This window comes from Daktulosphaira vitifoliae, unplaced genomic scaffold (genome assembly GCF_025091365.1).
Source record: "Daktulosphaira vitifoliae isolate Bord-2020 unplaced genomic scaffold, ASM2509136v1 Scaffold_5, whole genome shotgun sequence".
NCBI lineage: Eukaryota > Metazoa > Arthropoda > Insecta > Hemiptera > Phylloxeridae > Daktulosphaira > Daktulosphaira vitifoliae.
The window spans coordinates 12,150,763-12,289,028 of NW_026099576.1; the positions used below are offsets into that span (position 1 = coordinate 12,150,763).

Genomic DNA, 138,266 nt, shown 5'->3' on the forward strand with positions numbered 1-138,266 from the left:
AAAAAAATTGGGATGGATGTAGTAATATTCCATTACCATATTACACTGTATTCCTATAAATTACCATATAAATTATTTCAATGACTGTTTGAAACCATATTTATGTACAAGCTCATTATTATAACCTGTAATACCATGTCAAACCAATAATATTGATGAATAAATGAACAAAAGCAGCGTTGACGATGTATTAGGTAAGAAACGAAAATAGTAAAAGCATGTTTAGTAAAAAGATGTCATTTTTCATCGTTTTGTTAAATAAGACGTCAATAGTAGACTCAGTCCCTGGTGAGCATTGGTCCACGATTTAGTAGTCAATAGACATCCTGCCCACAATACACTTGTTTCAATGAATTATTAAGATTTAATTGTCGCCAACGCTTGCTTTCAGTTTTATCAAGTACATATATTTCGTGTTAACATTTATTTCATTTTCCTAAGTATACTTAAATTACGTTAAAAAAAATAATAATTTAACTAGTAGACTAAATTTGATGAAAACGTATTCAGCTAAATTAATTGCATTATCACTCAAGAAGTAAAAACGGTAAGTGAAATATTAATATTAACTATTATATTAATAGGTTTATTTATATCTAAAGAAGTACAAGTATCTACCTTATTTTACCTATATTTCTCTAACCCTCTACACATACATCCTATAGAGGGGGTAGTATATTATTTATCTTATTTTTCTATTGTAGTAAATCAAATCCTCTATTCGTGTTCATATTCTATTCATGTTTGATATACTACATAAATTAAAGATTTTTAAGATTACGTTGAAAAAAATACGTCCCCACGTTATTTTTTCTGCGAGCTATTTAACTATAAAGTCAAAAATCACAACATTTCTGTAAAAGTTCACCATTCTTTTTTCATTTTGCTATAACTTTTTCGATAAAACATTAATTTTAGTAAAAAATTCGCCATAAAATATAAAATAATTTAACACGATTTTAATATTTAAGTTTATATTTAATAAATTTTACATTTTTTTATTTCCCGAACTTAACATGCTACAGAGGGTAGTGTATATCTTTTACATACTATTTAATTTTGTAAAAAAAAAATTATTTAAGTTAAAATTTATAAAACTTATTATATATAGGTTTTTTACTGTCAATTACTCATGTTTCGTATTGCTCGTTGCATTTAAAAATTATTTTGATATCTCACAACATATAAAACAAAACTTGAGAAAATATTTTGTAAAGATTACATGGACTATAATATAATAAAACCCTAATACTATAATAGACTAATGTGCACCTGCTAACCTTTAAGTCTTCAGGGAACAATAATAATGATAAAGTAACAAAATTCGACATAAATAACTTGCTATATAAATGGTTTATATATATATATATATTATAAAAAATCTATCATTACGATTTAAATCACGATTTATTGATAATGAAATTTCATTGTCAATAAATAACACATGTTTCTTTAAAAATTTGGATGGGTATATATTTTTAACTCAACTGAGATATAATAAAAATTGATAACTTGTGGTTAATATTATTATAATTGTTTAACTTAGAAAGCTACAAAAAATGACTAAAATATCGCGAAACGTATTTTGGGAACAATATTACTATTATCACTAAGTAATATCACACTTTGCCATTTTACACAAATTTAATATCAAATTTCAGTGAGCCAAGATCCCAATTAATTAAATCCTTTTTTTTCTCAAAAATTTATATTACCTCCTTATATTAAATTCTTTGTAATTATGTACGTGTTTAATTAGTTTTATGGTTTTAATGGAGTGATTATATGTCAAATGAAATGTTCAGCCACAGAAACATTAAAAATAAAAAAATTGATAAATATCCTGTGGCTGAACATTTATTGACACATAATCACTCCATTAAAACCATAAAACTAATTAAAAACGTAAATAATTACAAAGATCTTAATATAAGGGATCCAATAGAAATGTTTAAAAATAAGAATAATTTAATTAATTGGGATCTTTGACTCACTGTAAAATTCATTATTAATATATTATTTTAAGGACATTTATAATACATGATCCTATGAACGCAAAGGAGCTTACAAAATAGCTAATATTATGTTATTTGATATAGTTTTAAAGAATAGTATTAATTAAAAAAAAAAAAATTATAAATAAAATAGAAGAATTGGATAAACAAGAAATGATAACAAAAATTAAAATAAAACTAAATTTACTTANATTTTTTTTTTACATTTTATTTAAAATTTAAAAATAATTAATATTTTTAATAAAATGTAAAAAAATTAATTATTGAGATATAGCTATACACCTAACGTCTAACTATTATTTAAAAAAAAAATCAACTAAAAATATTAACTGGATCAAAAGTTATTTAAGTTGTCAGTGAGTGGTGGGCCACCCTGTATAGCCATAATAATATACTATTATCAGTAACAATTAGCTTACTATTCGGTTTTTTACAAGCATGTTATTTTATTTATTAACTTTTATTGATGATTATATCTATATTTTATACATGTACTGTTTAGTGCTACATTTTAAAATACATAAATCTATTATTGAGAATTTTTCTTGATGAATTTATATTATATTATATGAATATATTTTGAAACATTATTATGTTACATTAAATGTACATATAAACATCTTAATAGAGCATCTAATATTTTTACAAACCATTTAATCAACTTAATTTTTGAACAACGACATTTCATATAAAGCTATTATTTGTAAATATTATATTATAAAAATAAAGTATGGAAACTTATCCCTATTCATTTATATTTATAGTTAATATTTAATTCAGAATTAAGAGTTAATCTTTTAATTATTTTTTAGTTTACACATCCAACCCCCCCGTTAAGATATCCTGCTTGCGAATAAAAAATTCGTCACACGTATTTTATTTGCTACAAATTTTTCTTTAATAAACAATTATAGGTATGCGAATAAAAATATAAAATACTAGCTTTATAGGCAAATAAAAGGTTTTGTTCTATTTTTGCATTAGTCATGTGTAATATTCTTTGTTTAACGTAATTTTGTGAACAATAAATGATAAAATAAAGTTTTAATTTTCTGATTTTACGTGGTTTTTAAACATCTAGAATCTAAAAAAAAATCCGAGCACCTTTCAATTCTTTTAACTATAATTTTTAATTGAAAACAGCTAAACAATTAATTCTTTTAAATATTAAAAAATATCAGTCGATGTTAAAAACATCGATGACTTCTCTATCGTCTTTAGTGTACAAACATTTTATGGTTATTTGCAAGCAGAAAAAAAATACTAGTATTTTAATCTTAATAATGCCTCTGACACACATTACAATTAAAAATCGATTACTCTTTATAACATAAATATGTAAAATTTTCTAAGTATAACTGATTTCAACAATGAAAACCACTTCTCTAAAAATATTATTTATCTTGGTTTGCAGTTGTCTGACCGATTGATCGTCTACATGAAAATAACAAAACTAATTATCGAACCTTTTAAGAATAAATTGATGGATTTCACCTAAATTCTTGCATGAAACCTCTTGATCTAATTCCAGACATATCGTTGAAGTTTGGTATAACTGGATATGCCATTTCATTACGGTTTATAACCATGTGTTTAGTGTTCATTGTATTAGAAACCTTAGGATTATTTTTGTACTTATACCACCAGTATTCAAAAGCTAACATGAGACAAGCTAATCCAATTCCAACAAATATAACAATGAACACTCCACCTAAAATTAAAAAAGAAAAACTTAAGTAGATTTAGCTAATATGTGGTTAATAAGTAATGAGAATCGTTTCCATAATTAAGTTTGGTACTTTTCTTTTAACTCGTATAAAGAAAAAACTATTTAACTAACTTCTCCGGTTATATAGAGTAAACTAAATCTAACAAATAACTCTGATAACTTTAAATCCAATAATCGTATAAGAATGCGAAAATTATTTTTAAAAAATTAATGAAATTATTATTGGATCAAAAATTATTAGAATTGTTTGTTTTTTTCTGCATAATCGAATTTATTTTAAATTATAAACAATACTACTCCAAGTTTATCATTTAAATTGAAAATGAGCCAATAGTATTATAAACTATTTTAACGTCCACGAGTCAAATTGATGAAAAAATTATCCTTAAGTTGAATTATATTTTTATCATTAAAATCAATTTTATTTAATTAAAAAGTTAAAATTAAAGAAAACCTGATCATGTATGTTATTTAAAACTAGATCGACAATAGTAAATATTATCGTAAAATAGATTATTTATATGAAAATAATACGCTCTCATAGTTGTATTGATAAGAAAATATAATTTCTAATTTTATTATAGCCAAAAAAGTATGGTAATAATTTTTTGAAAAATTTTAATATTATAATTGAATTTTATACACTATTTATAATTAAATTACATATAAGATATTCAATAAAAAAACTTAATTAAAATAATGAATGACCTATATTATGAATACTAATTCCGTCTGATTGATTATCTTGTTTTTCACATTGTTTTTTCTCCGGATTCATATTCCACCATGTTTCTTTTAATTTTTCCAATTTTCTTTTATTTAAAAGTAATAAAATTGCGTTATTAAACTGATCTTTTAATGGCGATCCCTGTTGTACAGCGATTGCATATGGTTTTCTTGAGAATTCGTCTCCCACCATTTGTAAATCACAGTTAATCATTACTTGGTACCTTATGTCGGTAGCATCGCCTAATAAAATTATGCATTTTACATTTGAACACTAAAATTTGTATATCAAAAAAATTTAGTACCGAGATAAGCAAAACCTTCACTAGAGGATTTTGAACTTCTAACTCTTTCAATAGCTTCTTCCAAAGTATTGGGTAGTTTCGCTTCTTTTATAGCTTGCCACATTTTTGTATATTTATCACTCACTGGATAATCCCATACTGCTAATTTAGCTCTTTCTACTTCACTTAAACTATCATTTAAACTCATGTCCTTCCATATTCTGAAAAAATAATTCTAAATCATTATTTATCATACAGAGTAATAACTATTTTAATATTTAAGGTACTAATGGTATTTTATACAATAAAATCTTTATGAATAATTTGTTAACTATAATTAACAATTTATTTTCATAATCAATTATTGCTTCTCCAATAAAAACAAATTGTTTTTACAGATTTCTTGTTTTTTGGTTTTACTGACAAGTTGATATTATATACAAATACATTTTTTTGTATACGATACATAACTCATAAAATCGTGTTTCGATATCAGCCATTCTTTGAAAATAAGTCATAGCAGAAGAACCATTTAAAGGAGCATATTGAATTTTGTACTGTTTTGATAGATCATCCAACGATTCAACAGGAGTATCCAATCTTGAAACTGTCAAAAAAGCTGCAAGATTAGCAGTGTAAGATGCAATAATAATGAAGCCAAATAGCCACCATGTGGCTGCGACTAATCGGCCAGATAAATTTTTAGGTGCTTCCCCACCACCCTAAGAAATAATAAATATTAGTGAAAAATTGAATAAAAATGTATTTATTTTTTTTTTGAATTTAGGATAGTTAAACAATAGCAAATTATTTGATTGGATAGTTCAAAAATTACCTGTGGAGTAAGAGATGTCATACAAAACCATAAACATTCTTTTAAGTTGAACTCACGCTTTTCTTCGTCATCTTTGTATTTTTCTCTATTATTTTGATAACTGTATGGACTCCAACGATCAAAAATCCACATTAGTATGCTGCAAAGCATATATTTTTCATACAAATGCATGTCGTTATGCAAATTTGAGTTAAAAATGATAAATAAAAAAATCAATTTTAACAATAAATGTTATAATTTGTTATTTTAATTTAATTATTACCTAGTGAAAAAGTAAGCCCCTAGAATACATATCCATACGTCGTTTTCTAGTACTGTAAGAAACTTAAATAGTGATGTCGGTGTTTTAGGTTTTTTCATCAATATGGTTATTCCAACTAAATCATAATAGGGTACTGTAAAATCGACAACATTTTCTCTCTCTGCCATTACTGACATTGACCCTAAAGCTATATCAGCTCTCTAAAAGCAATACAATTGGTATATCTTTTACGATTTTAATATTCATACTTTTAGAATATGATTTTGAAAATCAACAATAGTATATATAATATTTGCAATTGCATGTTATTTAGTATAAGTTTTTGGCTGTAGCTCGTTTAACATTGATAGAATATTTGATTTAGTATATTAATCATATTTGATGAATAATTTACATACTTTTTCAATTAGTTCTTTAATCATTCCATTCCACTGTCCATTGTCATCCATATGTCCTAAATATGATAAATATAATAAGTGGCGTATTCAGGGAAGAATAAAAGGGCTAAGCCTCTCTATTGGCTGTGTTTAACCATCATTTCACGTAAAAAGTCATTTATAAAAAAGGTCATTAAAATATTTTTATGGTATTAGCCCCTATTGAAATATTCTGAGTACGCCACTTAATGGAATGTTAACTAATTTTAATAATTAGCTTATTATTTTATTTTAATATTTTAAACATAATATATTTAGCTACAATAATAGCTAGCTAATTATTATAATAATTATTGCAAAGAAATACCAAAACTGTTATCTGGTGCAATATAAATCTCGTACTCAAAACCGATTTGTTTTTTAATTTCTTCAATTAAATCAATGCAATAGCCTTTAAATTTATGTCCTGGGCCATCTTCATCATCAACTTGCATCATAAATGGATTTTGCTAAATTAAAAAAATGAAGTTGTTTTTATGAGAATTTATTCAAAATACTAATTTTATTTTACCAAAACTGTGACTATTCTATAAACAGTTACAGCTGAAAATTGAGACATATTTGCGGCATCTTTAACAAGGATTGGCGAATTTAAACTAGCTTTCCATGATCCTACATTTTCTGCGCTAACTGATTGACTGTTAAGTACAGTTACTTTTTCAAGACGCATAGTGAACTCTTCATAGCTATGCCCATTGGAATCGATAATAAACGGGGCATAGAATGTAGGTTCTGAAAGCTTGTAAAATAATCGTTAACTGTTTCTTAATATTTAAAACTACGCTAAAAATTACTTCTTTGAGATATTTTCTTAAATCTATGTTACGTTTCGGAAGTGGATTTTCCTCATTGTACTCATCACAAGTAATATAAGATATATTTGATGGCCATTCTCCACTGTTCATCAACGACCTACGTATCATTTAATATTTATGATATTAAAGTACGACCATTAAAATTAAATAATATATATGTATTTAAATATTGAGCAAAATAATCCATTTATTGCAAAAATGTTATTTTAGATAATCATAATTTAGTTAACGAAAAAGTGGAAACAATTTTCATTATTAAAAAAAATGAAATATTTACAACAAAATTATAAATTAATCATAGCAAATATACTATTCTAACAATTGGTTGAGTAAAATATTGCGCAATTATTTCACTAGATAGCGTTGTATGCCACAAATTACATACAAACATTTGATTTTATCACGAAATATAATTTTATTTATAGAGTACCTATTTGTTAATTATTTTGATATCAACTAACATAGAATACGATGATGAACTTCTTGTAAAAGTTAAAAAAATCAGAAAAGATTTAAATTATATGTATTACAAAACAGTACATTCCAAATTGGGACACGTTAAAAATAATGGCAGAGTTTTTAATATATTGACAGACATTTTTAGTTTTTACAATATTCATTAAAAAAGTGAAAACAATGCTTATTTGTAAATACATAAAATTTTTCAAATGCTTTAAATGATAATATTTTTATTTAATAATATTTAGTGAAATGTTTTCTACCTTATTGATAAGAGTGATCGATAATAAAAATCAAAATAAAAAGCTGCTGCTAGTTCCGGGTTTGCTGTTAAACCGTATGTCGTTCTTAAATTGGACAGTCTTTCACGACTTCCGACATCCGGCTCTGGTTTTACATACAAAATAGTAGCATTCGAACAACCACACTTGAGAGAACCTTTATCCTATAAAATGAATCATGAATTTTCTTAAAATAATGATATTGGAATTTGTTTAACCAAAACAGAATTTATTTCAATTTTAATCAAGGAATATTTAATATCAATCTAAAGTAAATAATGCAATATAAAAAATGAATAATTATTAAAGTTTTTATTATAACACTAATAAATTATTTTAATTTAACAATTGACTATAGTAATAGTTCTAATTATTTTATATTTATATATTATTATATTTTAACTTAAATTGAAATGAACAATATTAAAATTTTTCTCCAAGATGATTATATAATTTATATTTATACTTGGAATAATGAACATGTTTATAATTTATGAGTATAAATCAAATTAATATTGTTAACCTGAATATCATCATGGTTATGAAATTCTTTAGTGTTTTTTTTTATAATTAATTTAAAAAATTATCTATGAAATCATATTATTACTGTTATTATTATAACAAATTGTTTTGTTGTTATTCTTTCTATAAGAAATGATTAAAATATGCTTTAAAATTAAAAATCTTATATTTTTAAGTGTATGACTTCCCTTGAATCATTTAAATATAAATACCATAGCTAACTGTATTAATTGTAACACACCTATTATTGTCAGTATTAACTAATGAAGAAAATTTTCTTGTCATTCTTTTTACCTGTGTAATAACATGCCAAGCATATTTTCGTCCGAATAATTTGTTTGAATTAGCATGATCTAACACAGTTTTGATAGTAGATAATTTTCCTAATACGAAAAAATTCACTATGTCTACATCTCGGAATCTAGTCAAGTGAAGTTTGATACTAGCAATATCATCAATAGCTGCAATTATATGCCTAGTTGGAATATTTTGTAAAAGTGACTTATACTTATGATCCATTACTAAAAACAATATTTTAACTATTAATTGTACTGTTTTGTGAATGGTAATTATTTTTAATAATTACATTTAATATTTAAAGTTAAGATTTATTAATTTTCAACCGTTTATAAAGATTAGGAATCCAAATAAAAAAATAGAAAATAGCTAAATAATGATAAAAATTTAATGAAATCATTTTAATGTGATTAATAAAGTACTGAATCGTTCCTAATTGAAAATGTTTCTGAATTTAGTAAAATTCAAAAATTTGTTAATTATAATCTGTGATACAATTATTGTTGTTCACAGTATATATTCATTAATACAGTTATAACTTTTTTTTCCGTTTAAGCTTCAAAACCCGTAGAACCCGTATTTCATCTAAAATCATTTAATAGTTAGATTTTCAAATATAACAGTTTACTAAAATAAAAGGCATTTCATTATTCAATTTATCCAGCAATGTATCGCTGGGTAAAATTAGTTTGGATGTGACGATGGTATGTATAAAATAAAAACATTTCGAAACCAATATATTTCTAAGCTTAAGTAAATAAATTCAAACAAGTCGAAACTTTTTATTCTCTTGACTTAAAAATGAAATAAGTATGGTAATTTCAATGAAAAAAGTCAATTTTCTGTCAGCTTCACATGCTTCTAGTATATATAGAACTCATGTTGAATTTTCCTTTATTATTAATTTATATTGTTAAACTGCAAATCTTAATTTTTAACTGTGATCAAAAAATTTAATAATTTTGTTGTATTTACCGAATGTATCATCAAACATAATTCCAGCATTTGTTATATTTTGTGATACTATTATACTTCTTATTATTTCAGGTATGATATCAGACGGCGGGTTTATTTGAATTAAATACTTCTGTTGTTCACCATCTAAATTACGCCACTGTCTTCAAATTATACGATATAAATTCAATATTAACAATTGATATTTTACTCTGATATTACAATTACAAACCTAATATCTCCATCTTGTCCATACGATGCACTAACAGTAGGTAGTGCTAGCGCAGCTGTAAATGACTTGACAGCTTCTGAAGCTACACCATTAATTGTTGTGTCAATTACCAAATGCGGAGGCTTATTATTTCGAATGGATGCATTATAATTCACACAAACTATACATTTAACAAAAGATTATTCTATCAATTATTTTTAAAGAAATTTGATTAAAAAATTTGTCAAATTAATTAGTTGCATGGGCTTTTCAATTATTATTCGTACATTATTTTTATAATTAAAATATGGTGGTAAAACAGTAACAAGACTTTTGGACATTTTCAATTAGATTTAAATTAAAAAAATTAAATTCTAAATCTCGAATTAAGTCAATTCTTTAAGAATATTAAAAAACTTAAAAATTATTTGACGTAAAATAATCTTTTGCTTGGTTGACATTCGCATAATAACAAAAATTTCAAAAGTTCTCCTAAAACACATTTTTGTTGTTCAATATAATTACCGTAAAATGGACTCAATTTGGCTGTTAAGCATAAATTTGGTTAGTTCTATATACAATTTTGAACTGTTTGTAAACTCAAAAGCATAAAATTGAATAATTAGTTAATTTTTCATTCGAAGTATACTATATCTCCAACCATGTTTGGTGGAATTAACTGAAGCTAAATAGATAAATTTGGAAGTGTCCAATTTCATAGGTGTATTTACAATATTTTACAATAATGTAAAATAGAATAAAAAGAGTTAAGGCGAATAATGTCGAAAAATATTATTACTATAGTTTGCATCACTAGTTACATACGTGCTTCCAATATAGCCGAAGCGTCGTCACCTCCAATTTTTACCGAATACAAGCCATCTATCATCAAACCTACTCTTGGATTTCTTCTGATATAATTTAAAGCTACTCCTAATGTATCTTCAGCAACTAAGTTATTGCGGTCATTGATAAAAACTAAAATAGTAATTAAATATACATAATTTGATTGATTTTTTATTTTATTTATTTGATAAATTGATTAGGAAGCTATAAGAATGGCTGATACCATAGCCTTGTTTAATACTGATAATATTGAAAATTTAATGGTTATATTTAATTAACTTCAATGAGTTTTTTACTTACGTATATTTATAGTTTGCAAATTTTGTGGTATGCAGTTATTTATTATCGTTGAAAAGAGAATGCTTAGAATTATCGACTTCATAGTGTTTTTAGCTTTGTACATACCGTATTTTGTAGTACATTACTTTCGCTAAAAAGGTGTTCTTCTTAGGATCTATTGTTATGAGTCGCCTAGGGAGACGTTGGTCAAAACACTATTAAACTTGAATGGATGTTCAATTTGTTAAAATAATTGACATTGTCAGTCATTTTAAAATCATTGTTCAAATATATGTAATTGAATTACAAGTTATATATGCATTATTTTGTAAAAATGAGATTATTTCATAACAAAAATTTCAAAGTCTTAATACGTGACTTCTACTATTGAACAATGAAAAAATATATATTTATTGTTATAAATTTTAGTAGTGTAACGAACACTAGCTTTTGAGACCGTTCGGTCCGATTTAAATGCTTTAATGAATATGCTTCAAACATAATCCTGATTCTTTTTAGGCATAACATTTTTGCAATCATCTTGATATTCGGCGTACCATTTAAAAACAAAAAAAATATTCGCAATTAAAAAATATATTTAAAATATTAATTTTAAATTAAAAATATAAAAAATATTTAACTCAAATAGCCGCAAAATTATTATAAAATCATGAAAACGTATTTTGGGAATAATGTTACCACCATCACCGCTAAACGAATTCATATTTTATGAGTTTTTATTTTTTAACTGATTTACAATATAAAAATTAATATACAATATATAAATTTTGTAAATTAAAAAATAAAAAGTAAAGTTTAGTAAAGACCAAGCAAAGTGGAGTTTTAACTATTTTTAGATTAGTATTGATTGATATCTGATAAAAATTACCGTAGTAAAACTCTTTGATACGTATTTGAAAAAATTAATACATCCATAAAATTGAAGATTAGTCGTAGGAACGTCTTTTTTTTTTTAATCATATAATATATAAAAAAAACCTTAAATTTTATTTAGCTTTGAATGATTTATATGTTCCTTTGTTTTATAAAAAACAACAAAATGTGTTAATTTTTTTATTATTCTTTAAAATAAAAATAATATTGTTTCTATTAGATATACCAATTTGAGTTGACTTTATTTCATATAGAAAATCTCAGAAATTTATAAAAAAAAAATTAAACAAACAAAAAGTTATTAGAATAAATTATCTATTATTTTTATTTAAATATTAATAAACATATATTTAGTTGGGATGGATCCTAAAATTCTTATGAATAATCGGCAGCCACGAGAGTCTAACAAGTAACCTCAACTTGAAAATTTTAAATTATACATACGTGTATATAAATGTAAGATACAATTAATATTCTAGATAAAATTATAAAAAAAAAAACATAATAAACATTTATGTTCTTGTTTTAAATATATATTAATGAATAAATTTACCTAGTTTAATCATATATTTATATCTAGATGATAAAAACGAATGTATGTCAGTATTTTGTTCTTTATGCATTCATCCGATAGCCATTAAACTTTAAAAAGTTGTTGAGTGGACTCCCTTGAAGGTTTCTATCAAGTACATCTATCCTACGCTAGATAGAATAGTTGACTCGAATAAATAAATTGAATTAAAATGACATGTCGCGACACTTTGAAGTGTTTTCCCGATGAAAATGAATAAGTTTCAATAAGAAAAAACACAGCACAGTGGAGATGTGGCAGTTGGGTCCAGTATAGGTGATATCTGACAGTGATTAAAATCACTATCATAAAAAACAATAGTGTTTAATTTAAAAAAATTGAAAGATTATTCCAAAAGCTACATGATCTCCTATTTCCTTATTTATATTCTGATTATAAGTTTTATGATTGATAAGTGTAATATTTGAATGTATATATATATAAAGGGAATAGGTCCGATTAAAAAAAAAAATTCTTCTTCTTCTTCCTTGCCTTAATCCCAACTACTTGGAGTCGACCACCCTTATCCTAAACTTCTACTTGACACGATCTCCCACATCATCTACGCTCACAACAGCTGTCCTCATATCGCAATCAATAGCATCCTTCCATCTTTTTCTATTAAGTCTATTTTCTCTCATCTTATCCACGATTGACGCTATACTTATACTTCCTCTTATATGCTCGTTCCTTATCCTATCTTCTCTAGCCACTCCACTCATCCATCTAAGCATTCTCATCTCTGATACACTTATTCTCTGCTCTACTTTCTTATCAACCGCCCAACACTCTGAACCATACATCATAGCTGGCCTCACTACAGTATTGTAGAATTTACCTTTCAGCCTCATTGGAATTCATTTATCGCATATGATTCCAGACCCTTATCTCCACTACAACCACCGCACTTAATTCTGGTTTTTAGATACCGATGTCTCATTTCTTATTCTCTTATCTTTTACCTTTTTCCAAATTTTCATACTATGACTCATAAGCTTTATGTCTCTATAATTTCCACACTCCTGTATGTCACCATTACCTTTAAATATCGGCACCACAATACTAATCCTTCATTAATCTGGAATTTTCCCTTCTAATAAGATTTTATTTAAATGTTCCTTCAACCACCTTATGCCAATACCGTCTTATATTTTCTATATTTCTATTGTCACTTTATCTGCTTTATTCTTTTTCATTGATGCCACAGTCTCCCATACCTTTTTCTCACTAATTAAATATACCAGTCTCTCATTCCACGAGATATCCTCTAATACCTCTTAAACTGTGCTTTACTTACTGCACACTTGGCTTCTTTGCACATGCATTTATACTCTATCCAATCTTCTCTCCTTTTGCTCGTCTGCCATACTTTGAATTGCTTTTTTTACTTTCTATGATTTTTTGAACATCCTCATCTCACCACCAGGTTTCCTTGTTTCCTGGCATTCTACTCCTACTTTAACCAACAATCTCCTTTGCAGTATACTTAACACAACTAGCAAATCTATTCCGCACATCATTTATGTCTCCCTCGACATTCTTTTACAGTCTTTACAAACTCTTTTTCATTTTCCCCTTTCAATTTCCACGACCGGATCTTCAAATATTTCCCCCGTTTTCCTTCTATTTTTGTATATTTTCTTTCCCGTACACCACACATACATTACTATCAGTCTATGTTGTGTAGTTACACTCTCGCCTGGTATAACTTTACAATATTTTACTCGCTCTCTCCCTTTCACATAAAATAATCAATCTGTGATCTTACATAAACAAAACATATGAAGTTACAATAAAGAAATACAATCATGAAATTTGAAACTTGTTATTTTTGAATAATATTTCACCCAATTTAATTAATATATAATTTAGTCAATCAAAAATTTACATAAAAAGAAAATACATCATGATTAATAAACTGAGAAAATTGAAAATTTTCAAAAATTAGCGATTTTTATATTTCTAATTTTTTTGAAGATATCCCCCATTACGAGAAATGAGAGAATTTTTTTCAATTTTTGAGGCTAATGTCTTTGACTAGATACAATATGCGATTTTTTGACGTATCGTTGAAAGAAATCTGTTCGGTGAGAGCTGAAAAAAGTAGTAACAGACACAGAAAAACAAAATAAAAAACATATCATAGTAAAATTAATACCTTCTCAGCTTTACATCGAAGCAAATAAATTGTATTATAACAAATATAAAGAGTAGAATATATATTTATATAAACATAGATACATTTTTATTATATATTATTTATATTCATTGATTTTATTTATTTATTTTACGCTTTTAATTTTTTTAGAAGTTTAAAAATAGGTAAATCTAATTATAATAATTGGTTTTAATAATATTATTTTGCGAACTGAAAATGTTTATCTTAATAAACCTTTCTTTTTTAATTAAAAAAAAAGTATACAGAAAAAATAATTGATCACTGACAACTTTTAAGACCACATTTAAAAAGTTATAGCATTATTACTTAATGGTAGGAAAAGAGTTCTGGGTTGAAAAAAATACTGTAAAATGAAACATTTTAAAAGTTAATTAATATAAGTTCTACAAAATACATTATGTAATTATAATTTCAGTTGAATTTTCGTTCAAGTCATTTTGATTACAATTGATTTTTCTTTTTAGATCCATTAAAAAAAATCCATTATTAAAAATAGCTTAGAAAGTTAAATTAATAATACAAAAGCTTTATTTTTTTCAATATTTCAAAGTAATGGGTATTTTCATGTATTACATTATAAACATAACATTAAAAATATGTTAAGATGTAAAAAATCATCGATGTTACACATATATTATAAGATTAAAATGATTTCAAATAACAAAAAGTGTACTAATATTGTACGTCAAGGACTTTGAAAAAATTACAAAACCTGTATAATAAGAAACGCATATTACATTTTAAAATATCATATCTATTTTATAAATGTAATCACATTATAGAATCTATATAATTTATAAAAAAGTTAAGCGTTCATTTTTGACGAATTCATAAAGTAAAATTGCATATACAAATAATTAATTGATCTACATGTATATATGATACATAAAGTACACTACATGATTTGGTTTACATGTACGCCCTTAGTTATACGTTTGGACAATTTTAACTTGAGTATGGTTGACTATTCTGAAGCTTTATTGATATTATATGCATTGTCTCACGTTAAGAAATAATGGGTTTTGCTTCGAATATTATTGTGAAAAACTATCGCGCGCTTAAATGTTTTTGAAACAATATCATGCGATATAACAAAGAGAAAAAAGTTTTTATTTTCGTGATATTGTTAAACGAATTAATTAATTTACTATCTCTCGAAAGGGTAGTAATTTTTAATAAAATTCTGTTAGTTTGATAAAATTTATCGCATTTATTATTATTATAATATCTTACTGTGCATATTACTCATGATATGCTAAATAATTAGTTCGCTAGCTTACTTTTTATAAATTGTTTTTAAAGTTTAAGTACTGTAACATATTTAGTACTTAAATATTGTATAAGCAATATTATACTTATTCAAAGTTCTTCGAAAAATAATATTTTTTCAATTAATTTATTGAAATAAATATTTTTTATATTTTTAAATACCATTGATTAATTAAAATAATATTACTTTGGTAACAGCCATCTTTAATTTGAATTTAAAAAATTATATATAGATTCTATGTATTATTTATACAGATTTTACCAAAATTATAACTTCACATTTTTTATACTATTAAATATAAGTACCTGACTTGGAACTATAAAGCAACTAATTTTATGTATGTTATTATGTAAGTATTTTATAGGATACAATGAAAATACAATTAGCACTCTCAAAAATTTTATTCTAGTTGTGCCTATGGTAAATATTTACTTTTTATTTTAAGCTTATATGTATTTTAAATAAACAAGATAACACTTTCAGGCTAACTCAAATAATATATTATAGTATTTGATTTGGTATGAAAATTTTCATTTATTTATATCAAAATCAATTATCAATGGATAGAATTGCGAATTTTTTAAAAAGTTTCGGGTCTTAAGAAATTATTAGTAGTAGATTATTTCGTTTTTTGACGTATAGAAATTTGATTGGAAAATATTGTTATCCTGATTATATTTTAATGGTTGATAATTTTCTAAATTATGTTACAAAAAGCTGTAGATGTTTTAAACAATTTAAATATAATGATAATAATAAATTAATATGAAAAATTATGAGAAAGGCTGGAGAATTTGGCGCAAAACCGTTAAAGAGTAAGCCACTGTGGTGGCGCGTCGGACGACGCCATAGCAACTGAATTCAGTTTTGTGTAGTATCCGATCGTCATGCTCAGGGGGTCCTTGTCAGCTTCACCTGTCAGTTCCTCCGGAGTGTTTTGGCTAAAATGACCTAAAAGCTCAAAGTACCGTGACTAATAGGTAAAAATCATCTATAATTTTCGAAAAGTAAGTATATGGGATTTCTATTTTTAAAAATAAAAAAAAAAATTATCGTAAAAATAAACATGATATATTTATTTTAATTAAAGTTTTTTTAAGATATATGCTCAAATTAAAGAACTAATTTTATCAATTACAAAAAAAAAAAATGTGAATTTGGATGATTTGTTTTGGAGAAATATCTGTAATTTTGTCGAAATAAAATTTTAAAAGAGTAATGTTAATTAAATAGCTAACTATACTTTTATTTGTAGTTTACTGTAAAATTTGATGTACAACTTTTTTTTTTAAATGAATCATCTTGTCTCAACTTTTATTTAAAAAAAAATCATTAGCAGCATAATATAAAAATTACGTTTCTCTTTTATTAAGTTTGCCATGTGATTAACACTTTTATTAAATATATATTGAATAAAACTGTTTAGATTTGTCCAACAAAAAGAAATGTATAGAATATATGTGTGTGTGTCTTTGTACTTTCAGGATATTAGTCTCAGATCTAAGTATTTATATTCAATTATTATTTCGCTGTATTTTTTTTTAACAAAATTTTTTATTTTAAAATACGTTATGTAAAATCATTCGTTATAATGTTCTTACTACTTATATTATATTGTTTGTGATTTCATTTACTCAATTCGTTAAACATAGAGAGAGATGCCGAGTGCCAATTCTACTCGTTTATAACCCGGAGCTATTGATTCAAACTAACAACAAGAAGTTGTGTTTGAGTGGCCGTTTTAGAATTCGATATCATTTAATTACTTTGTCAAAAACTCAAGTTAATCTTAATAACAATTTGCANTACTCGTTTATAACCCGGAGCTATTGATTCAAACTAACAACAAGAAGTTGTGTTTGAGTGGCCGTTTTAGAATTCGATATCATCACTTCTGTCATGTTCATTTAATTACTTTGTCAAAAACTCAAGTTAATCTTAATAACAATTTGCCTATCTCTAATCAACTATGCCTTACTTGGACATGCCTACTAACTATCTATGCTAGGATTCTAGGTATTACACATTTACACATGCTTAGAAATGTAATCAGAAAAAAATTGTTTTCTTAGTTAGATTTTTATATTACATAAGGTGTTCAGTAAGTAAGAAAACGGGTTTTTTATTGTTCTCATTGTTTATAACAATTGACATGTTTCCTTACTTACTGAACACTCTGTATATAATTTAGTTAATTAATGACTTGAAATAAATCATTTCAAATAAAGTGTTAAATAAATAAACACATCATGGTTAAATTAATACCTTCTCAGATTCGCCTCGAAACTATAATTTGTTAAGACAGCAAATTATATAATTTCCTAAGTCTCGCTTTTTGTTAGTAGATACTTAATCGCAACTCAAAGCTACTTATAATAAGAACTGAGTTCAGATGCTCTAATTACTATTTTATTATACATTTTGTTTGGTTTATAATTTATACACTAAATATCATAAAATATTTAAAATTATCACACGTAAACTAGTTTCCTAAAAATTACAAATATAAAATCAACAAATTATATATTAACTACTGTATAAATAATGTATTTTAATTGTTTCAAAGTATTTAAAACATTTTTTTATATTCTCGTTCAATCTTATGCCATTTTTAAATAGTTGTAAGCATAGTGGAAGGATTGTAATTTTGTTGAGGGGCGGGGGGAGAGAGCTCAATTAATTTTCCCTCATTAAAAAATAATATCTACTTAACAATCAATTCATTTTGATAATTATCTGGGGGGGGCTTAATAGAAACTAGGGGAGCTTGCACTAGCTTCGTTAAACATTTGTAGTTCGACCAAGTTCCCTTAATAAATCGTATCCTTATATTTAAAAACTTATTTGGTATAATTTATCTATAATAATAAGAAAAAATTGTATTTTTCAAAATTCCTGCGGTAAAGTATACCATTTATTATAAAAATATTAACACCAGTACGGGTTGTATCTGCCTACTCTATGTATTAATATTCCAATAGCTCATTAAGTACTTTTCCTCAAATTGTGATAGATCCGACAAATTTTTTTCGAGAAAAAATTATTTTGATAGTATAGTTTTAAGTTAAAGTTTTTTTTATTAGAGTTAAATAGTAAAACATATGTTTTTAACGCAGCCTACAAAAAAATAAAAAAAAAATTACGAAAAGATCAATAGTTATAATAGATGATACTCTGACAATGCGAGGAATAAGTTTTATTTTTTAATATTGAAAAAATCGAGTTTAAGTATATATATATATATAACAAATATACGTTTTTCTTTAACTTGTATAACAAAATGTTATAACAATAAATATTAAATTTATTTTTTGTTTTAACTTGTTGTTAAATACTGTAAAATAGTAATACAGAGACATTCATTGTGCATTTTATTAATCTCATTCCCACTTCAAAACTTCGCTTGAAGTTTACAAAAACTTTTGTCATTAATTGTTTTGTTCTTTGGTTCGATTACGTCATCAGTTTTCTGCGTTGTTTCAATAAGTACTAGCGATAATCAATTAAAATGACTTAAATACTAACATCGATCATAATTAAAACTAATTGGTTTTTAGTAATTTCCATTGAATAAAATATAAAAAAATGTTATTAATGAAGTTAAAAATAGGTATCAATAATACAGAAAAACATTTTTGATACTTAATTTAAAATTAAAAGATTTATGATAAAACTATTAAGATTAAATACGGATTTTTTGTTTATTGTAAAATAATAAATATAAGAACTATTAAATGTTGAAACAGCAGAAAGTTATGTAAAAAATTCACTTCACATAACTAGTTAATATGATTTGTTAAGATTAAAAATAATTTGACTAACATTACCTATTCGATGTGGAAGTAATAGATATAATAAAAACTTTAGTCATTCTACTACACTAAAATAAAAATAAATAAAATAACGGCGAATGTGCCTTTTTTAGTGTGTGTGCTCTATTGTGTAATTTCATCTTTCGTATCATTTTTTTAAATAATTGCTTATTATACGGGTTTGGTTACTTACGATACAGCCACAGGTGCACTTAGTAAAACTGGAGTTCAGCATTTTACTTTTATGTTAAAAGTATGAGTGATTTGATTAAACTTTTTAAAGTAAAATGTCTTATTTTGTTATTATATGTATCCTCTTGTTTGTACAGTCACAGTTATATTAAAAATTGACAACTATTACAATGCGTACATTTATAAGAAATATCGAATGTAATATTTTATGTCATAAATATTTCTTTGTATATCATGTCAACAAATAAGTCAACGAATATTTATACCTAATATAATATTTTTTGTATACTACTCAGAAATTTTATGCTTACAATAATAGAGTTGTAGATTTTTTTTGATCAAAGGACTTTAAAAGCTGTCAGTATGTTTTGCCTAGTATAGAATGAACTTATTTTTAAAATTTAGTGGAAATTCACAATTATATATCAGAGTTCAAAATTAATTATTTATAATTTAAAATAAAATGTCAAGCAAGATACTGAAGAAAATATATAAATATATAACAAAGTGATACTTTTATTAACAGTTAATTAACATGAAAAATTAAAATAATATTGATAATTTTTTGTTTTAGTTTCTTTTAGGTACATGTTTATCTTAATTTATTAATCATTGAGTAATTTTAATGTTCTTTCCTTAATTTTTACAAGGATGTTAACTTTATTTTTCAGGAAGACGACGTACATGATTAATTAACATATTTTTTTTAAATTACCTAATTGAGAAAATGAATGGTCAATAACAATTTTTGGATCAGTATTTCAGAAGTTATTAACAATTCTAAGTAAATACTAAAGATGAGGCGCGGGTGCTGTCATTTTTATCACTAAAATATTAATATCTCCCAAAATATAGACGTAAATATAATTTAATGTCAATAATATTTTTCTTATTTTGATCATTATCTAATAAATAAGCTTTTTAAAATAAAGTTAACACCTTTATAAGATATAAGGGATAAAAATAATATATACATCTTCATTGATAAATTAAGAAGATCATGATTCTAAAAAAAAAGAAATTAAAAATATTATTATGTTTAATTAAGTTGTTTGTGATAATAAAATCACCCTGTATATACATAATAAAAATGAATGAATACTTAAATGTGTATAAGTTGACTCATTAAGGCTAATACATACACTCTCGGAATCTATTGAAAAATCTAATTATCATAAAGAGATCAATTTTTTAGTTTAATAAATTCAATAATGTACGTATTTAAATAATATTTTACATCCGTTTCAGGATAAAATTTTTTAACTTTATGAGATTTTATGCTTTAATATTAATATTATGTTACAAAAAAAAATTATAAATAATTTTATTCTAATAATTTTGTTATCCGATATACCGTTTATATGTAACAGAATGTTAAGGTTAACTGATTTAAGACTAATAACTTATTGTTTATCCACTAATTATTCATCTTACAAAAATCTTATCTTAAATATTTCGATTGAAGTCGCGAATTTTATTAGAAAAGTATACATGTAAGCTATTCTAATCAATGCAAGTTTAATATCGTAAATCTTCGAGGTACCTATTAATTGCGAAGTGTTGAATTTTTATTGGTAACTACCAAATCATGTATCAAACACAAATACTTTTTTTCGATAGCCTATTCATGTTTTATTATTATGAATAATAATAATAATAAAATAATTTTACATTTATAATACTTTATCTATTTCTAAATGTTTCATATTATGTTCAAAGACTAAAATTAATAACCTACGCCACTAGAAGTATATTGAGGGTTTTTTTTCAGTTAAGGTTTTTAGTATGTATTTATTGTTGATAATGGAAACATTGTTATCGAAATACGTAACCGCGAATTTTTTAGTATTTTTTCTTTTTTTTATGAGTTAAATATTTTTAATGCTTTTCAGTTATAAATTAATAGTTTTAATTTAAAATAATATTAGCCACAAGTAATACATTTTTAATGTATAATTATTTAAAAAATTAAAAAGCTATTTTATTATTATATATTACATTTCTATAATATATTTTAAGTAATAAAAATAGTTTTAAAATAATTTTAATAGAATATTTTTCAATGATAACCACTCAGATAACTTTTTAGTTATTTATAATATACATAAATACTCAAACTAGCTATATAAAATTGTAATTAATTTAGTTTTAAATTAATATTTTTTATAAATTTTTAATTTTAAAATTATTTTTTTGATAAGAAAATAATTCAGTGTGTTTAAAATAATAACATAAAAAGTAATATACAGGGTGTTCAGTAAGTCAGGAAACGGGTATCTATTGTTCTCATTGTTTGTAACAATGAGAACAATAGATACCCGTTTCCTGACTTACTGAACACCCTGTATAAATTGATATCTGTTATGTGTACCTTAAAAAAAAAAATAATAATAATAATTGATGTTTTTTTTTAATTAACTAGAACCCTTTTAGAACAGAAATCATTATCAAAAGAGTTAAAAGAAACCCTAATGGAACTTGAAATCTTAATTTCTTTTGTTGGGAGCCACTTCAAAATCGTTTATAAAAATCTCAATAGTTTCAACTCCTGAATCTATGAACAATTATTTAGTAATTAATAAACCCAATTAATTATAGGTTACTAAAAGTAAAAAAAATAATTCATTTTTTTTAAATGTTTCATTAAATATTTCTTTCATTGTGTAAATTTTAAATGCATACAGAGTGATTGATTTATAGTTAACTAAGGATTTTTTTTAGTTATATAAAATTGTTAATAACTTTTGATCCTTTATTTTCTTTATTAGATAATTTTCTATTTTATAAGCTAGTCAAATATGTATGTTGTTATACATATGTTGTGTACGATGAAAGATCGTGATCCTTTATTATATAATATACAGATGCATTCTGTATATTTTTATTTTAAAAATTAATTATTCGGTATAAAAAATAGTTAACCATATATAAATTATATGTCTATATAAATAATAATCATTGTACTGTTTAAATGATATAAAACAAAACAGGAGAATGCTTTTTTTACGAAAAACACTTTGTTGTTAACTTGTGTATAGTTTGATATAGTTTCCTAAATGTGTCAAAATCAGCTATTTTGATTAAAAAAATAAACTTGTTTAACATACGTCTTGTAAAATTTCAAAAGCAATAGCCTTTGAATTAAAATTATAATATTAATATTCATATTAAGATAATTTTTAAAAACACTAAGCATTTTCAGAATTTTAACGAAGTTATTATTTTTTAAATTGAATTTAAGAAATATTAATTACTATATTTTACAACACCGTATTTGTTCTCTATATTGGGCTTCCATAAAACATAACTATAATAAAAGCATGCATCGCAAATTTTCTATTTTCAGTGAAAAAAAACTAGTATACCATTTTTTTCTAGTTATCAATGAAATGAGTTTTTGAAATATTCCGTTATTAAAAAAATTATAACAATAGGGGTAGAGTGCTTTAGCCATTTTAAAAATTTTATTTTCATACCATTTAATTTTAGAGATACTTAAACTAAAGTTTAAATGTTTAATTCTAAGAGTTATATCGTTATAACAATCAATTCTACAAAAACTAAATAATTTAGTTTAAACAAATTTAAAAATTGTTTGATTAATAGGTTCCTTCCTTGATCTTACGATGACGTTTTGTACTTGATAATATTTGAAAAATCTTTAAATTTTATAACCTAAATATTTTAGATTTTAACAAATACCTAATTTTATCATAATAAATGTTATGTAATCTTTACTTTACGGATTTCCTATAATCTCTTTAGGAGATTAGTGGTCTATAAAGGGTCTTCGCCACCTCCTTTTAAGAAAAGGTCTCAATAGAAAGTATTATTTTGTGATGGTCCATTTTCAGTTGAAAATTGCTACTAATTTCAAAGTATTGGACTACAGATACAACTTCATCTTTTTCCTTGCCTTTATCCCACTAATCGTTGTCGACAATCCTTATTCTAAATTTCTACTTGACACAATCTCCTACATCATTAACGTAGATATTAGCCGTCCTTATATCGCATTCCATAATATCCATAATATTTTTTTTGTTCTTCCTCTACCTTTTCTTTTAATAATTTCTTTCTTACAACATTCATTTCCATAACTGTTCTCACAGCTTCCGATTCCTCACTCCTCATAACATGACTAAACCACCTTTGTCTATTTTCTTTCATCTTATCCACGATTAACGCTATACCTATACTCCCTCTTATATGTTCGTTCCTTATTCTATCTTTTCTAGTCACTCCAGTCATCTATCTAAACATTCTCATCTCTGCTACACTCATTCTCTGCTCTATTATCTTGTCAACCACATAACACTCTGAACCATACCTGTTTCGCTGGTTTCACTGCAGTTTTATAGAACTTACATTTTAGCCTTATTGAAATTCTCTTATCGCATAACACACTAGACGTTTCTCTCCACTTCATCCACCCACACTTAATCCTGTATCTTAAATCTATGTCAATACCACCGTTATTTTGTACAAATTATTTTGTCACTAATCTCCTCATTTCACTTTCCTCGTGTTTTTCTCGATTAAATTCGTACTATATATACTCTGTCTTACTGCTACTTATTCTTAATCTCTTTTTTAGAAGAGCTGATATCCACGCCTCTAGCTTTTGATTAATTTTATCCTATATTTTCAAATTAGCATTATATTGTTAGTGAACAACATGCACCGCGGTACCTGTCCTTGTATTTCTCTAGTAATTTCATCTATCGCTAGAAAATATGTAAGTACTTAAAGCAGAACCTTGTTGCACTCCTACTCTTACCCTGAAATCTTCTGTTACTCCACCCATAATTTTAACCTTGGTCCAAGTGCCTTCATATAGATTCTCTATTATAATAATATAGTTTTTTGGACTCTTTGTCTTATTAATGCCTACTTTAAAACCTCCCTCGGTACTCTATCATACGCTTTCTCCAAATCTATAAATACCATATACAATTCTATTGTCATCAGTCTATGCTGTGTAGTAAGACTCTCGCCTGGGATAAATTAACAATTTTTACTCGCTTTACATTCTCTCTCTTCAACATTAAATAATAAATGTATGATCTATTACTTCCACTTTTAAAAGTTATATAATGTTTTTTCTTCTTATTAAAATAACTATTAACTACAGTAAGATCACACGATACTGCAAGATACAAGATTCTTTATCTAGCCTCATTCTTTTTATTAAAACCATACCTTCCGTGTACTCTATCATATCCTCTCCTCTCTTTATCGACATGTTCATTCATATTACCATCTATCATCGCATCTTCATTATTAGTTCTTCTTTACATTACCTCATCTATCTCTCTTCAAAACACTTCCTTGTTTATTTCATCACATCCTATTAGTGGTGTATAGGCACTTACTACATTCAACATTTTATCCTCGAAAATTAATTTTACAACTATAATTCTATCACTTTTATATGAGTCCGGTCTAGAGTTGAGTGATAATGTCCTTACACCATTGACACTACAAGCATCGGGTAGGCTTGTACACATGACTGGTGATACAGTTATCACACAAGTTATGTGGCTGGTATTCTTTAAATTCTTTATTTTCTCTCAACTGTTGTGTCTGCGTAAATCCTAAATAAGATAATTCGCTTTAGTTTTATCGGTAGTCCGATACAACTAAATGTAAAATACAAATTCACTGCTTTTTTAATTATATAGCCATGGTATCACATACACTCTTTTTAAAGTATTGCAATACTTTTCGTTTTATTTATAAAAACAATTTACCCCGGGAAAAAGTATACACTTGGTTTTTTTTAATATTATTATAAAGAAATGGAACCGCTAAGAGTAGGAAAGGCTGAATATAATCCTGAAAAATTTGCTTATATTACCACTGCTATAGAATGACACTTAAAATTGTATTTTGTTACATAAAATATATAGATCATTAAGAACAATATGTAAAAATGTATATAAACATTACATATCAATAGTATTAATCCATCATTTTAAATAAAGTAAGACAACTAAAATAGGTATTTAAAAAATATTTTGATGTATAAAGTCATATAATGGCTAAGATAGAGAGACAAAAAAGTAAAAAGAAAACGTATTATATTTATACAATGTTCGATAAGTAAGGAAACAGACCAATTGGTGCAGACAATGAGAACAATAGAAACCCGTTTCCTACTTACTGAACACTCTATATAAGACAATAATTTTGTGATAGCTAAATTTGGCTTATATTTGATTCGATATAATTGGCATGTATCAGGGTGTGTGTGGTTACTAGAAGACAGGTTCGTTTTTAGAATTTTTTTTCGGTTGGGTTTATTGAGAAAATTATTTTTTGCTCAAATTCTTCTAAAGACTTCATTCTGAGTAAAAATTAGATTGTCACGATTGCGACGGTAAACGAGCCCTTCATATAAACGCCATTGATCGAGGAATACAAATACACGAAAATAATGTGAAATCATTATTGGTTTCATAAATTGGTTAATTTATCACAAATTTTTTTCAAATTTAATCTATGTCTTCTAAGAACGTTACTTTAATTATCGTAATATTGATGATTTAATATAATATTATCTTTGGCTGTGTTTTTATATTGTATTTTTTATAAATAGTTGAATGACGAATAGTGATTACAACTGTTTTGATTATTTTTAAAAATTTTGTTAGACATTTTTTCACATAAAAAATACAACTATAGTATGAAATAGTGAAGTATATTTCTTAGTGAAAAAAACTACTTCATTCATTTTATTGACGCTGTTAAAAACTCTATTTCTAAAAAAAGTAGTTTGTTCTCGATAATAGTAGTAGTGCGCTACTTCCAATCACTAGTTATTTCTTTTTTTATCACGAAGGAAGAAATAATGATTGGCAGCTTTTTCTAAAGATCTTTTGTCAAGTTAATTTATCCGTTTTCGACCGATATTTAAACCAATAACAAAATGCGTAGGTAATGTTTTTTACCAACACATTTACACTATACTGGTTGAATTATTTCGTGTATTTTTATTTTCGTTTTATCCTAAATACATTTTATCATTAAAAATAATGTTGAAAAAATATTATTTTATAGCACATGATTTATGAAATATGTTTTAATATACAGTGAACAGTGTCGTTTAATAAAAATACTATATCTAATTTTTTGTAAAATAATGATTTATTCATAAAAATATACTGAATAAAATTTCATGTATTTTTATAAACCATTATTAATATTGAGTTTTTGTAAAAATATAACTATTTCTAAGGATATTTTAGGCGTAACTTATGAAAGTTAAATAAGAATCTATAGTTATTTTTGTACTATAAGACGAAAAAAGGAGTGAATAAAATGTTGTTAATCAATTTTGTTGTACTACTATTTGTTTTAATATAATTTTGCGGTATAGGTGAAGGGGTGTGTAAAGTAGTAGTGGTATTATTTGTGTATTATGGTGAAATGGTATTTAATTTATTTTACAAATTAAAAATTGGTTTTGATTACAATTCGTTAACATTAGAAGTATTTATTCGTTTCTGTATTAAACAACAATTTAAAATTTATATAAATATTAATATATACAAAAATAAACATATTTATTTCTATGTACTATTTAGTATGTGTACGATTAGTGGTCGTTATATTTCTAACCTTAATTTCAGTTGTATTGGTGATGAAGTGTTCGTTGATGTAGGAGTTCAAATATAGTTGATATTTGTGCGTATTTATTCGCTGTTCTCTCAAACATTGTTTGTTGATATTTCCATTTAATTCATCATGAAAAATCTTATTGTTACTTGTTAGTTTTTATTTAGAGAGAAAAGAAAAACAACGTGTTCATTTTTTAATAAACAGATATCATTACGTATTTCATTTCTTTTTAAAACATAACCAACCAACTATTTTATCTTCTTATCACTTTGTTAGGCATGACAACATTTTTCCAGCGCCGCCACCACATAACGCGAATGCAAAAGTCCCACACGATGTTGCCGCATATTATACAATAATACGAGTAATAATACAATAATAGTACATTTACAACATTTCATCTAAACTGTACCATTACAATGGTTTATATAGAGCGTCACTTACCTCGCTTCTCATCTCTGAATCTTTAAATGCTAATATCTCAAATAATAAACATTTTTAAACAAATAAATAAAATATAATTTATAATAAATCATATAGTTATAATTTCTTTTTTAATATTGATAAATATTGTGAAATATATTTAACAATAGGAGATGTATTGCCTTTAGAACTAATGAATTTCATTGATAACAAGTAAATCAAAAATAAAATAATAAAATAAAAAATTTATATAATACACCAGTATTAAAAAAGTAGTTCTATACCTATAAAATTTTGTTTTTCTATAACAAAAAAAAATTCAATATCAGGATAAACAAAATTGAAAGGGTCTTTGTATACATATTGACAATATATTATTTTGACGAAGCATAGAAATACAAGTGATTTCTTTTTATTCACTCATAAAACCTTTTAATGAATATGAAATCCTAAAATAGCAACTCTATCAAAAAAAGTGTAAGTTTAACAGCTGTGGTAACAAAACCTGGCTAAGTAAAAAAATATTATCGTATAAATAAAATTCCCTATTTGTTTTATACATAATTAAATAATAAATAGAGAGTTTTGTAGTACTATTCAAAAAAATTAATATTCCTTACATCTGTCAATAATTAGGAAAAACTGGGAAATGTTGGACACTTAAAGATAAACTAATACAGTAAGCTGACAATTTATAAATTCAATAAATTCGCACAATTTTAAAAATTTATTTTATTTCATAACAAAACTCCCGGCAATTGTCTGCCAAACATTTATAAATCTAAAGTTAAAGAATATTTTTCAATAAAGATAACATGAATCTCTACTAAGTACACGAGGTAATAATACGCATTAATTAATTAATTTTTTATTAGGAATCATCACAAATCATCACGATTAGATAATCTAGAGTACAGTAGAAGCTTTTAGGTGACGGAGTATTCAAGTTTCTTTTATCAGACCCATTATTAGATTTTAAAAATTACCTAGAGAGCATTGGTGTAATATTTCCTAAATGAATCGGAAAAAATCACTATAAATTTGTTCGTATATTAAAATAGTCGAACATACATTTAAATAAAATATAAGAACATTTCTATCAATGTATTTAAATGTTTTATCTTTTAGTTAAAAAAATGTTGACTTGGAGATTTTTTTAAAAATTTTATGTCATTCACAACTATATTCACATTTTTCGTTCTTATATATAAAATAATAATAGTACTTTTATAAAATTTTAATAAAAATGGTCTGTTCTGTTGACGTCTAATCCTAAAAATCATCACAACATGTTCTAAACGTATTCATAGAGTATGTACTTTATTCGTGTGTTTAGGAGATCATCAACTGTAGAATGATCGAGTTGAATCCTATCCAATTGGATGAGATCCCTCACAAATGGATAGCTGTGATTGTCGACTACCTGAGGGGCTTTCGGAACGATACCACTGATTTTAATCGGCCACAACTGCGGCCGTCCGTTCGACACACTTACTTGGCATTTGTTTGCGGGTACAGTGCGCTTATTGTGGCCGGAGCTCTTTGTAACGCGTATGTGCTGGCCATTGTCATACGCAAACGACTCTATGCAGCCGATCCGGTGTACGTGTACGTGGCCAACTTGGCATTAACTGGCATGCTTGAGTGCGTTTCCGTGCTGCCTATTTCGCTGATGGTTTTGCTGGTACAGAACTGGATATTCGGTCGGTTTCTGTGTTTTATGTTGCCCATGTTACAGGTCAGTATTCGCTTTTACTTGATTATAGTTTTACTGTCGACATCTTTGAAAAATATTATTTCGCACCTTTTTATTTCCCTAAAGGCGTAAAGATTTATCGGTTCAATTTCAAAAAGTCGAAAATATTTCAGTGTTAGTAATACACATCGTGCTAAATAGCCTATAAAAATTAACGGAGGTGTTACATTTGCAATAAAAATATTTTCAAATAAATATTTAAATGATTTATTAAATAAATATAATTACTAATTGGAACATTATAGCAAGTAATAAAAATATGTTGAACGCAAATCTAATATTATGAATTAAAAAGTTTACTAATAGAAAATTTGTTTTTATTTTAAGGCTATTAACTAAATGTCGATTGTAATTAGTTATAGCCTGAAACAAATTTAGTTTTTAAAAGACTATAATGTTGTGGATTTATTGGGTAATATTCAAAATTGATATTCGTGTAGACCTGTGCTGAGTATTAACAAATAATGTGTATAATTAATATTATAAACATTAAACGTATAGGTTAGTGTTGCCGGGGTTTTTCTTGATATTAAATAAATAGATAGTTTAATTGTCAAGCAAATCTGTTACTTAATGTCTCATTTTTTCTCGAAATTTATTAAAATGCAGTTTTAGTAGTATATTAAATATAGTCAGAATAAATAACACTTTTGGTAACATAATATTATGGTGACAAAATTAATAAAAATATATTTGAATATTCAAATACATTTGAAAATTGGATCGTAAAATGTATAAATTGTCAAAAAGATCTCAAGTGTTATAAATATAAGCGTTTGGAATTTGGAATTTCAAACGAGAAATAATTATAGTACAATAGGTAATTTTTTTTATGAGAACATATAAATTGACACATAAGGTTAATACCATTCTTAGTAATTGCAACTATCAACATATAAATGTTCAAATTAATTTTTTTCTATATATTTTATTAAAAGTCTTATAGTTTAACATTCAATAATACCAAAATATATTTTTAAATACTCATTAGTATGAGAAACTTTGGATATTTCGAGGGAGATACCTCACTAACCCTCTTCTTGTTTTAGATTCGACACAGCTTAAAAGAAGAAACAGAATTAATCAAACTTATCTAGATGACAAATTTGTCGTCAAATAAATTGTGAAAGCAAATTTTGCGAGCGTGCTTAATTACCGTTATGGTAATTAAGGTAATGATTACTTAAGGTTTCTAAATGATTTTTTAACAATATAATTTTAGGAATATGATATAAAAGCATAACAAACAATAAAAGAATTAAAAACATTTATTTACTACTTATTAACACAATTTATCTTAGTTAAAATATCAAAAAATAAATTTAAACTAAATAACACTAATAAATAATTATATTTTAATCATTAACCCAATTATTTATTTTAAGTAGAGTTACTAATACACGTTCGGTATCTGTTTTATAAATGAGTGGACAAAGAGTTAACAATAAAAATCTTAAAACATGATTTAAGAGAAAAAAAATTTCCAATTCTTAGAAATTTTAACAATAACTCAGTCTGAATATCAATATAAACATTGGCAAAATATGCGTAACTAAACACATAAATTCTATATAATTTTCATAGTTTTTTATTCATTATCTATCTAAAAGTAGAATTAGTTTTGGATGGGTACATAACCTATGATAACATGAACAATAATCGTTCATAACTCTCTCAAAAATATTCCATTTGAGTGTGCCACTGTATTTCTACATTTACGGCACCAATATAACACTTATTTTTTCGGTTAAAAAATAATAGAAAATACTTTTTTTAATGCATCATACCAAGGATTTTTTTAAGGTTTAAATGTTAACTAATTTAAACAACCGCCTCCGGTGTTTGTGGTCCCATATAGTTTCTCACGTGGTTAGAAAACGGATGTAAAATAATGATTAATCACGAGCGGTAAACGATTTTGGTGTTTGGAAAGACGTTGACGAATTACTGTAGAGTCATTCGCTCCTTTATTTTTACAGTCATCTGGTGAACCTGACACGGTATTTAAATAATCGAAATTTTAAATTAAAATCGATAATCCTCAACTTACACGTATTATTTTTAAATGCTCCAAGACGTTTATTCAACTACAATACACATAAGCAATATCCGACGTGTATGTGTTCTCAGCATGAACTAATAACGTGACGTTCGCTGTTATGTAACATAATAAATGGATTACATTTTTACCGTGTCAAAAATCTACAATTCAGTTAAAGGAAACTTTTTCTCTAAAATACGTGCTCTCGGTATAATTTTATTATGTTTGTAGTAAAAGTTTTTACTGATTTAAACAAGAATAATTTAATAATAATACAATAAAAATTAATGGAAACAATTAATGTTAACTTCATATTTTAATTTTTGTTGTCATAGAAATTCATTAATTACAAGTTGCTTTGAAATTTTTTTTTTTAAAGAGCTGATGGCATTTTTTGAAGTAAAATAATTGTTATTTTAAGTGTATAAACTTATATAAATGAGTTTTTTTTTTTTTTTTGTTAATTACTGAAAACATTTTTTTATTTGACAGTCTTGTTACTATTGAAAAAATGTATTATTTAGTAATAAGTAATTTTAAAACTGATTTTGAAGTTAATACACAGAAGTCTTTATTTTGCATAAATAAAACGCCGTCTCACGAATTTATACCTATTTGATTTCGATAAAATATAATTTATTATACTCCACTCTGGTATTTCTTTACTTTATTCATATAAACCTCACATTAAGTCATCGTCTTTTTATGTAAGACTAAAATACAAAAATAAGCGTTGAGCGAGTTCAATATTTAGTATACGTAATTATTTAAAAATATTTTTAGTTAATATTTATATACAATATTCATATTTTATTTCAAGTTTTATAGATAATAATTAATAGAATGAATATGTTAGTAAGTTAATGAAATACAGAATAGTATTAAGATGAAGAATAATTTATTTGTTTAGAAAATTGATATTAAATATACAGAGTGATTCTGTTATCGTTAGTCAATAAATTGATCAAAAAATAAAAATAAAATAATTTGTATTTTCTTTAGATACATGTTATTTTCAATTTATCACAACCACGTAGAATTGTTGATATCCACCTCTTTTGTCTTAAGAGTAGCAATTTAATAATTTTAAATCATACTATACATAATTAACTAGTTTATATTTTAGATAATGATTTAAATGTGAAAATAACTGAATGATAACAACTCTTGATCCAATATTTCAGAAGTTATTGACATTTTAATACCTAGGTGGGAGGTGGAGTGAGACCGAGAAATATCTAATAAGAAAAATGATATAACTTGTGTCTCACTTCCAGTCTATATTTTAGAATCGTTTAACTTCCAATATAATGTGTCAAAAGTTTTCCTCGGACAGTCATTTTCTTTAATGGGATCATTTTTTATTATTTGAGCTAGTTAAATATGTATGTTGTTTTTTAAAATTTTAAGTTGTACTACTGTGCTATACAGGTTTTGACCCAAATACCTGTCAGCAGTAACCCGAGGGAACCACTACAGGATAGCTGGCTAGGTTATGTCTACCTTAAGTACTGAGAGTTCTTTATTGATTTCTGTGCCCTTAGAGGAACTACCAAGGGACGTATTATATTAATATACAGGGTATCCTACCGTGATTTACTAATTTGACTATACAAACTAATGTTAAAATTAGTAAATCTCGGTGGGATACCCTATACTCACGCTCTAATTAATTACAACTATACAGTTTATTATGTCAAACTTAATAATATTAAAAAAGTACAACCTGTTTGGGTACCTAGAGATGTTAATAATCCATACAGAGAGTAAACTGCGACACACACACCGCTAGTTATGTTTTATTCAGTTCATTATTAAAGCTACGGTGTTACGAAGATGGTAAGAAGTCAATTGTACTTTAGTTTCGTGTATTGTCTCATTATTATAAGTCTTTATTGTTTATATATGCTGTATGACCTCCCGTCTGTATTTCAGTGTTATTGTTACAGCGCCCTAATGCTACCTCGGCGATTTACATATGTTAGGTAAATAAGAGACACGAGCACATTAAAATATCAGTTGGTACTCTTAAATGAAAATATTAATACGGGATCGATCTGAAAAATACTTAATTACTTATAAATCAAAAAATCAATATTACTTAACAAAGCCAAGGATTAAATTCCTAAATTTTTTGTAATAAATTTAGTAGTCAACGATAAATCAATTATTGATTTTCTTGATTGAATTATTTTACATTATTTAAACTACTAAAATATGTATGTTGTTATTTAAAAAATAAAGTTTGTACCTTCGTAAGGAAAAAAACAGCTCTAAAAAGTACTTAATGATTGATAATCGAGAGTTGCATGAAACTAAAAAAAATCAGAAAAACTTCTTGATATTATTATTATTTTATGAGAAATCGAGTGGCTAATGTTAAAAGAATTATCTTTATATTAAAAACTGTGATTTATTAAAAATACTACTTCCATTCTTTTGTTAAATATTGATTTTTTCAAATAAATTTATTGATCAAATTTGATTTAGTTTTGTAAACCATTATAATTTTCAAGTTAATTATAAAAAAAAACTTTTTTTAAATGTAGTTTTAAGAGTAACTTTCGAAGTTTTAATGGAAACATATAACTATTTTTAAATAATTAATTGAAAAATGGACTAATTACTAACCAAATAAAAATTTGACTGATCAATGAACAATTTTGTATTGTTATTTTTTATGATATCAGCGTTATAAGGTTTATGAAAAGTGATTGGCGGAGTAGTGTTCAGTGACGTTTTTTTTTTTTAACATAACGCACAGATATTTTTTACACCTTATTACACCTCAGTATAATGGTAATGTAATGGGTTCTCAACTTTTACAACTGATCCCTTAAAACTAACCTTTGAAGAAAATTTTTTACAATAAATTTGATAATTTACCATGATGGTTTACAAAAATAAATAAGATTTCGTTCAGTATTTTATATTCTATAAAAAAAGATTATTTAACATAAAAATTGGGGGTTGTTTTTTTAAATGATATTTGTTTTATTTTATAAATATAAAAGTATTGGTTTAATTACAATTTGTTAAGATAAAAAGCAAATTATAGTTTTCTGTGTTAGACAATAATAAAATTTATACAAGTATTCATATAAAAAAATAAACATATACATTTTTATGTGCGATATAGTATGTGAATGAGCTGCGTATGATTAGTAATAGTTTAATTTCTGACCTTAATTCCTTCGTTTCGGTGATGTTGTGTTCATTGGTTTAGGAGTTGGAATATAGTTGATACTCGTGTGCATTTGTTCACTGTTTTCTCAAACATGGCTCATTAAAATTTAATTCATCGTGAATTTCATATTGTTACATTTTAATTTATATTGGAAGAAACAAGAAAAAAATTTGTTCATTATAAAAAGCAATAACCAATTACCAATATTACATCTTATCACACTTCCGATGCATGGCGACACATAACCAACGTCGCCACTACAAATCGAACATAAAAATACTATCCGATGTTGTCGCCATTATATATTTACAATACTTATCTTACTTTACAATATCTTAACTGTACCATTACAAATTTTAATAAATTATTCTATACATTAACAAATGTGTTTCCATAGAATTTAATAAAATGTTTCTGTTTCACACTTATTAGAAATAAGTGAAATATAATACTAATAGGTATCTGAAATATGTATTCAACGAACTCTTAGTATTTTAATTGTGCAAACTATATATTTATTGAAATACTTTATCAATATATATGACTAAAAATTTAAATATTTTAGTTTTTATTGCGGTATACGTAATAATAATACAAAATGTAATCACTAAGTAAGGAAACGGGTTTCTATTGTTCTCATTGTTTTTAAGAATTGATCTGATTCTTTACTTTTAGAACACTATATAACACTATGTATATGCATAATAATTATTCTAACAAATTGGGATCTACGCAGTGTGCTGTCTAATATTAATAATACGCAAATGATTTGATATTGTCGCTGTATTTAATATTAATACAAATACAGTTGAATGTCAGTCATTATGTTTGATTATGAGCATGTCAGGTTGATTTATAGAATTTAGTAATTCAAACCATAATCTGTTGCAAGTACAAAGTGTCCCTTGGCAAAATGTCAACAATGCTTTCTAGTACTTATTTAATAATATTTTATAATAACATTTTAGTAAGTTAATGAATTTTATTTGCAACAATACCGTTATCATTTTTATAATATTCAACATAAAGGAGTTTGTTTAAATAAAATTTTAATTGAGTGTTTGATTTATTTCAAAGTTTTATAAAATTGTAAGCACTTTAACATTAATACCACATTTCTAGTTTTCTATAAAAAAAAATTATATTTATTAAAAATATGAAACACTGTTAAATAATTATTTATGTCAAGTTCAGGACTGTCAAATAATAAACTAATTTGTATAACTTTTAACTTCTTGGAAACTTTTGTTTTTGTTCAATTTCAAGTTCTTTATAATTCTGAAGAACAAGGCTTGTTCTTAAATAGATCAATTGGGTGGGATGTTTCATACCACGGTACGCAGGTATCCCAGTTCTATTCTATTCTGATATTTTCCATTTTCTCTACTGCAAGAAGAACCTTACAATAATAGACATTATTTACATGCTAAAAATAAATCTATAAATAAAAATATGTACGAAAAGCAAAAAGTCAAGCCTGCGCCGATCCATTTGGTTTTGTACAAAAAATAAAAAAGTAAATTAGCTCTTGGAAATTACAATCGAAAGATTTCTATGTTCTTGAGAACCTTTTATAAATCATCATACATTATTTTAGAAAAAAACATTTACATTTAAATTTCGCCCATTCTTTTGTCTATTTATTGTTCTCTGAACATATTGAACACCGGGTCAACGCGTCTTTACTGCATTTTAAAAAAATGCATTATTTATATCTAAATAAATGGTTATTATTTGAAAATATAATCACTATAGTATCTTTAAAATGACAAATTAAAAATTCATAATAAGTGCAACTATCTATAATATATTATCCAGTAATAATTCAAGATTACATAATAATTATTTCATTGTGTAACATTGAAATTAATCATAAAACTGATTTATAGATAATATATTAAATTATATTTTAGAGGAATAATTTACAGAATGAAATTTCGATATTACGATCTCGTGTCCTTACTGAATCATAAAACATAATATATCTTGAGTGACATTTTTTTATAGAAAAAACATCATTGTTATAATATATAATTTAATAATAATTATATTGAAGATGAGATATCTATGACGACGAATAAAATGTATTGTATAAGATTGATAGTAATTTTAATATTTGAAAATTTTCATTAAAAAAAAAAAGTTACTAATGTAAGTGGTTAATATCAAATATTTTTGACATCATGTTACTGTAATCATCATTCAAATATCCATAAGATAAATATTTAAATATTTGCTAAGTGTTAACTATTGAATATAAACTGAAAAAAATAGTTTAAATAATATTCAGTGGTTCAAAAATACTTGTTATTCATTTGTTGTACATAACTTGGCTTTATTAAAATCATTTAATATTTTAAATATGGTGGCTAAATTATAGAACATTTATCACGAATACATTCAGAAGTTTTAATCGTTAAAATTTATTTTCAACAAAGATACTGCAATAAATAAATCTCTTTGTTAGTAGCTTTAATTAAAATAAAATGTTCAAATATACTGATAAAAAAAAAACAATGAATTATTTTCTTTAATAATACATTTAATACACATTTGTTAAAATGCACAATTACAAATACACAATTGGATAAAAAGCTTATAATTATGACAAATAACTTATTACATTGTATTTTCAAGACAATTTATAAATTTAAATTATAAATAATATTTTTTATCAAACGTGTATAATTTAAGTTTAAAAATAATATTTTTAATGATATTTGTATAATTTACTTTCCTTTTAGTCCCCAAAAGTTATCTTGAAATTGTTTGATTTTTTCTATTTAATTTAATTTTAAAGTGTTTGTCAAATATTACTATTTAGATATAACCATTACTTTAATTTTTTTTTTTTTATTCATAAAATGTTTAAATACAAAATTATGATAAAAATAATTATACTTAATTTTTTTAATTATATTTTTTCAATCTGTATACACAAATAAGAATGTTCAAAATATTGAAAATAAATAATTAGTTAATTACATTAGATTTAAATAAATTTAAAGTATAAATGGGATGTTAGGTAAATTTATTGGGTTTAAAATCTCCATGTTAACAAGCTAATCCATTACAAAAAAAATCAGCATATGGTATTAGTCGGTCAACGTGCCAAACATGTTTTGGTCGACGTCCAAATATACCTTTTCTTTTTGTAAAAAAGGTACGAATTTAACATGAAATTCGTGTGCGTTTACTAATAGTTATTGTCTTAAAACAAATAAATGTTTCTTAATCCACGAAACAGTAAGTAAAACAACATGGCCTAATGAGCGTTTGCAATTAAAAATGTTAAAACAGTGTTTTACGTTGGACGTTTACGATCTTGTTAATTATTTTTGCTTTATTTTTTTTTGTTACCTTTATCTTCAGAAAGTTTCTTTTTGTTTTATTGTTACAACCTTTAAGAATTATTAGAAAAAAAAAAGTGCTTTGTGATGTTAGACAAGAAAAAAAATGATTTAACATAGAAATGAACGTTCTAATACAAATAAATATTTACATCTATTATATAATATATTTAATAAATAACGTTAGTAAAATAACGTTATAATAGAAGTTGTGAACTAAGTTTTAGAACATAAAACAATTCATGCATTAACATTGTGCTGTAGGGAAGAGTAGTATAAGTTAACGAATTGTAAATATTTTCCGGCTTAGTTATGATAAATAAATTACAAAAAATTGGTTACTAGTGAGAAAAATGATCACTTTGTTTATTCAAAAAAAGAATATGATTTTGCTTATAGTGTGTCATAATTACTCTGACGACAATTCGCCGAATGAAGGTTCGTTTAAATGTCAAGTTAAAATAAATAAAATTAATCAAAAATGTAGAGGACTGTATTTTGTATTCTTTAGTGCTGTTGGCCCATTGCAATAATAACAATCATGGATAGTTTAATCTATTGTTAGTGCTCCTCAGTAGGTTGATTTGTCATTCGTCAACCAAACAATGCAAAACGAATTACAGATGTTGACAACATAAACACACGCGGTCGAGCCCGACGCTGTCGACTGTGTACAAATTATTCTTCAGCTTCTATCTAGAACAAACTCCATAACAAAAGGAAACGCTTTTGTACACTTATTACATTGGACGTTATATCAGCGCAGTAATCCGTATTAAAACATCTAGCAAAATAAGATGAATTTAACAGATAAAAACAATAAAGTCAAACAGTGATTCGTACATCAACTCGTACGTAAAAAATGCATAACAGTGACGCAATTGGCGATCACCGCAAACTCTTCTACAAACGGTAAACCAGTTAGGGCAGGTCGCACTCATGACAACCGAAATACAACAACACAGCACTGATTCCCATTGCACCATCCCTCTTTTGTCAAAACCGAACACTTATACTACCGATTTTATTGTTTTAATTTCTATCGCCTTTTCGCAGAAGAAACAAACGGATGTTTTGTTCCAGTTAAGAAGCTACCAGAGTAGATTATTTATATTGCGTATGTAGGTACATGCTTTTATTAAAAAAAAAAATTGCGTACTAAGAAATTGAATTTGTTTGCCTAAATAATTATTATGAACTCAATCAGAAGGTAAACTGAATGTCAATAAATGAAAATATGAAAATAAAAATATAAATATAATCTATTTGCTAACCTGCAAGTCTCGGTTTAATGTCTTGCCCGACTGTACGCAACATTTTTTTGATTTTATTATTTTTTTTAATCGGTTTGAAGTGTTTTTCTCAGAAATTTGACATAATAACACTCTAGAGTTATAGATAAAAACATTTATTGTTACTTGGCTAGTTTCGATTTAAACTATTTCTTGTCACGGGACACCACAGGTTAGTTTTTTATCGTATCTTATTTACTTTAGATAGAACTGTAGATTGTTATTAAAATAACATTAGATCTTTCCCATTCAATCTTCGTTTTAGTCTTTTGTTTTGTCACATGAGAGATCACGGACCAAATCCCAGCCTAACAATCTATCTAGTACCAACGTCACGTATTTGCTATTCGTAAAAACTTGCTGGCGATTGCTTTCAAGGCTTTAGCGATCGAAGGATACACATTATGTCAGTTTAACTTTGAGTACACATATGGTCGAAACACAAAAAATATCTTTGGACTTTTGATGATATATAAACCGCTGATTCATCATACGTGAGTGACCCTTGTAATACTTTCTAAATATCTATTTTTCGTTACAATGAAATTAATCAAGAAGTTTTAAACTTTTAGTTTTTATGTACAATGAAATAATTTTAACTTTTTTAATAAGTAATAGAACACTGATAAAAAAATTCAACATTTTAAAAGTAAATTTATTTTTAATAATTTTTATGAATCTGTATTGTGTCAAGTGGAATTTTAGAATAAGGGTGGCCGACCCCAAGTAGTTGGGATTAAGACGAGGAAAAAGAAAAAGAAACTGTAATGTATAAAATATTTTAAGTTTATTTATATTTCAATCAGTAGTTTTGCATAATTTACTTATTTTTTTATATATAATTAGTGATCATAAATCAAATTTCAAACACGATTCTGTAATATCCATTTTTTTTGTAATTTTTGAATATTTTATTTTATTTGGATCTTGCACTCTAAGAATTATAGTTATATTTCAAGTCTTTGTTTTTAACGAATAACTTCCATTTACATTTAAATGTATTTTTCAGAGAAATAACTGTATAGTAGAATTTTTTTTTCAACAATCTAAATACTCCTCTTTCTATATCAACCTTGGTTTTACTATCCTTATTTTTTTTTTTTTGTGTCGACGATTTATGTTAAAACGATTTCCGTGCGTGCACTTGGCATGTTTTTAATTGAGTTAACTTTGGAGCTTGTTTAATTTATAGTAGAAGTTTCAAATTATATAAATATACAGATCTAGTTGGAGTACAGGGAAACAAATCAATCTCAAATGACATTGGCCGCTACCGAAAGAAAGGGTCACGTCACATCGTCTTTGTTTTTTTTTCATGATAGACGTTAAAGCAACCTTCTGCTTTAGAATTGCATTAATTCCAGTGACGCATAAACTATTTTGCGTGGTATAAAATCACATTAGACAAAAACACTTTTTTTTTTATTTGTGGACCATAAACAACTTTATTTTTTTCCTGCTAAAAGTACGAGTACACCGCTGTCTATCCTAGCAATTATAACTCAAATATTTCTTGTACAATTCTAGTTTTACTCTCTACATAATATCATATAGATATACAACAGTAAAATAATTCATTTTCTTCTCTGTATTCTATTTGTGTTTATGGTAAAATATTCCGACAAGGCATGGTTGTAAGATTTTCTTAAGAGGCGCGATACCATTTTTTTGTCAACATATTCACGGGTAAAAATTTAGGATAGACATTACCACATTAAAATAATTATGCTAAAATAATTTAATCAAGTTAAGAACTCGTTATTTCTTTCCTTGAGTAACGTGTTGAAATTATTGAAAGTATAATAAGAAAAACCCAGCACTATGGGAACGCGACATAATTGGCATAAATAAGTATAGTTAACTGTCAGTGATTAAAATCACTATCAAAAAATATGCGTCAATGTAAAATTTGATATTTTTTTTATATATTTTCAAAGTATTTGATTTTTAGAAGAAATTGATAGATTATTCTAAAAGCAACATCAACTCCTATTTCCTTAATTATATCCTTAATTATGAGTTTAATGATTTATAATTATAAAACATTAATATATAATTACTATAGTATTTAAATTTAGAATGAAATTGATATTAATTAATTTAGTATAGTAATTTTTTTAGAGAAATCATATAAATTTATAAAGTAGTTGTATATTTTGGTATGACTCAATGATACTTGTTCTAAAATCGTTATTGATTCATCAAGATTTTTGTAAGAAAAAGAACTAAAAAATATAATTTTAAAATTTTGAAAAAATAAATAAAAATGTTTATTTATATATTTTTTTTGTTAATAATTAGTAATTAAAATTATGTTTTGAACGTAGTCTAAGATGACAATAATTGTTTAGAAATTATAAATGAAATAATAATTGAATCAAAAGTTATGGAATTTTCCATAACTAGGTTTTGAAGCTAATGAAGAAATACATTGCGAGATAACTAATATAATAAGTATTTTTAACCGACAAGTGGACATTATACTCATTATCCGAAAACAAGAAAAAGGATTGATACGAGATCTAACCATTCGGTGGTAAAAAAAATTAAACTATCTTTAAGCCATGAATACTATACATATAACTTCATTACGTTGTTCGCAATTGAGAAGTGTTCAGTTTGGTGCTAGGGGTACCACTTCAAGTCTTCTCCTTAATTTTTTCAAGTCTAACGGACTACTATTAATAAACGAACATAAAAAAATACATTTAATCGTTCTTAAAGACACACACTAAATAAGTTTAATAATCATATTCATTCACAAGTTTATTTGCATGTGAATATATATTAATTTAATTATTTCCTAAATATATAATGTAAAATACAATTAATTTCTATTTTCTATTCGATTTATGTATTTTACGTATTGATAAGTACACTGTGTCATAAGGCAATCTTAGTTTAAGGCAGCCCACTTAATTTTTATTAAATTGAGTTGTTTCTTTCTCTTTATATTATATTTAGGTCTATAAAAAGAAATTTTTATTTTTGGTAAAATTATTTGAGGTCAAGAACTCAATAAATGTTAGCTTGAACATGCTTAATTAAAAATATGTTATATGAGATGAGTAATAATAGTTGAGTTGCACTAAACAACACCTGACGCAGAAAATGTTTATTGGTTACTCAAGGGTGACCTCACTGCAATTAAGGATAATGTGTTACATAAAATATTGTATTATGTTACACAAATTTATACCTGGGAAATTTAATTTATAAAATGAACTGCTATAAATACTTTTCACATAGAAAATCTGTAGTTATTAGTTTTCCCAGAATGCTTTGCTTATAGTAAATCAAGTATCGCAAACTAATTATAGCATATAAGGTAAATGGAAAACTTTTAATTAATACAATTTTTAATATTTCCTATGAAATAAACACTTTGTTTATTAACTATGAAGCAAATCATACCATTATGTATTATAATATCGAATAATTCACTGGTATAAAATGTTATTAAATTTGATATCTTAATTATATAATAAATAATTTACTGATTGATATTTTAATATCAATAGTATCTCAATTTTCTAAATTTGACGTTAAAGCTAAAAACAAAGTTTATTTAAAACTATAATATTTATTTATATTTCCTTTATTAAATAAAAAGCATGAAATTTTGACTAATATTATATTCCTGAAATTTAAATAAAATCTGATAAAACTGTCAGTTTCATTATAATACCGACTGTTTTTTAAAAAGCTTAGCATTTTGTATCCAAAATAATCATTTAACAAGGACAATGTTTTTTATTTATATTAAAAAAGTTTCTCGATTAAATTCACTGTAACAACTATTTAAAAGCACATTCGTTTTAAATTATTTTATTAACGTTGACGAATTCTAATAAATAAATAAATTTATAACGGTAATAATAAAATTATTTTAATGAATAGAATAATTAGAATAAATTTAAAAAGATCTTAGTGGCGTGTATAATAACTTCATATTTCCAATTAAAATTTATTTCATTCAATGTTCCTCTGCAATTAATGTATAAAACAATTATTTAATTCTAGAATATTTAAATAATATATGATCAACTAAATTTTAAGTTCAATATTGTAACTAAGTAAAAATTACATGGTTAACGTTTAACCTATAATTTTTTTTTCTAGAAAAAAGACATATCAATTTAAAGTCAACAGCATTTCATTACAAAATAAATTTATTATTCTTCTCTATGACTGTATATTCTTCGTATTAGGCCGGGGGGCTAGCAACCATATTTTTCTTATCTGGTTTTTGTGATTTACATATTTTTACAGTTTTTATTAGTTTGCCTTCACCTCAAATTCTATTTCCCCACAATAGTTTTATTTTCGTGTAAACTAGCTCAATTTCATTTCTCAAAAATAATACTAGTTTATATAAAATACTTTGATGTACTTGTTATTTGGCTGCATATAATTTTGATTATATGGTTTAGATTACACTATATTGTTACTAAAAATAACATTTTTATGTTATTTAAAATATTCTACTGAATATTGTAAAAACAAGTTGCACGTCTATAAAAAATATTTTTATGTACCATATTTCATAAAATAAAGCTTAATAAATAAATACCATAGCGTATTTCGGTCAGTTTGCTTTAAGTAATAAAATAAAATTTTTTGTATTTCTAATAATAGAAGCCATATCAAGTATCAATAACCACACTTATATGATTTCTAAAGAAATATCATATAAAATATGTGTAATTCGTATAATAATATTGTGGTTATAATTATAACCACCAATTATATTAGGCTTACACTTTTATGTGATTCGCGATAAGCGGTTCAGTTATCGTACGTTAGTAATACAAATTTACGTTTCAAAGTTAAAATTATAACGTAATGTTTTCTCAACGGTCACAATGATAAATAATACAACCAACTCTAATAATAACAACTTAAACATATTCATATGACTGTGTGTTTGGAGAAATTAGTGTAATTGTGCAACTTTGACTTAGGGTTATATATAAGCATAGAAATATTTTTCGTTTTAAGGAGGTAAGTGTTCATGGGAGTCTTTTTTTAAACCCTCATAAAAATCCTTAATTTTAATTATCTATAATAGAATTCCCTATTTTTATTATAAATGAAAAAAAAATATTGCTCTTATAATTATTTTATTCCATCAATTTCCATCTTTTACAGCTAGTTAAATTTAAGTAATTTTAAACTAATTTCGCTATTAATCGATCTGTGACCATTGAAAATAATGAATTTGCGTTGATACGATTAACTTTATTTATATTGAATATTTTAAACACATGAACATCATTTTAAATAAAATATAACAATAAACACAGAAATACTATTTACACACATATGAGTGTATACATAATAACATATGTCCGGCATGACAATGAGTACGGTGCGTGGACGTTTCTCTACAGATATCAGATGTTCGTTGACACGGAGCCGACGGTTAGAATAGCGTGACGGCCCACGTCCTTTCGCTGATCCTCAAATTATCGGTGAGTCGCTATAGTCTCTGCTGTGATTGGTCTTGACAGATCGTGTACGTATGGGTTTGGACTTGGATAATGTGGGACGAGATTCCACCGATGGTTTATCCTATTTGACACAACACACATACGCGGACAAAGGACTCGCCGGGGACACGTTAAAAAATGTGGACGTTAAGACCACAACTCATATAAGTGGGCCAGGGGGGTCGAGTTGATCACTGCTGTTCCGGCGATGGTTGACTACGTTTTCGACTATAGCGGTGATCTCGACTTAACAACGGCAGTGTAGGCAGATCTCAACAGTGACAGAGGTGTTGATAAACATGGACTTACAACCGGCAGCGATGTCAGACGGTGACAGTGATTGTAATGGACAACGATAAATGGTGATACACAGTAAATGGCGATGGACGTTGGTAGCAGGAACAGACGACGGCAGCGATAGTGAAAGGTGGACGACGGTGGGCAATAGCAGCAATTCGATGGTGGCTTCAGCAATCAAGTCTTTTGTTTGTTAAGTGAATATACAGAATATTGTTGAGTAGTTGAATGGATTGATTTCTACTTTTTGCTCGCTATATTTTGTGCTCACCGCGTCTGTTTCACTGTGGTAGTGTAAATATTTTTTTATTTTTCTTTGTTAAGTCTGGGTCGACTAAATAGAAAACATGATAGTCACATGATACTCCATTACAACAAATAAACAGTAAAATGAAATAAGTCTAAAATCACTTAACATTTACATGTTTTAGCAGATAAATGGTTAATATAATTTAAAAAATAACGAGAACAAAAATGTTTGAAATTTTTATCCTCATCACATTATCAAAAAAAAAAAAGGGATCCCGTTTAGAAAAAGGTTACTTAAAGAATTTAACTTTGAAGGGGTAAAAAAAATTTAACTACATGATATTGTAGTTTATTGAAACAAAAAATATTTCTCTCTACGGAAATAATTAATCAGAAATTTTAGTTTTTACTACTAATTACTAATTATTCAGGATTTAGAACCTAAAGGTTCTAACACTTGTGGAACACGTAAATTAGCATTCTCCACTTAATAATTGTTATTTTTTTTTAGATATAGCTATAAAAAAAAAAAAAAAAAAACTATTTTTTTTCGAAATGATTGTGTTGAAAACTTTTTATTAGAAAAAAAAGTAATGGTGAAATTAATATAGTAGAATTCTATGACATCGTTTAATTATACTAACCTATTGGTTTTATTCGCCATCACAGCTATTTTATGAAGATTTAATTGCATAGTTTTTTATAAACCGCCGTAAATGTATTTAAATTAATTTTTTCCTTGTGGTTAATAAATTACGGTAAAAACAATTTCAGTTAAATTATTTTAAAAACTGAAATTATTATGGAATATATTTTTAAACTGCGTTAAATTAAACATTTTTCTTTTTTTATTCCTAAGATTTCAATTCCAATTCGTTAAATTACAAATTTGACTTTGATTCATGACATTATAGTGCAAGATTTACACGGAAAATGTTTTCTCTTGAACGGTTTGATTAATTAATTATGTCATAGCTAACTTTCAATTAAAAATAAATCAATTAGAGTTAAATGTTTCTAAATGTGGAATTTAATTATTTATTATACTTATTACACCTCCTCTCGAATTATATTAGTTCGGTTTCTTCACATAAGCGTTTTCACCGAAGTGCTGTTGCCATTGTTGAATACCTAAGACGTCTTACTAGGCCGCACCTATATATTTATATATATTCAAAAAATCCTGTTCGTCCAGCGAAATTAAAGCGAGGCGTAGTTAATCAATCATATACCAAATAGACATTTTCGTTAAGTACCAGTACTGACAACGGGCGCAGTACTATAGCAATACTGGTGACTGAATATTGATCATTATAAGCGTAGTACTGGCTGTCATTTTGTCTAAGTACTGATCCCGTGTCGGCGAACAGTACTCGGCTGTCATTGCTGGCAGAGTACAAGTGTCATACTGGTTATACAAAATCGCCAGTACAGGAAAAACATTATCATCCCAGAGACATATGCCATCACTTGACCAATACTGGTAGGCGCTACTGCGTCAGAACCGACAGCAGTGCCGCAGTATTGCGCCTATTATTAATTTCTGTTTGGGATTGTGTTCATATTTTATCATTTTTTATGTCGAATTTTCAATATTCGTATGTGAATCTATAAATATGATACTGGCTCATTATAATTTTCAGATCATTCCTTACAATGTGCAATATACATCATACAAGTTCTCCATAAATAACAGGCATAATTATTTTAACATCAAAGATCAAATGCATTATAATATTATTGTTCTATTCAAATAAAACTAATACTTCATAAGCATGTAACTATTAATAAGTAGTACTTATTAAGTATGACGTGAATGTTTTAACTTTCAACGTCTAAATGTAGACGATCTTAACAAAAACTTCTTGATAAATAGTGGCGCTCGACACTCAAAAGTTGATTTACATTGCACACCAAAGTTCAATCCCCTCTTGATAAATATTTAATCGTTGCAATCGGTTTTTTTAACATAAAAGATTCCACCAAAAATTAATTGTTAAAAAAGGTCACATTTATGAAATATTATTCAGTCGGCAAAAATAATTTTTTCATCCCCTTATATGTTTAACTTCTTGACAGCCTTCATCGTACATAGTAAAATGTTTAATACATTTGTGATTTATTTAGTTTTTATTCAAATATTATTGAAATCGTGCCACGTTTTTGTAATAAATATGCAGTGTGTGTGAATCTATTAAACGCACACCATCCATTAAACACGTATCATGCGAGTGTTAATTGTATAATTTAAAAATGTATGCCCCTTTTGTAGTAATACTTGCGCTTAATCTATTTTAGCATTTAATTAATATGGATAATCTATTGATAGGTAATACTAATAATTAAAATTATACCTATTTTTAAATTTGTACGTCTTGTAAGTATGTTCAAGGGCTCGCCCAGTGGCAAATAGAGATGGAAACGCCGCCATATAATAAATGTGCATGATATGAAATAAATATTCTTTGTATAATATTCAGTGACGTACTATGGGTATTAACACCCCGAAGCAGTATTTATTAAATGTAATAACAGAAGTAATTGAAAGAAAATATATAAGAAATCAATTGAAATAATAAATCTTTGAACAGAGAGGAAATATAATAACCCAAAAGTTATTTTATAAATGATATATACAGGTCGATCGGTTTATTACAAACCACTCGATTAGTCTCAAAATAAATGCAATATTGGAAAATAATTGTTTGATTTCTTTAGGTTACATATATCTTGATATATTAACTAATAATTACTTTTTTGAATCATCCTTTTTAACGTACATGGGTGACAACATTATTTTTTCATAAGAAACATACAAATTTAAATAGCTTATCAAATAGAAAATAATCTATTTAAGAAAATGACTGGTCGGTAACAAGTTTTGAACCAGTATTTCAGAAGTCATTAACAATTTAGAGTAATGATTGAAGGTGAGAAGTGGATGCTGCTATTTTTATCATTAGTAATTTCTCGATCGTTCCGTCCATGTATAAAATTGAGAATAACTTCCAAAATACTGGTCGAAAATTTGTTACCGACTAATTATTTTTTTAATTAGATCATTATTCAATGAATAAGCAAGTTAGATATGTACGTTGACATTTGAAAAGTTAAAGTAATACCCTTATAAGTCATAAAGGAACGAACATAAAATACCTCATGATTGATAAATTTAAAAAAATGTTCAATAATTTTTATTTAGTTTAATTAAGACGACAAAGGTAAAAGAATCGCGCGGTAGAAAATCTATATATTTTTCCTTGAAGAAGTATTTGTGTTTGATTTTTTGGAAAAATCCTTCTCGATTATATACTTTGTCACACTCCATCAACTATCGTTCTAACAGTGGATTAAATACGACACTTGCAGTGTGTCTCGAGTACTTTTCACGGTGTCATATAATTTTCTCTTCGTCATAAGTTACATTCTACACTTGTATATGCATAAAGCTATTGTACTCTCGAACGAGATAGAAAAATACATTAATCATAACTACAAATTCACACTAGTAACAGACACCATATGACATTATGCAATACGGTTGTATGAGGAGCTTACGCAAAGAGACAAATATTTAGTCTTATAAATAAATTACTCCAACAGAAATTATTCATCTATGTCTTAATTTATGTATTACACGTAAAATAATAGTTTGGCTTTAAAAGTTGTACAATAATTCCATTTAAATTATCATTATAGAGTTTTAAGTAGACCCTATAAAATCTATTATGCTATTATGCTTATTATTGGTGCTTAAATTACTTATTTTAAATCTTGTTCCTTTGCCACACAATAAAATAATCGACAACGCAGTAAAAATGTAAAGATAATAACTGAGCTCTCATGGGCATTAGTATGTGCGCAAGCCGCTCGTTCGTACCCAACACATCGGGTGCAAAATGTGTTTGCATTACATCTTGAAGCGCGTGCAACTGTGTCAAAATATATCATTGTTTTCATGGGAAAACACAATTGAAAAATACATCAATGATTTCGAGGAACAATAAGATGTCGTATTGAATTCTCTGTTGACATAGACCGCATAGAAAAATTTGAGACGATCGACGATAGTCACATATGAATTTGAAACCATGTGAGGAGGCCAAAAAAGTTCATAAAATTTTGAATTATATACCTATTTCATAAAGAACTAGCATAGATGAGATTTAACTCGGCGAAATGTCGTCCGGGTAGTTGGTCAAATAATTCTTATATTTTTTTAAATATCAGAAAAGTCTAGAATTCCAACCTGCTTTTCAAGTGTTTATCATAAATTGTCAATTTTCTATGAATGATCAATCTTCAAAAGTCATAATATAAACTACTATGTAAACCTTTATGACTAAAATAAATAAAAAGTTCAATACTCAATATGTTCAAATCCCTCAATTTTCTATAAAAATCACGTATTTATTTATATATCTAAGGGTATACAACGTGTTATTTGAAATCATAAGTATTAAAGTACAAAAGAATCTTTTAATTAAAAATAGGTATGAACTTGTTATTTAAAGCACGTTTTACTCATACTTATTTAAAAGTTAAAATGCTGAAATTAAAACATTTAATCGATTTTAGATATTTCTATACATGACATGACTAACATATAACTTATATTAGTAGAATTACATACGCAGAAGTAATGAAACAAAATAATAAAAGTTTAGTACATAAACTTATGTGCTTACCTTGAAAAAAATAAGAAAGGAAATTGCATACTTCAAATAAATAAATCTCTTGAGAAAAATGTTTTATTTTTCAAAGTTTACTTGTTTTACGATTGATTATATTATATGTTTGTGTTGTTTATAGTGTACTATAACAAGAGCACCCGCAAAATGTATAAAATTCTGATCACTAAATTAAGACAAATTTTTTCAAACGTATTTCAGCTTTTTAAGATCTTATTTTTAGTTGCATTAAATTTTTTATTACAGAACAAAATACCGTCAATTGTGTTGTTTATACTTCTATTTTAGCATCGATACAAAAATAATAAAGATTTGGTTTTATCTTGATGTTTTTATGTTATTAGGTCTACCCATGAAAATTCTCAGTTTTCCTTGAATCAATTTTGTTTGTTTATGCTTCAAAAAACCCCAATTTTAATTTAGTTGAACCTATTAGTGCCAGATTATTTGACACTGATAGGTTTGGGATTGCAATTATCCCCTCAATTTTAAAAAAATATCTCAAAAATAAGACACTGTAAAAAGNTTAATTTAGTTGAACCTATTAGTGCCAGATTATTTGACACTGATAGGTTTGGGATTGCAATTATCCCCTCAATTTTAAAAAAAATATCTCAAAAATAAGACACTGTAAAAAGTATTCGGGAATGCCTGAAAATCCGAAACTTATATCAAATTATAGCTCTCGAATTCTACTATAAAATAAAAAAAATATACTTCAGTTGCTCTAATTTGAGTGATTGGCCAAGTAATTTATAGTGTAAATTTTTTTTTTAATTTTCAGATAATAATTGCTTAACTTTTAATTAAACAAGCATTTAATGTACGTTAAGTTTTACATAGAAATTGTAAAATTATAAATATACAAATTATTGTGAAATATAACTAATTTGCATCAAAGCGTTTTTTATGATAGTTATGTTAAATACTGTCATCATCCATACTAGACATACAGGGCGTACAGTAAGTAAGGTAACAGATAAATTGTTAAAATAACAATAAGAACAATAGAAATCCGTTTCTTTACTTACTGAACACTCTATATACTAGTCCCAACTACGTGCAACCCCATTACGCAGTTTTTTTTTTGTTTAAAAATAATGATTTAATGTTTATGAAAAATATACATGTATATTATATATGCATTATAAATTATATTTACTATTATTTTCATTTTTCGTGAGCACAATAGATATATTAAATAAGTACGTTTAAAAATTCACACTCATTTAATAGTACAACTTTTACATTAGTAATGAATTAATAAAAAACAAAATTTCATCTTGAGTATAATAAATAATACAAAATTATAACTATTACGTTATTTTTTTTGCATAAAAAAACATCAAAAGCTAACAATTTAACTTTCTTTTCCTAGTTACTTATATTTATTTACATTTTCGCAGAGATAAATTTAGTACCAATTTCATTGCCTTAATGTTTAATTCATCGTTATGTTTGATTAATTAGTTACTAAAGAAACAATATTTACATAAATTGTTACACTCTTCAAAGCTTAAAATATAAAGCAACCAAATTAAAATAAATACACAAACATTTATGTTTTAGAGGACCCTAATTTATACTAATTCTGTAAAATGTCTATTGTTTCAATACCCGTGATACTATAATAGCTTTATTGACTGTGTGTATTTCTTATTTATTTACAGAGTAATTCGTTTATCACGGACTACTTTAATAATGGAAAAATATAATAGCACTTATAATTATTTTATTGGTTTCTTTAGTTCCGTATTATTCATGCCGAAATGCTTTGAACTATAAACTTTGAAGAATATAACAACTTACTTAAATATTATTTCTTTAGCAACTAATTAATTAGATAAAAATAATGTAGATTTAAACATTTAAGCAATAAAATTGGTACCATATTTTTTCTGTGTAAATATTAATACATATATTCAAAAATAATGTTGAAATGTTCACTTTTGGTCGATATTTTTTTATACAAAAAATAATCAAAACAAAGATCAGTTTTAGCCTTAAAAATAACGGTCTACTCGATCCAGATTTTTTATTTCATTCAAAATAAACTAAATAATGGGTTCGACTTTTCCAGAATAAATATCTAAAATTTAGATCCGATCCGGTTTGATTCAAATTAAAAAGAACTTAATCAAATGTAATCTAATCCAATCAGAAATTTAATTTATTTAAAACTAGTGGTTTGACATAATTAAAATATACAAGGTGAAATAGATATAACTAACAACTCTTGTAACTATTAATACAATTAAAATTTTGCTGTAATTTTTTTCTAAACAATTTTTTTATTCTTAAACTACTTAAAAATTAGTGGTAGTATACCATATTAGAACTTAAATGCATAATCTTTGCGTTCCGTTTCTGCTATTTTTTGGTTCCTTCCAAAATGTTTTCAACAATATCGTTCCGGAACGATATAATAAAAAAACATGAATATTAAATTAGTTAATATTTGATCAATTATAGATAAGNCTAAAACGTTTTTTTTTAAGTAATATATTAACGAAAATTTTGAAAGTATTCTCAAAACTGGATGAAGAAAAATGTTAGGTTAGAAAATTTATAGACTTGATTCAGGCGCTATAAGCTACTGAAAGTGGTCTAAAAAGTAATCTTACCCTAAAAAATAAACATTTTTTTTATGGTTAATGGACCCCATGAAAAGTGTTCTTTCGAAAAATAAATAATCAATTTATTACTTTATATATATATCAGAACGGAATAAAATAGGTTTATATATTCTTTTATATTTAAGTTTCTAAATAATAACGTTTTTTTATTTTTCTAAAATTATTTTGTTTCAAAATATTGTTCTGGAAAGAAAACTAAACAATTTTTATGTTCGTTTCTTAAAAAAACTGAATAAAATAAAACGTTTTGGAACACTAAAATTTGTAACGTTTACTATCCCTATTAAAAGGCATATTTTTTATTATTTACTTAAAAGTATATACAATTTGTTGCCCTAAACAGTCCGAAATACAACAAATCTAGCTCAATACGATACGATCCATTCAAAATATACCATATGATTTTCTTATTTTCCTTTAGGTTTCATTCATTAAATTTTATTTTTAAAGATTTAAGTAAATTTTTCTTTAATAATTCAATATTACTGTTTGATCTGGTTCGGCTCGGTTTATTTAAGTTAACAGTCCGTTCTGGTCCGGTTTAAAACATTAAATCAATAGTAGAGCCCTACCCGTATTTTGAAATGGACTAAATTCATATCGTATTAGATTTGTCTGGTACAAACTGATCTCTACTGTGTAATGCACATTAAATTATTAAAATCTATCCATGCTGTATACATTTTTTTGTAAAACTTTTATTATAAGTATAAGTGTACTAAAAGTGTTTTTTATTTTCAAAAGATTTCTATAAAAACAAAAGTACTTCAAATATATGATTAATCTTGTATCAGGGTTTTTGGAGTTTTTATCTTATTTAAATTTTTAAAATAACAAAAGAACCTAAGTAGACTCTTAGTAATAATATTAAAAATAATCTACTTACCACATATATAATTTATAGAAAAATTATAACTTCCAAAGAATTAGTGTCACCGAAGAACATCATTATTCAGTGAACATAAGTAAATCCTTATTCCATTATAATTTTAGTTATTTTATACATTGGCATATATACAATATTAAAATATCATTAAAAATAGAAATTAATTACCATATTATAATTTATCATGTATGTATATAGCTATAATAAATATTTAATAAAATTAAGTATAGTTGAGCATAGTGATGTTTAGACATTATTATTTTATATAAATATTGATTGATATCTGATAGTGATTAAAATAACTGTTTTGATGTATATTTGAATTAAATTTAAATAAAATCTATCATATCTACCAAAACTTACACGTTCATCGACATTAGAGATCGATTTCTCATAGAAGACAAGTCGTCATAGCGTTTTTCTTTATTTATTCGTATAGTACATAAAAAACCTTAAATTTGATTTAGTTTTGAATGATGAAGTTATTCTATTGCATTCCAAGAGCAATGCCTAGCGGCAGTTCCGGGTCGGCACTTGTTCGGTCGGAGAAAGAAAATAATATTTCTTTGCTATGTAAAACACTTTAAAATCGGCCATTTTACCAAAAATTGTACGATATTAAGATTCAGTGAAGTTTTTTTCATCTGAATTACATTTTATTAACTTTAATTTAATGTCGATTTTAAAAAGACAAGTTTTTCAAAACATTACAAAAATTGAAATGAAAAAAAATTTTACATTAATTTTTAGGCCCTTTAAAGACTTTGGTTAATGACTGGACTTTAACGGATGTATGTCATCAGCAAGACAAATGTTTGAAGTAATTTTAATATAAATTTCTGGATAAAACGTTCAGCTTTCAATAAAAAATGAAAACTAAAAATATCAATATAGATTGTTTAAAATCAAAAATATTTTTAAAATATTAATTTGAAATTAAAAATTATAGTAAACTCAAAAAGCCACAAAAATTACTAAATAAAATGCGTATAAGATTTTTTAGTAATTTTTGTAATTATTTGAGTTAAAGATTCTTTTAGTATTTAAATGATGTTTTTTTATTTTAAATAATATTATCCGTAAGTGATCAATTCTCATTATATTGACTGTCTTATAACAATTTATTGCCACATTTCATTATGATTAAAAGGATCTAGGGTATGTTCAAAATTATGTCGCTGTTATATTCAATTAGATACGTTTTTTGATCTTTTGACGTGTCGTTGAGTAAAATCGGTCTAGTAAGAGCTGAGCAATCGTGTATAGTGACAATAAAACACGACAGTGTAAAGCCAATAGCTTCTCAGTACGCAACGAAGCTAAAATATGATTTTATACATTTATCTACACAAACAGCCGTAGAATTTTATTAAATAACAAATCCCTAACGTAATGCACAAATTAGAAAAACCAATTTCACTACAACAAAACCTTTAGAGTAATGTGTCTTCAATGACAGTTGTAACATTTACAACGATGAATAGTAGTTTTCTTTCATCATCTTAAACAACATTACACACAAAACTATAATATTATACAGCTTAATATTCCACAATACCAAATGAAAAATATGACGTGTCTACCAAAAACATAATTTCAATAAAAGCACTAAATTTTCTATGATGATTTTGTCTTATAAATTGTGTTTGTTATTTGTCTTTATTTAACCAATTTGTTAGTTTATTTTCTTAAAATAAATCAAAATATACAGTTAAATAAACATTTGTTTACTTACTACTCGTAGAATTCTTCAAGCTAAAAGAGAAATGTGCAAGTGCAAAAAATGAAAATAAATTATTCATAACATTTATAATTTAAATTTTGTTATTAAATAATCTAATATTTATTTAACATTATATTTATAAGGGTATGTGATATTTAATAGACACGATTAAAGATTAAAGATAAGATTTACATATTTGAATAATACCTTAGTAAATAAAAACTAGTTTATGGTATGCTTTAATGATTTTTGTGGACTTCTGTGAATGTATTTGAATGTTAAATTTTCACGAGGACTAATTTAATATCTAGTCTTTAGCTACAATTTTTTTCAATCGTTCCTATTAATTTCCAAGGGAAGAAGAATGGATTTCTCTGAAATTTGTCATTTTCGTCATCATACTTAGGGAATAATGACGAATGAATTGGGTTATATGACGAAAACGATTGTAAGACTTTGCAATCAAAACTATAATATAAAAATTTTATCTTTATGAAAAAATAGATATTGAGTAATAATTTTAGAATATTTAAGAAAAAAATTTCCCTAGTAATATTATAATATGTAAAGATTTGATATCGAAAAATAGCATAAAGACAAGCTAAATATATACTTCTAAGAATAAATAAAATTAACTTGTGTGCACGTGAGTTAGCATTAATGTGTAACAAAGTGTATCGTAAGAGGCTGAATTTATGCTTGTAAAGATGTGTTGATGTGTGTGATTTATTTTGACAAATACTAAATTTGTCATTTTCTCCCTCGCGTTATTTTTTTCCAAACCAACATTTTTCAGTAACAAAATATGTATTATAAATAGTTAAATAAATCAGAAAATATTTCTAAGTTAACATAAGTCTGTAAATAAATGCTTTCAATAACATTCGAACTAGCCAGCAAACTTAAATATTTTTTGGCATTAAAATACGATAAACTGCACAATTTCTAACTATATTGGTACTGTTGCATAATACATTTAATAATATATGTAGCGCAAGACTCTAGTTACACTATAAAGTTTATATTTTATCTAAAGAAATTGAAGATGAACCAATAAGCTAGCATTAGGTTACTAATTAACCTCGAGTTTTGTCAAAAGATGAAAAAAGAAGAAAACGTGTTTATTTTCAGAACACTTGCAAACATTACTTTGTAACTGGACGATTTATGGAGTAATTGATCTTACAACTATTTTGATTATTAAGTAAAGAATCCTAGACATATTGAGTTAAGAATAATGACCTTTAATAACTTGAATAGGTATTGAAAAATAGAGTGAAGTTATAGTTAAAAACATTTTATAGTTACAATTTATAAAATAGGTGTAATAGAATCAATTTTTAATGAAGTTAAAAGTATACCATTTTTATTAGTTTTAACAAAAATAATGGAAATAGAAGTTAAACTTGACATTACATTAATAATTAAATAAAATGTATTTTTTTCAATATGTGTATAATGACTTTAAAAATATGAAAAATATACTTGAGAATCGTTATTTTACAAACGATTCCTTAATTATCTATCTATTCAGTTTCCTATCGAAGCTAAAACATAACTGACAAAAATTATTATACATGCCCCTCTGCCCCTCAAAAAACAAAATACTTACAAGTAGGTTTTTGGTTCGTAATATAGTATCACTAATTTTGTTAAAAATATATTAATTATTTAGTTTTGGAAATAACCAAATAAATACAGTGATGTTATTTGACCACTTATTTAATTCAAAAATTAATATAAAAAATGTTAAGAGTGTCTCATACAAATCGTCATTTTTTAAGTAAAAAATCAGAGTTTCTTTATAAAATAGACCGCAAATTTTTGGCACAAGGTAGAAAATATTATATTCTATATGATAAAAATCAATTTTGTGACTTACAAGTATTAGAGTCAAAGCATCAAAAATAAATTTTTTGGATTATATAACGTTAGTAAAACATTGACAAATTTAGTTCCAAATAATTTTACTACATTAACAATGTAACGATGTGTTTGAAAATTACTGTTTCGTTTCTTAATATATAGAAGAAGTCTAAAGAATATCCTTAATAAAAATCTGGCTGGTCGAAAACAATTTGTGTAACATTATTTTTTAAGATATTAGCAATTGAACATTTAGAAAATATTAGGAGCGGAGTATAGTTCAGTAACGGTACATTTACCATAATGCACAGATAAGAATTCTTCTACGTTACTTATAACTATAAACCAAACCTCTTGCCTATAACTAAAAATTATGTTAACTCAAAAACTAGTATTACAAAATTAAATACAGCCAACGAAAATTTTATTTAGTCTACTCTCCATCTAATGGTAAAAAAAAAAAGGTTATCATTTAACTTTTGAAAGTTATTAATAACATAAAATGTACCGTTACAAAAAACTTAATATTCAGAATAATTCATACAAATAAATCAAACTTTAATGTGTACATTTTTATGAAAAAATAATTATGAAAAATTAAAGAGTAATATTCTTAATAAATCACACCGTATAAGATAATTTGGCAATGTATAATTAGAGATTAATCAGTTCCTAACATGTCAGACAATACCTAGGAAATTTCTTTTATATCAACAACCATACATAAATTAACCAGAAAATGTAACTAAAAACAATACACGTCAAAGCATAAGTTAAATAACACAACCTCAGATCCTTTCTCAATTGATTTTTTACGGCTGCTAGGTTTTCTATGTCACCATATTCGTATGTAAGTTAATACCTTTTCAAAAAATTTATTATTCTCCGCTGTCGTCAACATTACCTTTTTTTTTCATATACATTCACGTTGAAATAGTTAACAAAGAAACGAATTATAAAAGAATAGTATAATTACGCGACACCAAACTAAACGGATGAGCGATGTAATTTGCATTATAACGAAATTTTTCCAAAGAATAAATAGTTAGTACAAACAAAAGTTTCATTACTTATAATTACAATAAATGCTTAGACAATCAAAAAAATAATTAATTCTTTTTCAAATATAACTCACTTTAAATAAAATACTTTTAAAAATACAAAAGATAAATATTACTAATTCGACAAATACAAAATATTTTTATTTATTTGATTTAATGAAATAAAATTAAAATAATAAACATTTATTTTGAATAAAGGTTAATTTTTTTTTTTATTGTTCATAGCATAAGTTTAATAAAAGTATATTACAAGTGTTTTCGTAATATATATGTTTTTTTTCATTAATTCGATAAAAATATTTGATTTTAACTCTGTAACTGAATAAACCAAAAAATATATGTTTTTATTAAATGTACACTTTAAATAAGATAAGACATCTTAGTAGTATATTACTAAAATTATGTATAACGTTGTAAATGAGTTATTCAACGGTGAACCTGAGAGAAGGATAACGATCTAAATTCACTTTTTACGAAAATGAGGTTTTTATACCATCTTGTTCTAAATTTTACGGCGTAATTTTTTTTATTGTTATTTAAATTTTAAATCCAATATTTCAGCAGATATAAACCAAAAATTAAATGATTTATGTCCTTAGTTTTCAAATAATTTTTAGCTAAACAAATCTAAAATTTGGATTAAAAAGTGTTCTATAGACAGATAACTGTGCTGGTCAAAACAGGAACTTCACAACTGCAATACTTCACTTTTGGTTTTTACAAATATACAGAAGATTAACTATTGATTTTTACATACATATTGATGCGTTTAGTGTACAATTAGTATTAAAAAAATTATAATGAAAGCATTTTTTTTCTATTATTAATAGCTTTACCAAATGATTAGGAACAATTTAATAAAACAAATTTTAATTCAGATTAATAATTGCTGCGCAACGGAATCGAATCTTGTTACCTACGCATCAATTCATACGTTAATGACTGAGTCACAGAATTCATTGCAAATGACACTTTATATTGGTAATAAACAATATATTTCACTGCGTGACACAATTTCATTCAAGTATAAATATTTTATAAATAATTTACATTTTAATTTTTTTCAATCAAAACATCATACTCTGACAAAATCTATTACAATACCAGTAAAAATTATTTTTATAGCGAATAAAAAATTTTTCTAAAAAAATAAAGAATTCTAATAATTTTCAACAGACAAAACTTTTCATAGTAGGATTACATTATATTGAAAATTTCATATTGCTAACCAATAAAACAAAAAGAAAATTGTAAAATCATTACTTCATTCTACATTAATGGGAAGTTTAATGCGAAGCAACCGCTTTTTATGTAAATCTAAATAAAACTTTTGTTCTGGTGAAATATCAAATGTAATTCGTAACGTAAGAATTATTCACAGCAACGCAGCTGTGTTACAGTGTACAGTAACATTAAAACGTCCACAAAAGAATCTGTTATTCTTAAATGATACAAACATTTCTTCATAATGATTGTTCAGCGAGTTTCACGTCTTGTTTGATAGTAAATTTTTCACTTTTACACTTGGTTATTATTCGACAGACAATTTATATTTTTAAACGTCTAGTAACACTAGCATTGCAAAAGAGCGAGCGCCTTTTTAAACTAAATGTTTTATCGCAAAACAACTATTACACATTAAATTACTTTGCTTGTTTGTATTTGTCCCTTTACAAAATCATAATATGATTTTGTGTATAGAATTTTCAGTTTATTTATACTGAAATCTCATTTGAATGTACTAATGTTATTTTACTGTGCCTTACACAAATTTAAGTTATTAATAATAAACAATTTCAACCATAATGATTTTGTCTACAATTAGTACTTTCGCAAATAATAGTTTTTAAGCATTAGATTTAGTGAGTAAACTGAGAAAATCTAAATAGTGAATCTCTCCCAAGCCATGACAAAAAATTAGAAGAGTGCAATAAAAGAACGCAATGAAAAAACAAACAAGTTGTTGTCGAGCTAAGTGCTCAATTTGAGCACAGACTAGAACTATTATGAAAAATAATCTAGAGACATTTAAGTGTGACACTTGACACAGCTATTAAGCTTAGTTATTTATTCATAAAACTAAAAATTACTTTATGAACACTAATTTAAGACGGTAATTAATATTTTACAATTATTACAGGATGTTCCCACGCATGTAATGATGTTGACGTTTTTACTAATGGCCATCGACCGTTATAAACATCTGAAACACCCTAATCGAATGCGATTGCCTCCATTGACTTGTGCTATCGCTTGTTGGCTTATAGCATTTTGCATAGTACTCCCCTATCCTGTCTATACAGCTTACTTGGACTTGGGAGTGAGTATATCTTGTATATCGACGTATATTCTGATAATAATTCTATGGTTAATATTAGAATAACTCAGCTTAGTATTTTACCTAATTAATTATCGTTTCATTAGGTTTACATAAAAGTGCAATTCGAAGGAGTGGGAATATGTGCAGTAAACATGGCTGATGATATGCAAGACTATCTTCGCAGCTTGTTTGTTCTAACGTAAGTTATTGTATCTTAATTTTATAATGTTACAGTAAATAAAAATTATACGTTTGCTGTACGTAATACAAGGTGTGTTCAGGAAATAACGGGAATTTTTAAATTTTGCGGGTTGTGATAGTAATTTTTTTTTTACACGATCGGCATTATTATGGGCCGCCTTGAAACTGCCGTTTGCCATTACTTCAGGATGAGGTTTTGATAATCTGATTATCAAAAAAAATTTTGTCGTTATGATGGTATGGATAAAATTTTCAGCTGGATTCATTTTTTACTTTGTCATTAGTACACGTTACGGTTAGACGTGTTTTTATGAGTTCGGCGATATTCGTTTGTTAAAAAAAAAGGAATTATAGGATTTTGATCAAATTTTGCGTAAAAAATGAAATTGAGTGTAACAAAGTATGTGAAATGTTAACAAAGGCCAATGGTGAGCCTGTCATGAGTAAAACTAGAGTTTAAGAGTGGTATAAGCGTTTCCAAGATGACCATGAAAACGTTGGAGATGACGAACGCTCCAGCACATCAATAACCGACGAAAACGTGGAAAAAGTGAAAGAAACGGTTATGAACGATTGCTAAATCACAATTAGAGAATTCGCTGAATATATTGGAATATCGATTGGGGCTTATGCCATGACATTTTTTCAAATGTTTTGGGTATCAAACGCGTAGCAACAAAATTTTTTCCAAAATTGTTGAATTTTGAAGAAAAACAGCGGCGAATGGAAGTTGCTTAGGAGTCACTTAATAAAGTCAACGACGATGCAGAATTACTGAACGTGTTATATGAGGTGACGAAATATGAGTTTATGGATACGACATCGAAACTAAGGCTCAATCGTCCCAGTGGAGGCATTCTTGATCGCCAAGACCGAAAAAGGCTCGTCAAATGCCATCGAACATGAAGATTATGCTCACTGCGTTCTTCTATTGTAACGGCATAGTGCATCATGAAGTCTTGCCACGAGGTCAAACGGTCAATAAAGAGTACTACCTACAAATTCAACGCCGTTTGTGTAAAGCAATCTACAAAAAACGCCCGGATTTGTGGCAAAACAATTCATAGCTTTTGCACTACGATAATGCACCTGCTCATATTTCATTGCTTGTTCGTGAATAATTGGTCAAAAACAATACTGTAACGATGCCTCAGCCTCCATATTCACCATATATGGCTCATCGTCACTTTTTTCTATTTCCAAAAATAAAGAGAACCTTAAAGGTCCGTCGTTTTACAAACATAGATGACATTAAAAGCGCATCGCTGAATGATCTGAAGACTATTTCAAAGATCGAGTTTGAGAAGTGTTTCAAAGATTGGAAGAAGCGTTGGCACAAGGCATAATATCCAATAAAGACATTTTTGTAGACGGCAAAATAGTGTAGACGAATATATATAAATATTTTTTTCATAAAACGAAAATTCTCGTTATTTTCTGAACACGCCTCGTATATCAAACAAAATATTATGAAACATCATTTAACTATTAATTTTGATAGGTTCTCTATTCTCTAAAATAAAAATAATTTCGAGTTAAAAAATGTCAATTTTTTTATATAAATTATATAATTATTGATTTATTATTCTATAAACTTTGCTGTGCGATGTGAAGAGTTTCAATGTTATATTTATTTTATTTTGTCTTACCTTCCTCGGCATGTCTGTATTTTACATTACTATTTTACTCATACGACATTTTTTTAAAGAATTGTTTTAAGTTATTTTTAGTGGAAGAATTAACTTACGACTTGAAAATTAATCACAGTAGATACTTTACTATAATACTAATAATGAATATTTCCCCATACTCTCGAACTTTTCGTTATTCTACTCATTCACAAAGATTGGAGAGTTAATATTTTTAAATATATCTGTTAAGATTATATTTATGTTAAGAACTGAATAAGAATTAAAAGATTTTCGCTGGTAAAATGTTTAGACTTACCCACTCAATGGCATTTAATTTTATAAAAACGTTACGCTCACACTCTTAATCGAAATTTTAATTGAAAATATTTTAAGAAAAGTAATATTTAAATAAAGACATTGTTATGCAGGCCAGCCGCGGAAAGGTGTAATAAATAATAAAAAACACGGATGTTTGAGTTACTGTTATAGAATTTAATAATTTTATAGCACTTAACTTAAAAACAAAATCGAACAATGTAAAAATACAAAAATTACTTGTATTAGAATAATATGGGATGAGAAATAAGTCATGGAATTCAGATCCAGATTTAAGAATTAGAATTAAGCTGTAGGATACTATGTTTTTACAAGAACATGACTAAACCACGACTTTATAGGTTAACGTGGGAGTCTTTCCTGGTCGTCGGACCATATCACTTGTCAACACATTCCTGTTGTCCGATTACAGTCGGACGACCAAGTTCTATTTATACTTCTAGATTATATGAAATACTATTCAGGGGTTCTTAACAATATTTTTCATGTAAATAAAAAAATATAATATTTTCTCAATTGAATTAACACTATATATATTTTTATGACTTCAAAAAATAGCACATTCATTACTTATATTTGTATTAATTTTTTTAACCGTAAATGAGACTATCAAACTTAAGTTTTTTACAACTCGCGTTCTACAATTTTTTTTTTTAATAATGAATAATTAAAAATAATTTCTACAATATTATACTTTGATACTGTATAAAAAGTCATCGTTTTCAGCTTACAAAGTATACATCAATAGTACAAATCATAAGACAAACAATTATATTATCTACATATAGTTAAAATTCTTTAAACAATTAAGATTCATCGCTATTTTCTCTCAGAAAAAAATTAGTTAGTTGTTGATTCATCTAAAAAAGTATGTTAAAAAATATGGAGACGGATGTGTATGTAATTTACTTTAAAAGTGATACTATTTCTATTTAATTTTTGTTATTTTTAAAATATATAAAACTAAAATTACACTAAGTATCACATCAGACAACTACGTTAGACATTATAATAAGTACATTACAATAAGTAAGAATTGATTATATGTAATTTCACATGAGTAACAATTTACCGTATATTTAGTAAGTTATAAAAGATGAAAAGGAAACATAAACAATATATACCATCTAGTTAAACAAAGCCACGTATACAGATGTTGCATATATAAGTCACAGTATCTTAAGCTTGCCGAGTAAGCAAATCAAAATTAACGTAAGATTATTGAATATTACAGGTTTATCACGAAATAAAAATCAAAACTGAACATGATACACAAACAGCAGTTTTTTTTATTATAACTTAATAAAAATAAATAAAAACAACTTAAAAAATAAAAAAGATAAAATAAAATTTATTTAGTGTATTACTATGAAAATATTATTGTTTTACAAATAAACTAATGAGGGTATCATTGTTAATAAATCATTTCGTGTAGATAAGCTCTTTAGGAATTATAATAAATTAGGTTTTAATGATACCTACCTGTATAAATTATTACCATATTTACCAATCTTTAACATCTATAGGAAAAGAAATAAAATTTAAAATTTATGTATTTTTTTTTTTTATATAATTTCACTTTTTATTTATAATTATAACTTTGATATTTAGTTATTTATTAAGTTATTCTTAACTACTCAAAAATAATTGTTAGCTTATCTATTTTTCAAACATGATTTATAGTTATGTTTCATTAAAAATCTACGTTATATAAAAATTCATCTTCATTTATATAGTTGAGCATACGTAACTTCAAAACTAATTGTTCAATTGCAATGTTTTATCCCTATTTAAAAAAAGGTTGAAAAGTATTCATTAAATCATGTAATATATTTGATATGCATATTAGCTTAATTAATTCCCATTAAAAGGAAAAATAATTTTTATATCATTCTATACAAAATTATCCCTCAAAATTATTAAATTCAATGGGAATTTACCTGAATCAGAAAATCTACCCGTCTCGTGACATTTTGTATTAACAAGAATTCATCGTAAAAGAATAACGAAACAAATCGAATTTTAGTGAATTTATCTTTTTCAATGTGATAATTCTTCTACGTAAAATATACAGTTAGATTATTATAAAAAATATTTTTACTTAATTTTAAAAAAATGTGCATCGATCATCATGTTCACAAATAATTTACTTTGAAATCTTTCAAGAAATTATTAAAAAAAATTCCAACCAGGAGAAAAAAACAAACACTAAAAATCAAATAAACTTTAAAAAAAAAACAAAGTAGTTGGAAGAATTTAGATTAGTAAAAATAAGTGGTATTAGAATGTAGGACTTATTTTATAATTTTAATGTGATAAAATTTATAATTATGACTAATTGTTTTTATGAAAAAGTGCTTAAATAGTTATATTGCTAAGTTAATTGATAAATTCGGTAAATATTCTATAATATTTATTCAAATTCACAATTTACATATAATAGTTATAATTTTTATTATTTATTTTATATGCCCTTTCTAGGCATGCCGCTGCTGAGTCGAACTGTCTGAATAATAGTTTAAAATTATGAAATGAAAAAACATTCATCAATTTATCACGTTTTTATATTTTTGATTATTGCACACACACACACACACACACACACACATATATATATGTATTTATAAAAATAAAATTATGGCTGAGAAAAATTATTTTATTGCTTTTTAGCAGTATTGCGATGAATCCTGCTGTCGAAAAGTACTATGATAAAAACTATAAATTCCAATAGGTTATAAGATGGTAACTTAAAAAATAGGATGGTAAATTATTCTATCAGTGATTATAAAGAGTTAAAACAAAATTCAGCGAAAAGGTTATTCTATCAAAAGTTATAAGAGATCTCAGTAGGATCTATTTTATTAGGTATATTCAATAAAATAATAACCGTTACTAATATTAATTTTAAAATAATTTATTATCAAAAATTCAACAAGTCTAGTTTATTGGTTATCCTTTTTTTCTGATTTTTTTATTTTTAAATTTGTTATTTTTATATTTTATTTTTTCAAAACTGTTTGAATATATTAGTGAAAATAAATATTTCAAAAGCCTCAGTATTTTAAAGTTGTCGAGTAAGCAAATAAAAAATACGCCAATAATGTATAAATATATTATTTATAATATATTTTCATATATACAGGTTTTTCGCAAAATAAAAATCAAAACCAAACATGATGCAGAAATGGTCGTTTATTTTTAATTATAACTTAATAAATAAAAATTAAAAAAACAATTTTCAACTGAAAAAATATCAGTAAAACAAATAAAGGATTACTTATGCCTGTCGGCTCCGGTTCAAACCCCTACGGGATTCTCATGGGACGGAAGTCAACACCCTGATTATTATTAAAAATAAACTTAAAGAACTTTTTTTTAGATTAAGCTTTTGATAAATTAAACGAATGTGGTTAAAAACACTCCATTAATTTTTTGACCCTGAAACTAAGTCACATTCAAATACAATTGAAAACATATGCATCATGCCAAGATATCACTCCCCACCTATTGACATAAAAATAATTCTTATAGTGGTTATATCGTAAAATAAATGTTAAAAATCGATAAACGCTTCTCACATTTTTTTAAATAGAGTTTCGTTGGTAGAAATAATAATCAGTAATTTTGCCATATGAATATAATGATTTGGATCATTAGCCAGGTTAAAATTCATAATTGGTTTTCGAAAAAGTAGACAACTACTCTATTATCTTCATACTAAACATTTTATGATAACTAATAAGTATTACACAAGTATATTAAATATTTATTTGTGAAATAATTGAAATATAAATCCTTAAATTATACTAAATACATGATTCAACACTTACATGAACGAATCATTAATGCTAAAATCCTTTGTTCATTTATATTATGTGAATTTTAATTGATTATTGAATGATAGTTTTGTTAAGATGCAAAAGTATACGAAACATTTACTCATAGCATTGACATCTTATATGTGTAAGTAAATGAGCAGTTAAATCTTACACACTAATTTAAGTATTTTGATAACTTATAGTGAGCAATCATTTATACTAACAGCATTTGTTATATCCATTTAATATTATACGTGTTCACCTTGTGTAAATTCTAAGTACTAAATGTGATTAAAATATTTTAAATTGTTTAAAGAAAGATTAACATTCGTTTCGCCTTTAGCTCGATCATAAACGCATTATTCGCTATATCGTATTTTATGTGCATTACTGTTGTTGGATTCTATTACAATGAGATTAATTTTTTTTCCTCTACTGAGAAATTAAATTCATGTTTCTCATCAGATAGACCTATGTATCTCATATTATATGATAGTATAGGAACAGGGACTCATGTTCCCAAGGGTTCCATATATAAATAATTTCATATCGCTATGCTCCTAGTAAGTTGTTTATGACTTTTAATATTAAATTATTTTAGTATTAATGTACAAACAATTATGTGAAAAGCAAGATTTCTTTTTAGCTTCGATGCCAAGTATTATATTTAATTGTTATAAGTATTTATTCATATGTTACACTTATAAATCATAAAACATGTGATCACGATATAAATAAGGAAATAGAAGTTCATTCTGTTTTTAGAATAATCCATCAATTTTTTTAAATTAAACACTATATACACATTTGCATTGAAGCGTTTCTTATGATAGTGATTTTAATCACAGTCAGATATCATCTATACTTGTCCTATCTATGCCTCGTCCATACTGTGCTTCGACCCCGCTGTGCTACCGTTTTTTTAATAAACATACATAACGAAAACCATTAGTTTACAAAAACAGGTATGTATCAATATTGCATAAGCAATACGCCGTGTAATAAAACTAATCAACAAAAATTTAATTTATTTTTGTTATACTATATTGTTTCGGGTGTGTTTTATGGTAATTGATATCTGTTAATTTAAAGAATACTAGAATTACTTTATTTTTTTAATTTTACTAATTAAATTTTCAAATAATTGAATTAACATAGACTTTAGAATCATTGGAATTATATAAAAATTATCTGCTTTCACGTGACATAGTACTTTAGATTAATTTAAATATACTATAGGGTCTGATTTGATTAAAAGATTTTAATACTTGATAAGTTTACTGTAATTTTTTAACTATAAAATGAAAAACATTGACGTTATGTCATGATATACACAGTATATCATTAATGTCATAATGTACTATTTAAGACTTCAATTAATAAATCGCACAAAATAATATGTATACCTTTGAAATGTTTAAATATACTAATGAAATTTTGTAGAAAAAAGCATGCATTAATTTTATAAAACAAACAGGAAATAAGAAACAATATGTAGCACATCAGATGTAGGGCGATAAACTTATTTAAGATATTATGTAAGAGATGATAGTATTTTATAATATAAAGATCATTATTGACGAAAATGTAATAAATAACATTCAATAAATTACGATTAATAAATAAATAATGGTAGCGTCGGTGATCACTTCTTGCCTTCGAAATAACGATCAAATTTAATATAAAAAGCCCAAAATTAGGAACATTCTGGCTCAGATGCGGTCAGTTATTCCTAAAGGCACTCAGTAAGTTAAATTACGGTCAATCAGTCTACACTCTATTTACATAACGAAATATGTGCGAGAAGTGATCCGCCGTCTCTACAATTATGTTAATACAAGAAAACAACAACTATTTATTTCAAAGTGTCATTGAAAATATCAAGATAGGAAACTAATAATTTTACCAAAAATATATAAGGCTTAAAATTGAATTTTATGAGTACATATATTAAGTAGGCATACAGAAAAATCAAGTGATCATCAATAATAAGAAATATACCAAGTAAATGGCTCTGTATTTCATTATATGTACACTCTTCACTAGCGTCTTGCGCCTTTAATAATCGCAGATTGTCCGATTATTAAACCACTTAAATTGTTCGTTCTTTGTTCGCCATAGTTTTTAATTCACTAATCATCATTCGCTTTAATAGTGTATATCCATTATTGTCTTTTTCGCTTTCATTACATATAATTCTACTATCGCTCCACTATCAATTAAACGGATTTCCTCCGTTCGCCCTTATTAGTTTCTAAACAGTACTAACGTGCATTGTGTAATCCGTTGTGTGTTGGCATTTTACATTTACCATCTATGGTTACATCATAATAAGATCTTTCAGTCATTTAATCGCTAATCTCCTCAAATCTTCACCAGATAAGTTCTTGATTTTATTGTTCATATTGTTTCAAGTCATATGATTAATATTGTCAGTGTGTAAGTTACTCCCTCTACCCATACTTTTTATGTTTTGACAAACTATAATAATATATATTTTCATATTTTTATATCCATTAAAAACAGGTGTAGCTATATTTTTCATACCTTCTTATTCCTTCTTTGTTTCTACAGGTAAACAACAGCTCACAAAGTAATAGACAATAACCTTTTACTACTAAACAAAGGTATGTTACAGTGTAAAAATGAAACGTACTATCAAATGAAATCTGATGCAAAATTGCAAAATAATGTAGATTTCAAAATTAACATATAATTACCATCGATGTGTTTAATAAATAACAAGAATGTGTTAGACACGCTTACATATAGTATAAAAAAAAGAAAAAACCAAAAGTTTTAATTATAGTTTCTAGTTTTTTTCTCTTTGAACTTAACAAAGTATGATATAACACTATCAGTCAGAGGGTGAGCAGCTGACCGGACCAGTACAGTCACATTCCTCAGTGACCTACGCGCGCTAATAGTGTTATAAAAATATTATTTACTTTAAAATTTATTTCAGAACCAAAATAATTTAAAACATTAGTGTTTCAAATTTATTATTTTGATACATTAAAGCTTAAAAACAGGGTGACAACGAACAATGAAGGTCAAAAAAATTACTTTTTATTTTTCTCAAACCGTTATTTTATTTATTTTATAAAGAATTGTTTATAAATTTTTATAAAAATCAATATTTAAAGATTGGTCAAAATCATTAAAGTTTAAACAATGGACAATGCTATTTCATGAAAATGTATTATTTGATATTTAATTGCAGTCGTCGTACAAATTGATAAATTTTAATAGTTAATACTGTATGACAATTTTTGTGTCTACTGAACTTTATTTTTTGTATAAAAGCAATATTCACATATGTAAACCTATACTGAATAGTGTTTTTATTTTTACATTTTATTAACTTTCTAAAAACAAATGTATAACCATATTATCGTTATAAAAGGATTTTTATTGATTAAAACTATAATTATTGTAACTTCAAAATTCTAAATATATCTAATGTAAGTACTTTTATTTCATACATTTTACGATAAATAATATTTTATAGTTATTTTTTAGTATAGGCAACACTGAAAAATTGAAGTATTTGGTTAGTTAGAATTCATAACGAGAAATTAACTTCCATCAAATCACCATATCTTAAGTAATTTCTATTACTTGTATAGATATAATAAAAAAATAAACAAAGTATAGCTGACGTTACACGAGAAGTTCAAATAATACTTAACAGATATTGCTTTAAATAAAGAGTCCATAAGGATAGCTCGTTGTCATCATATGTCAGAAATTGCAAAAAACATAAAAGATACGATGGATCCAACGGTCCCATTGGTTATTCAGTGACATAATAATATGTTGTCTGTATTAACAGGAAATAAAAACATTGACAGATTGGCTGTATTACTTTCTGAAACTGATGCATGAAATTTTTAGGTGTTCTACTGCTGTTGAAATAACTGCTAAAATAACAGCCCATGCCATTTATAATCTTATTCAAAATTGGAAATTGTGTGACCGTATTAAATTTATGTGTACAATTGCCAGTAATACTATGTGTCTGTTACTACTTATATCACCGCTTTAGGATCAGAGGAATGTATCAACTGAAAACAAAAATTTGTACGATATTATCTAATTTTTTATGTTACATTTAGTTTAAGAAAAATGTAACTATTAGAGTATTTAAACTAAAAGTATTATTATAACTTCTGCCTCTATGTGTCCTGTCGTTGTATTCTATGAAAAAAACTAGATAATTTATTTTATAAATTTTGGCTGCTAATTTTTTTAATCCTATAACGGTATTATCATATTATTAGACATTTTTCATTCTTATTCCGAAAAAGTATAAAAATAGTTGCATCAGGTCCCTCGCCCACTCCACATTTTAAAATTGTAATAACTTCCGAGTGATAATATGATCTAGTCGTTAACAATGCCTAATGTGCACTGCCTCGTGTTTAAAATCGGTCATGGGTGACTTCATTAGATGGATAAGAGATGAGTTTAGTAATTAGAACTTTTCCTATTTTTTAAACGAATTAAATGTGTATGTTTTTATCTAATAAATGAAGTTGTAAAAATTATAAAATATTTGAATGGATTTAAAAAGTACTTAATAATTGAAAAAAAAGTAATACTAAAAATGTCCAAAAAAAATTCATGAAATTATTTTCATTTTGTAAAATATTCACTTGAGTATAATAAACGGGTTACTTGATATTTTAACTACTATATTAATATAAATAATATATATATATTTTTTTTCCATTTTATAACAAATAACTCGTAGAAAATGAAAACATGTATTTCCTACTTAAAAGGTATTTTCTCATGTAATAAATATAAAACTATCATGGTGAAACTGGAATAGAATATTTTTTAATAAACGGTTTTCTTTAACGTATCGAGTGTAACATATTTAAAGTAATTTTTTTTCGTACATCCATAATATACCTTGTATTCATGTACACACTACACAGAGTTTGGAAAATTCATTTTGAAAAAATAATGTACTCCATTTCCTGTTTCAGAGTTTTATTTTATTTTATATTTAATATTATTTCATTGTATAACAAAAATTGATCGTCTAATATTACTTAAAATTAAAATTATTAATTGAAAACAAAAAAATATTTAAAATATTTGATTCAAAAAGATACCAAATATGTATGTTTTTATCGTTGATAATGATAACATTATTCCCGAACTACATATCTGCGATTTTTTAGTAGTTTTTTTTTGTGGGTTTTCGAGTTATATATTTTTAATATAATTTTAATCTTAAATTATTTCACTGATAAATTTAAATTCATAATTCATTTTTTTTTTATTTTCAAAATAAAAATTATTGTACATGTCCCTCGAGAAAATTTAAATGTCCTTTTCTGTTCCCTTTGGAAAAACTTTTAATGCTGTATTTGGTTTTATAACTTTATAACTTTATAACATGTAACATTTACATTCCATTAAAATTTAATGCATTTGCATTTAACTGTCCTTAAAAATAAAGTAAGTGCATACATGAATGCATTCTATGAAAAAAAATAAATCTCAAGGAACACATTCTTTCCAAACACAACTGTATAATATTATAGTTATTTAGATATAGAATTTTAAAGGTTTCATATTATTGAAAAACATTTATCGCCGCATTAATTATTGTATAAATATTTAGTTAACATTAACTTTCTAAAAATATGATTTAGTTATTGAAGCCAAAAATAAAGATTTTATGTATTTCAATACACATTTCAAGGTTTTTTTACAAAACTACATATTATTTTAAACTTTTTAAGTGCATATCCTTCCTGACTCTAATTTTGATAGATAATAAGTATTATTATCTGTCAGCTATTATTAAAATAATATAAATCATTAAGTACCTTAATAGAATTACAGAATAACAGAATTACCTTATGTATTATTAATTATCTTAAAACCCATTTTTGTGACTTATCCAATTAAAAACCCATATTCCTATATTTCAAAAACAATTATAAAAAAATTAATAATATTTTTAATCATAATTTTTTCCTGCGAATTCATATAAAATGACTTTTCAAAATTCCGTTATTTTAATAAAAATTATTTTGTAATATAAAGAAATCAAAATCAATTCTGTAAAACATAACATTTTTAATAAGCAATAATAAAACTATAACGAATACAACAATGAATTACATAAATAATTCATATAATACAGTTAAAGCTTTAATTTAAAATGGAACATAATCCAATTTAATAATTTTTTGAGTAATGTAAATAATGAGATTTTTTTTTGTTCTTATATTGTATTATATCAGCTATTAAATATCAATAAAAAATAAAAGATCACTATTTTTATATTAAAAAATATATTAAATTTGGTTGATATATTATTCGCTTTTGAAACCAACGAAATGACAACAACAATTTCCTCTAAGGGTAAACGGCCAAGGCATCCTGTTAATACCTACGCAGAAAACTAGAATCAGATCGATATAGTACTATCATCTAGTAAACAAGAAATGTAAAAAAAAAAAATTTAATTTTTTTTTGTTTTGCATAACCTATTCGTTTATATATATTTTTATTTATATAATATATCTTTGCTTTAACATAATGATATAATTTTTAATTATTTGAACGTATTTCGCACGATAAAATAATCAAGAAATTATTGTTGGGCATTAATACTATCAATTTAATAGTATTGATTCTTCATACTCGATTCACAAATTATAACTTTGTTACTCTTACGGTAGAATTCTTACGTGAAGCATGTGGATTTTTTTTATACATATATAACCAATGCGAGTAAAGGTGTTTAAATAAAAATCACAAATAAAAAATCCATTTAATAATTTTTAACTAATTACGATTAAATAAGAATAACAAACTAAAAGAAATAATTTAAGAGTTTAATTAAGGAACTCTAATGATATAGTAGAAGAACGGTGAAGATTGGGCATTTATAAAATACAATGGGAAAGTTTCAATATATGTTACCCAGAACAAATAAAAAGAAATATAGGGGTCAGATTAAAAGAACACTTAAGAAACATTGAAAATCAAGAAGTTGTTCAATTTCCCGTGGTTGAACATTTATTGACACATAATCACTCCGTTAAAACCATAAAATTAATTAAAAACGTAAATAATTACAAAGAACATAATATAAGGCAATAGAATGAGACAACAGATATGTAAAAATAAGAACAATTTAATGATTAATGATGTTGGCCAATTGAAAAATTCATTATTAAACTTGTGTAAATTGGCAAAATGTGATAATATTACTTAGTGATACTGTCACTAAGTGATAACGTCTCTAGGTCATAATTTCACTAGGTGATAACGTTCCTAGGAGTATAAAAGGAGTTTTTTTTCGGTCAGGGAGTCAGTATGAGTTTAGCGTTGATAGTGGTAACATTGTTACCGAAATACGTATCTCTAATATTTTTAGTAATTTTTTTTTTTGTGGTTTAAGTTAAACATTTTAATATTAAATAATATTAGCTACAAGTGATTAATTTTTATTTTATAAGAATAACAATCCATAAAAAAATTTATTAGTTACTAATTTTTCGACAAATTAAACTGTCTGTTATACAAAATAGTGGAATAAGTTTGATAAAAATTGTATGAAGAATACCCATTAATAATATTTTATAATTTCTGGAAATTAATTTAAAAATATGATCACCTCAAAAAAAAATAGTATACTGAGATAGTTGAAATAAAATGAAAATTTTAATTAAAGAAATAAACATTTATTTCATCAATGTCATATCCACCACAATATGAATTAATACAATTAGGTGTCATCACAAATACTCCATTTATATAATAAAAATGAAATTAGGCTACACATAATTATTAAAAAACATTTATTATTTAAAATTTGCTGTGTGAAAATTATATATGCACAACGTTTTTATATACCACTCATTCATTTCAATAAGTTTCAAATTGACAAATGTACCAAATCTAACTGTCATAGTTTTTAAATTTTGATACAATTATCATTTTGTTGAAAATTTGTTTGTTTTATAACTATTTCTTTCTTTGACTACGATTTTAAAATTAAATAATTGCCCTTTTTACAAGAAAATTTTATAGGTCAATAACATTTTTAGGACAAGTATTCATTGAGTTTTAAGTGTTTATATACATAGAGTAGCTATGGAACACCGGAGAAGTTACACTCACTCTCACTACACACCCACTCATGTATTACAATGCTTGTAATTCAATGAGTACTTGTCCTAAAATTATTATTGACACATCAAGTTTCTAATGTCAATTTTAAAATTAAAAAATAAATAATTTTCTTTCTTATTAGTGATTGAATAGTTAATTATGAATTATATAAAATATGCTTTAAACATAATTGAAGAAGTTAATAATTAATTTTTAAAAAATATCTACAAAATGATAATAGTATAAAAAAATATAAGCGTTGGCCTGAAAATCTCTGTAAAGTGTGTCAAATATAATGTTTTTGTTTATCAAATGACATCAATAAATTGAGGGATGATTTGTCGAAGACAAACTTTAACCTCAGAAAATTTTTGTTAAAACTTAATCATGTATAAAAAAATTAGTAGGCATATTACATGATATTGTTTTTAAACTCGACTTGAATATAATAAAAATAAATAAAAAAAACAAGTTTTTTTTCTATTCTAAAATTTTAATCTAAAATATATATACATTAAAGTAAGTTAAATGATAAAATTTACATAAAAAATAAGATTTCACTCTGAAAATTCAAGAGCACTTAAAAAGATTAAAATTTTATTTCAACGCTTGTTTTTTTTCAGGTATCTGATTCCTCTTTTAACCATGGGATATTTATATTCGAAGATGTCCGACATTCTACGAAGTTTAATGAATGTTCCTTCAGTATTTTATTCACAAGACTCTAGTTCAAGGTGAGTACACATATATAACATGCATTATACTTAAATCAGTTCAAACTTTTTGTCTCACGAGATTTTTTCACTGGAAACTATTCTAAAAAGCATAAATATTACTCTAAAGTTTTTCTTCTATTTGATCGGTTATTGAAAAAACATATATAATTTAAAAAATTGATAAATGAATAAGCCAAAAAAAATTCTTTATTAAAACAACAGACTTATTGCGTTATGAAATGATTAAGTTTCTGGGTATACAGCAAATTACTAGCATTAAGTTAACTTTATTTTAAATTATAAATTTAAGCATAAATTAAATGTTTCACAAAGAATTTTTAATGATTGATTAGACTATACGGTGATAATGTTTATTGGGGTTGATAGAATTTTTTATTCTTAAATAAACAATCCTATGATTTTATTCTTCTGAAAATCTTAAATACATTTTTGGTAAGTACGATATGATCATAATGTTCTTGTGGTTTCATTATACATATGTTAAAAGTATACACATAAGTATTATATATATTTATTATATATTTATGTATATTAATATACGTAAGTTTAAGTTTTACAAAAGAAAAGTACGATATATAGAACCACTTTTCACGATTAAATTACTAAATTTTCATGAAATATCCAATTTCAGTTGTTATATGAACACTTCAAAACTTTTAACATTTGCTCATGCATATATCGCATAACTGGCTCTTACATATTTATATCAAAAACTGTATTATAACTTAAAATTCAAGATTTAATTTGCATTAAATTAATAGTGAGTGAAACTTATTAGGGAATAAACTGAATTTGATTCTTAATTATTATTAAAACGCTTAATATTGTAGGTTAAAAATGTTATGTATTAACATATATTAATATTTTTCCGTATTTATTCAAAAAAATATTATTGAAAATGTATTTTTACATAAAAATTTGCCTGCTTATTTTTTTAAATGTAAATTTTATCAATTTTAGCTGAGAAATATGAGATACTTAATTTATTATGGATTTGCATATAATGTAAAATATTTATTTTGACTGAATAGTATTTTATCGTACATTATTTTCAATAATATATTGAATAATTATCAAGAAAATTTTCATTTACAATCATCAGTATGTTAAATCAATCAAAAATAAAAAAAAAAGGTTTAAAATTGAATTTTTATTCATATTATAACTATCTTTTATTTATGCTTAGCCAAGTTTTTGTACATTATATGCTGTATTACATTTGAGATTTTATACTCTTAAAGCTAATTCTAGAATGCTAACAGCTTTAAGAGGGTCTTGTATCAGATTATCCTTTATGATGTCAGGTTTTGTAGTATTTTATGTAAAAGTTATGAAAAGTCAGATTTACAATTATTACATAATATGTATTATATAATATATATATTATATAATTGTATATTTTCGCAGTTCAATATTATTTATCATAAGTTGCATTGTTTAAAAGTAATACGAATTTTTATAATCGCAAACCAAAAAATATTTCAACTTTGATGGTCGTTGGTGAAGACAACAAAAACATACAAATTGAAATGTTTAATATTATATCACAATAATTTTGTTTTTTTTACTTTATTATTTTAATAAATAATAAATTTATTCAATGAATTTTTTATTATGAGTAAAGTTAATATAAAACACATTGAATAAACTTAAGGTAAAATTCAATCAATGTATTTTCCACATTTTTAAATTTAAAAATAATAATTATTAAATGTAATATCAACAACCCAAAAAATTATTTAACATTAACATTAACTTGTACTAAATTAGTTATTAGAATCATTACAAAAAAATTAAATATATTCGTATTTTTTCATAATTTTAAATTTATTGTTTTTAATATTAATGAAATTAATTAATTTTTTTGAGTAAAAAATACAATTAATGACTATACGTTACCGTACCTTATGAGTAAACATATTTATGTATTCAAATAAACTTTTGAATAGAGTCAATAGCTTTTTTTTATTTTGATGAGCTAAATGTAATAAATAGGTCTTACAGCTTATTTCTAAGAAACTAATAATTTTATATGCTTCGAGTGTGACTTTTTTCAAAGAAAGGTTTTACTCTTACATTTTTTCAACAATATATTTAAACAAAATATATAATAAGTATAATTAAAAATTTTTTTTAATCGATTATTATAAATCAACTCTTGAAGTACGTAAAAAGTAGTAAAAAAACTTTCAGTTGCATAATATTTATAATTCATTAAGATATATTATTATAATAATATATTACGTTTTACTAAAAATTGTTATTTCCAAAATAAAGATTAACCTCGCACAATAGTCAAAAAAAATATTTGACTGTAAATATTGTAGCTGGTGTAAATAGAAAAATTTAACAGTCATAATTTGTCTGGTTCGAAGAGCGCCATTGTAATTAACTTAAACACTATAAAATTTCACAGCACTCGCGAAAAAGGTTCATGACAATTAAAGTAGGTAAATACTGTAAAGGTGAAAATACTGATAACCGTAACAGCCTCGGTTTTTAATGTCGTTAACACGTCCCATTTTCAATTATACCTTTACAAAATACATCATTTTCTGTGCGAGTTTTCGAAAATCTCTTTTTGCGCACCACCGTAAGTTGGTCATTACTTTTATATTGTAGAGCATTCCATCAACACAATGAAAACTTCCCATTCAACAAAACGCACTTCAAATAATATTTAATGTAAATCAGTCCACTTGTTATTTTAAAACCAAATATATGTCAAAAACATCCAATCGAATTTCCGAACTTATGTAAAATGAATTCATCTTACTTGTGAAAGTCAATTTTTTCACTCTTATGTTTTATATTTGGTCTACACGTGCGAGTCCAGTTGAAATTCCCAAGTGACACTAACCGAGTCTTTATGAGTAGACCTTTTTCATTGCATTTATTTATATTTATACTTCTATTTTATGTTCTCTACTAAGTAATGCAGAAAAAACAATTTATTTTACTTCGATGCGAAGTTGAGAAGGTATTAATTTTACCATAATGTATTTGCATAAATATTTTTTTTGTGTCTTTCACTATTTTTTCTCGGGTTTCATTGGACCGACTTTTTTCTACAATACGTCAATAAATCACAAATCGTATCTAGTGGTATAGAGCATTTTTAAAATTGGTAAATTTCGCTATTTTCTAAACTTTTTTTTACTAAGAACTGTCATAACTTTTTTAAGAATAAATGAAACAAAACTAGTTTTTGTGATATTTTTAGAAATATTTTCTTTTTTTTTTTATGTTTCTTTGAAATCCAACTCTTTACCTGTCCACAGAAGGGGTTTTAAAATAGCTACTTTTACAGAAAAACTTAACTTTCTTTTTTTTTTATTTTTTTTTATTTCAGAAACCCATATTTGCAATTTTAACACAAATTTACCATAAAGATAACGAAATATACAGCTATTATTTAACATTTTTATAATTTCTCCGTGAAAAAAACAATACAAAATATTGAACATCATCTTATACTAAATTTAATTTCTACAGTAATTATTGAGTTCTGTATTTTACTTATAAATCATAAAACTTGTAATCAGTATGTAATTAAAGAAATATGAGTTGATTAGCTTTTGTAAAACCAAACAATTCCTTCTAAAACTTAAACACTAACTACAGATTTGCTTCAAAGTGTGTTTTTTATAACTGATTTTTAACACTATTATGTAATCTATACTTGCCGCCATCTCAATTATGCCGCGTCCCTAGTGTGCTTATTTTTTAGTATGCTACTGTTTAAACTATAATATTTGAGCTTCAGTTTAATTTAGTTTACTTTTAACAACACTACACTATACTATTATTAAGTTTAGCGACAATAAACAATTTTTAACTGTACGCTTTATCATATTTTTTAACACTCTGGGTGTGCTCATACGTTATCCATGCCACACTTTTTGAAAAAGCGCTGTAACTTTCATAAATCTCGATATACTTGGCTAAGGCGATCAGTAACTTTAAGTTACGCTATAAGGCACTAGGTTCTTAGTCAAAAATTAAGTTTTGTTTTTTCTTGAATTTATGTAATAAGGGTTATCAAAATAAATTGTACACTTTACTCGTTTGTTCTATTATTGTATACACCATCATGTATCATAAAAAATTATAAATATGGGGTTGAAACAATTAAAACTTAAACTTACATAATTTCATTATAAAAGCTCATTGTTTATTGGATCAACGGCATTTTGAATTAATAGTTAATGATATTCTCAACAGCCATTACAGTTTAGAAAACCCGACCTTTATTATGTAGTCGCCCATCATTGAGGCATTATTTATGAACTTGATCGTGCAAATTCCAAAATTATAACTCCTTGTATTATACCAGTCGAGGTAGTGAATATGGAAATAATATGCATTTCAATGTGATCGGGTTTGTCATGAATAATGCATAATTACAGCGGTAACTGTGACCGTAAAGAATGTCAAAAAGGCGTGTCGAAATGAATCAACGTGGTTTGAAATTATTTCATTTCATTGGTTTTATTTTTCTTGTAGGTATTTATCTTACACATGAACTGACATTATGACCTCAACATGAGAACTAGAAAGATCAATAAAAAATAAAATAATTTATAAGGAATTTCTAAACTTTTTTTTTTTTTTAACTATGCTAGAGAGTATTTGTTTTTACAGCAATTCTGATAAATGAAGTGGAATTTCATTCTGAACAGCGTTTTCAAAAATGCATATAATTTTTTTTTTTCTAACATTTTCTTTCGAGGAAGTATTTCATTTCTTTATTAAGAAACATTCATCAATTTATTGTTCCAGAATATTATTATATTTCAACTAAATTTTTTTATCTATTTCAAAATAAACCATTAATTTTTAAAAAAACATTTAAATACAAATTAATTTTTTTATTTTCTAGGGTTTTAAAATAATATTAATTTGACTAATTTTTTTTAAATTCTATAATTGTTAAATCATTAAAAATGAACTTAATTTCAAAGTAATTATGTTTATTATCACGTTTTTAATGGTATTCCAATCAATAATTTATAGACTACTGCGAGCTGATAAAAAAACTAACACGACAATTGTACTTTATAATTTTAACTGCTCAAAAGTAAAAATAAATCTTCCGATTTTAATATATCCCAGAAATCTCATTACCGAGGAACAAAATAAAGATATTAGTTATACAATATTAACACGGTACATTATTGACGTATCCGATTGACAGTAAATTGTTACTGTCAATGGTTAATTAATGTTTTGATAATTATAATCCTGTAGATCATTTAAAAAATAACGTTAAATAATTATTTTATTAAAGATATATTTAAGGAATCATTAAATATTACATATTTGCATTATTAATTATACATTAAATTTAATTTTTGATTATTTATATATTTTTTAATAATATCTGTGTCATTTAAATATACAAACATAAAAAGCTAGGATTTATATACATTTATTAATTTTGATTGGAGGGTTCCAAATTTTAGCAACTTTACAATAGGATTATATAGTAGCGTGGAAATATTTTTTATTTTAAGAGGGTACTAATCCCCTAATCCTCTACCCAAAATTATAACCTCCATTATGAAATATTACCAAGTTTTTAAGTCAATTATTAAAAATTTGTTCTAACAGATGGTGTTAATATGGTCTATGGAATAACTTAACATAATGCAAATAATTCTTAGCCCTTATTAATGTGTATTGAAATCTCTTGATTTTATTAATTTTAAACCTATTGTATGCTTTAATCAATTTCTAAAAATTAGAATGCATGATGACGCTTTAAATAATTTTTAAAAACCATAAAGATCAAATCATCAGCATATTTTATAAAGGGCCCAATAGGTATATAACACTAGACATAAAATCAATAGACTCGCAAATAAAAGAATACTATTAAAAATGGATGATGAGTTGATAGAAAACAATGAACAAAAGCGAACACCAACTAAAACCAACAAACTCTTGTTGCCTTTTAGTGATCTGACAAAGTGGAAGGAAGTAATATATTCAATATACATCACATACATGTTACATTCATCATTTTTTGTAGACTTAGCTATTTTTGTATAATCTTTTTATTTTTTCATTAAAAAAAACTATTCCATTGTTTAAGTTTGATATTTTTAACGAAGATTCTGCATTGGTAAGTAATTTGAAACTCTACTGACGCCAAAACTGTGCTAAGATAAGTACTTTATGTTGTATAAATAATAATGTTATAATATACATAGAACATTTTACCATTATATTTTTAAGTAATGAAGTTCTAACAGTGAAAGTTATGGAGTATTATTATTTATTTGTTTTCACAAAAAATTCTAAGGTAATGTAAACTTTATTTATGTTCATTTTATAAAACAGAGTAAAAAATTTTAATCACACGTTAATCGCACACATCATATTGTTGTTTAAATACTTATTAAATTTGTATAAATAAATTAATGTATTATTAGGAATAGCATTTGTGATATGTTGCTCCAACTCAGGTGTGGTGGTAAACTTAAAAATAATTAATTAAACAAATAAACATAAAATCTAGATTTAACGGAATCACTGAAATAACTTAAGACATAAATTTATTCTTAACAATTATCATCGATCGCTAACAAGACTTAAGCTCGTTAGTCATTCCAGTCTGCTCAAGAACGTATATGTTTATATTTCAAAGTGTTTATATTAAAAAGATACAATTATTAAATCACATTCATTACTCAAATTTGTAGATGTCTATATGTTACGAGACATAAATTTTATAATTTTGTCCCCTAAATGACGTTTCTTATAATTTATCTCCAAAGCCTAATTTATTACAATCATATTATAAACAGAACTTAGACGATTAAATTGCTTTAATAATATTTGATGCTGCACTTTTGTAAAGAAAAATATAATATATATATTATATCTACAAAAAATACATTATATTCCTTTTAAATGTTGCTTTTTACCTTGTATATATTAGTATAGTGAATATTCAAAAGAAACAATTACAAGAGGTATACATTTTTTAATTAGAACATTTTCCATAGAGTTCATCTTATTCACCTAAAAGAAAAATACCTTCTCATTTAAAATTTACTTATCTTCAAAACGTTGAAATTACTTGATTAACTTGATCTTCATGTAATATTTTACATTTCTACCATTACAGGAAATGCCTTGTAATTTCGATAAGTCAGTCAGTGAGTAGGTAAATAATAAAAATAAACACTTTAAACTTTTCTTTTCATTAAAATACGAGCTGCAGTTTTTGTCAAGATATACTTCAAATGCTTTTATAATTAAAATTCACAGTAAAATTTGATTAAGATATTTAATGTAAAATAATATATTAAATAGTTATTTTTTCAATAAATATAATTAAACTTCATTAATACAGTCGCAAAGTTATTTTCTTAATTGTAGATACAATTTTAACAAGGTTCAAGTAGTTTAAAAAATATCCTAGATTTAAATATTATGTCTAAAATAAATAGTGTTTGATATTCGTCCTTACTACTATTAATTACAATTTTTTTTAAATATTGGATGACTACTTTGTTTTGCGATAATTTAAAAAATATACCCTCTGTACACTTTATAAAATAATAAAGAATGAATTCATTTAATTATATTATTGTTCAAGTAATTTCTTTACTATGTGAATGAGGTAGAATTCTAAGACTCCAATTTTTCGAGAAAAGAGAACAAACTTATGAAAAAATTAAAACCATTAATAAAACAAATTGATTTTTAGTTAAACTTTAGCAGTGGACTATGCCATTCTTACTATCCCCCTGCTGCGAGATTCTTTACGCTGTATCTTCCTATATAATCTTTTTTCCTTTAGAAAAAAGAACTATAATATAATTATGAAATGATTTACAGGGGGGAATTCACAACTATTTGTTATAAAAAATTGTGCTTTTCAAAAAACAACTCATTTATAATTTACATCCAGTAGTAATGTTATAAAAGATCATTATACATGAATACACACTTTAGCTTTACATAGATTCTAAAAAATCTTAATTTAAAAATAGGCTATAAAGTTTATTGAAATACATACTGACTTTACATAAGATATTTTCTAGAAATATTTTTGTCTTAATTTATGAAATTTGTAATTTAAAATGTTTAACATATTGATAGATTACATGTAGATTGATATTTTGAATTTTTTTCGGCTTTACGAACCATTTAGACTCTAGACCGCCAAAACTACTTCTTTCCATTGCCCTTTATCATATGTCTGCTTCCAGTTAACTCCCATTTCTTCTAATAATTTCTTGACGATGTCCTTACATTATATTTGCGATTTTCCTCTTATTCTCTTTGCCCTCACCATATATATGTTCCTTTAAATATGTTCATCGGTCCGCCTTACATGTCTTGGCCATTCTATCCTTGTCTCTCTGATAAATTATACCACATCCTCTTTTTTGTAAATCTGGTACAGTTGGGGGGCGTAAGCTTTTATTACCCATTTCTATTCCATATTTTTGAATGCGGATTCGTAGATTTTTCAAAAAACTTTTTTTAAATAAACGTCATTTTTCATCATCACCTCTAATCGTAGTCCATGTGGCACTACATATACAGAGTGGATGCATTTTTTATATAGAAAACGTTCTTGAGGGTTGGTGTATGGAATGCTTTGGTTTTATTTTGTTCCTCGATCATGTTCTTGCAATTATCATTAAACCAATTCTTTTTGCGCATCAGACGATTTTTTCTAAGTATTCAACTAATAAAGTATTTGTAATAATAAAAAGACTTTAAAATAAATTAAGTGTACTAGTCATGACTATTAAAAAATACAAACAATATAATTTTGAAAAATATAAATACTATTTTTAACAAATTTGAGATTCAACATCTATAGATTTTATTAAATACATACATTAGGAAAGATTATTTATATTATAGCTGATGTGGTTTTGACATTTATTAATTTTTTTAATTTACAACCAAAATTATAATTAACAAAAACAGATAAAAACAAAATAATATGAACTGGTCATAATTAAAAACCAGACAAAAAATATAGAAAAATGTCATTAATTTTTTTTAAATACAAAAAAAATTGTACAAAACAAGGGTTTAAAAATAAAATAAGTGTTTTTCGAATTTTTTGTTTTTACGTACGCCTTTTTATCATAATTTCGTTTATTCCAGTTATTTGATTTGTGAAAAACAAAAAATTATATTTTTAAATTAACCGCAAAATTATCTGTTGTAGTAATTTTATGCTTATGAAATTAACCCACATATTGTTACAGTTATAAGTTAAGCTTTTTTTATATAAAAAAATACCATCAATCTCAAATTTAAAGGTTTATTAACCTCATAATTAATATTATATATAATTTAAGTTTTTATAATGATTTTATTATTTATACATAAATAATACATTAATTATCAATTAATAGTTGTCTCAAAAAAATATCTAAAATATCTAAAGGTAGATTCGAAATTAGCGTTATAATTTCATAAAGAATTCACCTACATATTTTAAACAGCAATATTGCTATAGTTTTGTGTTTTTTTAAATTTTCTACATAAATTAAAATTTTTTATAGTACTTGTTACAGTTAATATTACAGTTATGCTATTTTTTTAAATATTTTTATATGAGTAAAAAAATAAATACAGAGTAATTAATTTGACATGAACTACTTAATTAATTGAAAAATTAGTTATTCTCAATTAATCAATCATGAAGTATTTTTTATAATCGTCTCTTATACTTTATAAGGGTGTCTACTTTTATATTTTAAATGGCATCCTTCTTACTTTATTTTCTTATTTAATATATAATAATCTAATTTAAAAATTACTAGTTGATAACAAATTTTAGATTAATAATTCAGAAGTTATTAACGTTTTTATATTAGGTAGGAGAAGGAATAATACCAAGAAATTTGTAGTAATCGAAATAGCAGCACGCGCATCTTAATTCCAGTCATTACTATAAAATGACACCCTCATAAGATGAAAAACCATACACATTGGGGTCGTGGCACAATGGGAACGTAAAATAGTTGGAACAATTATAGGCAGTATCGGACAGTGATTAAAAAAAATCATAAAAAATGATTCGATGCAAATCTATAGTGCTTAAATTTTAGAAGAAATTATTCTTAATGCAATAAAAACTTTTTAACTATTTTTTAAAATCGAAAATTTTTACCGGATTTCTTCTATTATTGGGGACTAAAGGGTAAATTTTCAATATTCGAGGGAAATATATTTAACTAGATACGATTTGTGATCTTTTGACGTATCGTCGAGAAAAATCGGTCCAGTGAGAGCTGAGAAAATTTTTTTTTTTGTAATGACAGACACATAAATAAACTCATTATTATAAAATTAATACCTTCTCTGCTTCGAATCTAAGACAAAGGAATGAATATAAAATAAATTTATGAACCATAAAGTATTATTTTTAATTTGTCAATCATAATTTATGATTGATAAATTTATTAAAACATGTACCTAAAGGAAACAAAATTATTTTTTAATATTATTTTAATTTTTGGCTAATCAAATGGTTTATGATAAATAAATCACCTTGTATACACTTGGGTAGTCGTTCATTATATTTCTCATTTTCAGAAATCCTGAGACCCCAAATCACAGTGACATACAATCGCCCTACAGTGATTCAGATACTGAAATTGATAGTTATAAAGAATCTAAGACTCAAAAATATTTGATCTCTATGGTTACAGCCTACGCAGTATGTTTATGTCCACTCATGATTTTGAGGTAAGTTTATTAATTAATTTACCAATTCCATGAAATTTGAACCTCAAAGATATAACTTTCAAAGAAACTAATTTACATTAAATGGAAATTAGTTTCTTTGAAAAAACAAATTTTGTTTTTTCCAAGTTTGTTCATAAAATAGAAACAAAATAATTATAGATATAAAATTGTATTTTGATTAGTTTTAACTTCAATTTTCATAAAATTATAATTTAAGTAACGACTTACATTGACGATATTCCGTTCAAAAATAATATAAATAAACTATTCACAATCGATTTATCATAAATATTAATTATTTCGTTGTATTCAGTACTGCAATTATTTTTAAAGAAGAAAAGGTTGTTCTATAAATTATTTATTTAAATTCATACTAAGAAAACTTTCCATAATTTTTCTTTGGCGCACAAAGTTAAATAAGAAAATACTTGTTCAATAACAACTTATGGACCAGTATTTTCCAAGGTTTTGGTTTAAAGGTGAATAGTAGGTGTTGCTAATTTTATAACTAGATTTTTCTTGGCTGTACTCCTTCTTCCGTCAAGGTGTAAACATGTCAATAACTTCTAAAAACTTGTCCAAAACTTGTTATTGACTAGTCATTTTCTTATTTAGATCTTATCTTTTATATAAGCCAATTAATTATATGTGTTGCCATTTTGAAATTAAAGTTGACACCTTTAAAATATAAGAAATATAATAATATAAATATAAAAAATATTTTTTGTTTGTGAGAAACATTGAACAAAAAAAAAACTAATGAAAAAATTATTAATATTATTTTTATTTTTCGATTAATTAAGTGAATTACCTATTATACGACCTTATTATTATTATTATTTTTTTGATACTTAATACTTGTGCTAAAATAAAGTACATCAATAAAATTGTATTTTTTTTTTTTATAAATATTATTTATATGTTGTGTTATGCAAAATAACTATTTGTATATAAGTGATTGGTTTCTTTATACTCATATTTTTTGTTTCTTTGAAACATTTATTTGATACTTTTATTTAAATTACATACCCTCAAGAATTCTCAACAAGCTGGTTCTTATAAACTTGTATTTTGTTAAAGGATGAAATTCAAATGAAAAATTATGATTTTCAATCTTGAGGTTCGTGTTATATTAGTTCAATCATAAAAAACTTTGGAATAAACAGATAAGAGTATAAACGTAATATCTGAAGTAATAGCACAAATATTTCTCTAAGGTACTCGGAGGCAATAAATACACAATTCGCCAGAAATAGGCTGACAGACCTTCGACTTAATAATAATCTACGGTAACTCAAACTTTGTGAACCATGAAAAAACATTTTCAATTTTATTAAGTGGTGTTCCGCACGGAAAAATAACTTAATAATTATTATTTTATCTTTAGAAAAGAAAAATAATTAACTAATGAAACAAATGTATTTCAAGAACGAGTAAATTTCTAAGTGAACCGTAGTGGTATAATTATAATTAAATCTGTTAATTCATATGTTGTTGTTTTATTACTTCTTACATTTATTTAAGTAAAATGTAACAATTTTTTAGAACGTTTTACTATTTTGCCTTCCTCGTCATCAAATAAAAACACATCATAATGGGCGACGTGGTGTAGTTGAGCAAGTATAGACGATATCTGTCAGTGATTAACTTCACTATTATAAAATAATTTGTCAATTTTTCATTTTAGAATATCTTTTTCTTAACCAGTGTCGACCACATTTTTGCGACGCAAGTCGTGTCATCTTTAAAATTTCCCTTAAATGTTAAATGCTTGTTAAATTATTTTTTTAATATAAAATAAAATTTTTTTTTTTTAATTGTGTACTATTTTAGTTTGTTTTACCTCATTTAAAAATTTTGTTGGAACATTTTCATTTCATAATATTGTAGTATACTTCAAAAGTTTTATATAATATAGATTTGAAGAACGCAGTTGTTTCGAAACATTTTCAAAAATGAAGTTGTAAAAAACATTTTAAATTATGTTGAAAATGCCATTTTTTACGGAAGTGTAATCTTTAGAATCTTATAGATTTCTTAAATTGAAGAGGTTTTTCAAATTTTTAATACTTATTTACTGAGTAAATTCTTTATAGAAGCAGACAATATTATTTTTATTTAAATTATCTGTTAAAAATATCCAGAAATTCTGGTGAGATACTCATTTTCTTCGAAACTTCCGAGAATTTTTAATTTTTGTAAAGAGAAAAAATATCAGGTTCAAAAAACTCTACAGTTAAATGTGTGTTAAATCTTATTCGTCTCTTCAGAGATAAAAATCCTTATTTATAATTTTCTTAAATAGGAACACTTTATTTTTAACTTTATAATATAATAAAAACAAAAATTACATACTTTGTTTTTACAATTTTTTTTATGCATTCAAACGATTGCGTTTTACAGATTGATTAAACATTTGGATATCAAGTAAAAATTCATTGATATTACTTGTTTTATAAAACTGTTGGTAGTAATAATATATTTCGATAGGAACAATGTATCATTATTATTACTCATTTGGATAAACAACTTGGAAAATTTATTTGATAACTTCTATAAAAAATAATTTATAACTTAAATTTAAACTTAAAAATAGCAAACAAATCTTCAGTTAAAAAAAATGAATAAACCAATTATATTGTAATATATTTTTTTTTACAATGAATACTTATTACTTTTGATCAATACAAAAACTGAAAATTTTATTATATCAAAATTGTGATTAGTTTTACTTTACCAAAAATTTGTTTTCTGTAGAGTGATCATTTTTGAAAACTGACTATGAAAAACTCAAAAGTAATATAAATCTTTAAACGGGCATACTGATCCAACAGATTAACTAATACCATATGAGTAATTTGAACTATACAATATTTGAAATAGAAACTGGTACAACTACTGATAATTTTACGGGTTTGTGTAACATTTAAATAAGTATCAAACTACATTGAAGAACCAATTGTATTTATTATAAGGCGAAAATTAATCCATAATTAGAGCCTTTTGGTTATTACACACTTATATCAAATTTTTGGTTTTAATAAAAGTAATATCTAGAATTAAGTGAAATAATATGAAAAAATCCTTATGACTATTTAAAATATCAGAATTGTATATAAAATGGATAAATTTAAATCAATTATAAACATAAATAGTATTTTACACAATAAATTGTTTTACCTTAGAAATGTTCAGCTATTAATTACATTTGTATATGCAAAAAAGAGAGAAAACTTTCGATTCAAAATAATTTTGTGGTATGATTAAATTGACATAAAAAATTAATTCTAATAGTTTAAAGTTTCATATCAGATATTTAATTTTTATTTCACTATATTTGGATCAATAAGAGAATAATTTCTAAGTAAATGATTTTACAAAGGAATACAACATATAAGTAACTTAGAAAAATACATATGACATCTTTATAAATCTTCGTGAAAATAGAAATAAACTTTAAACAAGGACTTACATCCACCTTCAATCATTCAAGTTATATTACCAAGCTGTATTCAATGTTATTATATTTTTCATGTTAAGGATTACTTGAAAACTTTTTTTATACATCGAACATCAAATAAATATATTGAACATTGTTCAATTCACAAAATAACGTATTAGTTGTTTGGAAGAAAACGGAAATCCATAATGTATTGAAAATGTATCAGAATTGTTTTAGAAATATACTTTTTTATATGATAAAATCAAAATATTTATTAATTACAAATTGTCTCGAGATGTTATGATAATTGTGATGTAATCGCTGTTTAAATATCAACTACCAATAAGTAATATTTTTCAATTTTTCATGTAATCATTTACTTAAATAGTTTCAATATTCAAATTTGGCTCAGTTCTTCTTAAATACAAGTTCTATTTTACTTTACAATAGATAAAGAGCGCAATGGTTTACACAAAAGTAGAAATTGTAGACTTCTTAATTATAATTAGAAATAATATTATCATGAAAGTTTAAAATATTATAGTTGGCATATATATATATATAAATAAAAACTCTGGAATGAATCAATATATATAATATATAAATTATACTATTCAACTAATATTAATTCAAAATATACAATATATTTATAATACTTCTACTAACAAGAATCTGAAAGATCAATCTCCATTTTGACAGTTATTGATGATATATTAGTTATTAAGTAGAATACCACCATGTTTGATCTCCTATATGTACTTACTATAGTAATCATTTTCATTGTGAAGACTCTGAAAACTGTTAATCGCATCTCATAATGCTTTACTTTCCATTTTTAATAATAATTTATTTCTTAGTTTTTAAAAATAGATATTTTTATATACCCATAATTTATGAATAAATTCAATATTTCTTTAATTTAAATTAATATTTCATTTTTTAAATGTTTTTAACTATAAGTCACTTTGTCATTACAATTTGATGTCATATATACAAACATCATTCTAAAATATGGACTGGAGATATAAAATATGAACATTGAAATACTGGTTCCAATGTTATTATGTGCTAGTAATTTTCTATTTTATAAGATAATTAAATATATATATATATTTATATATAATAAAATAAAGCTGACACGTTGATATAATATTAGGGATGAATTAAAAAAGCAAGCTCTCGCGGAACGCAATAAAAAATAAAAAATAAAATATTTTTAAAAATTGAAAAGGCTCATGTCTTTTAGTATGAAGTAAGTGAATAAAAATATAAAAAATTATTTTTATTTGGTAATGCTCTTCCTAAAAGCGTAGAAAAGTGACTTCTAAAATTTAAACTAGCTTATAAGCCTTTTTTATCTTCCGTCAGTCACAGCAGACTATTGTCGGGTACGTAAAATGAACAGCTCCGTGTCGTGTCACAGATTCTGTTTCACGTGGCAAGTTGTATTTTTTTCAAAAGTATTTTATATAATTATAAAAAATTCAAATTGTTCTTGAGTTTTAATTATTATTACCATTTAATTTTTTTTTTCTGCATTTCTAATAAAAAAAATGATCGACATTACCAATCATCGTTTGTACGAATGTACATATGATGCAAACATCCCAAAATGTATAGACATATCCATAATTGTTTAAAACTATTTCTAAAAATTCGTGAATTTCAATATTTTATGATGTCTCATAAAATATACATGCACTTATGTACAATGCACATGAATGAGTCGAATATTGTACACATATTATTGCACACCTTAATTGTAAAAAAATATTTAAAATAATTAATTTATTCTTTACTGCAATCACACAAATGCAGTCTTATTGATTTCAAATTTTATATGCATTGCATGATAAAAAAAATATTCGTAATGTTTGTCTTTTGTACCTAATAATGGTGTCAACTTAAATCTTTTAAATGGCTATATACATAATTAACTTGTTCATTTATTCGATAATGATTTAATTAAAAATAGGATTAGTGGCCGATAACAGCTTTTGGACTGGTATTTCATAAGTTCTTAACTATGTAAATTATAATTGCAGTTTCTTTATCTCTATACATTTCTCTGTCGCACCTCAGACATAAAAGTTTTATAATGACTTTTGAAATACTGATCCAATAATCGTCATCGAGAAGTCATTTTTTTAATTATACCATTATTTAATGAATAATCTAGTTAATTATACATGTTTTGCCATTTGAAAAATTATAATTGACACCCTTATAAGGTATAAGAATAACATAAATAATACTTAAGGTTGATAAATTAAAAAAAAAACGTAGAACTAAAAATAACCAAACAATTTATTATTAATATTATTTTTATATTCATATAAATGAATTAGTTGAGTGGTTTGCGATAAAAAAAATCACCATTTAATGGTGATTTAAATCCATGCATTAAATTTACAACTATAAAAAAGTAAATTGTCTTAGCTAATCTCGTAACAGACATTTTATTAATTTTGTATAAGTGTAACAATGTTTCAAAAATCTTCTTTTTGAGTATGTTGCTAATGAGCTGTAAAAGCGTAAAAATCATGTTAGTACAGTAATAGTATTGAAACTTTTATAGAAAGTTGGCCATGATGAGATCAACTTTTTTAGAGTAGACTGCTTATTGCAAAAATAAGTCGGCCATATTATAAAGTAAGACTAGGTCCACACCTGCCAATACCAATATTCTTATTTTTGAGCCCATAACTAACTCTTTTATAATGATTAAAATGATTGAATTGTAAAAAATGATTAAATATTAAATAATAGTGATGTCAAATCAATAATTAAATCAAAGCTGTTAAAAAACGTGTTAAAAAAAAACCTATTTAAAACATAAGTGAACAGTTTAAAACGTTTAAATTTTCACAGACTACCAATGTAAATTTAGACATTTTTGGTGTTTTGAAAACGTTTTATATACTGTGTGTTTAAAACGAAACAAACCTGAACTTAATTGTAAAATTAATCGAAAGGAAATATAAATCGTAAAGTTATAAGTTTTACTTATATAAGCACGAGGCAATCGTCAAAATATTTTGATATTCTAGACTTAAAGTCAATGCTAAATCTAGAAATGATTGACACCATAAGACACAAAATCAAAAGTGCGCCCAATCGAGAAAATATCTTATGAAAACTTATTATTTTTTTTTTGATCATCATTTAAAAAAAAAAAGAAGTCCGCTTTACAAATTTAAACAGGTCATGGAAAAATCTAAAATTTGCACTATTTAATATTAATTATTATATCAAACTTGTAAATTTTCATTAGTGACAAAAACCAAATATTCAGTAATAATACAATTAGTAGTTGCTAAATTTGTGATGGCTGCTCAAACAATTATATACATTAAAACAATACATCAATATCCAATTTTCTTCCGGCAATTATGATATTAAATAAGATTTATGATTTGTTCGTGCAATCGTGTGCTTAAAATTGCATACATTTACATGGGTATAGAACTATATGGTAATATGTTAACCAAGCACCACAAGTATACATCTGCGCCTTTGAAAGCTTAACAAATTTAAATTTATTGAGGTTCGTATAAAAAACAAATTCACCGAATTTAACTCAGTTTTCCTTTATATTATCTATACAAATTCTTTATAATCAAATGGTGACGTTTAAATCAAGTTACTACCAAAAAACTAGAATCATTCTCCGTTATAATGTAATATATACTATTTGATCCTTATTTTCCTGTTACAACAGTAATAAATGTCTTTGGTTTGTAAGTTACGATGTAGTTATATTTTATTTTTATTAACACCTTGTAACTTTTTACTAAATCGTCATAAAAATTACATTTATACATTTTCACTCATCGTATACGTGGTCTTCAAAAATTTTAAAAAAATATTGAACATTAGTTACTCAATAAACTCATAAATAATATTAATATCCATATTTAATTTTAGTATTTGATTTATATAACGTGGAGTATATTATAATTTATAACAATCGATTTCCCTTCATTGTAGCAATACACATTCAGATTTCCGTGAAAAACGGAGCCATTGTTATGACTTTATTGTGATGCTTAGGAAAAAAACTGCCAGAATAATAGACCTTACAACACTGTCAAAGTTAGAGGATAGTGTAAGTCTGGTAATTCTAATAAAAGGATTTTATATACCGTAAGCGTTTTCCAGACCCTCGCAACACTAAACATAGAAAACCCGGACACTTTTAGGTTTTTACCACCCAGTACAGACAATAATGTCACTTCCACCTTTTTGGGGATTTTTTTACACTTTGTATAAATTCATTTTTTCTTATAAAAAAGACACACGTGCACAGTCACTCGTACTTCACGAGTACATTAAGTACAAAAATAATCTTAACATTTATTTTTTGTATACAAAAGAAAATATATTAAATAACATTATTACCCAATTTCATATCATAATATTCTACATGTCAATTATTATTATAATTTATTATATTTTTCGATTTATAAATTAAAGATGAAATAAGAATAGGATATATTTTCGAGTATTATTATAAGCGTAAAATAAATTACCATATTTTTTTAAATAAATATTTAAATGTCTAGGTTTTAAAACAAAATAGTGAATTTTATAATAGAGCAATTTAAATTTTAATGTGGAATATCTGTAAGTCTTTTTGAAACTCGTTTCTTTAATAAATGCACAACAATTATTAATAATTATTCGCCATATAAAATTTCTCAGTCAGAACTCACAAGTCCAATATATCTTCATAACAATAAATCAATATAACAATAAATCTTCTGGAAAATAAATCGAACCATAACAATTAACCAGAGTTAAAAGATAATTTTGGTGTCTGTTACAGATTAGCAAAACTTGAAGTAGCCGAAACGTACGAAAATAGCAGACATTTTGATTTGACTTTTATGATATTTGTCTGGTTAGCATTTGTGCCAACTGTTACTACGCCACTACTGTTTGTGGCTTGGAACTCGGACAGGTAAATTATGAAAATCACTTTTAGCTAAATTATGTTTCAATTAAAAATTTCTTTTCGTTGATGTTTTAATAATGAAAAGAAATACATTTCATAAATATTATATCATAAACGGTTAATCGAATATCGGTGTATAAAAAAAACGTTTTTATTTTCAATTAAATTCGTCAGATTTCATGTATCACAACGAGATGCCACGCATATCAATGTGATGAATTGATAGGATTCCGAATTTTTAAACGACATTATTAAACAGTTTTATTTACTAAGAAATATATCATTGATAAGTACAATCAAACGTAATAAAAATAAAAATATTTCCATAAAGTAAAAATAATGTATTAGTTACATAAACGGCAATTAACTGGCCAACAAGATTTTTTAGAAATAATCAGTATGTTTAATTTATTTATTATATGAAAAAATCAAAATAACACCACCAAAATATATTTATAGATTATTTTTACTTTCTTTAACGCATCGATATTTTTCTTATTATTTTGCTCTAAACCTATCGCGTTTAATTCATGAAAACATAACATCTAAAATCATTTCAGTTATTTATTGACACCAATGGGAACCGTGTAAAACCTATGACCCAACGACCTACGCATTAAATTATTCTCCATATTTCTATAGTATGTAAACAGATTATTGATTGTTTTTTATGCGTGTAATTCTATTGGTTTTATGTTTGTAGTTCTACTAAAGAAAGGATCCGAAGCTATTTTAAAAGGACCAAAGTGGCAACCGATCAAGCAACGAGGTCGGTGTCTATGGAAGGACTAGCCGCGCGTAATTCAATTTACACAGTCCAAGAGAGTATCCCTTGAAAAAATTTCAATTTATTTAAACAAAACACTATTAATAATAAAAAAACAATTTTAATAAAATAACAATAAACCAAAAAAAAAAAAAAAAAAAAAAAATGAACATCATTATGGAAATGTATTCAAAACGAATAATTAATACCGTTACCGGAAAATTGGAATCTAGACGCTTCGGCGGCCGAAGAATAGCGAACTCCCAATGGGTTCTGGTAATAGCCGGCCGTCTGTTGTGTCTGCTGCAATTCGCCTGAATTGGACGACAAGCTCTGTTGTAACTGGCCATTTGCCGGCGACTCGTACGTTGAAGGTGCGGGTTGGAATAGAGGTTTTTGATAATATTGCTGCTGAGACAATAATGCCTGCTGTTCGGTCTGTTGCATTCTCTGTAACTGTTGCTGATATTGCTGCCATGCTTGTAAATATTCTTGTTGTGATATTTGATTGTCCTGAAGACGTTCCTGTTGCTGTGCCGTTTGATACTGTTGCGATTGCGGAAGTCTTTGTTGCAAATTCAGCTGTTGCAGTTGTTGGAGTTGTGCTTGTTGCTGCTGTAGTCGCAACTGTTGTTCCTGTTGCAAACTTAGTTTACTTTGAGGGTAATAGTAATTTTGTGTAGCATCCCCGGGGGTGGCTATTTGTTGCTGTGGATATCCTTGCGGTTTGTACGCCATGTCATAGGCTTGAGGGCCAATTTGATTTTTCGAGTGTTTCTGGCCCACGCAAAGAGCGGTTAATTGCAACACTAACACCTGAAATAATAATACGGAACGGATAACAAAGAAAATCGTACATTAAAAAATATATCGAATGGTTTACGACTTCTGCGCTCAATTTATGGTTATTACAAAAATTTCAATAACAACGCGCATTTAATGTTAATATTTTATAAAAAAAAATGTGCGATTTATTATTCAAATACTAGTCGTTTGTTTTAATTGCGTTAAAAATGACTACAGCTAATGGTGGTGTGTTCAATGCTGTTTTTAAATAAAGATTATGTTTTTATTAGAAGACTAGAGTCAGTAAATGTCATGAGGGTTTTCGGGATAAAATGAATTAATGACAAAAAACCAATTATTTTTTATCCGGTTAAAAACGACGATAACATTTTTAAAAACCGTGAACGCAAAAGGAGTTTTGAAATGAGTTTAAAGAAAATAAGCTGTACTTACCGCGATTGACTTCATCTCTGATGTGTGTTTGTATATCGGCTGTAAAATCGAAAGTGCTTTAGACACACGGACTAGGTGTTTATATATGACCACAAATAGGAAGCCTTGCCAACTGCTATAGTGCTTTTAGTGACCACATCATTGCCGGCAGCAGTCACCCGGCGGCTCTCAATATACACATCACGTTTTTATCAGTACTCGTGGCTGGTTCTTTTGAAAAGTATTTATTATCATATATATTAATATTAAAAACTATTGTGATTTCACTCGATAACCAATTAGCCCATTCCAGTCTCGTACTGGCACCACTTTTAATTTCGTTTGCTCCGATCGACGCTCAATTGGCCGTTGTGTACAACCACTTGGTTACAGTGAACGCACAAAAAACTCATTTCGCCGGTTCGGACGGGATGCCGTCAAACAATAATTGATAAAAAGTCATACTGAATACATAAAGAGAATCAATTAAATAGTTCCGATGCTGTGCCAAGTCGTATGATAAATGTTTACGGTTCAATCATTCGGAAATATAAAAGTTTGAAACACAAACGGTACGGTAACGACGACGTAGACCTACCTCGTTAAATTAATTGAAAAGGATCAGACGGTGTAATGGATGAAACTTTAAGTAGCTTAACCGATAACATCAAATCATTTTTATGTATTCAAAAAAATACAATTATGGAGTGTTTTCAGGGGCAGTAGGGCACTCTCTAAGTTAAATATAATTGATTCGATTTACAACGCGTGTGTTTAATTTGTAATACTTTCTTCGATACAAAATATAATTAATGGCGTTACACAACGTTATTGAATTTCGGATGGTCTTTCATAGCCAAAGATTACACCAAATTGATTTGTTTACAAGTAACATAAATATTTATTCTTTGTAATATCGTTAAAACACGGTAATGTAAGATCCATTGTGTAAAGTCAATTTCTCAAACCTTAATAATTGTATACAATGTGTTAATGATTGAATTAGACTATTTTCGAGTTATTTTATTATTATCGCTGCGGCAACATCGCGTATAATTTTACCGAGTGATTGTTGTGCAATTGTTTTAGTTAGTATACATAATTAATGTAACAATTTAATAGGTGTTAATGATTTTTTTTATACTTTAGTTCTGGTGGCCATTGGCACGGACACAAAACGATATTATTTTGTACGATATATTATGTTGATTGTTTACATGTATTTTGTATTGTCGTTATTAGCCACGTTGCGTCAGAGAAAAGTACACTGTTAGATTGATGATATGACTATTGTCTGATGCATTATAACTAACTGAGAAACAACGTTTTTTTTGTAATAAAACCTAGATAATTATAAATAATTATATTTGTTTAGTTATTGTTTGGTGTGCACCGATGAATAGTAAATACAATGACTAACTCAAAAGTTATCGACATAAAAACAATGCTTAAGTTTGGAGCTTGTGTTTGCAAACACTCGAACCGATCGATTACAATTAAGTACCCAATATAAATCAATAGGACTCAATAAATTCACTAAGTTACACTGCAGAGCGATGTTTGGGAAATCATTATTCTTTCAAAAATCAATAATGTGTTCTTCTTCACGTAATCGGTAAATTTCCGCTATCTGTAAATAAGCGGACCAACCTGCATACAGATGTTTTAAGAGCCATGGGATTATATAAAAGTTAAACGTGTAATATAAATTATTGGAACGTGCTATGCGTAATTTATAATTTTATATGTGTATATTCGTTTGTGTTTTATTTTTTTTTGGCAAAAGTTTTCGCGACACAGTATTTGTGAAACAAAATAGGAAAAGTTCACGCAGCGATAAATTATTAAACTGGCACAATGTGGGCCTCTCTTAATTTTGTAAACTTTGAAAATTTAACATAATTATTGTTGATGCAAAAACATTAATACCTTCTGTGTGTCCAATTATTCGAACCTAAATGTATTATTCAATGACAAAATGTCTTTGTTTCTAGTCGAGTATCAGTATAAACGTTTCGAAGATAAGTAGAGAAAGTGTAGGGTCGATTTTCTATTGGACTTTGTGTGTTTTATTAATTAATAGTGTTACACATATTATGTTGTGCCGTTTTTACAAAATAATTAATTTGTTTTATGAGCTATAATTTACTCTTGTTGCATTACTAAGCGTCGCAGCAAAAAACGGTTAAGTCTTGCAGTGTCGTATTTTATAAATTTGTTTTTCTCTGAACTACAAAAAAAAAAAATTAAATTTAAAGACCACAGATTTTCGCTAGGCCATAAATCAACAACCCTATGCGCCGTATACGTTATACTGTGCGATAATGGTACTTGTACATATATATTTGTATGTGTGCGCTTTCCTATTTTTCCATACATTATCACCACGTGTTTCACCGAATAAACGTTTCTAACCGTCCAGTTTGGGTACACCAAGCCTCTGATAAAATACCTGATAAATCACATTTTAAGTAATTACTCTATCCTTTGTGTATTGACCACAATGGTTCAACCGAATTACGCTATTTTTTTCATCAACCCAGTTATTTTTTGGGTGATTGTTACCTTTTGATGATACTAACTTTTAGAATACTAACTAAATTGTCAGAACGCTTTCATTTTTTATAAGAAATGATTCGCGTGTCCCAACCCGAAATTTGTGGGTTAGTTGTAATAAATTAACAACAATTTCACGAAACAAAAAAATTCTGTAGACCAAAAGCATATAACTGAATCGAAAAGAAAATGTTGCTCGGAATACATTGACAATAGATTCGGCATATACGCAATTTAAACAAAATTTTTAGCGCGTTTTTTTTAATAAACATATATGTATTTTTTATAAAATTTAGGAGGTACTAAGCTCGTCCAAGTCTCTCCTCAATTTATGTCTAGGTCTACGAACACTTAGGTCTTAATGCAAGAAACTAAAAAAAAAGAATTATACAATTTCTTAAAGAAACCTAAATATATAATGCATTAAAAACTAAATATAATGTAAACTATATTTTTATTTTATGTTCTTTTTATAAAAATATATCCAATATTAATAGTATTAATATTAAAAACAAATATGTCTGTCAGTTTTATCTAATAAACTTTTAAATAATACTTAAATATCAAAGAAAAAAAATTAATCGTTAATTATACAAGATCAAATGTAATTAAATGGGGTAATTGTAAATATATAATTTCCCTTAAAATATTCAAAAAATATTAATCTAGATAAGACAATTCCAATCCTCGTGTATATAGTTATCTTTATAATATAAATATATAATAACCACTTATGCATCTTTTTTAAAAATGTGCTTACAATTAACCCATTTGTTTAAATTTACTCAATTGTATGCTTATAAATTTAAAAAATAATGCAAATAAAAATGGATTAATTAAGTAATATTTTTATAAAACAAAAAAATTGTCTTGGATAATGATATTTTCTAAAAAAAATATCTATTAAATTTATTTATTTTAGAAGGTTCTAAAATTTAAAAACTTGTAAGAATGAGGGCGTTCTAATGATAGTAGAATCTTCAATTATGTAAATAATTTCACGTTAAAGATCAATTTTTATAACAATTGGAGGAAATAGTAAAAACTTTTCTTATAAATAAACCTCTCCTCCTAAGTGACGGGAGATTATGGAATTTTGTTGTAGACAATCTTTTTTGTAACCAACACTTTTCTTTTTTATCATTCCTCGAATATTAGTAGTTAAATAAAACCTCATCAAAATTATTTAAAACTATAATAAAATATTTCTAGTCACGCCACTGGCATGGTACTAATTGTATTTTTTAAATACGGGGTAGATTTTAACTCAGAAAACCATTATTTTACTCGTTTGCTCATATTCGTTTTGTTATTATTTTCAATTCTAGAGGTGTAGTTAAACATTTTGTAACGGAAACACTAGTGTATGCAACTTTTTCTCGCCCACATAGTAATTTTTGTTTGTCATTCACCAGAGAAATAGCGAATATCCAAAAAGTATAGTATCATCACTATGAAAGTAAAGTTACACGCGTGTCTGTTGAAAACTCCAACGACTCTGAAATGTAATAAATATAAAAGCACTACAAAGTTGTAGTATAATTACATCATTGCTTGCCGGACAAATTTTTTTATCCAACTCCATTGTGTTTGTAATTTTTAAGGTCTTACTGTGCACATAGTATTCACACGTAAAAATAATTTTTTTTTGTCAAATCTAGCCGTTAACTATTAGTTTCCAAACATACTCGAATAATCAACTTGGTTTATTTGAGAAACTCCATAAGTCCAACGACTTAAAGCTCATGTATTTTTAATAATATGTGTATAAGCAAAAAGTTTCTCAATCGTGTTGTCAATTTTAATTTGGGTTATTTTAAAGTATTCATGCGTCTTACGACGCTGTTGGTTTTTTTTTATGTAAGAAAAAGAAGTTTTTTTCCTATAAAATATTATCTTTTGGAATAATGGGATTTTTATAAGTTTTTTGTAAGTAAAATAAATAAAAGTTTTTTTCCTCTGTTTGACATTTTTATTTGGTTACCCTTCATTAACAACAACAATAATATAAAATGAATATTCTCTGACTAATTTTCTTGTTGTTTTTTAATTTCCTAGAGTTTATTTGCATATACAATAATAGATCTAGATCTATATCAGAGAATGACAATATTCTTTTTCTTCTAATTTGTATTATTATTATAATTATTATTCGTAACAATTTTAAGTTCATTAATTAGGTCACATTTATGTTAAAGAGACAAATATATATTGGAGTAGGGATTTCTGTAGCATCTTAGCATCCTATCCTGTACTTTCCTAGTACTCTCCTAGTTTCCTTATATTCAACGGAAGTTTACTACCGTTTATTGTATGTCACCCATTGTATTGATGACATAAAAATCATAAACCGTTATTGGTTGTGTGGGGTAAATATTTTTTTGCGATAGATATCTTTATTTTATAACTTAATTATATTTAAAATTTTATACTTTTCTACATAAGTGGCTTGGTATACATTATAAATTCACAAATAATCGAAGTATATTTATTAGCTTCGATGCAAAGTTGAGTAGGTATTAATTTTACTATGATTTTTTTTTGTGTCTGTTACCACTTCTTCAGATCTCATCGAACTGATACGTCAAAAGATCACAAATTGTATCTATCCGAAGACATTACACTCAAAAATTGAAAAAAATTTCCCTCGTTTCTCGTAAATGGGAGAAATCTCCAAAAACATTACAATTTAAAACTCGCTAATTTTCGATATTTTTTAAATTTTTTTCTTAAAACTGCCATAACTTTTTTTTAAAATAACCAAAACAATATTATTTTGTATATTTCTTTTACAAATTGGACTCTTCACCTGGCCATAATAGGGTATTCAAAATGACAACTTTTTCAACTTTATTTTTGAAAGTATTCCGGAAATACTGACACTTATATATATATTTTAAATTAGAGCTTATGTAATATTACAGTATATTACATAATTTTTTTTTTCATATTAAAGTATATGAAAAAAAAAAAATTATTGACTTAATGTTGTTTTCATGGTGAAAACGGATATCAAAGTTATTAAAAAAATTCGTTTTTTGTAAAAAAAATTACAACATAAAATATTAAACATCAATTTCATACTATATTTAATTTCTATAATAAATATTTATTCATATATTACACTTATAAATCATAAAACTTATAATGTGGATATAAATATGGAAATAGGAGATCATGTTGCTCTACCAATTTTTTAAAATTAAACACTATCTACAGATTTGTATCGAAGCGTTTTTATGATAGTGATTTTAATCACTGTCAGATATCATCTATACTGGACCCAACTATGCTACGTCCCCAATATGCTGAGTTTTTTTCAACCTTGTTTCCGACATCACGAAGGTAAACTTACATATCACAAAATATTTATAAGATTTAAGTATAATGAGTACATAAATTAAGTAGGGAATCAGTAAAATTAAGTGATCACTAAAATAAAATATTGTTTAAACAAATAAAATCGATAATGTTTGTATGAGGTTAACAAGCCTAAGCCAATATTTAAGTGGGTTACCTGTATTCCTATACTAATCTAGGTGTTATTGACACGACTTACAGTCAGGACAAGCTTAGATAACTACTGGTAAGAGTGGCGTTATTGATACTTTGAGTATAATAATTAATCACAACTGTTCGGTCGTGACGAAACAGTTTGGTGGGTGAGCGCCGGTTTTTTATTCTCTTCAACAAGAGCGCGACCTGTCACAACTGGTTTACTTGTTAGGGTAGTGTGTGGTGGTGGTCGCGAAGGGTCATTCGCGTATCGGCATGCCTAGAGTGGTTTTGTGTATCACGGACTCAAGTGCGTTATTTTGTTGGTTTTGTTTTCTTTGACGGTTTTATGTGTTCAATTCACTCTGTTGATTGCATCGGGCTCAACTGCTTTACTTGACACATTCACCTTCTTCATTTGGGTACAGAAAGCAAGGTCAGACTATACATTTTCTGTTTGTCTAAATATTAATTGCTAAGAATTTATATTGTTGTATCTTAGTATATTAGTTTAAATATAAATACTAACAATAGATTTAAGATAAACCATTGTTGTTACTGTATTAGAGAATACATATTTAATTTCGGTAAATAAATTACAGTCCATTAAAAACTTTATACTTTTAATTTTATTTTAAGGAACCTTTAGAGACGTGATTTCATTCGGCGATTGGTCGTCCGAGTATTTTGCGTCGCACAACAACTATTTCTATTTCAAATTATTATTATATTAATAAATTTTATTATACAAAACTTTGTTTTTCTATGTTTTACATATTTCATAATACCCTCGTACATATATTCCTGAGAGAAAAATAATATTATATAATTTTATTCAATAAACAGATAGTAACTCAATCATCATACTAAACCTTCCACTAGCAAACAATATACTTCATTCTGAGTTACTATATATACTAACAATTCATTTGAAAAATATAATAACCAAGACTCCAATATTGTTAGCTGCAAATTTAACTCCTAAATACTATGTGACTTCGTTTCCCCTTACCACTCTCACACAAACACCTGGTCTTCCTTTCCAATAAAATATTTTTGATTTTTCTGTGTCTATATTTTTGAATAAATTTCAGATGTTTGACTATTTTTACTATTATCATTGTTTAAAAATCCTCTTAATAAATCATTTTCTTCAAATTAATAATAAAAAAAACAATATTCATTCAAAACAATGTCCAAATGCATAAAATTGATAGAATAAAAAAAATATTGTTTGTAATATCTTTTACTATCATTTTGCCAAGTTATATATAGAAGTTCCCATTTAAAAAATTTAAGGTTTTCAACCCTTATATTCTTACACAAAAATGATACAACCGTTAAATGATATTATTACTAGCTATGACCATCAAAATCGATTTTAATCAGTACAATATAATAATTATTGTTGATAATATTTAACCAAGGACAACAACTTGAAATTCGAATGCTTAAAATTCTATACTTTTAGGTCTAGATTTAAAATTTTGTACTATTTAAATATTATAAATTTTAAATTCTAAAGTGCTTACAAGATTTTACTATAAATAAAAGTATTTAAACTATGGATAATTAAAAATAACGTATCATATGACTGCGCACGCATATTGAAACTTGTTTGAATACACTATGATAATGATGATACATTTCACGAAGTTATTTGGAAACCGAACCGATGGGTCCGATTTCCAGATTCTATCCTACTTGCAAAGCAAGACCGTGTTTAGGGGCTGTTTCAGTAAGATCAAATCTCTCTGAAAAGTGTTAAAGAAAATAAAACTATTCACAATGTTACATGATAAGTATTCCAACTATTAAAATATTATTAATATAATTTTAATTGAACACAATTTTACTACTAACAAAATAAAGTGATCTAACATTATTTTATCATATCTGAGAAAGTGATAACATTATATTATTAAAAAAAAATTTTATAGTAAAACTAAAAAAAAACGATTTTTTTTACTAAATTACTAGACGTGCTCCGATTTTCAAAATTTGTATTTCAACAAAATTACTCGATTACGAGATTCCGTGAAAATTATTAGCAAAGATCGGAAAATTTTTCGATTGCCAGCAAGCGTTTTATAACTTCGCGAGAAAAAAACGCTCACTGACACAAGAGTTTTACAACTTAAGGTTTGAAATGTTCACCAGCTCTCCCAATGACATTTCTAAAATATCATAAAAAAATTAATTTAATCTGTTCATTTTTTTTTTTTTTTTTGGAGTCCACGCACATGTTTTATAAAAGGTTATTGGCTCTTTTTTGTGCTTAGGTATACTTTGAACCTTTATTTGTAGAAAATGTTATTTTAAATCAATTCTATTTTTATCTTTATTTCATGTTATAGTTTTCATATATGTATTTATTGGGTTAGATTATCATGTACCTTCGTTGTAATTTTTTTTTCGGATATTGTGTTAGTTATATTTTACATTCATTAAGTGTACAGTTATTTTCTATCAATTTCTTTAAAATAAATTTAATTCAAAATTGTTCGATATATTTAATCAAATGTATTGATATGTATATGTAATTTGTTTAATAATCAACTTACAGTTCAGATGTACTTCATTCGCTTTGAACTTTTTTCATGTCAGACAGAATTTATATTAGAATACGATTTTGCATGTACGCACAGCAATATATTTAGTATATTATATCAATAAATGTTTTATAGTTATATATAAATTTCTGGATACTTATATGGACGGGAAAAAGATGCTTACGAGCCAAAGGCGCGAGATTGTCGCAGGGTACCTGGTCTGGAGCTGAGTCTTAGCTAGGCGAAGCTTAGTAGTTTATAGTATAAAAAATAAATAACATATCTTAAAATTATTAAATAACATAACAATAAATAAATTAAAACAATAGTTCACTTGTGCTTATATATTTAGTAAACTATTACCTATAGTTTAATAATTTTGACTAGTGAAAAAAAAAACCTAAATTTAATCATATTGTGGTTCTGCCGAAAAAAAATTTTTAATAAACGTATGATGGACATAGGATTTTTAATTATTTGATCAAAATATGCATGTAAATAATCATTGAGGGGTAAAGTTTCAAAAAATGTATTTTTTTCTAAATTGTCATGTTGTTAATTATTTAATAAAAATATTGTTTCAAACAATTTTAGTTTTACATAAGATAATAATATGCAAAAATGTCACATATGACGAAAAATTATTTAAAATTTTTTAAGTAAAATTTCATTATGTTTTTATAAACTAACATTTAACTGTAATTATTTATTACCATTGTAGTATGAAATTGCTTCTCAAATACTGTATCTATTATTCATAAAGTAATTTTGACACAATAAGGTGGCAATGAAGTGTGAGTACTTAAAGAATATGCAGAATTGAATGACATCTTGACAAAATATTTACCAACGTAAATTGCTATTAAATAATTCATAGGAATTTTTTAACATCTGTTCAGATAAAGATTGTAAAAGTTATAATGTATTACTATAGTCCTTGTATTATTTTATCCATTTCAGTGGATAATATTATAATTTAATAAAACTTTTACCGTTTGCCTATGAGCGTTTTAAAATTTCGACCGTTTTCGAGAAAAACGAGAAAGTCCACGCACATGTTTTGAACAAGGCTATCGACTCCTTTTTGTGCATTTACAGGGTGTACAGTGAGTGAAGAAACAGGTCAATTAATATATACAATATTGTCATGATATGCACAGACAGTATATCATTAATGCTGTAATGTACTATTTAAGGATTCAATTAATAAACCAAACGAAATGATATGTATACTAATATAAAAATAAGATATATATATATACCTTTTAAATGTTTAAATATACTAATGAAATTTTGTAGGAAAAAGCATATATTAATTATACAAAAGAAACGGGAAATAATAAACAATATTTAATAATAATGTGTTAGCCATAAGGTAATAAATAATGTGTACGATTTTATAGAACAAACGGTAGAACATTATGAAATGTTGATCGTTATTGACGAAAATGTAATAAATTACGATTAATAAAGAAATAATGGTAGCGTCGGTGATCACTTCTTGCCTTTGAACTATCAAATTTAATATAAAAAGCCCAAAATTAGGAACATTCTGGCTTAGATGTCACTCTGATGGTGGTCAGAATGCTCTCACTTGCTCAAATGCGGTCAGATATTCACAGAGGAACTCACTACGCTCATTCATTGCACATCTTCATAACGAAATACATGCGAGAAGTGATCCGCCGTCTCTACAATTATATTTATACGAGAACACAATATTCATTAATTTCAGCGTGTCGTTAGAAATATCTAGGTAGAAAATTAATAATTTCACCAAAAAAATATAAGGTTTAGAATTAGATTTTATGAGTACATAGATTAAGTAGGCATACAGGAAAATCGAGTGATCATCAATAATAATAATAAATATACCAAGTAAATTTAATAAATCGATAATGTTTGTACAGAGTTATTTCTTTGATACGTGTCTATTTAAAGAGTTAGGTCAGAGTTTTATATGTATAGCCACCACACCTCACTGGGTGGGTAGACACACGAAGTGACTCATCCCACCTATCATCGATAACCATCAAAACTTGTGGCATTATTGATATTAATGAATTGACAATTAATCACAATAAATCTCTTATTAATAGAATAAAGATCACTTTATTTTTCTATCATCTTCTATCTTTCTTACAGACCCTCGTACTCGTATCCCGAGTAATATTAGTAATACAATAAAAATAGTAACCCAAACACCCAACACATTGCATATTTAATTTATTCTTCTTTTTGAGTTACTACATCGAGAAGAATACAAGCCCATTACGTTATTTATTAAGAACACACTAATTATATTTTAACTCTGAGTTTGTAGGAAAAGTTTTTTTTAAGTCATTTTTTCTCTTTAATTCATTTCTAATACATGTTATAGTTGTCATACATGAATTGATTGGTATAGATTATTAAATATCTTTTTGTTTTGATATTATGATAGTTATTTTTATACATTATGTTTAGTTTATTTAGTATACAGATACTATCTGTCGATTTCTTTCAAATATGTTTTATAATATAAAATTTGTTGATATATTTAATCAAGTTTATTGTTATATATATATTTTATGAATTTATAATTAGGCTTTATAATTAGTATAGTGTTCAAATATACCTTCTTTTTCGCTTTGAACTTATTTTTTTTTTGTCTGCGAAGAGTTTATATTAGGATACGATTTTGCATTTACGCGTAGCAATATATTTTGAATATTTCATCAAGGAATGTTCGATAAGTTATAAATAAAATTCAGAAAGGTTTAAACTGTGCGAAATTCAGAATAATTAAATGAACTGATGTACAAAAATATGTTGAAAAGATTTTTAAGAAATTTTTATCAACTCCACTGTATAAACATGGAAAGTTAGGAGACAACTTTCCACACCACCACATTTGTTTTTTTTTATGCTTTCCTAGTACACTTTGAATTTTAAGCGTTTTTTTACACTGATGAATTCAGATAATCTGAAAATCCATTGTGGTGGGTTTTTTTGAGACAATTTTTTTTATTTTGCGTTTTAACTGACAGTATTGAAAATTAATAAAAATAAAAAAAATATATTAAATTACCCACTGAAATTTTTTTTGTTTATATTATTAAAACAATAATACTAATTTTCATTAAATCATTGTTTTTACCCAAAAGTTACTAAGAGATTTGTGATTTTATAGAATAAGGTATTTACTGTCGTAATCAAAATTTTAAATGTGTTTTTGCTTACTTGAGAAATTACCAATATTAGGATGTCCGTTATTGGAAAACTGTCACAATAATAATATGAGCATTATTTTTTGTTTACCCCAGATTTTATTTTTTGAAAATAATATTATTTAAAATGTATAATTTATTGAGAAAATTTTTGTCTATACATTTTTATCCATAATTCTTTATATTAAAGTTTGAAAATTATTCTATAAAAAACATTCAAACTATTATAATATTTTACTTTATTAAATAGTTTGTTTTACAAATACTTTAAGTACAATATATTATTAAGTACAATTTAATAGCTGACTCGTGGAACTGCTTAAGTCGTTTTGTACAATTTCTGTATTTTATAATAATAGAGATTTTATAAACTCAGGCCTTCGAGTTTTATAATTTTATTTACAGCTCAAACATCAACATTAATTTAAAATAACTTAGCTAAATTTATAACAGAACAATATTATATAATAATAATAATTATTATTAAACAATAAGTAATAGTATTTGTAATATATCCTAATTGTATTTAGACGTTAAAATCTTATGATATTTAATGAAAGAATTAGTTTTAGTTGAATTTTTTTACAAATAAAAGTTAGATTTGGAAAATTTTCATTTAAAAACATAAAGTAAACAAATAATATTTAAGTACATTAACTTACATTTAATCAGTTTGATGATTTTAATTTAAAATTTAGTAATCACTAATGGGAAATTGATGGAAACATTAAACCGCCTTTTATTAAATTAAAAAAGTAAAAATTTAACAGATTTTAGAAGTTACCAATGCGTAATGGTAATTTTCAATGTAATGAGTGTTTATTCGCAGTCATTTTTTAAATTAATTTAGTCGTCAATCGTACACATTGGTCGTAAGCAATACATTACAATGCATAGCAATAATATATTTTCTTATTGTATAATATTAAGCCCATGTTATAACAATATTCTTTTATATCATACTCGAAATAAAACGTGCATATTTTATATTATGATATGATTTAATTAAATTCGTGCACAAAATAACAATAAGACCTATTTAAAAAGAATGCAAAGTAAATTAAAACGTATCACGAAAGCATACAAATATGTCTTCATTATGGTTCCGTTTTATTATGTAGTTTGTAATAAAGTGAATCAATATGACTAGATGCTTATTATTTTGAATATAAGCATATTATATACATTTTAATTTATTGTATAGTTTGCGTTGTGTTTACATTGTATATTATAGTAAACAAAAATAGTTTTAAAAAATAATAACAACTGATTAATAACTATCGTATGCAACTTTTCCGATAAACTAGAAATGTTCGTGTATATTCCAATGATATTGCTAAGTCATTAATAGTAATAGTTTACTGTATAATAAAGAATATTCTAAAAACAATTAACAACGTCGTACTGTTCGCCGCTTTAGAAGTATTAATAAATAAAAATTACATAGGTAATCTTCAACAAATCGTCAAAAGGCAAATAGAGAAAGAGGACTTGACTACCATTGATACAAAGGCGAGTTTCTTTTCTTTGGTTCGGGACTTATCATTTCAGAGGCTATTGAATGTTTTTGAATGTCATTGCACATCTAAAAAGTAAATTGACCAGATATTAATTTATTTCCACAAACAACTAAAACCAAAATAATGTTATGGAATTTATATTAATTATTTTTTATTATTCGAATTACACGCTAATGTTCATATAACATTTACATATTTTTTTCACAGAGTCAAATGCATTTAAATGTTCATAAAATCAGTTAACATTATTATACTTATTATAATTAGAGTACTTATCACACTTCCACATACTAAAAAATATCTAAACACATAATTTTTTATAGTTTTGTGGGTAATTCGTCATTGCACTCTTGCGTTATGTCAATTAATTGAAAAAATATTTAGCTTAAAACGAATTAGTAAATTTATTTTTATTTAAATTTTCTATCAACACTTTGAATATAAGATTAAGTATCATATTTGATATTCAAAACTTCGCTAGTGTTCATTTTTATTATATTCGGTTTTCACACACTAACATTTGCATATAAACCGAATAGTAAGATCTTTAACATACTCTTGTGGGACATAATCGTTTCCGCCAAAATAATCTTCTAACTGTCTAACTACTAAAAAATTTGAGAACCATTTAAAAAATTGAATGTTACGTTCAGGTTTGTATTAAAGATTTTTGCGTGGGGTATAATTGAGCAAAATAAAGTAATTTTTTGTCCCATCACTATCAAATGACATTTACCCCCAAGAATTTTTGCCCCTCCTTAACCACCCCTAAATACGGAAAAGTCGTTTTGATTAATTACTTATTTTATCACATAGGTATAACTTTATAAAGAAAATATGACGTTTTAACAAGGTTAAATCAATTATAATAGATAACTGTCTTAAGTATGTATATATATATTTGTAATAAATAATAAAAATATATTTATAAAAAAATAAAAAATTATTAAAACATTGAAACAAAAATCAAATATTAATAATAAAATTAAAAAATATCTAATACGTGTAATAATATAATAAAAAATAGATCTATGATCTATAAATTTTTGATAATTGTTGAAAACTAATTTCATAAATTCAAATTTCATTTTTATTAAATTTATCAATTGTCTCTTTTTTTTGAACCGGATTTCAATTTTATTCCGTACGCTTTTTGAGACTGCATTATCAGAACTATATATATTAATGTAATTACAAGACTAAATATTTTCTATTAAAATTTAAAAAAATATATAGTAGAAGGATGCGTCTTATAAAATTGTTCGTTCAAATGTGAATGAAACGATTCACAATTATTTATAGAATACACTGATATCTAATAACAATAAAAAAATAGTAAAAAAGTTCTATTAAATGAAAAGTAGATAATTATTATCGGGTTATTTTGGCAAATACTTTAACCATTAGTTTTCAAGCTTCTATTTATAGACAGGTATATACAATGGGTTTGGCGGAAACGAAAAACAGACCGTAATCAGATTTGGCGGAAATGATGAACGCCTACTACTGTAACATCAAAAACTTATTGAACTAATTCAATCATTATTGTGCATGTAAACAAGGTCGAATAATGTCGATAACTAATATAATAGTTTTTTTGTGCATATCTAATAATTAGATATAAACATTGAATTGTATACTAATTTGCTTAGCGTTAAAATGTATTTTTAACATTTTCATAATAATTTTCAAAAATTAGTAAATTTATTTATTTCAAGTTAAATATTAGTTTACTTAATTCGTCTATATATATTGTGTAAATCCGCTTGACCCTTAAAGCTGATAAATTAAGAATTCACCTAATTGTTTTAATTTTACTAATATATGAAATTGACGGTTTTTACAGGGAGATCAAAATTTAGTCACTTCATTTTCAATGAGTTTATGCTTATAAATTTTGTGTACTTTAGTTATTTTTTTATTGTAATTTATTTTTAAAGAGTCCTATTTAGGACCACATAATAATATTTCGTTTTTTATGGTCTTCTGAAAAATTACCATTTATTACTAAATTCTTTTCTCAGAAAAATCATCTAAATAATGTACTTATCTAGACGTTACTTACTGTAAAATATGTAACGCTGTTGTTTTAAATTTATAATAAAATTTATCATGTAAAAAAAAATAACTTACTGCGTATTGCTTTGAAATGCATTCGTCTGTGTAGACTTTACCAAAATTTGAATTAGGCTGTTGGTAAGCATTATGTTGCCGGAACGGATTGTTGGGTCCTACAAAAAATCGCTATCTCAATAAACTTATTTATTCAAAAAATGTTGAAATATTTTTTTACCTTGTGGTATGTTTAAATTTCCACCTGTCGATGTATGTGTAGCGCCATATCCGTGATTTTCTGATGCAAGATCTTGTAGCTTACTACTAGATAACCCTCTTGGTATTGGGTTACTCGGAACACCATGTGGTGCTAAATGAGCTGTTTCTTCAGCCACCTAATTAAGCACAATTGTTCATACATTGAATATATAATATATATTTATAAAGTAATTGTTTTTCTTATAAAAAATAACAACATTCTTATTATTTCTATTACTATAACATATTTTGTGGCCATAATTCAACTAACATTTATATAAATACTAAAACTGATCTGTATGTTTTGATGAACACTTTATAAGCAAACGGTATAATTGAGAGCTATTTAAAATTACCAAAATACAAAATTACAATGAGATAGCCAACGCCTAAAAAATTATTAAGGTAAATTAATTAAGAAAAGTAATTCATTGCTTTTTTGGGGTATTGAACTTTTAATTTAACTATTTTGTTATTTATAATTCAGTATTTAGTTATTATTTTCTATTATTTCAGTGGAGTTAAAAAATATATACATTTTAGCTTTAAACTTTGCATATTATTTCCAGGATAAACTTACCGAATTACAAAAAAAAGGTATTATGTATATAATGTATTCCTTTAACTACTGAACTTTTTTTTCTTAAAATAATAGTTACATTAAAGATTATTAATTTTTAATTTATTTAAAAATTTTTATTGAACTCGTATAAATTTAAGTGTAACCCTATACAGTATCATTTAAAAATTTGAACCTAACTAAAATTATGACAATTGTGAGGGGAATCTGTCTCATAATGATCATAAAAATAGTAAAAATCAAGATTTTCCTAAATTAATATAGTTTATTTGCATTATTTAGATCATTTTAAATAAACTAGTCTATTAGTTGCTATTACCACGACTTAAGTATTTCGTAATATAATTGTTTACTATGAAGGGATAAATATTTTTTTTTAGATTTTTTTAGAATTAAATGCATCAATATCAATAAAATAAATATTTATAAAGTTTAACTTCAAACGTTGATATTTATTTCGAAGGGGTGACATCATCCTAACATCACTGGTTGAAACATTAAAAATAATTGTACTTCATTAACTTAAACTATTCAGGTTGTTAAAATATATTACAAAAATTATCCCACGAGTTGTTATAACTTATAACTTAAGGTGAAGAGTATTATCTTTCTTTAAACATAATCAAGAATGGGCAAGTTATAACATTATTTTAATCCATTTGAGTTAAGGTCAGTTAAATGTTATTTTATGTATAATTTTCAGTTTAGTTAAGTCAAAAATTATTATTATTTTGTTGTAATGTACATAAATTGTGTACATTATGTAGGTTAAAAAAGTAACTTGTTAAATTAAAAGTTAAACCAATCAAAGAGTTACGAGTTATTTAACTTAATCAAATATATTTTTATCGCACTAATACTAATACTAAAAAAAATGTATGTAACGTAATATTTTAAATATATTAGATAACAATATTTACTTGGTGTGGATCTTCAGCAACGGGTAGTTCCGACACAAATCCAGTATCTTTTCTATAGAAATTTATAAAAACAAATGCTGCCAATACCAATGCACATACAAAACCATAGCCTCTAAAAGTTGTTGTAGTACCTTTAATTTATAATAACTTAATTAATATTAAGAAGTAGGCAGGAACAATATTTCATTCAATTGTAATTTATGCTGACCAAACTGTGACACAAACATTCCACCTATTACAGCACCACATCCTCTGCCTAGACCATGATGAATACCTTGTAGTACTCCTTGTGCTGAGCTTCTTAATTGTTGTGGTGTGTTGTGCGCTATATAAGAACAACAAGCAGCCCAAACTGCTGCGTGAGTAATACCTACGGAATACAAAAGTTATTGCTAAAGAATCACTTTAAAGACATTATTACAAACATACGTTTTTAATAAATACAAATTAAATAAAAATTTTACCTTGCATAAATTCAAATGGCAATACCCACCAAGGGTTTTTGAGCCATGAAATATACAAAAAACGAAGTATATTGCCTGCAAGCCCTAAACATAATACCTAAAGAAAAATAATAATTAGCATAAAATGTAACATAATAGAAGTAAGGTTAATTCAAATCATCCTGTACCTTAACGTGACCCATTTGACGTATTAACTTGAAGCTAAAGAAGTAAGCAAATATTTCTGAGATGTGATTGATGACTGATGCGACGCCAAATAAAGTAGGTGATCCACCATAGTCCTTAATAAATATTTTTAAATTAATTATTATTATTATTTAATTCAGGTACTAATGTGTAATAAAGTATAAACTTTTTTACACATCTTTGCTAGAATTTTTACTCACTTGTAAATGCCAAAACAAAAATGTAAATATTAAACCAATGCCGAATCCCATAAACCACGAAACAAACAAAAATGAACCACATTTCAAGTTGGCAAAATACTTCAATACAGTTACCCATTCGGGAATTTTTTTTGTAGTTTGGGCGAAGATCTTAGTCTAAAATATAAATTAAGCTTATAAAGAATGTACTCATGACATTTTACAGCAACCAGACATTAAAAAATTACATTCAAGAATAAAATAACACGTGTTTATTGCACATCAGATAAAGACTTGCGAGATAGTGGAATGTTAAAAAAAAAGAAGTAATTTATTACTTAATTTTTAGAAACAACACATAAAATGTAAATATATTACTACCGCATGCATTTTAAATTACTTTGTTACTATATATTTTTTTATACTTTGATTTGATCCATCCTCTAAAATCATATATTTAACTGTGTTAGATACTAAGTTGCTGTACATAATTAATTTTTTATTGAATTTTTGTTTGAACATACTTTTAAGGTAGGTTCTTCAATTGCAGGGATCTCTTGTTGTCTAGGAGGTAATCCTGCGGCACTTGGAGCCAATGAAGGTAAATTCAGTTGTTGCGCCAATTCTTGTTGCATATAGTCGTCTTTAGTTGGTTGTAAAGTCGATTTTTCAGTCATCATTACAGTTTGTTGTTCTTCTTCTGATTCTTCGTGGCGGAAATTCATTTGTGTTGCCGTGATCAAGGCTGCACCCATTAATACCGAGAACGTGGCAAAGCATATTGTATAATTTTTTTCTTTGTCTTGTGGTCCTCCACAAGGGTGGTTCGGGAAAGCAGTTGAGTGATCTAACGCTATTCCAACAAAAAACATAGACAATCCCCAACCCAAAGATCCAAACATCCTCTGATGACCATACTTATCAGCATCTGCACCTAATAAAGTAATAACAGCTGAATCAGCTAACGTTATTGCAGGAGCACTGAAGAACTCTCCAATCATGACCAATAGCAGAATTAAGAAGACTGATTTTTCTATATCCTAAAAATAAAAACTCAATTAAACATAAAATTCAATTATATATCAACATTTTCCAAAAGTTCTATTTGAACCTTTAAATACATAATAAATATCTTTTGGTCGATATATTTTATACTTACTTCAATTTGATAAACATTATGACTGTGCGATGGGTAAACTAAATTATAGTGTTCTTTAGGGTTATAATTTGAAGCAAACGATACACTAATTGGAGATTTTCCTGCCGCATTTCTTGGCCGAATACCTCTACGGGTGCGATGAATCACAGGTAATGAAAGATCAGCCATTTCTGTATCGTTGTACTCATTAGAATAAGATTCATTTAAGAATAAACTCACTGCAGATAAATCTCTTTTGTAAATTTTTTGTGAATTTGGTGTCTCAAGCATATACGTTGTTTGGTTAACTTTTACTAAACACTTTGTAGGTGGTGGATCCGTAAAATTTAATGGCAGTGTAAATATAATCCAACATGATAAAGACGCCAATAACAATAATTTTCCTTTGCGCCATCTGTTAAAATGTTGAAAAATGTATTTATTTATTATTCAATAAAATATAAAAAGTGTATTTAAAAGTTTATTTCAAAAAGAAGAAGGTGTTCCAACAAAAATTATGATGGATATTTTTTGTACTTTATTTATTGCGTTATTGAAAAGCAGTCTTAATATAATAATAAACAAACTTAATTTTACAAAGGGATAGGTTATATAAGAACTTTTATTTAAATGACTTCATATTATTATTTATAGTATTTATTATTTAATACTTATCTAATATTTGAGTCATGTAAAATACGTATTTATTTGTGATCAAACATTTAAGAATGTTATAAATAAAAAAAAGCATGCCACATAATTGAACAAAAATCTGTATCAAATCTCCTAAATGAAATTGATAGTGTTCAAAAATACCTCATAGTAATATAAAACTAGTAAACTTGCACATTGCTTTTATTTATATCGATACGTAAAATCATATTTATTAGAAACCTGGAAACTGAATAAATTACTTAGTTTTATTATCTACAACTATTAGCTAACTTTCAAATACTTAGTAGTTTTTGTCAATTCTATAAATTTGTTTAACGATTAACTAACATTGTTTATTATTTAAAAATCATCTGTGAAACCATTCAAAACTGGCGCCTGCATTTGCCCTACATTAGACGACCTCCAATACTGTACTTAATCAAGTAAACTCGTTATGTACTTGTTGAACAAAAAATTATAAATATTATACTACTCAAATAAATAAAACTTTTTTTGGAAACAAACAAAAAATATGCTGAATTATTGAGAAAAAATGATTTAATCATTTTTTTATATTTTAGTTGTATTATTTTTGCACTATCATCCATAGTTTGTAAAGTGTAAGCATCAATACTCAAACCTTATAAATTATATTTATTTTAAATAATTTTTCGATCATAACATCACACAAAACAAATATAATTTAGTTCATTAATTCGTCTTTTAAAAAATAACTAGAGTATATTCGAGTATATTGAAACTGAATAATTTTATAAAAAGGAATAGTTCACAAAATTAAATATTTTTATTGAATCAAATTTTATACAAGCTATCTAAAATTAGAAAAAAAACGTGCAAATGGATAAAAGTTTTTTTACAAGAGTGCAAAGGGGGTTGAACGGCGTGGTGACAGGGTACTGTAAGTGAAAGGGGGCGAGAAAATCGATCGGGCTTACCTATCAGCCAAGCCTCCCCAAAATGGCGCTGCCAGAAACTCAACAAACGGTCTAGACCCGATTAGAATACCACACTGGCTGGGGTTCATGCCCATTTGTTTAAAGTAGACACCCATAAGAGGAAAAAGTGAGCCGAACGCTGAGTAAAAAAAAAAGTAGAACGTCTTGACAGTGAGCAGTTCCTGGTCAACCTCACCGAATATCAACTCGATGAGGTCTGATTTTCCTCGGATTTTGTTTGTTGACTCTTTTGCCTCTGGATATTGTTCTGGATCCACTTCACCAAGGGCCTCGGGGTCCACGCGCGGCCTTACGCCGGCAGCGGCCAACGCGGGCCCTCTTGACTCACGGGGCACCTCGTACGGTGACGCCATGCCAAAAACAACGACCGACCGTCCCGTTGACTACACCAGATGGACTAGTCGCTTGAACAGCAACTCTAAAGGGTGTTGACGCAGTGCAGGCAACAATGCGAACAAAAAATATTGCCAAATTATTTTCATTCACATTTACGACGGTAAAAATAGTCACTCGTTGTCGTTGTCAAAAAAGTCACACAAATATTATCAACTAATCCTGTTAAAAAACGTGCACAATAATTATTGTTGTGATGAAAAAATATAGAAATGTTTGAACGATAATTTACTTAATTCATTATTTAGTTCGGAAAATTATTTTAAGAACATCTAAATCGGAGACATACTGTATTTGTAAAAAATAGTCTGCTGTTTTAATGGTAAGGTTTTATGCTGTAAAAATCTGCTCTCATCCAATTTTACAATAGTTATTGTGCCATTCGACAACAATCTAAGTGGAATAATTCGTGGCCTAGTACTGGCGCTAACAGTGGTGTCGACTTACCCAAAAGAATCGATATACACACCACCAACGTTATTTTTGTTGACTCCGCCTACGTAACTACACTTATAAAAATGGCAAATTCATTCATACTCTAAATTTAATTATACAAATGATATACGTGTTTATAAATCAGAAAAATCAATATGACTTCGAATTCAGTAATTTTCTGGGAACGAATTTTTTTTAGATTAATAATTATTGTCACAATAAGAAATGATTCGAAAATTCCCATACGTAAATTTAATATTTTTAGTACAATTGTTAATTTTATACACAAGTAATGTAATCTGACATAAAGAATTAAAAATTTTTATATAAATATGACATTTTTATTACTATTTTTCAAAAATTTTCCCTACAATGTACGCGTTATAAGCTTTAAAGATACAATAATACATAATACATTCATGTAAAAATTCGTATATTTTTTTTAAGACGATTATTTTGATATATTGAAGATTTCCCATAATGGTTAGTTCATTAAAATATCTTACAAAAATTATTTTTAACAGAACTTTCTGAAACTTTATTTTTATGTCAATAAGAATTGAATTTTTACTATTAATTTTAGGAATCAATTATAAGTCACGTGTTTATTGAAAGAAGTCTGGGCTCCTTGGGCCCTTATTAATGTGAGATCATTTTAGTTGGGAGGTATAATAGTATGACATGAAAAATTTCATATGTCCATAAAATTAAATGTATATTATTAAGTAGCTTATTTTTTTTCTGAAATTAGAGATATTGCATTTTTATTTCCCATACTTTACCCGTAGGAGTTTTGTCACGCATAGCGATGGTATGCTTTATTATTCAAAGCATCATCAATAGTGTTTTCCTTAGCAATAAGCAGGGAGGTCCTTAGGGATGCTTAAGAACCTTCCGGACCCGTTATTTTTGATTAAAAAAAAGTTTTTTTTTTTTATGAAAAAATAACGTAGATTGCATCGAAACAAAATTTCCCTTAGGTTATGGGAATCTTAATAACGGCATTAGAAGTAAGTTTGACGAAACTTAAACAACTAAATACTATTTTCAAATAAAATATGGTGTTTTTAAATTTTAAATCCCTATTTAAATTATGTAAGAAGATTATTAAAGCAAATGCTTCGTGGCATAAAATTTAAATACAATAATTGAACACACTTATTTTAACTATTGTACTGAAATAATAAAAAATTATCAGATTGTGACATAAAGCTTTCATTGTAGGCTCTAATGAAGTTTTTAATAGTATATTCTTATAATTTTTTTATTATCTCTCACTTCAAAGATTCATTAATAAAAAAAAATATGCACGTATGTATATATTTTAAAAAATATGTATATATAGTTGTTAAAATTTATATGTAATTGTCAATAAAATTAATAACAACAAACAAATATTACAACTATTTTTATTTTCCAAAATAGTAATAAAACAAATTTGCTTTACTGAAACTTATGTTTTTAAATATAAGATGAAGGTTTGCTATATTCTGTACTTTAATTTAATCTAATAACACGTGTTATTAGATTTTAGAATTTAAATTTTCTGCGCCAAACAATATAATAGACAATTTCGTAGCAGATTTATTATAAATAACTCTTTTAACTAGGCAAATTGTTATAATTCACTTTGAATTTTTAGCTTCGATAAAACTGAGGCATACTAGTAAAATTAGGAGGACTAATATTACTTTTAAAAAAATGACATACAAAGTTTAAAAAGCACAATTTGAAATTTTTTGTCCTGTGCTAATTAAAATGGCTGGTTTCGCCTTTGTACACAAGAATTTTCATAAAAATGTTCACTTTTGAATTGAGTCATCGATATTACCATATTAAATTAAAATAGAATTTCCAACATGTTTTCATGTAAATAAAAAATTTTATAAAAATAAATAAATAAATATCGTCGTCTTCATAATAAAAAGCGGTTGTCAATTTATCGAAATTTTACAAATACATAGGTAGATATTTGATAACATTTTTAGGACTAAAGAATTTTTAGTTAATTGACTAAAAGAGGCTAATATTTATTTTTTGCTTTATCAGCCCATTATAGCGGCCTCCCCTAAAGAAGGAGGTATCTTAACCATTTATACTCCGTGAATGGATGTTAGTCCGTTGCCGGAGAGAGGGATGGCAACTCCAAATACCGAACTGATCTCTCGTTCGGCAAATGAAGCCGCCTGTGACCGAGTTTCGAACCCAAAGCAGTGCGCATCAAACACTACCGCGTTACCATCCCTCTAATATTTATTTACAAAAAAAATGAAATTTCGTTTTGATCTAATCCTATTGATATTTGAGGAGGATCTAAGATATCTTAACTGTCCCTCCCAATGTTTGCCTATAACAAGAGGATGAATAGAAAATTATATTTTTACATAAATAACAATATACTAAAATTGTGTATACTTATTATAAAATATTATTCTTTTCGAATATGCTAAAAAAACTAAATGTTTTCTTAAAACAAAATGTGATTTACAAAATATATATCGACATCATGTTGATTATATCTATGATAAAATATAGTATATATGAAAATACATAGAACACTACTGTATATTAAATTTCAAATAATCAATTTAAACGGTTTTTTATTAGTTCTTTCATAGGCCTATTGTCTATAATAAGTCTACGGTCTTTATAACTGAAAAATTAGAAAAATTAACAGAGTAGACATGAATTTGTTTTCTATATTGTTTACTAGATAGCGTAAATACGATAATATTGATATCAGTTCAGATGTTTCAATAATCTAATAACAGAACTTATGATAGCCAGTAATTATTAATATTGGTCAGTGTATTTACGTTAAGAAATTTAATAAAAATCTAACTAAATTAAGAACATTATGTGAAGTAAATATTGAAAAATGAATGTTTTATTAAGATTTGCAGCCATTTAATTTTAAATTTCCCAAGTAATTTTAAAACTTGTATATTTATAAAAAAATCATACAATAATATGTCAGCAACTATTGATCAAACCACTGGTTCACCATTTAACCCTGCTAAATTACATTCATCTATAAAAATCCCGTTTCCTAAATCATCCATAGAAAATGAATATTTTGTGTACCATCAAGGTGATCTTTTCACTCAAAGTTTTTCAGCTATTGAAGGTATAAGACGGATGGGTAAATTGTGTGACGTCACTTTAAAAGTAAGTATATATTTTGTTAATTAAAAAAATATATATATATATTGATGTCAACAGGTAGAAAATATGTCATTTAGTGCACATCGCATAGTATTAGCAGCAGCTGTTCCATATTTTAATGCTATGTTCACTCATGATATGATTGAGAGCACACAAAAAGAAATTGTTATGCGAGGAATTGATCCCGAGTTCGTTATATATTATTAATATTATATTATACAACAATAAAGTATGAAACCAGCATTTAATTAAATAATAAACTCTTTTTCATTATCTTTTAGATTTTTATTAGAATATAATGTCCATAAAATTATATTTTGTGAATATATTTTAACAAATTGGTTTCTAACGATTGCTAATCATTCAATATTTTTCCAGTCTTTATATTTATTAAAATCTGTAAGGTTAATTCATTATAACGGGAGTTATAATTGTAATTGGCCCTTAATGGGCATATAAAGCGTTAAAAAAAAATAATTGTAATCAATTCATTTAATTCATTCAATTAATTACTTAATTTAAAATTTTACATAATTAATATTTTTAGAGCAATGAGTGGCTAGTGTTACAAAAATCACCTTAATTTTAAAAAAATACTTAAAAGTTTAAGGTTTTGTTATATTTGATTACTTAAATTTTGTTACAATTTTTTTCCAGAGCATTAGAAACACTTATAAATTTTGCTTATAGTGGCAGAATATCAATTAATGTCAATAATGTGCAGTCTCTTTTAATAGGAGCATCATTTCTGCAACTTAAATGGGTGCGTAATGCTTGTGCTACATTCATCAAAGAAAGGTAATTATATTTGAAAATTATTTAAGCTTTTGTAGTATAGATATTAAAATTATTTTTTAAAAAATGATGAAGGGGTTTTATATATTTTAAACTAAATGGCCTTTTATTTAATAATAATATAATTATTTATATTTATACATTGTTTTTTTATTATTATTTAATTGAAATATTACAGACTTCACCCAAACAATGTTTTAAAAGTGCGAACATTAGCTGACTCATTAGGATGTTATAGTCTTATAACTGATGCTAATCGATATGTGGCTCAATATTTTCCTGATATTTCATTATCTGAAGATTTTCTTAGTCTAAGTATTTCTGAAGTAATTGACATAGTTAATAAAGATGAAATTCAAGCATCGGAAGAACAAGTAATGTTATATTAAAAAAAAAAACTATTCTAAAAATCTATTTATCTTTTATCCATATTTAAGGTATTTGAAGCAACAATGAGATGGGTAAAACAAGACGATCAAAGACAAGAAAGTTTTCCTCAGTTATTAGCTGCTGTAAGGTTACCTTTACTTTCTCCGCATTATTTAGCAGATCGTGTTGCTACAGAAGAATTAATAAGATCTTCTCATGAATGCCGGTAAAAGCCTTTATTTTATAGTAAAAATACTTTTACTATCATAAAATATTTATTACATTTCTTACATAGAGATTTACTAGATGAAGCGAAAGATTATCATTTAATGCCTGAACGGCGATTACTTTTACAAAGTTTTCGTACAAGACCCCGATGTGTAAGCTATATCTTAGGACATATCTATGCAGTTGGAGGGCTTACAAAATCAGGTAATTTGTTTTTAATATCTTCTATACCTGATTTCATTTTAAAATTAACAATTTCCAATTAAGTTTTTAATTAAACTAGATTTTAAATTTTAATATATGCTGTACTTATTAAAATTATATCATGTTAATACTTTGATTTTTACCTATAATATAATTTATTTATATTTACCCTGCAATTATAATAAGTAATATATTTTACTAACATAAGTAAGGGAGTAGAAAAATGTAGAAAACTAATCACTTTCTAATACATTAATGATTAATAATTTATTTCAAAATGCTATTACTATTTAATAGTTTTTTTTAATGTTGAACTGGCATTAGCCATTGTTATTACTAAATTTAAATGAAACTCCTGAAAAATTATTAAAAATAATCTTATATTTTTCATGGTATTTATTATATATGATCATCTTTTTCAGAATAAATGAAATAATTATTAACATTTTTAGGCGATTCTTTAAGTACTGTAGAAGTATACAATCCATTGACTCAACGATGGGAGATTGCTGAAGCTATGAGTATTTTACGTAGTAGAGTTGGAGTAGCTGTACTAAATAATAAGCTTTATGCATTTGGTGGTTACAATGGCATTGAGAGATTATCTTCAGTTGAAGTATTTGATCCCATTTCTAAAATTTGGAATATTGTATCACCAATGCATCGGAGACGAAGGTATACTTATTTTCCTTATTAATTTTATATTTTGTCATTTTATGCTGATTCAAACATCATTTTATTTTTTTAATAATTTCAGTGCACTTGGAGCAGCAGCATTAAATGATAGGATATATGTATGTGGAGGCTTTGATGGTGTTAGCTCTTTAAATATTGTTGAATGTTACCAGCCTGATTTAGACCGATGGACAATCATAACACCAATGCTAAAACATAGAAGTGCTGGTGGTGTTGTTACATTTGATGGTTATATCTATATTTTAGGTGGCCACGATGGTCTTAGTATTTTTGATTCAGTAATAAAAATTTATTGTTCTATTGAATTTTTTCATAATCAAAATTATGTATGTATCAACAAATATAAATACTTTTTATAGGTTGAAAGGTATGATACCTACACAGGACAATGGTCATCAGTGACACCTATGTTGATTAAACGTTGTAGATTAGGTGTAGCAACTTTAAATGGTAAACTTTATGCGTGTGGTGGATATGATGGTTCAACATTTTTACAAACTGTTGAAGAGTATGATCCCCAAACTGATAAGTATGTTACTAAATTAACAAAATTTCAAATTAAATAAGTAAATTTGTTAAAAGGTTTAAATTTAAAAATATAATTATTAATCTTTAGTTGCATAAAAAATCTTAAATTCACTTTTTATAATATTTTTAAGGCTATGCATAAAATCAAAAAAAAAAAACCCAGCACAGGGGGGTCGCGGCACAGTGGTGACGTGGCATAGTCGGATCAACTAAATGATATCTGACAGTGATTAAAATCACTATCAAAAATAAACGCTTCGATGCAAATCTTTAGATAGTGTTAAATTTTAAAAAAATTGGTGTTTTATTCCAAAAGCTACTTGATCTGCTGGTTCCTTATTAATATCCTGATTAAGGTAAAGTATGTCGAATGAAAAAGGGTTTATTAAAAAATATTATTTGTCATAAAAAAATTGTGTGGATCCATAAACTTTTCAATAAGTTATAGCATTATAAAGTTAAATATAATATAAATAATAAAATCGAGAATTTTCACACGAAAAAAGCATTCGGTAGCCATTTTCGCCATGAAGACAAGTCCAGAGGTCAAATTTTTTTTTTTCAAATTAAAGTATATTACATTAGCTTTAATTTAAGATATATATAAAAGTGTCAGACCTTCCGGAACATTTTCAAAAGTTATGTTGAAAAAGTAAATTTTTTGTGAAAAAGTTGTCATTTTAAATCCCCCCCTGTGGGCAGGTTAAGTGTCAGATTTACAAAAAAAATATACCAAATGATAAGTAAAGACATCAAGCATCTATATAAAAAAAAATTATATTGATATGTTCATTTTTGAAAAAGTTAGAGCATTATTAAGTTAAAAATATAAAAAAAAATTATTTTACAAAAATCGTAATTTTTTATTAACTTTGATGTCAACTTTCACCACGAAGACAAGTCCAGAGGTCAAATTTTTTTTTTTCAAATTAAAGTATATTACATTAGCTTTAATTTAAGATATATATAAAAGTGTCAGACCTTCCGGAACATTTTCAAAAGTTAAGTTGAAAAAGTTAATTTTTTGTGAAAAAGTTGTCATTTTAAATCCCCCCCTGTGGGCAGGTTAAGTGTCAGATTTACAAAAAAAATATACCAAATGATAAGTAAAGACATCAAGCATCTATATAAAAAAAAATTATATTGATATGTTCATTTTTGAAAAAGTTAGAGCATTATTAAGTTAAAAATATAAAAAAAAATTATTTTACAAAAATCGTAATTTTTTATTAACTTTGATGTCAACTTTCACCACGAAGACAAGTCCAGAGGTCAAATTTTTTTTTTTCAAATTAAAGTATATTACATTAGCTTTAATTTAAGATATATATAAAAGTGTCAGACCTTCCGGAACATTTTCAAAAGTTAAGTTGAAAAAGTTAATTTTTTGTGAAAAAGTTGTCATTTTAAATCCCCCCCTGTGGGCAGGTTAAGTGTCAGATTTACAAAAAAAATATACCAAATGATAGGTAAAGACATCAAGCATCTATATAAAAAAAAATTATATTGATATGTTCATTTTTGAAAAAGTTACGGCAGTTTTTAGTAAAAAAAATTGAAAAAATTTCGAAAATTAGCGATTTTTAAATTTGTAATTTTTTTGGAGGTTTCCCCCATTTACGGGGAACGAGGGAAATTTTTTCAATTTTGAAGGGTAATGTCTTCGACTAGATACGATTTGTGATCTTTTGACGTATCGTTGAAAGAAATCCGTTCGGTGAGAGCTGAGAAAAAGTGGTAACAGACACAAAAAAAAAAAAACACATCATAGTAAAACCAATACCTTCTCAGCTTCGCATCGAAGCTAATATTGTTACATTCTTAATAAACATATAAACAATGTTATTTGAAAAAAAAAATTCTCAAAAACCTAGGTACTTCGAAATGCTTCCAAAAAAAAAAATTACAAAATCTGTTTCAAACTCAGAATCTAAATTAAGACTTAATTTAGGTATTAATTTTTTATTTTCAATAGAAAACAATATTTCCTGATTACTCTATTAATTATCTATAAGTTACAGTATTATAAACCATTTTAATTCATTTAAAAAGGCTTTCTTTTAAGTATTTTTCTATCACAAGCAAAGTTTATCAAAGAAAACACTAAAAATAAATAGAATAATAATAATTTGTACCTCACACCAAAATTTTTGGAAAATCTTCAATTATACAGATACATTTTTACCTATGATATTAATTACAGGACATGTTTATGTATATTTTATCAAACTGTTATTTTTAGGTGGAGGTTTATATCTCCAATGAATGTTACAAGAAGCCGTGTTGCTTTGGTAGCCAATGCTGGTAAACTTTGGGCAATTGGTGGCTATGATGGATTTTTGAATTTACCAACAGTTGAAGTATATGATCCAAAAACTGATTGTTGGACTTTTTCAGCCTCTATGTGTGCACATGAAGGTGGTGTGGGTGTAGGTGTTATACCTATTCAAGAACCTGAAGTTCCATAAAAATAAGGATACCAAAATATTTATATTTTCGTGATATTAAATATCATTCTTTCATTAAAGATACAAAAGAGTTTTGTTGATCTTTTGATTGATTGACATACATGGGCCTCTCATTTTTTAACAATTGAGATTTTTAATGGTTGTCAGTTTCTTGTTTACCAAGACTTAATGAGCAAATAGTTTTTCCTGAAATTAAATTAATATTATTTTTTATGAATTACATACAAAACAAATTACTCCATATAGATTTAGATAGAGGAATCCCTATCATATGAGACCAACTTTGATTAAGTTAATCTATGTCAATGGAAATTCTATTAAGGTTTGGAATATAATTTGTATCTATTTATATACTTATAATAATTTCAGTAAACTTTAAAATATTGGTTGATTGAATTGTTTGATTTTTAATTCAATAGGAGTATGCATTGTATTTCTTTCAACAATTGGAGAAAGTTTTTAGTAGTTTTGATTAAAAGAGAGGATACATAGACTATTCCTTTTCTTGAAGTAATCTTTAACTTAAAATTAAATAATATAAAGTCTGTAAAAATCTTCAATAAATACTTTTTAGGATTTTCTAAAATATTTATCGATTTGTATTGCTGCTCATTTGGTTCTTAAAGATGTATTAATTTTATAAAACTTTATGCAATTAAAACTCATTGTTACATATTTGTTATTTACATTGTCTGTTTGAAGGCTAGTTTTGAATAATACTGTTCAATTATTTAAGCAAATATATATCTTATGACTAATATTACATATTTTTTAATAAATTAGTGTTAATATAATACAAATTAAAAAGTTATTGATTATATAAACTTTATTTAATAACAATTATCTTTTGAATTTGTAAAAAAGAAATTAACCCTTTTATTCATATTGATTTATTTAACATTCAATTAATCTATACCAAATTATTATAGAAGTAAATTGACATAATAAAATACAATTTTACATATATTTTAAAAAATTTGAAAACAAAATTTTCATCAATTATGTGTTTTAAACTTGAAATTTTAAATTAAAATTCAAGATTTTTTTACTTTTACATCAATGTAAAATTATTTAGGTTCTAGAATTGGATGTTTTACTATTGTATTATATTCTTTATGCTTGTAGCTTTCATATGGTATACTAGTATTCGATTTTGGATATTTATTACAAAAGCTAGGTAACTTTAAAAGCTTGCTCAATTTCAAAAATAAAAATTACGCATTTTTAAATGCGTAGTAATTAAAATTGTTATTTGAACGTAATCATTTAATATGTACTTTCATATTGTGATAATTGTATTGCTAATATGTAATACACAAAATATGAATTAGAAAAATATCTAACCATTACCTAAACAATTGGCTAAAGTACCAAATGTATTTATTGAATTTTATTTTATCATAGTAAAACTAATGAATTCGTTGTTCAAAGTAAACGTTGTATGATACAGAAATTTATGGCTAGTTAACTTTTATTTGACAATTATAAAATTTTTATTAAAGTAGAATCGAACTCAATTCTAATATGAATAAAAAAACAAAAGTAAATGATACTTAAAAATAACAGGAAAATATTATTACATTATTGGAATCTGATATTAAAATTAAGCAAATCCTAGATATTATTGAGCACAGGATATAAAATAACGATTTTTGTAGCTACGCTATTAAAATTTTAAACTAGCTAAATAGTAGCGTACCCACACACCCTTTAATTTAATTATCTGATTATTCTACTCTCATTAATTGTTTTTTTTTAATTTTTACGAATTATGTAAATTAATTAATTAGGTTCTCCAATAAACTTAACATTTATTTTAAAAATTTAACAATTTTAATTTTGATATTAGAATGCATTACATTATAATAAATCTTTTTCGATGACAATAGAAATAATTTGTCAAAATATTATTTGTAGACAAAATATATCATCTTTATTGAAATACAATAAAGCATTTTTACTTTTTTGAAATGTTATCATGTTAAATTAATTTACATTGTATTACACAATATATAAACTTTAAGAGAAATGTTAAACACGTATATCTAAAATTAAATTTTTTTTCATTGTCTTACACGAAAACTATCAAACATCGACAACACGCTTTCTTTTTTCAGACCTAAGAGTAGTTTTATAAAAACGAATTTTTTCGAACGGTCATCCGTAAAGTTAAGCGAGTTAAAATAGTTAAAAACTTCAAACGATTCTTGTCTCCTAAACTAAATTAACTTATTTTGTAAAAAAAGAAAAAGGACGTAGCTGGTTTTTTGGTCTTTAGTGTGAATCGATAAAAAAATAAGCATTTCAAGAGGGAAAACTTCAACAACTGTCCGTCCCATGAGAATAGGTATATTTTATAATACGTCATCATTTCTAAGGCAGTATTCAAAATACAAACATAAGCGGCTAAGCTAATTGCTCCACCGACAGTAAGTACAAAATGTCTAACTCTTTTTTACTCGTTTCATTCTTCAGCATAATTTTTCGCCGTTATTAAGAATAATCATTATCATCGTGGTACTGTTGGTAGAAAAGCTCTTAAAATGCGTGCGCAGGGAAATAAAATATACAATGTTTTGAACAATTGACTTGAAGATCTCAATGTAAAAATTATAAAAAAACGAACTATTAGATAATCATGTAAAATTAAAAAAACTTGATAATATATGGTTTGTTGAATAATTTGAACTTTTATACTAAAATTTAAAGGAATTCCGTATGAGGCCGTATTTTAATAATATTATGAAAAAAACAAAGCAACTCTGTGAACTTGGTAATATCGATATTTTCGCATTGAAGTAAACAAAAAAATAACCGTAAAACATACAAATTCGTCTCGTTAATTAACATATAGATAACAGTGCACTTTTGAGACAAACGATATGATAGTTGATTCTGAATAGAATTTCATCGTTCATTCCCTTAGAATTTTCAAATTGATTCTAGTTTTTAAGATGATCGCTAAATTAGAGAAAATCAGTTAATTACGTAATTAACTGATCATCAAAAAAAAAATTTCACAAAACTCCATCTAAAAAACAATAAAACATTAATGGTTTATATTTAAGAACTTTTTGCAAAATTTGAGATCTATACTTCAAGTTTAACTTAGTCTTCAAATTTTTTTTGTCTTAAAATAAATTAATTTAGATTTTATATTAAAATTATTTTGTAATATTAGTGCATGTAAAATTATTACCATGATAGCATATTTAAAAAATAATGTCTTAAATCTTTTTTATTAGATGCATATCATATTTTCTATTATTACAACGTTAAGAAAACATTACAATGATATTATTAATAAAAAAATGCTATCTGGGATAATGTCTTCAAGATGGCAACATTTAGATTTTTCGTATTATCATATTTAAATTAGTCAACAATTTAAATAAAGTAACTCTACATGAATACAGTTTATATTTTTTATCTGAAGAACAATTTGCAATCTAATTAAATGTTTTGGAGCCTTATTAGACAAACATTCAAAATATCAGAAAACCTTTGTCTTTTAAAGATACATAATTAAGGTTAACGTAATATCTTAATGATAGGAAAAAATTGTCTCGATAACTTGCCTTTTGTTTTTAAATATTAACCTAAAACTACACTATTATTTTTATATAACAATGATTTTTTTTTGTCCAGTTTAAACGTTATGTCACTGTAAATTTATTAAAAAGGGGAGATCAGGGCTTTTTTCTAGAACACTTTTTCCATTTTACTTTTTTTATATTAAGACAACTGTTTTTTTAACTGGGATAAATATTTTATATAAAAAATAATATACCTCCTTTAAAAATGTCAAACGCTAGAACTACAGGCAAAGTACATTAAAGAGAGCTAAAAAAATTGTGAGAACCTACCCCACTTAAGGGTTGGTTGTCATAAGTATTCGGGCTGATTGTCCGGGAATATTAAAGTAACATGAAATTCTATTATATTTTTAAATAACAAATTTGTACTTATAAAATAAAATACATTATGCAATATAAGTAAAAATTGTTTTATGATCACATTTAGACATTTTCGTTATTAAGTTTTAGTTATTTTTAAGTAACTAATTTAAACTTTATACTAAACAATATAATATTTTTACTTAAATATTTCATAAAAATAATTATAAATTTATATTTATATTTAAATCATATGTTATATAATTATTTTTGTTATACTGTCATTATTCATTAGTACAACGTATTAGATATCAGTTAAAAATAAAACAAATTTTTGACATATAATGTATATGTCATAACAATCAGCCTCGCAAAATTTGTGACATTAGCCCATTTACTGTACTTGAAATAATAATTGTCACTTAAGCATACAGCTTAAATTTTTAGACTCCAATTCCAGTCCAGGCCCTGATTAAATACCTAGTGTATTTTTAAAATAAAATGTAAATATGTTATATCCTTATTTTTGTTATAATTCATTAATCTTTTACTCTCCAGTGGTACTTTCTCTGATTCATGGAAAATGAGTCTTATTCGACCAAAATCATCTTACGATCTGTCGAATTACTGGCCAATTTCTCTCCTTTTCCTTATACCAAAAATGTTTTAATTTATAATTGCAAATAAGGTATACGAATAATATAATAGAATACAATCAGTGTTTTAGGCGCAATAAGAATTGCTCTTTATTGCGCTCCACCTGTGAATACCAAAAGTATATTGGTCTTCATACAAAAAATCTTAACTGAATTTGGAAAAAGTACAACAAAAATTCTTACGTTTTATTTCTTTCAAATTTACTATAACTATACCTAAGGAACCACATTCGTCTTACTCATCTTCTATCTTTATTAACCTTGAAACATTGTAACAAATCGTTTGCAAATTCGTGTTTCAAATATACAGAATGTTCAGTAAGTATGGAAACATATTAATTTTTATAAACAATGAGAATAAAAGAAACCCATTTCCTCACTGAACACTCTATACATATCGTTAGTATACATTTTTATGTAAAATGTTTACAGGAATTATACTGTCCTGATTTTTTACGCTATTTTTAGCTTCGATGCGAAGCTGAGAAGGTATTGGTTTTACTATGATGTGTTTTTTTTTTTTTTTTTGTCTGTTACCACTTTTTCTCAGCTCTCACCGAACGGATTTCTTTCAACGATACGTCAAAAGATCACAAATCGTATCTAGTCGAAGACATTACCCTTCAAAATTGAAAAAATTTCCCTCGTTCCCCGTAAATGGGGGAAACCTCCAAAAAAATTACAAATTTAAAAATCGCTAATTTTCGAAATTTTTNATATTTAACTTTATAATGCTATAACTTATTGAAAAGTTTATGGATCCACACAATTTTTTTATGAGAAATAATATTTTTTAATAAACCCTTTTTCATTCGACATACTTTATCTTAATCGAGATATTAATAAGGAACCAGCAGATCAAGTAGCTTTTGGAATAAAACACCAATTTTTTTAAAATTAAACACTATCTAAAGATTTGCATCGAAGCGTTTATTTTTGATAGTGATTTTAATCACTGTCAGATATCATTATACTTGATCCAACTATACCACGTCACAACTGTGCCGCGACCCCCCTGTGCTGGGTTTTTTTTTTTCGTGACCATTCTCTTAGTAGAGTAAACCCATTTTATATAAAATATTACAGAATACAAGCAACACTCCGATTACAGACTTATGGAAACCATCAATTATTTTAAAGTAGATCTATTTATTTTATTTAATTGAGATAAATATTAAATTAATTGAGTAATTTAATATTTATTAAATATTAAATTACTGGTCCTGGTCCGTTTAATAATTTAAATATATAAAATGGATAAATAAATAATTAATTATCAGTGGCGTCAACCGCGTATTGCTAATGGGATAAATATCTCTGAATATCTTTAGACGAATACTGTGGGCGTTTAGGGGGTACTTATATCCCTAAGAATATACTTAAATAATGATAGCAAATAAATGCGATTTTAATACACTATCCAACAATACATCATGCATAAAGATTCTTCATTAATTAACGATTACGCACACTTACACATGCCTGACTGATTGGGCCAAACAACTATATTTACCCGTATTAAGTATCTATAAACTGTGTAGTTATTATTAAATATGCGAAATGTTCTGTTTCGAGTCTAGATTGATTATTTGTTCGGGTTGACACGCCAGTAACAATTAGTATAATTACGATTTTAGACGTGATTGAAACATCTATAGCCTCAGGTAACAATTTATGTATTATTTATATAGAGAGGTGGACACTTCGATGTTTAATTAAGGCCATCAAAAGTTTTCCAAACTTATTAATTAACGAACAATTTAAGACTTTGTATTAACGGTTGACTTTATGATGTACGAACACTTAAATGATATGATGTCATCATGTATATGATATGAATAAATCGAATAGAAACTTTTGGTTCGTTTGAAAATAAATATTGGTCGTTTTTAATTATGAAATCGAAGTATCTCTTTAAGCTTCTATCAGATAGTAAACTTTCGACCGACGTTGTAATATTTGCACTCTGTTATGGAGACAAATCTTTTGATTGATAAAGTATCGTGTACAATTGAATAAATCTACAAAACAGCGTTTACAAATCTATAAAGGTATTGTGTGCTTATTTAAAATTATTTTCCCTCCTATATAAAACAGTTTGCGGGCCGACCAGTGTCTGGGGAACGTGAGGGACTTTTTAGAAAGGACTGCACGGTTTTATCGGATGGATGGAGAAGAAGGTTCAGTAAGTTTTGATACGGACGGAGGGGAATATACTCGGTGTTTTTGACGGCTGTCATCGATATCAATTTCTTGTCCCTACTTCACTACACCCACCAGTGGCAACCCCCGGGGCTCTTACTCTATCCTCCCCTCACCATTACTGTGCACTGTAAAAACCGGACGGACGTCCGCCGCGCTTATGTTACCATGGTAACAGACGTGCCGGTAGGGTTGCTAGCACAGATCAAACGGCACAATTCAATCTTTTGTCGTGACTGCCCCCACCTCTCACTCTTCCCACTACCATTATGAAATACAATTGCACCGATGGTTATAAATAAACAGACCCTGTAATAGGTATAACTATTTTTCCGTAACATTTTTGTTTTACATTTGTGTACAAAGGAAAATTTTCAAAACGTGTTTACAAACATCTCAACGTCACGAAATTTACATCATAAACCAGAATTCGATTTGTTCTTATTTGTTGAAACTTTTTATAGAACAATTATTCCATTTGATTTGTTAAAACGCCATTTTATTTGTTTTATGATGTAAATGTTATAAAAATATAATGTCCATGTTAATTCTCAATTTTAAAACTCAAAAAAGGCTCCTTAACAATACTCTAAAAAGTTTGAATGAAATTACGCTATAAGATATTTATTACGGTACGCTATTGATATAACCTGAATTTCAAATTAAAAAATAAGAAATGTTTATAACTTGAACACTTTTAACAGTTTATGATATTAGATAGTAAGTTCTTTTTATATACACTAAGACACTTAGATACACTTTAATAATTATTTATAACATTCACCTAAACACAGTTCAATGTTATATGTAGTTTGAAACCTTTAGAAATTATTAACATTTATTATTAAAAAAAAATTTAATAATAACTAAATGCATTATATTACGTTATGTTGAAGTGTTAAATGAATTACATCAACTTCTTACACTTAATTGAACTCTAACTATACTCGTTTGTAATGAATATATTAATAATTTAGTGTTTTTCACAAAATGTTTGAATCTCCATAGTAAATTTGTTTATTATAATTGTTAATTTAAAACGAGTGTTCTTAAACTCAACTAGTTTTGTTTTACACTCTACAGGGAATACTATAATTTAAAAAATACAGGTAAAGACTTAAATAATGAATATAATCTAAATTTATAAAATGTTCCATAATACATAAAATTGATAATGGAAGTTCTTAACTAACAATTAAAATATTAAATGGGGAGTAGTTAACCTACGAACAATTTTTTATTAATCTATATTATACTTTACATCTTATTATAGACCATGCGGTAAACAGCAAATATTTAGAATCATAATTTTTAAAGTTATCATTCTCATATTAATAATCAATTAAAGTTTTTTGTGAATAGTACAGTATATTCGTAGTCAAGTGTTCTTTTTATACACAAATAATTAATTATCTAAAGCGGAAACGACTGTTAAGCATAAGCGGACGTATATCTCAATAACAAATGTATTAAAAATTATAAAAACAAATTATTGTTCTAATTTGAATTTATACCATGATACTTTCATAGCTCGTTTCATAAAATTATCGTTTTCAACACTAATTGTACAAATTTATTAGTAATATAATAGAATGTAAAACAAAATTTTTTTAATTAAAATCAAGAAGTAACAATGGAATCGAACGGTAATTAAAAAAACTAAACCATGATAAATTGTATTATTAAAATATTCCATAACATAATTTGTAAAGCAGAATCAATTACCTACTTAACCTAACGTTAAAACTGCGCAAGTGCAAGTCGGTGGTACTTGTATAGTTATTTTATCTCGGATAGATTTGGTAGCAATCTCGAAACAGAGTTAATCATTTAAGAATTCCGATATGACATGGTGTTCTCAAAGATAAAATATCAAAGCTACGCTGTAGGTATCGATAAAAAACAGTGACTATACGTATATTTATATTGCATACATATAGCTAAGACACATAGCACGCGTCTATGTTGCAGTTTGAACTCTAATATGTGAATAACAATACCATAAATGCAATACAAGAATTCATATCTACAACAATTTGCCATGCAACTCGAACGGGTTTATAGAGAAGTGTTGTGGTGTCGCTTTTGTGCTACACAATGTTTATGTTTAAATAAGTTGTAAGCGCTTAAGTAAAAAGCAGAACGTGATCAAGGGTCAGAATAACTTCTAGCAAAATGAACTATAAGTGTTACATATTTGGGCATTGCACGAGTCGTCTACTAAATAGAATACTGTAAAAAACATCTCACGTACACGAAAAAAACATTATTGGACAAAACAAACGTTTCGTGACAAATAACAAGGAAATGGCAAAATATTTCCGGGAAAAAGGAAGTGTTTTAGATAATATTCTACTAAAACAGCTTCTTCTCTAGATACTTGGTCATTATAATGTCTGAAAATCTCATTGTGAATTATCATCGACTAATAAAATAATAATATTATTGGAATATATCAACTGTTATATTTCAAAAATATTTTCAAATATTATAATATATTTTCAGATCATAAGAATTTTGGACAAATAATATTATGTTACTACAATATTCTAGAATCATGAGAGAACTATCTGGAAATATTTGTACAATTAATTAATTTAGAATTTCATATTCTCATAAAACTGTTATCTGGGATATATATCTCCTACTAAAATTTGGTATAAACTTTTTTGGCCTCTAAGAATTCGGGGTTTCCACCCACTATCAAAACATATTATTCTGCACACCTTATCTCAATTTATAGTATTATTAATAACAACAAAATTGAAGATGCTTTTAAAATCTTTCTAAAAGAAACTTTTTAATTATTCAAGAATTAAATAAACAATTAAAGAATCATTAAATTTGATATTTAAGACAAAGTAGTTATGGAAGTCGGTTATATGATTACCAATGCATGAAATTGTGAAAATCGCTAAAATTTTAATTTTAATTTGTAAAGAATTAAATAACATATTAAATTATGATTATGAATTAAACAACTCAGAATCATCAAAACTCACGGAAAAAAAATTACTGATAATCCTTCCAACTATAACTTTGAAACTTTCAATTATCACTGGAGGAGTAAGAATGGGGGTAATATGGATGTTAAATACGCCTATGACTTAAAATAATTGTATGACGAAGATACATTTTTTTCGTTTGGAGGAAGTAAAAACTTTCCTCGTGACATCCCCCCAAGACTAATCCCTAATTATGCCATTGATTAACATAGTTTGGTTGATGCGAAGAATTTCGAAGATAATTCTAAACAAGTTATTTCCATAGACATTACTAATATTCAATTTCTTTTTTTTTTATCGCAATTATTAAAAAACATAAAAGTAAAGTAATTGAATTGGAAACTTTTATAATTTCATCAACTTGTAAAATTCATGGTTAATTAAAAAATAATGAAAATTAATATTTTAGTTATTATTTTATGCTGATGACTACTTAGGTTAACTTTAATTTAATATATAGATAAAAAAAAAAATCATATTTAGGTTATATATATATAAAAAAAAACGGTAGCACAGTGGGGTCGCGGCATAGTGGAGACATTGCATAGCCCTACTATATAGTATAGATTTAATCTGACAGTGATTAAAATCACTATCATAAGAAACGCTTCGATGCAAATCTGTAGATAGTGTTTAATTTTAAAAAATTGATGGATAATTGCAAAAGCAACATCAACTTCTATTAAAATAAAATACAAAACCCATAATTATCATACAAAAATAGTATATTTTTCAATATGGTAGCCATTTGCGTATAGAAGATAGATCGTCGGGACAAATTTTTTTTTTTCATTTTGTAGTACATAAAATAAGCTTTAATTTTATATATGTTTAAAGGACGCAGTATTTCCGGAACATTTTCAAAAATTAAGTTGAAAAAGTTATTTTTTGTAAAAAAGTTACTATTTTAAATCCTCCCAGTGAGCAGAATAAGTGTTAGATTTTCAAAAAAAATTATATCAAATGAAAGGGAAATATCTAAGGTTTCAATACAAAAAAATATTATTTTTATTTGTTCATTTTTGAAAAAGTTATGGCAGTTTTAAGTACAAAAAACATCCCGATAAAATGTAATTTTTATCGCAAACATTACATTTTTTTTTAAATTTTCGACAGCCATTTGCACATAGAAGATAAGATGTCGGGACAAATTTTTTTTTTTCATTTGATAGTATATAACATAACCTTTGATTTGATATATGTTTAAAGGACGCAGTATTTCCGGAACATTTTCAAAAGTTCAGTTGAAAAAGATCTATGTTTTTTACAATATTTTAAGTTTTGAACGCCCCCTATATAAGGGGAAATTGTCCAATTTTAATAAAAAGTATGTCAAATGAAAGATGTACTTATAATGTATTTAGAAAAAATAAATTTGTGCTGATATATACATTTTTCAAAAAGTTATAGCATTTTTAAGTTAAAAATTTAAAATCGAAAATCGAAAATTTTAACACAAAAATAGTGTTTTTTTAACTACGGCAGCCGTTTAAATGTAGAAAAAAAAGTGTCGGGACAAATTTTTTTTTTTCATTTTGTAGTACATAAAATAAGCTTTAATTTGATATATGTTTAAAGGACGCAGTCTTTCCGGAACATTTTCAAAAATTAAGTTGAAAAAATTAATTTTTGTAAAAAAGTTGCCATTTTAAATCCCCCCCAATGAGCAGGTTAAGTGATAGATTTTCAAAAAAATGATATCAAATGAAAGGTAAATATCTAAGGTTTTAGT

General features: G+C 25.7%; 5 protein-coding genes and 1 long non-coding RNA gene across 8 annotated transcripts; 3 read left to right on the forward strand and 3 right to left on the reverse strand.

The window, feature by feature from the left end:
- Window positions 1–2,348: 2,348 nt before the first annotated feature.
- On the reverse strand, window positions 2,349–14,227 carry LOC126908591 (ionotropic receptor 25a). Its single transcript, XM_050690802.1, has 18 exons — window positions 12,400–14,227; window positions 10,974–11,492; window positions 10,653–10,805; window positions 9,849–10,008; window positions 9,638–9,780; window positions 8,660–8,886; window positions 7,826–8,007; window positions 7,083–7,200; window positions 6,800–7,027; window positions 6,596–6,737; window positions 6,250–6,305; window positions 5,852–6,051; window positions 5,590–5,728; window positions 5,226–5,476; window positions 4,776–4,975; window positions 4,453–4,713; window positions 3,510–3,726; window positions 2,349–3,449 (listed from the first exon to the last, which is right to left on the reverse strand). Exons 2-18 carry the CDS (start codon window positions 11,074–11,076, stop codon window positions 3,410–3,412), a joined length of 2,820 nt encoding a protein of 939 aa, XP_050546759.1. The 5' UTR covers window positions 11,077–11,492; window positions 12,400–14,227; the 3' UTR covers window positions 2,349–3,409.
- Window positions 14,228–16,732: 2,505 nt separating this feature from the next.
- LOC126906863 (prolactin-releasing peptide receptor) lies at window positions 16,733–95,699 on the forward strand. 2 transcript variants are annotated; one of them, XM_050687767.1, is made up of 8 exons: window positions 16,733–16,873; window positions 29,253–29,654; window positions 60,584–60,763; window positions 60,868–60,962; window positions 75,521–75,631; window positions 86,216–86,368; window positions 94,639–94,773; window positions 95,471–95,699. In XM_050687767.1, exons 2-8 carry the CDS (start codon window positions 29,271–29,273, stop codon window positions 95,601–95,603), a joined length of 1,191 nt encoding a protein of 396 aa, XP_050543724.1. In that variant the 5' UTR covers window positions 16,733–16,873; window positions 29,253–29,270; the 3' UTR covers window positions 95,604–95,699. The 2 variants fall into 2 exon arrangements, with proteins under 2 accessions (XP_050543724.1, XP_050543725.1); XM_050687768.1 differs by lacking the exon at window positions 86,216–86,368.
- LOC126906864 (uncharacterized) lies at window positions 95,635–97,049 on the reverse strand. Its single transcript, XM_050687769.1, has 2 exons — window positions 96,773–97,049; window positions 95,635–96,349 (listed from the first exon to the last, which is right to left on the reverse strand). The coding sequence occupies exons 1-2, from the start codon at window positions 96,785–96,787 to the stop codon at window positions 95,723–95,725; spliced, it is 642 nt and encodes a 213-aa protein (XP_050543726.1). The 5' UTR covers window positions 96,788–97,049; the 3' UTR covers window positions 95,635–95,722.
- An 11,736-nt stretch (window positions 97,050–108,785) lies between these two features.
- LOC126906562 (major facilitator superfamily domain-containing protein 6) lies at window positions 108,786–118,273 on the reverse strand. 2 transcript variants are annotated; one of them, XM_050687142.1, is made up of 13 exons: window positions 118,120–118,273; window positions 117,474–118,049; window positions 115,885–116,278; window positions 115,250–115,765; window positions 115,151–115,168; window positions 114,747–114,902; window positions 114,528–114,641; window positions 114,361–114,457; window positions 114,105–114,266; window positions 113,897–114,027; window positions 112,377–112,533; window positions 112,217–112,314; window positions 108,786–110,148 (listed from the first exon to the last, which is right to left on the reverse strand). In XM_050687142.1, the coding sequence occupies exons 2-13, from the start codon at window positions 117,845–117,847 to the stop codon at window positions 110,059–110,061; spliced, it is 2,307 nt and encodes a 768-aa protein (XP_050543099.1). In that variant the 5' UTR covers window positions 117,848–118,049; window positions 118,120–118,273; the 3' UTR covers window positions 108,786–110,058. The 2 variants fall into 2 exon arrangements, with proteins under 2 accessions (XP_050543099.1, XP_050543100.1); XM_050687143.1 differs by lacking the exon at window positions 115,151–115,168 and having other exon boundaries at window positions 118,120–118,271.
- Window positions 118,274–121,028: 2,755 nt separating this feature from the next.
- On the forward strand, window positions 121,029–127,486 carry LOC126906563 (kelch-like protein 18). The gene is made up of 10 exons (XM_050687144.1): window positions 121,029–121,490; window positions 121,545–121,675; window positions 122,145–122,285; window positions 122,461–122,656; window positions 122,720–122,877; window positions 122,947–123,083; window positions 123,536–123,758; window positions 123,841–124,057; window positions 124,139–124,308; window positions 126,550–127,486. The coding sequence occupies exons 1-10, from the start codon at window positions 121,293–121,295 to the stop codon at window positions 126,773–126,775; spliced, it is 1,797 nt and encodes a 598-aa protein (XP_050543101.1). The 5' UTR covers window positions 121,029–121,292; the 3' UTR covers window positions 126,776–127,486.
- LOC126906564 (uncharacterized) lies at window positions 124,317–126,105 on the forward strand. Its single transcript, XR_007704283.1, has 2 exons — window positions 124,317–124,852; window positions 125,579–126,105. It is a non-coding gene; the product is annotated as an uncharacterized LOC126906564 (long non-coding RNA).
- Window positions 127,487–138,266: the final 10,780 nt, after the last annotated feature.

Coding starts and splice junctions, on each gene's coding strand:
- LOC126906562 (XM_050687142.1), bottom strand. CDS start 117,847: ATGGCGTCACCGTACGAGGTGCCCCGTGAGTCAAGAGGGCCCGCGTTG. Junction 114,267..114,360: donor GCCATTTGAATTTATGCAAG/GTAAAATTTTTA, acceptor TGTATTCCGTAG/GTATTACTCACGCAGCAGTT. Junction 110,149..112,216: donor GCATTTCAAAGCAATACGCA/GTAAGTTATTTT, acceptor TTTACTTTTTAG/ATGTGCAATGACATTCAAAA.
- LOC126906563 (XM_050687144.1), top strand. CDS start 121,293: ATGTCAGCAACTATTGATCAAACCACTGGTTCACCATTTAACCCTGCT. Junction 122,657..122,719: donor TTCAAGCATCGGAAGAACAA/GTAATGTTATAT, acceptor TCCATATTTAAG/GTATTTGAAGCAACAATGAG. Junction 124,058..124,138: donor GTCTTAGTATTTTTGATTCA/GTAATAAAAATT, acceptor TACTTTTTATAG/GTTGAAAGGTATGATACCTA.
- LOC126908591 (XM_050690802.1), bottom strand. CDS start 11,076: ATGTACAAAGCTAAAAACACTATGAAGTCGATAATTCTAAGCATTCTC. Junction 8,887..9,637: donor TATGTTTGATGATACATTCG/GTAAATACAACA, acceptor TATTGTTTTTAG/TAATGGATCATAAGTATAAG. Junction 7,201..7,825: donor CGATCACTCTTATCAATAAG/GTAGAAAACATT, acceptor AATGATACGTAG/GTCGTTGATGAACAGTGGAG.
- LOC126906863 (XM_050687767.1), top strand. CDS start 29,271: ATGATCGAGTTGAATCCTATCCAATTGGATGAGATCCCTCACAAATGG. Junction 29,655..60,583: donor TTATGTTGCCCATGTTACAG/GTCAGTATTCGC, acceptor CAATTATTACAG/GATGTTCCCACGCATGTAAT. Junction 60,963..75,520: donor CGCAGCTTGTTTGTTCTAAC/GTAAGTTATTGT, acceptor GTTTTTTTTCAG/GTATCTGATTCCTCTTTTAA.